Source organism: Crocuta crocuta, unplaced genomic scaffold (genome assembly GCF_008692635.1).
Source record: "Crocuta crocuta isolate KB4526 unplaced genomic scaffold, BGI_CrCroc_1.0 scaffold197, whole genome shotgun sequence".
Lineage (NCBI taxonomy): Eukaryota > Metazoa > Chordata > Mammalia > Carnivora > Hyaenidae > Crocuta > Crocuta crocuta.
The window spans coordinates 4,235,849-4,380,027 of NW_027532002.1; the positions used below are offsets into that span (position 1 = coordinate 4,235,849).

General features: G+C 41.1%; 4 protein-coding genes and 2 long non-coding RNA genes across 8 annotated transcripts in view; 3 read left to right on the forward strand and 3 right to left on the reverse strand.

Moving 5' to 3' along the window:
* The window catches only part of NT5C3A (5'-nucleotidase, cytosolic IIIA), a 46,217-nt gene extending 42,831 nt beyond the window's left edge, over positions 1–3,386 (forward strand). For all 3 annotated transcript variants that reach the window (XM_077775464.1, XM_077775466.1, XM_077775465.1), the window contains 3 exons: positions 1,280–1,442; positions 1,994–2,194; positions 2,674–3,386. In XM_077775464.1, the coding sequence (XP_077631590.1) occupies positions 1,280–1,442; positions 1,994–2,194; positions 2,674–2,775 (466 nt within the window). In that variant the 3' untranslated portion in view covers positions 2,776–3,386. The remainder of the gene's footprint in view (positions 1–1,279; positions 1,443–1,993; positions 2,195–2,673) is intronic.
* A 6,916-nt stretch (positions 3,387–10,302) lies between these two features.
* Positions 10,303–52,165, reverse strand: FKBP9 (FKBP prolyl isomerase 9). The gene is made up of 10 exons (XM_077775463.1): positions 52,081–52,165; positions 39,577–39,722; positions 38,991–39,180; positions 38,176–38,321; positions 34,785–34,974; positions 27,447–27,592; positions 22,582–22,768; positions 18,562–18,707; positions 14,656–14,819; positions 10,303–11,681 (listed from the first exon to the last, which is right to left on the reverse strand). The coding sequence occupies exons 2-10, from the start codon at positions 39,662–39,664 to the stop codon at positions 11,505–11,507; spliced, it is 1,434 nt and encodes a 477-aa protein (XP_077631589.1). The 5' UTR covers positions 39,665–39,722; positions 52,081–52,165; the 3' UTR covers positions 10,303–11,504.
* Positions 52,166–60,526: 8,361 nt separating this feature from the next.
* On the forward strand, positions 60,527–78,523 carry RP9 (RP9 pre-mRNA splicing factor). The gene is made up of 7 exons (XM_077775359.1): positions 60,527–60,530; positions 61,798–61,813; positions 65,962–65,992; positions 67,951–68,080; positions 74,332–74,423; positions 77,130–77,191; positions 77,888–78,523. Exons 1-7 carry the CDS (start codon positions 60,527–60,529, stop codon positions 78,084–78,086), a joined length of 534 nt encoding a protein of 177 aa, XP_077631485.1. The 3' UTR covers positions 78,087–78,523.
* A 7,336-nt stretch (positions 78,524–85,859) lies between these two features.
* On the reverse strand, positions 85,860–89,708 carry LOC144241027 (uncharacterized). Its single transcript, XR_013337941.1, has 3 exons — positions 88,217–89,708; positions 86,703–86,791; positions 85,860–86,036 (listed from the first exon to the last, which is right to left on the reverse strand). It is a non-coding gene; the product is annotated as an uncharacterized LOC144241027 (long non-coding RNA).
* Positions 89,709–89,721: 13 nt separating this feature from the next.
* Positions 89,722–100,614, reverse strand: LOC144241028 (uncharacterized). The gene is made up of 3 exons (XR_013337942.1): positions 100,376–100,614; positions 99,762–99,912; positions 89,722–89,949 (listed from the first exon to the last, which is right to left on the reverse strand). It is a non-coding gene; the product is annotated as an uncharacterized LOC144241028 (long non-coding RNA).
* A 29,514-nt stretch (positions 100,615–130,128) lies between these two features.
* KBTBD2 (kelch repeat and BTB domain containing 2) lies at positions 130,129–142,069 on the forward strand. The gene is made up of 3 exons (XM_077775341.1): positions 130,129–130,636; positions 136,858–137,023; positions 139,330–142,069. Exons 1-3 carry the CDS (start codon positions 130,467–130,469, stop codon positions 140,863–140,865), a joined length of 1,872 nt encoding a protein of 623 aa, XP_077631467.1. The 5' UTR covers positions 130,129–130,466; the 3' UTR covers positions 140,866–142,069.
* The last annotated feature ends 2,110 nt before the right edge of the window (positions 142,070–144,179 follow it).

The window sequence follows — 144,179 nt, forward strand, 5'->3', positions numbered from 1 at the left end:
TTTAAAAAAAAAAAAGAAACTTTTAAAATACTTTTTCAAGACTTAGAAATTTATGAAATCAGGACCATTGTAGAATTTTTTAGCAAAATTCTTTTGAAAGACATGAAATATAAAAGGAATGTTTATAAGTCAAGTTGAAAAAGTTTTTGCTCATACCCTATTTATAAAGTTACATGAATCTACTTTCTGAATTCTCAAATTTCCTTGAAAACTAACTCTAGGTAAGGTGAATATGATTTAGCAAATGATAAAAATATTCATAATACATGAATGATAAGATAGAAACATTTTTAAGCTTCTTTTCAATACTATTTACCACCTCTAAAAATTTTCAACTCATTAGGTAAATGTGATGATGTCATGATGGGGTTATTTTTTGGGTTTTTTTTTAATGATGCTACATTTTAAGGTGACCTACTTTTTTTAAGTTATTTATTTATTTTGAGAGAGAGAGGGTGCACACGGAGTCAGGTGGAGAAAGGGCAGAGAGAGAGAGAGGGAGAGAGAGAATCCCAAGCAGGCTCTGTGCTGTCAGCATGGAGCCCATTGCAAGGCTCCATCCCTCAAACAGTGAGATCATGACCTGAGCTGAAAATAAGAGTCAGATGCTCAGGATGTTCAATTGAGCCGCCCAGGCGTGCCCCTAAGGGGATCTACTTCAAAGGAGGAAGCATTAAATGTCAGAAAGAGTGTGAGGACAGCTAGTAAGTATTCCATTCCTTTGTAGGCAGCTTAATATATAGCCCAGGAAGAGTAAGGGAAGAAACTTAGACTAATAAGTTAAAAACATTACCTACAGCTGTCCCACATTAAGTAGGAGAGATGTCAAATGTAAAGACAATACATTCAGTCCCTGCCCCTCCGCTTTTCTGAGAGGAACTAGTTGAGCAGAATGGCAAGCAGGGTGTTCCAGCCTACCCTCAGTGGGTTTTCCAGGATATGCTTTTCCGAGATGTGGTTAATTATTTGCTGTTAAATGATATACATTGTGAACTATAGGCTTGTGGCCTATAGTTGATGAGATATGATTGAGAGTCTAAAATCATCTAATTTGTATCATTAGAATTTATTTAAAAGGAAGCCAAAGAGTTAACTGTTTGGAAAAACTTGTACTAAAATTGTCACAGACATCAATAACCTGCATTAGGCAGGATTCTGAAAAGGGAATCTAAATGAGCCATGGAATTAGGTAGAATTGTTTTGCTTTTTTCATTTCTAGGTGAAAGGAGATATACTTATACCTTGCTCTTTAACCATAATTCCTACCTCCATCTTGCAGGGAAGGGTATGAGAATTTCTTTGATAAGCTCCAGCAGTACGGTATCCCAGTGTTCATATTTTCGGCTGGTATCGGTGACATACTAGAGGAGGTGATCTATCAAGCTGGCGTTTATCACCCAAACGTCACAGTAGTGTCCAACTTCATGGATTTTGATGACAATGTAAGAACAGCAAATCATTCTTCATAATTACTTTCTAAATCTGAATATATCTTAATCATGTAAATGCAATTGTTTTTTATTATTTAAGGTATATTATTTAATATATATGTCTAATGTATATTAAATTAGGTCAGGTCAGTAGGCCTCCTTTGGGACTCATCATCTCCCAGTATTATATCTGTATCCATGTTTTAAAAATAATATGCCTTTCTTAAATTTTTGTTCCCCAAGCTATAGACTAATATTAAAATTAAGTTTTAATGTAACAATGCAGCAACTCTGAAGACTTAGTATCCATAGGTGGGAAGAAAGTGAATTTGAATTTTTCAATTCAAGACAATATTTTGTGAAGTACATTAAATGGGACCTTTGGTTAGGAAACAAATGAAAAGTAAAAATTGGATTTTCAGCTCATTGTTTTTAGCATTTAAAGTAGCCTCTAGAAAATCATTAACTTCTCAAAGCCCCTCTTACCTATCATGAATGTGAAAATAGAACAAACAGAATTTGCAATTTGGAACCTTTGTTTCAAAGGATTTATGTTTTTGTAGGGGGTGCTCAAAGGATTTAAAGGCGAACTAATTCATGTATTTAACAAGCATGATGGTGCCTTGAAGAACACAGAATATTTCAATCGGCTAAAAGATAACAGCAACATAATTCTGCTAGGAGATTCCCAAGGAGATATAAGAATGGCAGATGGAGTAGCCAATGTTGAACACATCCTGAAAATTGGGTATCTAAATGATAGAGTAAGTATATGGGTCTGTCGCAAGAAAAAGATGGAACTTAATAGGCAATTGTTATTAAAGGTACATGCAAAACGAGCTAGAGACATTTTGATTGTTCTTTATCCCTTTACTTTGGTGTGATTAAGGGAGTTGGGATGTACATCTGTGTGCCATCAGTATTGAGGTGGCTTCTCTGGCCTCTCCCTACTATAAACCTGTAGCACCCCCAAATCATGAAAGTAAAAAATGTCCCCAACATTGCCAGATGTTGCTTGGGCAGCCTCCCCAGTTGAGAGCCACTGGACTAGAGAGAAGTGACTTTGGAAGTAAAGCCACCATGTGGCTATGTCCATAAGTCTTCATTTCAAAGGTTTTATGAAAGTAAATTTAATTTACTTCATTTTGGCCCAAAAAATTGAATATAATAATGAGATTCACACTGAAACAATTTACTTCTCCTCCCTGTATATCCTTCTAATTTTTCTGTTGTTGTTGATTAGGTGGATGATCTTTTAGAAAAGTACATGGACTCTTATGATATTGTTCTAGTAAAAGATGAATCACTGGATGTAGCCAACTCAATCTTACAGAAGATTCTATAAACAGCCTTCTTCAAGAAGACCTCTCTCCTGTGAGTGCAATTGACGCAGGAATTGCTCACCTGTTCATCTTGGTGAAAGACTTCTATTTATAATACATTCTTGCTCTTGAAGTTTTTTCCCTACATTATTGAGGTATTTCAGACATATTGAATCTATCAACTGGAAGCTCCTTTTTTCCTTACCTCTCTCAACACACTCCTCAACTGTATTTTTTAACAGTTAAAAAAAAAAAACTTAAAGCCAAAATTTGAAAAATAACTCCATGAATTTCCAGAGTGAATTTTGTAGTTTAATGTTATGAGGTTTTTGAGGAAACTTTTTACTCTGGGGGGAAAAAAAAGTCTGTATAAATTTAAAAAGAAGTTTTATGAAATGGTGAAATAATGTGCATGATTTTAAGTGTTGCTGTTTTTGTCACGTAGGTGAATTATGCTGCTGATATCACCATCTCCTGAAATTGCATTATGTTTGGTTATTTGATTTTTGAAAGTCAGTATTTATCAGAAAATATTGGCACTCGGTGTTTGAAAAACCATTGGTATCCACATATCACTAATCATTACAAAATGTTCTATATTGAAGCACTGATAATACACATGAAGTGAAAAGCCTTTTTAAATTGTACAGTCAAGACCATTATTATTCATTTATTCAACAAATATTTATTAAGCACTTGCTGTGTTTCTGTGTGTGTGTGTGTGTGTGTGTGTGTGTGTGTGTGCGCACGCACGCTTGTATGAAAGAGAGAGATGAATCCTAGTGTCATTGTTGTAGTGGCTATTTAGACTGGATATTTTTAAATTTACATATTATAGGTTTAAGTATAAAAAGATAGTTGCAGAGAAAATTTAATCAGCCCTTAAGAAAATACTGGAGACTGGAAAAATTGTTTTCCCTTATTGAAAATATCAGTAAAAGAGGGTACTTTGTTGTAGGTTTAACAGTTTCAGAAATAGCCAGAGGCAGGGAACAGACTGAGTACTGCTGAGTTAAACTGACATTCCTCTTTGCACTATGACTTCCTGTTCTAAATTTCTGCTGCCCCATAATTGGTTCACACAAAGTTTAGACTTGCCATTGTGATAAACTTAACCCTGACTCTAACCATTTCACTCCAGAGTCTCCGAGCCACTAATTCCATAAAGCACCTGAGCTATGATACATCCAGAGCATGTTCCAACTGGTCCCGGACACCCAGTGTGGTCAGCAGTCTCAAGTCTGATTTGATGAGGCAGGTAGGCAAGGTCTTAACAATGAAAACCTTTTCCCTAGGGCTGCCCATCCTTATCCTCTACCACAACTTCTCCTTTTTATAATCAACAGTGAAACAAAGTTTGTAATGGCCAAAGTAGACCATTCTCTGTTTAAGTATTTCCAAAATCAAACTTAAAACCAACCTTCTTTTTTTTTTAATGTTTGTTCATTTTTGAGAGGGAGGGAGAGTGCAAGTGGGGGGAGGGGCAGAGAGCAAGGGAGACAGGATCCAAAGCAGGCTCCACACTGACAGCAGTGAGCCTGATGCAGTGCTCGAACCACGAGATCATGAGGTCATGAGATCATGACCTGAGTCGAAACCAAGAGTGGGTTGCTTAACTGAGTGAGCCACCCAGGTGAACCAAGATTCTAAAAGAAAGAAAGGGAGGAAGGGAGGTGCCCCTTGCAACCTAGATTCTGAAAGAGAGAAAAAGACAGAAAGAAATGAAGGGAGGGAGGGAGGGAGAGAGAAAAGAAGAGAGAGGAGGGTGGGAAAGAGGAAGGAAGAAAGAAGGAAGAAATCAAGCTTCTTGCTTTAAAGCAGATAAGCATCACATGAAAGTATCAAAATTACCAGAGGGACTTGTTCACACAGAAAAAGTTGGGCATTTCTGATCTAATGAGAGCTTTTTATCCCATATTGCAGTTCGAGCTTGTCATATTGACTGTTATCCAAAGTTTATAATATGCTTCTACAAATAAGCATAGTACATGGTATAATGTAAAGAATACTGAAGTTATGACCTCTATTCTAGTCTTGGCTCAGCCTTTTACTAAGACTATCCAAGTCAGGCACCTCCCTATCTAATGAAGGCTTTGAGGGCATGCAGTCTCTATAGCCCCTTATACCCACTATCACAGTAACTTGAGTATCAAGCCCAGGCCCCTGCCTCTTCCACTGCATCCTTGTGACCCTATCACCTCTCACTGCCCCGATTATACTGATATATGAAATAATTTGTTTTCAAGTTCAGTTTTCAGAGCAGTTTAATGAAGCCAGTATAGAGTCAGACTGTCAAGATATGAATCCTCTTTCTACCACCTAGTAGGTGTGTGACCAGAACAGATTATTTAACCTGTGCCCCAGTTTGCTCATCTGTAAAGTGAAGGTAATGATATATCTTCCAGATATACCCTTGTGAGAGTGAGATGTACTCATCTACATCTATGTATGCGTTTAAATTTTATATTTGCATTTAGAGTAACTTAGCACAAGTTTTCAATATTGTTAGCTATTATCTGTCTGCAAAAATGTAAGCACAGTCTGGTGAACTGATGAAACAAGGTATTTTGGAGCCCTAGTGAACATTGGCATTTTCTTTTTTTTTTTTTTTAATTTGTTTCTAGGAGAGAGAGAGAGAGACAGCGCGAGCAGGGGAGGGTCAGAGAGAGAGGGAGACACAGACTCCAAAACAGGCTCCAGGCTCTGAGCTGGCAGTCAGCACAGAGCCCAACGCGGGGCTCGAACCCACGAACCGCGAGACCATGACCCAAGCGAAAGTCGGACGCTCAACCGACTAAGCCACCCAGGCGCCCCGAACATTGGCATTTTCTAAAGAGTCTAGTGTTAGCTCTTAGGGTTTTTATTTTTTTCCCTTCACAATCAGGATGGTTTTTATTTCTTTTTTTTTTTTTTTTGAGTGAAAGTTTTTTTATTCAAGGGTTTTTTTTGTTGTTTTTTTTAATAGTTTATTGTCAAAGCTATTAGGGTTTTTGTGTTTGTTTTTTATTTTTAATTTTACTTTAGGAGGTAAAGCAGTTTTGAGTGCTGAGATGAACAATTTTGATTAAACTGAAAAACAAAAACTGCCAGGGATACTAGTTTCTTTCAGAGTGATGTCACAGGAACTCTGCTCTCATGATATGTTTGATAAAACACCTGAGTTGATTAGGTAGATTATTGAACAAATTTTTTTTTAACCAGACTTCAGGTTAAACGTTTTCTCTTTGGTATACCCCATGTAGAATCAGGAAATAAAAGAGGGGTGCCTGGGTGACTCAGTCAGTGGTAAACATCCAACTGTTCAGCTCAGATCATGATCTCAAGGTTCATGAGTTCAAGCCCTGCATTGGGCTCTATACTGACAGCACGCAGCCTGACGTCTGCTTTGATTCCCTTTCTCCCTCTCTCTCTGCCCCTGTCCCACTTGCACTCTCTCGCTCTCTCTTAAAAACAAATAAATAAATATTATTTTTTTAAAAAAAAGAAAAAATTCATGGGATCTTGGATAATCCTGAGACTTATCCAAGGTTCCCTCAAGATTCACCTATCCTGCAGTGTTTTGTACTTACTCTTGTATTTCAGTACAAGTTTAATAGGTAAGATAAAGTCTTACCTGAGGTGTAAAGGGCACAGGCCTTTAAATCAGTCTGGATCTGAGTCTTAGATTCTATCTACAACATTTAGTAAGTTTCTAACTTTTCCAAGCCTTGGTTTCTTCATCCCTAAAGTGGGGTATTAACTTGAGGTGAAGACTGGCTCAATGAAGAGTCACTCACCCAACAAAGACTAAAGTCCTTACTGTGGGCGAGGCTCTAAAGAAACAATAGTTAACACACCAGACATGCTTTCTGTCTGATGCCTCATGTAGCCTCCATCCTAGCGGATGAGGCAGAAAAGAAGTAAGCTATAAATAACATACTATGAAGAAACCAACACAAATAACAAGGATGTTATTTAAGAAAAGATAGCAAGGGAAAGCTCTAAGGAGATGATATTTAAGCCAAAGCTTGAGGGATGAGGAGCCAGCCATGTGAGGAATTGAGGGAGAAACATTGCAAGAAGAATGAATGGTATGTGCAAAAGTCCCAAGTAAGAAAATTTCAAGTGTTCAAAGAACTGAGAACTGGTTTAACATTATTATAAGCAAAAGGAAGAATAGAATGAGATGAATGGGGGGTGAGGGTGCCAGATCGATCACGCAGCACCCGTAAATCACAAGTTTGGTTTACTCTCTCTGCAAAGGAGTGCCATGATCACACTTGCTGACGTGGGGAAACTGTACCCCAGCGAATCAGTTAAGGGGCTACTGCACAAGTGTGAACTAGAAATTACAGTAGGTTGGTAGGACTTCGGGGATGGAACTGGAGAAGTGGATCATTTCCAGTGGCTTAGATGTAGGAATGCCAAGACTTGCTTTCAGATTACATGTGGGGGTGAGAGAGGAAGAAGGGTCTTGCAGATGTCTGGTTTAAGCAAGTGAGGGAAGAAAGATGAATAGGCTTGGGTGGAGGGTGTTGGGGAGAGAGTAGAAACATACATTCTCTTTTGGACGTGCAAACCTTGAGGTGCCTGTGAGATATGTATATAAGGGAAGATACCAAATAGGCTAGAGCCTGAAGGAGGAATTTTGGCAGGAACTATACTTAAATGTCTGTATTTAAATGAGATTTAAATATGGCCAGTATAAGCTGGAAGGAATCCCTTGACCTATTAAAATTCCAGAATTAAGGACAAAGACCACACAGAATTGAACACTATTTAAAAAAAAAAATGTATGTTTTATTTATTTTTGAGAGCAAGAGAGACAGAGCACGAGCAGGGGAGGGGCAGAGAGAGGGAGGGAGACACAGAATCAGAAGCAGGCTCCAGGCTGTGATCTGTCAGCATAGAGCCCGACATGGGGCTTGAATCCACGAACCACGAGATCATGACCTGAGTCGCTTTTAATGAGCATGAAAGTATGATATCTCTAACCAGCAATAAGTAACTGGGAATTGTAGAAAGCAACATCGTTCCTAGAAACATTAAGACATTGAAGTGCTATATATAAGCACTTACATATAATCTTGCACTCAGGCCATCTCTCTTGCCAAAATGAAATGTTTTTTTCTGTCCCTTAAGTCAAAATTTTGAGAGGTATTATAAATTCCCAAGTCATAAGAGATCAAAACTCACCAGGTTTTAACAAAATAATGCATATTGCTTACGCTCGCAAGGCAGCCTAAGTGGTGTTTCAAATACACAAGTCACATGCATGCTTTGATAGCATGTTCTCTGAGATACTGTACTCTCTCACTGGGCGTCAATGACCTACTTCACCTTTAGGGCCCAAAGTTCAAAATCTGCAGAAGTCCTAAGTTGGGTGGTCCTAATCTACAGCCGATCCAAACTGCTTCAAGCAGCAACACAGAAAATGAGTATAGAGTACGAGAAAATGCTGTGTGGCATCCCTATCCTATATTTGGCTCCCTAATGAACACTCACAGTCTTGCCGACAGAGCTATAACCCATAATCATAACGCAGATACAAACAAGTGTGGCAGCAGCATTATGAGGTGAGGCCATCTGAGCAGCTGATAGTGCCAGAGATTAAAGCCTCTGTCAGAGTCACAGATAACTGAGTGCCCTCCTTAGCAGCAGGAAGAATGGAAGTGCCCTGGGAGCACACAACAACAAGCCAAGGTTTAGAAAGAGAAATACCACACAGTATCCTTTGTATATGGAATTAAAAAAAAATTAAGTTGAAGTTATAGAAACAGAGTAAAAAAGTGTGGTTACCACTTTTACCAAACTCTTTTGGTAAAACAATACAGGCTTCCAGCTATAAGATAAATAAGGTCTAAGGATTTAATGCATAACATGGTGACCATAGTTGGTAACCCTGTATTGTATAGTTTTAAAATTTGCTAAGAATAGAACTTAAATGTTCTCCTCTCTTTCTCTCTCTCTCTCTGTCACACACACACACACACACACACATATGCACACATACACACGTGAGGTGCTAGATGGAGGAGAAATCCTCTCACGATGTAAACATATGTACATATATCAAATCATCATGTACACATTAAGTATCTTACAATTTTATTTGTTCATTATACCTCAGTAAAGAGGGAAGAAAAAAACAGGTGGCAGGCTGGAGACCCAAGAAGAGCCAATATTTCAGTCTGAGTCTGAAGGTCCAAAAAAGACCAAGGTTCCAGCTCAGCAGTCATGTGGTTTAAAAATAAAAACAAGCTATGTGGCTCCTGGTGGCTCAGTGGGTGGAACCCAAAACTCTTGATCCTGGGGTCGTGAGTTCAGCTCCATGTTTTAGGTGTAGAGATTACTTTTAAAATATTGGTTGAGGGGTGCCTGGGTGGATCAGTTGGTTAAGAGTCTTGATTTTTGACTCAGGTGATGATTTCTCAGTTCCTGAGATTGAGCCCCAAGTCAGGCTCTGTGCTGATAGCATGGAGCCTGGTTGGGATTCTCTCCCTCTCTCTCTGCCCCTCCCCCATTCATACTCACTTGCTCTCTTTTCTCAAAATAAATTTTTAAAACTTAAAAAAAAATTAAATGTTCCCTCTATTCTTGAAGCTCTAAGGCCCACAGCCCATAATTTCCCCAGAGAAATATATCTTTTACTCAGCAAACCTGTCTACCACCAAAGAAAACAGGCAGTGAAGAAATTCACACAGGACCAACTCAAAACCTGGGGTAGAGAATAAGCACAAGGTTTTTATCTTCATGAAGATGTGTAAGGATAATTAGGTATTACAGGTCAAATGCATTCCTAAGGGCAATTCCACTTAGCAAGATTATTAACCTATCTATCTAGTGCACTTAAGGAATTCTGTTAAACAAAAAATGTTGAGTGACTGTGTGCCAGGTAGAAGAGGGTTAAGTAATGTCAGTTACAGTGACAGCAACAGCCAGGAAGGCCACGGGCAGGCATCTCCTTTGCCTCCCAAAAGCATACAGAGTCCCTGAAGTTGCTTCTGCAAAGAGTAAATTGTAACATTTGCTTTAAAAAAAAAAATTTCCCATGTGCCAGTTATCCTCTATTTGCTCCCACTCCAACCCCTACAGTCCTTCACCTTTCTCTGCACCCCAAAAAGCTGACCTCTGAGAATTCCAGCCACTAAGCTCCTCTTCTTTAGCTTCAGATTGGGTTTAGCAAATGGGAGTGAGTCACAGGACAAAGAATGGGGTGCCACAGTTCTGGGCATGGCTGTGGCTCCTCTTTACCTTTCAGCCCCAGGGGTAGAAGAGCCCCCACTACTGCTGCTGGCCAACATCTATCATGGTACCTTGACATCCTAACTAGGTCTCTAAGCCCTGTCCACACATCTGTAAAGTCCTTTACATAGCTTCTCTTCAGAAGGCCCGTATGAAGGTGTGTTTCCTGCCAGGACCCTGACTGACATACCCCCTGTACACTGTACGCCACACTCCTTCACATTCACCAAGAGGCAGTCCTCATTGAGGGGATTCTCAAGGGATAATCAAGATTTATTCTCATGGGATCCTCTCAGCCTTCAATTAAAACTCCACAACACTTGATATTGTCATTCAATTTTTTTATATTTGAAAAGATCAGTTTTCCAACACTTATTCCATTGAATGAGTGCACAGCATTTTCATGAACTATCTCAGGGCTACGTCAGTACAAAACAGTTTAAATTAGTAAAAATAAAGCAGTTTCAAAAGGAAAATTATTGATTAGGGTGGATGCCACCACCACTTGGGAACAGAGGACATAAAACAGCAAGGTGGTTGGTTACTGCATAACATGAGGGTAGGTAACAGTGTCCTTGTTTTTCTGCACAGAGAGAGGACCTGGGCTTTAGGGCACCTCCCTCCCTAGGACACAAATGAGCAGAAATACGTCACCTTGTTTATGCTCATCTGTTGGGATGCCATTCCATTTTGGTCACACACTCTGGAGCATGGCTTAGCCACCAGCCCTATACAAATCTATCCGATCAAAAGATTCAGGGAGGATAGAGCAATGGGAATAAGAAAGGGTGAAGCAGATAATCAATCTTAAGTGGCAAACACAGAATCAAATTCTCTACTCATGGTCCAAGATGCCTCTTATTTGGTCCACTGATTTTCTTCTTAACTTCCAAATCACCCAGCCAACTGGAAGACCCCAACAGGTGAAGCATGATTAACTACCAAAGCACCCATTTACGTGTGTGTGTGCATGTGTGTGGGGGTGTATGTGTAGCAGGAAAGTGGAAGCTGGGCATCACCAGAGCCTGTACAGGCCACTGACAAAAGTTTCCTGGGGCTTTTGGGGAAATACTGCTAGGGCAAGTCCTTTGTCTTTTCTGCTCATCTGGAGAACACTTTTAAAACACTAGCAAGTTAAAAACAATTTTTTTAAATCCTCTTTATGTAGATATCTTAGACACTTTTTCTTCTGTTCCCTCCAAAATGGTTATGACTTCTGTATGACACTATTTTCCTTTAATAACAAAACTATACACAGAAGGCTCACAAAACAATGGTTGACAGTGCAGCCTCTTCAATATTCTACACAGCCCCTGCTAAGGCACCTCGCACCAGTTTTGTTTCATATCACTGGCATTTGGACTAAAATTCTCACCATGTGTATCAACCCATCCCTGACATATGCCCCACGTACTGTATGACCATCTGCTACTTGCGGACGATTCACCTTCTGAGAGACCCACGGGCCCTCACTTCACATTCTGCCATGACAGGGGGCTTGGTATCATGCAGGTGGCCCGAGGCAGGTTTAGAGTTCATCGTGTTTAGCCTCCTGGTCTTTCAGTTTGAATTCCTCTGCCGTGACCTTCCCGTCTCCATTCCGGTCCTGGTTGGTGAACATATTCTTCACAATCATCTCAGCATCAAAACCAGGAGCGAGTTTCCCTTTGCCAGATGCCACCTGGGCATGAATGTACTCTGAGAACTGGAAAGAGAGGGGATGGGACAGACCATGAGATACAGCAGCCGAGCTGGGACCTGAACAGAGTGTCCTGAGGCCACAGGGCTGGAATTTGAGTCTAAGCTTGCAAAACAGACAAAATTTTATGAGCTGCATAAATTTTTTCTCCCTCCAGATGCAGGTTAAAAACTCTAATAACTAAAAACTCCAGGAGCCCCTAGGCTCCAGGCAGCCAATTCACAGCAGAAACTGGAGCTATCCCTTCTCCCTAAATCAACACTTAGCTCTCCACCAAAGGCTGACCCCCTAACTACCCCAGCCGCCAAGAACACTACTGCCTCCCTCCCTCCCTTCCTTCCTTCATACAATAAAAACACAATCCTGCCCTTGTAATTCTAGCATATTCTAGTGGGAAAGACACACAATTAGAAATGGACATAAAAAATAAGTAAGTCACATATTACGTTTGAAAGTGAAATGCTCCAGAAAACGAAAGAGTAGAGCCAAGGCAGGAAGATCAAGAGTACAGACCAGAGAGTGGGTTGAGGTCTCAAACCAGTGGTCAGGGTAAAACTACAGTGAAAAAGGGAGCCCTGTGCAAAGGCTTGAAGGAAAGGAGGGGATGAGCCAAACAGTTATCCAGGGAAGTGTCTTCTGGGTGGAGGGACAGCTGGTGCAAAGGCCCAGTGTGTGCACATGCCTGGTGGTGGAGAGAAGCAGCTGAAGAGGAAGTTACAGTGAGCAGGTTGTGAAGAACCTTTGTCGGGCCTTTGCAGGCCACTGTAAGGACTCTGGAAACGGGGGCTTCTGCAGGGCTCTGAGACAAAACAAGCCATAATCCAATTGAAGTTTCAGAAGGATCACTCTGGCTGCTGTGAGGGGCAAAGCTGAAAAGCAGGAAGACCTTCATAGAGGTCCAAGCAAGAGCAAGCAGGCACTGGGCCAAGATGCTACAGCATGGAGGCGGTGAGATGTGGATACATTTTAAGGACAGAGCTAGGATGGTTTCCTGGTGGATTTCTTATAGCCTGTGTGAGAAAGAGAGGAGTCAAAGATTACTGGGTGCTCTCACCTGGCAACTGGAAGGACAGAGTTGCCATCGGAGGAGACAAGGAAGGCTTTGGATGAGGCAGGTTCAGGGAAGGGAGGTAGCAGCATTCACAAAATGAAGATGTCAGGTGGGCAGCTAGACGTGAGTATGAGGTAGAGAGAGAAGAATGGACCAGAGCTACAAGTCTGAAAGTCCTGGCATATGGATGACAAAGCCACTGGACTGGTTGAGATCACCCAGGAGTGACGTGAGGTGGAGGAGAGAACAAGCTCAGGACTCAGGCTGGGGACACTCCAACATGAAGAGAGGGAGAAGACTCCTGAGAAGGAGCCACCAGTGAGGTACAAGGAACACCAAGGAAGTGTGGTCTGGAAGCCAGGGAAAGAAGATGTCCTGCAAAGCAGCCAGCTGTGTCCCGAGTGCAAGGACAGTGATCAGTGACCAGTGGCTGCAGCCACATGAAGGGTGCCAGTCACCAGGCTCAGTGATATGGAGGGACAAGTGTCTGACAGGAGTGGATTTAACAGTTTTGACATTTTCTGGGGTGCTGGGTGGCTCAGTTGGTTAAGCATCCGACTTCGGCTCAGGTCATGATCTCCCGGTTCGTGGGTTCGAGCCCCGCGTCAGGCTCTGTGCTGACGGGTAGCTGAGAGCCTGAAGCCTGCTTCAGATTCTGTATCTCCCTCTCTCTCTGACCCTCCCCTGCTCACGCGGTCTCTCTCTCTCTCAGAAATAAATAAAACATTAAAAAAATATGTATATGTTAGGGGCACCTGGGTGGCTTAGTTGGTTAAGCGTCCGACTTTCGCTTAGGTCATGATCTCGCAGGAGTGGGTTCGAGCCCCGCGTCCGGCTCTGTGCTGACTGCCAGCTCAGAGCCTGGAGCCTATTTCGGAGTCTGTGTCTCCCTCTCTCTCTGACCCTCCCCTCTTCACACTGTCTCTCTCTCTCTTCTAGAAATAAATAAAAATATTTAAAAAAAAATGTATATGTTAAAAAAAATGAAGTTTTGACATTTTTGCTGTAAAAGGAGCAAATAAATGGGAAAATGCACCAAGAGAAGGGAAAACAATAGCATGTTTTTATGCTACTGTGAGCAATCCAGTAGCCAGGGAGATATGGCTGATGTAAGAGAGAAAGGGGAGAAGGCTGGAGCCATGTCCTTGAATGAGCAGATGTGGAACAGGCAGAGTACTAGAACTCAGGAGGGTGTGACAGGACAGCCGACTCTACTCTCCAGCCCCATGAAGGGGTGTTTATTACAGAAAAAACCACCCAGGGCTTAGATGATCAAGATGGAGATATGTACCATGACTCAAACCACTTGGGCAGTTCTGTGACCTTGGGCAAATCATTTATGTCTTCCACACAGCTGCTGCAGTTTTTCAGAGAAAAACAGGGATGATGACTACATGGCTGCCACAAGAGCCAGGCAAGAGAATATATATGGTAAACATTAAACATAATGCAGGCATACAGCAAGCACCCAGGAACTGGGACCTGAATCTAGATCTGTCAGCTCTGAAATCAAGCCCTGTAACTCTCAGAGTCTCAGTTTCTCCAAAGAGGAACTGTGAACTTCAATTTATTATTTTTTTAAATTTTTTTAACATTCATTTCTTAAGAAACAGAGAGAGACAGAGCATGAGCAGGGGAGTGGCAGAGAGAGGGAGACACAGAATCTGAAGCAAACTCCAGGCTCTGAGCTGTCAGCACAGAGCCCAACACGGGGCTCGAACCCACACACTGCAAGATCATGACCTAAGCTGAAGTTGGACGCTTAATCGACTGAGCCACCACGTGCCCCAGTGTGAGCTTCAATTTAGAGAGTATGTACAATAGTGCATCCTCCTCACCCTGAGAAGGCTTCACATTTGGAATGGATCCCCTGACCCAATAAGGCTCCCCTGGATCCTTTAGTCCCACTCTGTCTTGAAGGTCAGTTACCTCTTCGAGGAGGACTTCTCCATCACCATCCTTGTCAATTTCTTCGAAGAGGTTGGGTGACACCTCGCCATTCCATATGAACATGTACCCCTCAGGCAGACCGGCCACAAGCTCCAGCAGCTCAATGTCAAACACCAAGACGGCACTGCCGGGCACTTCTCCATCTGTCTCACCAAGAAGGGAGGAAACCGGGTTAGCACCATCAGGCAGCCAGATCCCCATCTCAACCTCCCTCCCCTACCTAGGGTTCCAGCTGCCTCACAGATGCCAAGCATTTCCTGTGAAAGCAAGAAAGTTCAGCATAAGGGGCACATGAGTAGCCCAGTCAGTTAAGCATCCTACTCTTGATTTCAGCTCAGGTCATGATTTTTTATTGGGATTCTCTGTCTCCCTCTCTCTCTCTGCCCCTCCCTTGCTCATGCTCTCTCTAAATAAATAAACTAAAAAGTTCAAATAATCCAGTGAAGAAATGGGCAAAAGACATGAATAAACACTTCTCCAAAGAAGACATCCAGATGGCTAACAGACACATGAAAAAATGCTCAGCATCACTCATCATCAGGGAAATATAAATTAAACCACAATGAGATATCACCTCACACCCGTCAGAATGGCTAAAATTAACAACTCAGGCAACAACAGATGTTGGCAAGGATGCGGAGAAAGAGAGTCTCTTTTGTACTGCTGGTGGAAATGCAAACTGGTACAGCCTCTCTGGAAAACAATATGGAGGTTCCTCAAAAAATTAAAAATAGAACTACCCTACAACCCAGCAACTGCACTACTAGGTGTTTATCCAAGGGATACAGTGTGCTGTTTCAAAAAGGCACATGCACTCCAGTGTTTATAGTAGCACTATCACAACAGCCAAAGTATGGAAAGAGCCCAAATGTCCATTGACCAATGAAAGGACAGAGAAGATATGGTGTGTGTGTGTATACTTACACATTTAGTTCTATATATAAATTATATATATATATGTTTTTATATAATATATATGTTTTTATATATTATATTTTTATATATTATGTATATATAATTATGTGTGTGTGTATATATATATAATGGAGTATTACTTGGCAATCACAAATAATAAAATCTTGCCATTTGCAACTACGTGGATGGAACTGTAGGGTATTATGTAAGCAAAATTAGTCAGTCTGAGACAAGTATCAGATGACTTCACCCATATGAGGAACTTAATATACAAAACAAATGAACAAAAGGGAAGGGAAGCAAAAATAATATGAGAACAGTAAAGAAGGCTAAACATGAGAGATTCTTAAATAAAGAGAACAAACGGGTTGTGGGAGGGGAGATGGGCTAAATGGGTAAGGGGCATTAAGGAGGACACTTGTTGGGATGATGACTGGGTGTTATACACAGGGGATGAATCACTGGAATCTACTCCTGAAATCATTGTTGCATACTATATACTAACTAATTTGGATGTAAATTAAAAATAAAATTTCAACATCAGCAAGTGATTTTTTCCCAAACTGTAGGTACTGACCATTAGTGAGTTATGAAATCTATTTACAGCATGTGACTGGCATTTTTTTTTTAAGGAATAAAATAGATCAGAATACACTGTCCATAGAAAAGATAGGTATGGTTTTATGAAACTTGAGTTTCAATTTTATATACAGAACTAAATGTATATGTGTATATGTATAAATTTCATGTTTATGTGTAATATGCAATTTACACATAAATTGCATGTTTAGTGGGGAGATAAAAAGTATTTCTTACTGTATGTCTTGGTGAATAAAGTTTGAAAGGCACTAGTAGAGACCACAATGGTAGAACTTTTGAATAAATCCTACAGCAGAACCTTAAGACAGTATTCCTTAAAATCCTGAATGACTATAAACACAAATTTGAAAACAATATATATAGTATGAGCTCAAATGTATATGAATATACATATGCACATATATATAATATCTTATTTGAGATTATTACGTATTATGTTATAATTATAATATATATCACATGGTCTTATAGGGTGCCCTTTTTTTTTTTTTAATGTTTATTTTTGAGAGAGAGAGACAGAGTGTGAGCAGGGGAGGGGCAGAGAGGAGATACAGAATCTGAAGCAGGCTCCAGGCTCTGAGCTGTCAGCACAGAGCCCAATGTGAGGCTTGGACTCACAAACCGTGAGATCATGACCTAAGCTGAAGTCGGACACTCAACTGATTAAGCCACCTAGGCACCCCTAGGGTGCCCATGTTTTGAAGTGTTTCTTCTTGGACTGCAGGCTCTTGTTTATTGTTTTTTGAGAGCTTGAACTCATGACCTCAAGATCTAGAGTCACATGCTCCACCAACTGAGCAAGCCAGGCACCCCTAACAGACCATATTTTTACAATTATTTAATATTGTGAAAAAGAAAAAAATCAATCGAAAGCATATATCCCTTTTACAAGTTAGCACTTCCCATCTCCTCCGTCTCCAGGGAGCAGGAGCATAAAACACTGAAGAAGACGGGGTTCCCAAATTTTTCATGTATAAAATTCATTTTGGCCCAAATCATGAAGTAAAACATACCAGCTGTGAGGGCAAGGTAAAGACAGTATTTCCAAAGTCTCCTTGGATATCTTACAGGTTCAGGAGAAGTACAAAACGAGCAAAGGCCTATAGCATTCCATTGTCAGGAAACACTTCCAGAAAGAAGCACTTGGCTTCGCCTAAGACAAATCACCTGGAAAGCTGCTTCAGGGACATGGCCCAACCATGGGTTTGAAGACCCAAGGCTTTTCTCATAGAAACTCCTACTTTCTCCAGAGGGCGTGGGGCAATAACATGGCATTAATGGTAAACTCACAGGATGCTTTAAACAAAAATGCTCAATTTTTTTTTTTTTAATTTTTTAATGTTTATTTCTAGGAGAGAGAGAGAGAGAGACAGCGTGAGCAGGGGAGGGTCAGAGAGAGAGGGAGTGACAGACTCCGAAACAGGCTCCAGGCTCTGAGCTGTCAGCACAGAGCCCGACGCGGGGCTTGAACCACGAACCGCGAGATCATGACCTAAGTGAAAGTCGGACACTTAACCGACTAAGCCACCCAGGCGCCCCCAAAAATGCTAAATTTAAATATTAACTTATAATATTCATTATAATATTAAATTAGTACATGTTATATCAAATACATAATATAAAATATATACATAAAAATATTTTAATTAAATGAAATATAATTAATATAGTTTGTATATTAATTATACATTAATTATGAACCCATACATTCTTTGGGGTTTTTCTAAGTTTCTTTTTTTTAATGTTTATTTATCTTTGAGAGACAGAGCATGAGTGGGGGAGGGGTGGAAAGAGAGGGAGACACCAAATCTGAAGCCGGCTCCAGGCTCTGAGCTGTCAGCATAAAGCCTGACACAAGGCTCAAATCCACGAACTGCAAGATCATGTCCTGAGCCAAAATCAGATGCTTAACCAACTAAGCCACCCAGACACCCCAACATTTTTTTTTAAGATGTTATTTTAAAGTAATCTCACCTAACATGGGGCTCGAATTCACAACCCTAAGATCAAGAGTTGCATGCTCCACCGACTGAGCCAGTCAGGAGCCAGATTTTTTTTAATGTTTATTAATTTTTGAAACAGAGAGAAAAAGCATGTGTGTAAGCAAGGGAGGGGCAGGAAAAAAAGGGGACAGAGGATCTGATGTGGGCTCTGCTGTTAGCAATGAGCCCAGTGCAGGGTTTGAACTGACGAACTGAGTTCACAACCTGAGCTGATGTCAGATACTCAACCAACTGAGCCACTCCGGCGCCCCTGATTGGGGTTTTAAATGGAAGAAGCATATTATGGCACTAAATATGGCACCCCAAAAGCACAGCATTCAGATTGTGAATGTGCCCCAAACACCCCTTGATGCTGTTGCTTACTCACCCACACCAGCCTCCCCATAGCCCAGGTGGGGTGGAATGATCACTGTCCGTTTCTCTCCAACACACATCTCTCTGAGACCCATATCCATTCCCAACACAACTTGTCCAGATCCCAAAACAATGTTGTACGTTTTGCCTAAATTCCACCTGAAAATGAAACAGAAAAGCCCCCGGTTAGGTCATCAATCCATTGGTACTTGAAAGTGTTTTCATGAAAAGGACACATCTCTTCTGCCAAAGACACAGAAGCCCTATCTAATCAGAAAGAAACATCAGACAAGTCCAAACTGAGAAACATTCTGCAAAAAAAAAAAAAAAAAATAAACCTCTAATCTTCAAAAGTATCAAGATGAAAACCAAGGAAGACCAAGGAACCAGTCCAGACTGTTGGACATATGAAGTGGGATCCTTTTGTTATAAGAGACCTTACAAGAACAACTGGCAAAACCTAGGTGAGGTCTGGGGTTTAAAAGATGGTAACGTATCAGTGTTAACTTTCTGGTTATAAAGTATGTGTTGAATTATGTAGGAGAATGTAGGTGCTTGTAGGAAATGGATGATGGGACATCATGGTGGCAGTCTCCTCCCCAGTGATTCGGGGGAAAAAGTCCTTTGTACTGCTCTTACAACTCTCCTCTATGTTTTAATCAATATCCGAGTAAGGACTTTTCATGAGAATTTGAAAAATACATAATACAGTTAAGACCCTGCATTTTGGATTTATTAAGACCCTGACTCTGAATCCTGCTTCTGCCACTTGACTGGACGCAGAAAAATAAAATCTCTCAATGTCGTCATCTATAAACTGGTGATAATAGCTATCTCAATGGTAAATAAACCATGTTGCTGGCACTGAGGAGAACAAGTATAAAGAGCTCAATAAATGGATGGCCTTGAGTATACGATGTGCTTGTGTCTGCAACAGTTTTTGACTCTAAGAAAATGAAAGTTTAACTTGAGCCACTGTTAAAGTGTCCTTGATGTCCACGGTCCCTGGGAAATCCACATGGCTGAAAGTTGGCTCTATCACCTCACTCACTACCGAAAATAAATCTATTTCCAAAACGTATGGCACTGCGTTCTACCACTTCCTAAAGACAAACAATGGAGATATTCTTCAATGTCAAGGAAGAAAAGCCTCCCCAGTATCTTAGGGCTCCCTTGATGCCCATTTCCAGATGGTGACGACATGGAGGGGACCGCCCCCTCGGGTCACATCCCCTTCTCGGGTCACATTCCCCTGAGTGCAAGGCTACTTCCCCTTCTGAAGCTGGTTCCCAGGGCCAGGCTGGCTGTCTGGCACCGACAAACCAAAACAGGGTTTGCCTTTGTCCTACCTGGGGCGAAACCAAAACAAAGCCAGCTCTGGCACCAGATGCTTTGGCCCAAGGCCTGTGGGAGGGAGCAGGACATCCTCTGTCCTGCCCCACACACAATTCCTCCTTTGTCAGCAGCACAGAGGCACCTTCACCGTGCCTTTCTCCAGGGACCGCCGGGACCTCCCATGGGAATACTCTGTTTCAAAGTCTTCCAGAATATTCAAAAACCTCATTTAGCTATCAAATCACAAATTATTCTTCCTCTCTGAGGCCAGCTTAAACACACATGAAGAAAATCCTCCAAGCAAACATTTTGCTTTCACGTGTCATCTCTGAAACGCCCACTAATTGTTTTTCCTCAAACCAACCTCTTACTTATTTGTTTTCTTGTTTGTTTACTGTCAGTTTTCCTCTAACATTCTCCTCATTCTTTCCATGCATTCCTGGCTTCCCATCCACTGCAAGCTTCCTGCTTCCCGCTTGTAGGCCACCCTCTCTGGCTGTCTGCCCACGTTTCCCTCCATCCTCTCCACAGCCAGTGTCTCTCAGTGCTGATGAAAAAGCACTGGCGACAGCACCTGCCTCCTTGTTTACAAAGACCTCGGGTGGGACCAGGTCTTCCCTTCCTCTCCCACACACAGTAGGCAGACACCCACCTTAGGTCCCATTTTCCCGTTATTCTGAGGCTTACACCCAGAACAGACCAGCAGGGATGCTGGATGTTGCTCTTTGGTGTAGGTTTACACATACCACAAAGGACTCTCACAGTATAGAATGGAATTTAATAAAAGGAAGGAGCATCACGTGGTTCCCGGATGCTCTGTAGGAATGTTGTGAATCCACTAAACATATTAGAAGGCAGGAAGGCTGATTCTCCCCACCCTATGTGAGAAGCATATCCTGAACCCACTGAGAAGGAATTCCTTTGTTCATTTTCCACCCCCATTTCCCCTTCCCCACCCCCCACCCCACAGAAAGAGCACCAGACAAGAATATGAACCTTAGCAAGACAATGACAGCAAGCCATTGACCTTCTAGACTATTCTAACCTTGCGGACTATTTTCACATGCATAAGCTCTCTTGATCCTCCAAACAACAAGCCATGCTTCTTCCCCACTGCCCTCCGAAGTCTTTTAATATTAATGCAGTGAGGTTTGTTGTAAAGCAGGTCCTTGTACATCTCCGCTCTGGAAGCTAGTATGTACTTCTCTGATTCTATAATACACATATTTTCACAGTTTAATAGCTCTGTAATTCGGATACACTTCATAATTAACAGTATGTTAGTTTGGGGGCATTTTTACTTTCATAGATACACATAAAATGATATTTCTAACAACACATTTTAGATTTGATGAACTACACCAAGTGCATTAGTATACAGGACCTGATAGCACCCAGAGAGAATGCTCTGAAGAGCCTCTGTCTATATGCTTGGCTGTCCCCAGCCACACACAATGTCACCTGAAGCTAGAAGGTAGAGGGGCAGGTGTGAGGCAGAGAAGGCCTTCCCCATGCAGCACAAATGTAGCAAAACATATTTATTTATATGAAGCCCGTCTTTCTCCCCAAGCTCAAACTTAGGAGTCTAAGTCAGACTCAGTACAAAAATGGATGCACTTCTATGGAGATATAAAGAAAGGCTGAAAATGTTTCTTTCCCAGAGAATATTTTATTAACTTATAGCTACACCTAAAAATTCAGAAATGTAAGAAGCAAAGCTCCTTTTACCAAAATTGGCAAAGATACTAGATTATACTGTTGATTCCAATAAAATTTCAGATTCATCTCAATCAGTTAATATTCATAAAATGTTCCCTTTGTGCTAGACTGGGCTAGGTGTAAAGAATAAAAATGTGAGGGGCACCTGGGTGGCTCAGTTGGTTGAGCATCCGACTTCAGCTCAAGTCACGATCTCATAGTTCATGGGTTTGAGCCCCACATCGGCTCTGTGCTTTCAGCTCAGAGCCTGGAGCCTGCTTCAGATTCTGTGTCTCCCTCTCTCTCTCTGCCCTTCCCTGACTCATGCTCTGTCTCTGTCTGTCTCTCAAAAATAAATAAACGTTAAAAAAAAGTTTAAAGATTAAACATGCTGGGTATCTCTAAGGTATACAGACCAGCAGCAGAGACAGGAACTAAAATAAATAATGAAAAATAAATAATTTTTGCTAATAAAAATAATATCTTAAAACATTACAAGACACAGAAGTGGGAGCAGTGGATTCTTCTTAGGAATTAAGGAAAGATTTTGCAAAAAGGAAGGACATTTTTGCCACGACAGAGTTGGCCGGAAGGAAGGATTTAAGCAGGGCACATCTTGCACCACTGCATATGGCAGCCCTAGAGGCAAAAGATGGGCCCTAGCAGAAGATAAGACCATTCAAGCAGAATAGAGCTGATAGAGGCTGATGTGCGAGACTGAGGAGTCTGTAATGTAGCTACGGGTTAATTTTTAAAGAAAGCAGTTATAAGATGACATCTGTTTTTCAGAAAGACAATTTCATAGGAGCAAGGTGAGACCATTCATAGGGAACTTTTAGAATAATGCACCTGAGCAGTGATGTAGGCTAGCTCTCTGGAGTGGGGAAGCATGGAGAGAAAAGCTCTTAACCAATAGCTGATGAAAAGAAAAGGAACATCATGGGAACCTATGGCTGTTTTCTTCCAGGCTCCCTCCACTACCGTCCCCAGTGGTCCTTACGTGGAATCCAGCAGAGTCCCATCCAGAAGCGAGGCATTGTAGTGATACTTGAGGTAATCCCCCTTCTTACTCAGCACGGAGCAGTCGGGGGGCTTGTAGTGGGAGGTGATGCTGATGGAGTCTGAAGGGTTGTGGAAGTCAATCACATGGATGTCAAACACCAGCACGGCTGAGCCAGGGATATTCCCTAAAGGACAGACAGAGGAAATTAATGAGTGAGTCCTCCAAGGGGCAGCACATGTGCCTCCCAGTGTCACCAGGCACATCCTCACAGACCCCCCAGTGAGAAACACAGGGACCTAGATATGAAAACCTAAAGAATACTGGGAGAATGAAGCTGGGAGGACCATCAGAAGTAAGGTAACTCTCATTCTGTACACGACAAAACTGAGGTACAGATTTGCCCAGGGTCATGCAACCAGTTAAGAACACAATTTGGAGAGGGGTCTGGCGGACTCAGTCAGTTAAGCATCCAACTCTTGACTTTGGCTCAGGTCATGATCTCACAGTTTCTAGGATGGAGCCCCGCCTCAGGTTCTGTGCTGCCAGCTCAGAGCCTGGAGCCTGCTGCAGATTCTGTGTCTCCCTCTCTCTCTGCCCCTCCCCTGCTTATACTCTGTGTGTCTCAAAAATAAACATTAAAAAAATTTTTTTTTAAAGAAAGAAAGAGAATGAGGAAGTGATGCTTCCACAAGCCCTCAGGCAGAATCCATTCTCCCCTCCAGGACTGCAAACATAGCCAAGCATCATAATTTCAGGGCTGGCCCTGGGTAACAGAGCAGGTGGCAGAAAGGGCCAGAGGCTTTCCAGAAGGCCTGCTCCCTCCCCTCCACCAATCCTGCAGGGAAAAATGGCCTCAACAAAATGAAATGCCAAGAATGGAGCTGGAGAACCCCACAGAGGGCTCAGTATTTTATTCCTTCCACAAATATTTATTGAATGTTTACTATGTGCTTGGCCCTGTGGTATGTGATGAGGAAACCCCAAATTTCCTCTATGTCCTGACATCTTTCTTGGCTCAGTCCCTGAGGAATTAACATTAGGTCCTTGCAAGCATCACTAAGAGGCCAGGGAGATGCTATCCAAGGAAGACAGAGGTGCCTGCCCCTCTATCCCCTGCCCTGTCCCCCTGCCCCCAGGCAAGAGCACCTAGACGGTACACATCCGAGTGCCCCTGCCCCACAGCAACATAGGATTTGGAATGAAGCAGTCTCATAACCACAGATTTTATGAGCCTTCTGATGCTTCCCAGAGCCTTATATAATTCTTTGCAGAACTCTGTCTCATACTTGATAGAAAGCCAAAAGGAAAAAAATAATTTAAGCAAATGTTTTCCATCAATAAATTATTTTTAGAGAAACGAAGGATTAATCCTGAGGGCATAACAAAACATGAATACTCGGAAAGTATTTGTCTATTTCTGTATGTATTTGAATAGAATTTTACATGATACAAAACAACAGAGCATCAAGACACTTGACAAACAGGGCATGTACCAAGATCTGTTGAACATGTCTTAAGCTGTGACCTGCTATGGCTTTATAAATCAGAAATTTAGGGGTGTCTGGGTGGCTCAGTCAGTTAAGCGTCTGACTCCTGATTTGAATTCAGATCATGATCTCACAGTTCGTGGGATCGAGTCCTGCATTGGCCTCCATGCTGACAGCACAGAGCCTGCTTGGGGTATTCTCTCCTTTCTCTCTGATCCTCCCCTCTGCACACACTGTCTCTCTCTCTCTCTCTAAAAATTAAATTAAAAAATAAACTTAAAAAAAAGAAGAAAAGAAATTTAATGGGCGCCTGGCTGGCACAGTCAGTAGAGCATGTGACTCTGGTGAGTTTGAGCACCACATTGGGGGTAGAGTTTACTTAAAAAAAAAAAAAAGAAAGAAAAAGAAAAGAAAGAAAGAAAAAAGAAGTAAATTTAAGTCCAAGAGAAAAAAAAATGTTTCTCCATGGCACACTCTAGCTTCCAACCAACCTGATATTTCATAGATCCTCTGAATAAACCCTACTAAGAAAATTCTGAAAATACAAACTATCGGTAGTGGTCAGAAGAACAAAATGAATGTGTACAGCCAGCCAGACCAGGCAGAATCCCACCAGCAAAAATAATACAAAAGCGAAATTAGTACTGCATCCACTATTCCTAAGCAGGTTAGCAAACGATGGTACAGGCATATCTCAGAGGTACTGTGGTCTGGTACCAGAGCACAGTAATAAAGCAAATGTCTCAATAAAATGAGTCAAATGAATGTTTTCTTTTCCCAGTGCATATAAAGCTTGGTTTGCACTATCCTGCAGCCTATCATGTGTGCAACTGCATTACATCTAAAAAAAACAATGTGCATATCTTAATTAAAGGTACTTTATTGCTAAAAAATGCAAACTGTCATTTGAGCTTTCAGAGTCATAATCACCGATCACAGATCACCATGACAAATATAATAACAATGAAAAAGTTTGAAATATTCCAAGAGTTACTGAAATGTAACAGAGACATGAAGGGAACACATGGTGTTGGGAGAATGGTTTTGAAAGACTTGCTTGATGCACGGTCGCCACAAACTGCAATTTGTTAAACAAGAACAAAAAACCATAATACTATCTGTAGAATGCTATAAAGCAAAGAGCAATAAAATGAAGTGTGCCTATATATATGAGAAAAAATTTAAGAAGGAAAATATGGTTTGAAAGACCTGTTGGCATAGTTGTTCACAACAAATTAGGTGAAGAAGAGAAATTACAAATATGTATAGATAATCTCATTTTTAAAAATAATTTTTAATGTTTATTTTTGAGAGAGAGAGAGAGAGACAGAATGCCAGTGGGGGAGGGGCAAAGAGAGAGGGAGACAGAATCTGAAGTAGGCTCCAGGCTCTGAGCTGTCAGCACAGAGCCAGAGGCAGGGCTTGAACTCTTGAACCATGAGATCATGACCCGAATAGAAGTTAGATGCTTAACGGACTGAGAAAGCCACCCTAAATCACCCAGGTGCCCCGATAATCCCATTTTTTAAGTTAATGTTTTTTAGTAATCTCTACACTCAACGTGGGGATTGAATATTCATAACCCAGAGATTAAGAGTTGCACACTTCTCCAACTGAGCCAGCCAGGTGCCCCTAGGTAATCCCATTTTTGTTAGTATTTATTAGTGTAGGTGGATGTGTATTTTCACTTTGTGGTTTCCTATTGTTACTATAACAAATTTCCACAGATTTGGTGGCTTAAAGAAACATAGATTTATTCTTGTAACTCCGGAGGGTCCAAGGTCTAAACTCAAGGTATTCAAGGCAGGGACTCATTCCTTTTGGATGCTTTGGGTAAAAATCTGTTTCGTCATCTTTTCCAGCTTCCTGTGGCTGCCCTTATTCCTTGACCTGTGACCCTTTCATCCAACTTCTAAGTCCACACCTTAGCATTTTCTCCTCTCTCTGACCTCCTGCTTCCCTCTTACAAAGGCTCTTTTAAGTACATCAAGGCCATCCAGATGATCCAGGATAACCTCCCCATCTCAAGATCCTTACCTTAATCACATCTGTAAAATCTCTTTTACCATGGAAGGTGACATTCACAAATTCTACAGATAGCACAGGGACATCTTTGGGGCTGCTATTCTGCCTACCACGTTACACTGTTTATTCCTACATGGTGGGATTGTGGGAGGTTGTTTTCTTTCTTTATCTGTATCTTCTTTTTTCTAAACATATATCATTTGTATAATGTTTGAAAGGGGGTTTGCTCTTAGAGTGACAAAAATATTCTAAAATTGGATTAAGGTGATGATGGTTACACAACTCACTACATTTACTAAAAGTCACTGAATTGTACACTTAAAATAGGTAAATTTTCAGGGCACCTGGGTAGCTCAGTCGGTTAAGCATCCGACTTAGGCTCAGCTCATGATCTCATGGCTTATGAGTCTGAACCCCACATTGGGCTCTGTGCTGACAGCTCAGAGCCTGGAGCCTGCTTCAGATTCTGTGTCTCCCTCTCCCCCTAACCCTCCCCTGTTCATGATCTCTCTCTCAAAAATAAATAAACATTTAAAAAATTTTTTAATTAAGAAAATGGGTAAATTTTATGGCATATAAAATATACCTCAATAAAATTGTTAAAAAACAAAAACCAATTAGGGAAGATTTGCAATATACTTTCAAATGGCTCAACAACAAAAAAAACAAAGAAATGTAAGTAAAGAGAGAAAATAAACAAAGAAAGATTGGGGTGCCTGGTGGCTCAATCGGTTAAGTGCCTAACTCTTGATTTTGGCTCAGGTCAGGATCTCAGGATCTTAAGATCAAGCCCCAAGTGATTGAGAGCTAAACCCCCGATCATGCACACTCGAGCCCGTTCTCTCCTTTTCTCTCTCTCAAAATAAATAAATACACTTAAAAAACACAACAGCAAAGCAAGACGTTAACAGTTGGTGAATGTAAGAGTTCATCATAAAATTCTTCCAACTTTGGCCTAACTAAGAGTTTTCAGAGGAAAACTGGTAGTGGGGACAAGAGGAAAGAATAGAGCATGTCTAGAAACCAAAGCTATTTGAACATTTAAGTCTTTTTTTTTAAAGTTTATTTATTTGATTGGGGGGGGGAGAAAATGCAAATGGGGGAGGGACAGAGAGAGAAACAGAGAGAGAGAGAATCCCAAGCAGGCTCCACACTATCAGTGCAGAGCCTAATGCAAGGCCTGAACTCACGAACCATGAGATGATGACCTAAGGTGAAGTCAGAGGCTTAACTGACTGAGCCACCCAGGCACCCTGACATTTAAGTCTTAACTGGGACTTCAGCTTCCACATTCTGGCTCTCAAGAAGCTCTGACTGCTTGGAACTAGCCTGGGAGCAGCCAGCACTCACCTCTTCCTTCCTCTCCATAGCCGAGGTGAGGGGGGACCACAATCCTCCGCTTCTCTCCGATGCAAACACCAAGTAAACCTTCATCCATGCCAGCAATCACGTAGCCCTGCCCAATGTATGTGTCAAAGGTGCGGTTCCGCGAGTAGCTGGAAAAGAAGGAAGGGAAGAAACAGGTTCCTCACAAGCGATACCACAGCAGCTGTGTTCCTTAGTCAGTACCATGAGGCAACAGGAATGCAGAGGCCTCCAGACCCTGGGATAGACCGAACCTTTGAATGTGAGGACACGGCCTGGAAACGCTCCCCCGAGAACCCACACACAGTGTGGGAGCAGCCACGTACAGAAACACTCCCAGAAACAAGCCCTCCAGCCCTCCGGGTTGGCCGGGTTATGGATGAGATGCTGTGACAAGAAGCAAATGCACAGAAATGTAGCTAAGTTGGACTGTGCTTGGTAACCATATCAAGTTCATGAAAAAAGCATCTTATTAGAAGAATGTATCACAAGGGCAATGTGTTCAGTATCTAAAGAAGAGAATATCTATATATGTGAGAGATAAATACTTGGATTGTCCAAAAAACAACATATAGAGAGTAATTTAACTCTGCAGTGTCTACCAGAGCCTGGATGAACCCTTCCTCCTATAACCCCTGCTCACCAAGCTACCTTCTGGTGAGTACTTGGGCTTCCCAAGTGTCACTGGCAGGAGGCCCAAGCATTCTGCTCAGTGGAGAGATCCAGTCTTTGTATAAACTGCCAGTTGAATCCAATTACTGTGAGTTTAGTGAGGACAGGAATCAATTCCTCACAGCCAGATGTTTCTAGAATAAAATAATAAAACTTCATATGCCACGTCTACTACCAAAATCTGAACCACAGTGATCTGCACTCATTACTCACCCCCACCCAGTGCAGATGTGGCAAAAGGTCTGTCCTGAAAGAGACAGTCAGTTCCACCATTACCTCAAACATGCCAAAGGATGACTACCTCAGATAAGATTGCCAGCCGAGTGGGGCCAGGGGGATGAAAAGACCCTGTAATGAGGCGCTCTTCCTTCTCAATACCCCTCAGAGACCAGCCACAATGTCAAGGGACATGAACACTGATAAAAGATGATTCCCTTTACTCAGGAAGCAGATTATCTACATACCGCCCCCCCCCCAGAAAAGGCTATGGAGAAACACCCTTTTCCCCCACACTGAGGAGTTCCAGACCGCAGCCCCTCACATGGACCAGGAGGACCAGGATGGGAACACAGCCACAAAGGAAGACAGGCTTGGCTCCCTAGCATCCTCTGGCCATGAGCCAGCCTCTCACCTTCCCCAGGTTACTACGCCCTGGCTGGTACTTGGAGATCATCAGCAGAGAGCAGCCCACCACCAGGGATTCAGGGAAGAGGAGGACACCTGCCCTACAGGATCCCTTAGAAAGGGACACTAAGCCATGGGAGAGATGACCGGTGCTTCAGAGCAGGAAGAGCCACTGGGTGGAACAGTCAGCAAAGGTTCCATGAGATTGGGGGAGACAGCGGACACTGAGGAGGCGCGATCTGCACAGGGGAAAGCACTGGAGTAACGAGAGCCAAGACTGAGAGGCAGGAAAGAGCCTCAGAAGGAGAGAATGGACGAGCAGGGTGGCCATGAAATGTAGAGAACATCGGATATCTTTAAAAAGACTTTAAGGGGGTAGGGGCGTCGTCCAAGTGGCTCAGTCAGTTGAGGGTCCAACTTCGGCTCAGGTCATGATCTCAGAGTGCATGAGTTCAAACCTCATGTCGAGCTCTGTGCTGACAGCTCAGAGCCTGGAGCCGGCTTTGGATTCTGTGTCTCCCTCTCTCTCTGCCCCTCCCCTGCTCACACTCTGTCTCTCTATCTCTCTCAAGAATAAATAAACATTAAGAAAGCGGGGGGGAGCACCATGTTTCTCCAATGGAAAAGACTAGAAAGTTGTCAATGCTCCCCCAAACTAATTTATGAATTTTGAAACAATTCCAATCAAAACCCCAGTGGTGTGGGGGGAGGGGAAAAGGATTCTAAAATTCTAAATTCTAAAATAGAAACTATTTACAATGCTGTTTTGAAGGTACAGGATATAGCAAGCTCTCATTCCTGTAAAAAGTTAAAATGGGAGAATGTGTGTTAAGTATTTCACTGTGTACGTGTGGAGACCTAAGAAGTTAAAAACACTGGCTCCCTGTAGAGAAGGGACCTGGTTGATTGAGGGGCAGGAGAGGAGGGAAATATTTCATTGTATACCCTTTTGAACTTTTAGGATTTCAACTCATGTCAATGTATCACTTAATAAAAAAAAAAAAAACCTGACATTTAAAAAGGAAAAAAGACGGATGCTTGGGTGGCTCAGTCAGTGGAGTGTCTGACTCTTGATTTCAGCTTAGTCATGATCCCAGGGTCATGGGATTGATCCCAACAGCACTGAGTGTGGAGCCTGCTTAAGATTCTCTCTCTCCCTCTGCCCTTCTCCCGGGCCTGTGCTCTCTCTCTCTCTCTCTCTTTCTCAAATAAAAATAATAAAAATAAAAAGGAAAAGGGAAAAAAGAATACTCTCTACAAACAAACTAACAAGCAACAATAATTGAAAGTGTGGTATTGGCCTATAAACAGCTAGGTCAATAAAAAAGGGTAAAAATTTTAGACAAAGACCCCAAAGTATGTCTAAGAATTTAGTACATAATCGGGGTGCCTGGGTCGCTCAGTCAGTTGAGCGTCTAACTCTTGATTTTGCCTTAAGTCATGATCCCAGGGTTGTGTGATCCAGCCCCACATTGGGCTCTGGGCGGAGCCTGCTTAGGATTCTTTCTCCCCACTCGGTCCCTCTCCCATGCTTGTTCTCTCTCTCTCTCTCTCAAAAACAAAATAATAATAATAAGTAAAGAAAAGAAAAGGAAAATAATTTACATAATAAAAGTCACATTTTAGACGAGTGAGGGAAAGATAAACCATTTTCTGAAAGAAAATAACATTAGATTCTTATTGTCACACTGAATACCACAATAAATTCCAGGATTTAAGATTCAAACATGAAAGCATTTATGAGCATGGAGAACACTGTGGAAGGTTATTAATATTTACCTCAGGGTGGTAAAGGGGTTAATGGGAAATTATTACATTTTATTATACATCGTTGTATTGTTTCACTTATAAGAACATTATACATCTGGGGCACCTGGGTGGCTCAGTCGGTTAAGCGTCCAACTTCTGCTCAGGTCATGATCTCGCGGTCCCTGGGTTCGAGCCCCATGTCAGGCTCTGTGCTGACAGCTCAGAGCCTGGAGCCTGCTTCTGATTCTGCCTCCCTCCCTCTCTGCCCCTCCCCAGCTCTTGCTCTGTCTGTCTGTGTCTCAAAAATAAATAAACGTTAAAAAATAAAATAAAAAAAAAAAGAACATTATACTTCTTTTTAAGTAAGCTCTATTCTATGTCCAACATAGGGCTTGAAGTCACGACCCCAAGATCAAGAGTTGCATACTCTACCACTGAGCCATCCAGGTGCCCCAATAAAGAATATTTTAAAGGATAAAAACATAAAACTATTAAAAAGCCTTGAGAAAAATATAGACAAATATTTATGTACTCTGGGGGAGGGGACATATTTTTTATTTTTACCAAGCCCCCAAAGACAGATTATATAAGAATTTATATAAGAATAAAGGAAACCATAAAGAAGTTAAATATATTTAACAACCTAAGAATTTTACATTTAAATAGGTCCAAAATCACAATAGCCAAAATAAAAATGCAAATAAATAAGGAATATGCCTTTGACAATAATAACCATAAAAGGGTTACTATCTTTATAGAGGTCTTCATATATTCAAATGTGTAAGTCTTTTATGTCTTCAACATAAAAACAAGCAAAAGACACAAACAGGTAAATTACAAAAGATACCCAAATGGTCTAGTAATAAACATTTAAAACAATTTCAACCTCAATAGCAATCAAGAAATACAGATGAAAACTATAAGGTTCCATTTTTTTTAAATATAAATTGGCAAAGATTATTTAAAAATGATTCTCAGTGTCACTGAGTTTGAGGGAACATAGCATTTTTAGATAGTGATGGTAAATAAAAGCTTCCCTGAGGAAAACTTGCTTGTGTGTATCAAAAACTATATAAAAATACCTTTATTTTTATATTCAGGTATTCAGGGCACCTGGTTGGCTCAGTCAGTTAAGGGTCCAACTTCAGCTTAGGTCATGATCTCACTGTTCATGAGTTCAAGCCCCAAACTGGGCTCTGCCCTAACAGCATGAAGCCTGCTTGAGATCCTCTCTCTCCCCCTCTCTCTGCCCCTTCCCCTCATCTCTCTCTCAAAATAAACAAACTTTTAAAAATTCTTTTTTTTTTTTCAAACTTTTAAAAATTCTTGAAAAAAAAACAAAATTCCTTTTTCCCAGAGATTCTTCCAGAAATGTATCCCAAGGAAAAAATCTTAAGATTTAGCTGCAAAAATAATTACTGCAGTCCTACGTAGCATGTCAAAAGGTAGACACCTGGGTGGCTCAACCTGTTAAGCATCTGACTCTTGATTTTGGCACAGGTCATGATCTCATGGTTCATGAGTTAAAGCCCCACATCAGGCTCTGGGCTAACAGTGTGGAGCCTGCTTGATATTCTCTCACACATACTCTCTCTCTCTCAAAATAAATAAATAAACTTTAAATTAAAAAAGAATGTAAAAAGGTAGAAAGCAACAGATGGGACTATGATTATTGTGACGAACACTGAGTAATATATAGAATTGTTGAATCATTATATTGTACACCTGAAACTAATTTAACACTGTGCATTAATTGTACTTCAGTAAAAGGTAGAAAATAACAAAGCTATAGGGTGGACTAGATCCCAATGCACTGAAATGGAAAGCTTTTTTTTTCTAATGTTTATTTCTTTTGAGAGAGCGAGCATGAGCGGGGGAGGAGCAGTAGAGAGAGAGGGAAATAGGCTCCATATTCAAAAAATGTGAGATCATGACCTGAGCGGAAATCAAGAGTGAGATGCATAAGTAATTCAGCCACCCAGTCACCCCAATGGAAAGCTTTTTCTAAATCTAATAATATTATATTAATAATTTTCCATTAATATGGAAAAAATATGGTGTACATATGTACATGTATGGTGTACATAGAGGGTGGCTCCATCAGTTAAGTGTCTGACTCTTGACCTCAGACCAGGTCTTGACCCCAGGAGGGTTATGAGCTCAAGACCCACATTGGGCTCCGCACTGGGTGTGAAGCCTACTTAGGAAAAAAAAAGTGTGTGTGTGTGTGTGTGTGTGTGTTTGTGTAGGACAGAACCAAGCTCATATATAACAAGTAATAATACACACACACTGAATGTTTTCTGTAACAGAAAAAGAATAAAGACAACACAAAAGTTCATCAATAGGGGAATGTAATGTTCAATAAGTTTGGAATATTCACCCAATGAAACACTATGCAGACATAAAAAAATAAATAATATCTCTCTACGTATTAAATATGGAAAAAACGGAAGGTGAAAAAAAAAGCAAGAGGCAAAGTAATGTATTCTATATCTTTATACCGTAAAGGGGAGAAAAATAAGATAAATTTATATTTGTTTATATCTGCATTATATTCCACACACTGGAACAATCAAATAGAAGGTTATTAATAAAACTGGTTGGGGCACCTGGGTGTCTCAGTCAGTTGAGCCTCTGACTCTTGATTTCAGCTCAGGTTGTGATCTCACNGGTAGAGTGTGCAACTCTTGATCTCAGGGTCGTGAGTTTAAGCCCCACACAGGGCATACAACTTACTTTACAAAACAAATAATGTAGTTAATTCTAAGTGGCTAGGGGAGAGGTAGGCAGGAGTAGGTAATAAGATATATCTTAATACATACTTTGTTTTAATTTTTTGTGACTATTACTTTTTCCAAAAAAAAAAAATCAAATGAAAATTATAAAAGAGACCCTAAGAATAGGAAAGATAAATTACACAAGCCAAATAATACCATATAAAAATTCTTCTGTACTGTTTTTGAATGATTCAAGAAATTACAAGTCTATTACCTCAGAAAGACAGGTAGATTGTTGTCACTACCTGTTTGCTCTACAGGAAGCTAAAGGGGTGGTTTCCAAAGAGCACATGCCACTTGAAACAGCAAGGCTCGGCAACTGCCTGCTGCCAGTTCCAGTCACCGGCACACCTACCAGCTAAGCTGAATAAACAAAACAGGACTGAAATAAACAAAACAGGACTCGGAATCACAACAGAAGCATGGTAATTAGCCTCTGAAGCATCCAGAGGGAAGTGAATGCACCCAGCTGGTCTCCTGCAGTAGCCTTTGAAGTCCACAGAGCACTCTTGGGGCACTTGGGTGGCTCAGTCAGTCAAGCATCTGACTTTGGCTCAGGTCATGATCTCAAGGTTCATGAGTTCAAGCCCCGCATCAGGCTCCGTGCTGACAGGTAGCTCAGAGCCTGGAGCCTGCTTCAGATTCTGTATCTCCCTCTCTCTCTGACCCTCCCCTGCTCACGCTCTCTCTCTCTCTCTCTCTCTCTCTCTCAGAAATAAGTAAAACATTTTAAAAAAAATTTTTTTTAAAAGAAATTCACAGAGCGCTCTCACATACCTTATCTCTTTGACCGTCTCTGGAAAGGTGCTAATAACAGGGGAAAAAACTGAAGTTCAGGGAAGTCAAACGCTGTCCAAACCATATACTGGGGCTAGAACCCAGGTCTCCTGGCACCAAGTCTGTCCTCTCCTCCTCCCACTCAGACCTCAGTTCTGGCCACTTCCCATCCTGGACCCCATAGCTGGGTTCATACTGGAGAGTGAAACACACTACAGGGGGATGGTGGAAGTGCAGGCTGAGCCTCGCCTGTTTCCCTGTAGACTTCTATCCCACAGGTCCCAGGAAGGAGACTGTTCTAACAGCCTCTGAAGGAATTCAGTGTCAGAAAACAGAAGTCTATACTGGAGATGAAAATATTAACTACAGAGGCGCCTGGGTGGCTCAGTCAGTTAAGTGTCCAGCTTCGGCTCAGGTCATGATCTCACAGTTCATGGGTTCGAGCCCCGCATCGGGCTCTGTGCTGACAGCTAGCTCAGAGCCTGGAGCCTGTTTCAGGTTCTGTGTCTCCCTCTATTTCTGACCCTCCCCTGCTCATGCTCTCTCTCTCTCTCTCTCCCTCTCAGAAATAAAGCATTTTTAAAAAAAAATTTTTTAACTAAAATAAGAAAATACTAACTACAGATCAGCACTGACAGAGTATTCAGATCCTGGTCCAACCAGAGGTAGACAATATTTAATAAGACATTCTGATGAGTAAAGGCTCCAGTTGTTTCCTTACCTGGAATCAAAGAAGGTGCCATCCAGAAGGGTGCCATTGTAATGATACCTGAGAAAGTCCCCACTTTGACTTCGCCGCTCACAGTTTTCAGGCACCACCTTATTTTCAATGGAAATGCCGTCCTTGGGGTTATGGAGGTCCAATAATGCAACATCAAACACCAGAGATGCCTGTCCAGGAATGTCTTTCCCTAGGAAAGGAAAGGAAGGAAGTTGATGAAATCAGGACACAAGATTTAGAAAACACTTTTAACTACAACTCAATTCCCAATGTGTTGGTGTTACTCGTTCCCTAAAGTTTTCCAGCCAAGTAAATAAATGCTCTTTTGCGTACTGAGTGGTCCTCCTGGTGTCCAACTACGTTCTGTCACCATTGTGTCCATGGTGCCCAACCATGGGCTGGCAGGTATCCGCGAAGCCTGGCTTCTTAAGGAAAAGGAGCAAACCAGTATTAATGACATGCGAGACTACTATGACCATATTTTCTATGCTTGTGCTGACAAATCAAGGTGCTATGTGGGTGGTTATGTACCCACATGCAAGCCCAAATGCTTCTGTGGGTTTCTGTTGGCGTACAAATGCAAATCACAGACATTTAAAGGTATAAACTCCAAACCTTGGACCTGGTTCTGCAGAAAATGACACAGACTTGTTCTTTGGAACCAACAGCCAATTTTTTGAAGAGGCAAAATGCACAATTCAATGTATTATCTACATCTAAAACAAGATATAAATCAAATGAAATTTAGCTAAAAGGGGGGAGGGGAAATGGCACCCACAATGCAAAATATAAATCTTCAAATTGCTTCTACCGCACTTCTGGATGGTACTACTTCTTCTGGATGTTCTCAGCAGTGGGGACTTATTGAGCATCTGCAAAATGACAGTCTACAGGAAGAGATTATTGGGCACTAACTCTTCCTGCAAAGATCAACATCAACCAATAAATAACCCAATCCAGTACTCTGAGATAAAGGAAGTTAACTGACAAAAACTACCTACCTCCACACTCTTACTTGCAGTTTGTTATACCTTGCAAAGGAGTAGGCCTGGGCAAATGAGTAAGAAAGCACAGCAAGCCTAAGCTCCTTCAGTTGGCCCTGGCAGAGCCAGCCCCTACTCCCTCCCCTCAGGGAAATCATGAAATCTTCTGAAAGCAGCTGCTGAGTCAGACTCTGGAATGCAAGGTGGGGTCAATCCCTGAAGTGTGTGTGTGTGTGTGTGTGTGTGTGTGTGTGTGGCAGAATGTTAGTCTTTTGTACTTTTCTGTATTTTTTTAATTTAGTAGAAAAAAGAAAGCCTTAAATGTAACTCCAGAATTTAAATTTTTCTACCATTATAATGTACTAATTGAATATCTGCTTTTTTAACAATAACTGTGGGGCGCCTGGGTGGCTCAGTCAGTTAAGCGTCAGACTTCGGCTCAGATCATGATCTCACAGTTCGTGGGTTCGAGCCCCACATTGGGCTCTGTGCTGACAGCTAGCTCAGAGCCTGGAGCCTGCTTCAGATTCTGTGTCTCCCTCTCCCTCTGACCCTCCCCTGCTCACGCTGTCTCTCTCTCTCATAAATAAATAAAACATTAAAAAAATATATAACTTTATCAAAATATACTTTCCATACCATAGAATTCACCTATTTAAAATCATGCCTGGGTAGCTGAGCACAGTATTAAAGTACTAAGCAATTACTATTTCAGTTTTTTTAAATGTTTTCTTTATTTTTGAGAAAGAGAGAGAGAGAGAGAGAGAGAGAGAGAGAGCGCATGAGGGGGGAGGGGCAGAGTGAGGGGGAGACACAGAATCCAAAGCAGACTCCAGGCTCCAAGCTCTCAGAACAGAGACCGAAACAGGGCTCAAACCCACGAGCCAGGAGATCAAGACCTGAGCTGAAGTCAGACACTTAACCAACTGAGCCACCCAAGTGCCCCTTAAGTATTTATTTAAAATAAATAAATAATACTCTTCAACTGAGGCCAGGCATCTAGTTTTATTATGTATGACATATGCATCTGGATGATGTCAAAAGAATTTGAGAGCCCAGGGAAATGAACTCCCCCTGGCTGAAGATAAGACCATTTGAGGAATAAGAATAGCAACATGTCTTAGGGATGGGAGAATTTCTATTTACAGATTACAATTATAGTTGTTTCCAAATTCTATTTGTCTTTTAGCAGGGAATCCCTATCCCTGCTTTTTGAAGAGACTGTCTGCAGATTGCCAGCAGTAAAGGTAGAAGTGGACAGGAGAGAAGGGTGACAAGAAACAGCTTGGAAAACATTATTTTAGGGTTATTATGAGTCAGTTACCATAGTCAGTAAACTCTTAGATTTATCAGGTTATCATTCCAATTCTTTACTACATATATCTATTTGATTTTAAAGAGTTTTAATCTTTATTTTTTTTGAGAGAGAGAGAGAGAAAGAGTGCACAAGCAGGAGAAGAGTCAGAGAGAGAGGGAGACAGAGAATCCCAAGTAGGCTCCATGCTGTCAGCGCAGAGGCTGATGTGGGGCTCAATCTCAGGAACTATGAGATAAATCATGACCTGAGCCAATATCAGGAATTGGACACTTAACGAACTGAGCCACCCACGTGCCTCTATATCTACTTGTTTAAATGCCGGGAGGTTCTCTTTGTTGTGTTAGCCTGCCAGTGTGATTAAATAACGCCTAAAATTAAAATATGAGTAACTGTGAAATTCCATTTACCAGGCAATAGTCTGTTTTCTCTCTACAAAAAGGACACTAATTCGAATTACTGTTTTTTCTAACACTATGCTTTGCATCTGTCCACCTAGAACTAATGTCACAGGTAAAGCCCACCATGGAGGAACAAATCAGGAGAAAAAATGGCAATTCTGGCATCATGGACTAAATTTCTACCTTGATACCTATAGTCTTTAGACTTTCTAGTTTATTTGTCATTTCAAAGATGGGAAAATGTAGGCTGGAGAGGTTGATGCCCAAGTTTACAGCTTATGAGGCAGTGGCAGATCCTTATTTATGAAAGCCGATGGCCATGAATAAGTAGAAGTTTCTACAATTCAGGGATGAGACAGTAGAGGATTTAGACTAGCACTGCCCAGCAGAATGTTCTTCAGTGATGGAAATGCTCTGTACCTGCTCTGTCCAGTACAGTAGTCCTTAGTAACATGCGGCTCTTAAGTACATGAAATGTGGCAGTGTGGCTAAAGAACAGAATCTTAGATTTTATTTAGCTTTAATTTATTTTAAATTTAAATACAAATAGCCATATGGAGCTAGTGGTTGCTATATTGGACAATGCAAGTCTAGACCAAAAGATCTGGTGGGTTTCATGAAGTAAACTGAATTAATCACAGCAATAAAAATAAGGAGAGATGAGAGTAGCTTGAAGAATGAGAAAGACTTACCATCTCCATCTTCTCCATAGGCCAGGAAAGGAGGTATGGTGATGATGCGCTTTTCCCCCACACACATCCCCAACAGCCCTTTATCCATTCCAGGAATCAACCAGCCAATGCCCACATATGTGTCATATGTTTTCATGCGATTATGACTGAAAACCAATGAGAAAGGGGAAAAGTTCCATGCTATGAGGGCGTTTCCAACTCATCCCTCAATAATGTTTTAGAATCCCAATTATCAGCTAAATAGTGAACCTAAACCCATTCCTGAAGGCAGGCATTTTTGGATCTTTGCTCCCAAAGACAGAAGCAGTCTTCAAATTGAGAAGAGATGAAAATCATGTAATTAAACCACAGTGGTTTACAAAAACAGGCCTGCTAGTCTATCTAACCAAATACACTATAATGACGGGAAAGCCCAAAAGGTTCACTGTTCTCTAGCGCAGCACCCAACTCTTGGCACTTCTCCATAGCTTCACATACATTAAGCCCTCCCCTCTTCCTTCCACAGGAAAAGTATAAAAATGGACCAAAAAATGCATCAATCTATTTGGAAATAGGGCTCTTCACTTACTGATGAGCTCTCAAGATACTATTAATTTAGATAAACATTGTTCTTACATTTCTGTAAAATGTATTCAAGTTTTTACTCTGGCTTTATGGAGCATGAAACATGTACCAAAAGCATTAAGGAAAGGAGTTGGCGCCGATGGAAGCTGGAAAGAGTCTGTCTTCTGGTTTCCCAACAGGCATAAAAAGCAGGTGAGACAGAAGGAAGTAAGGGGCATTTCACCATAATTACCTTGGATGCCAGGACTTACCTTGAATCAAACAGCGTCCCATCCAAGAATGTTCCGTTGTAATGGTACCTTACAAAATCAGACACCTGGATGGTCCGAGGGCAACTGGGGGGTGTGAAGTAGGTGTGAATCTGAACTTGATCTTCAGAATTCCAAATATCCATTAGAAGTACATCAAAATGAAGAACTGAATCTGGGGGGATCACACCAGCTAAAAATTAAAGAGAATTCACACTGAAAAGTTGCCACCTTTCAGGCCAGATGAATAAACACCTAGGATGCTCCTAAGGTATTTAAAGGGGCTGCTGAACAATTCTAAAATGGGCCATGCTCCCTCCCTCTTTCCTCCAAATGAAATTGAAAGAAAAGAGACAAAAAAGTTTTCCTATTGATAAGGGTGACACTCAATACACCAGTGTTAACAACTTGTTTTATATCTAAAAGAAATGAACTGAAGATGAAATTTTAGCGCTGTGTGTGTGTTCACCGCTTCTCATTTCCCCCCAGTTGAAAGCCTCTCCAGATCTCTGGTCTGCCCAACTGAACACCCCTCAAGTGCTCCTGTTGTTTCTGCAGATATGTTTACAAATATGGAACAAAAACTTACAAACTCCTTCACTTCCATAGGCAAGCTTCGGGGGTATCTTCACAAAGCGCCTCTCATTTACACACATCCCAACCAGAGCTTGGTCCATCCCTGCAATCAGTTGTCCTTTTCCCACAAACACGTTGAAAGTAGAGTCTCTGTCATAGCTAAAGACCCAAAAAGTAGCACAAGAAAAAGAAAAGTGCAAATTAATCCTTCCCTTAGTGAAGCCATCCAGTGAAAATGTACCCCTGGATAGAGTGAGGCCAATGCAACCCAAAAACAGCCTATAAAGGAGTTACTGATACAGGAAACATTTTCACCAACAGTACTTTCAGGGCTGGAGTTTTTAAATTATTTTTAATATTGCCACTAAATCTAGTTAGATAACCAGAGACATAACTCTCCCTAGGAAAAAAAAATGCATTTTTAATATATTATATTGTTATATTATTAAGTCTATTTTGCAAAAGAGCTATCAAGTCTTCCACTAAAAATGGTTTGTTCCATTTCTATGTGATTGCTTAAATCTCTTTTTAATGTTTATTTATTTATTTTGAGTGTGAATGGAGGAGGGACAGAGAGAGCCACACAGAATCTGAAGCAGGCTCCAGCCTCTGAACTGTTAGCACAGAGTCTGATGTGGGACTCAAATCCATAAACTATGAGATCATGACCTGAGCCAAAGTCGGTCACTTAACCGGTTGAGCCACCCAGTCGCCCCTATGTGATTGTTTAAAAGCAACATAAGATATTAATGCTCCAATTACCATATTTATCTGATTTTTCTTTTTATCTTTAGGTCTGTAAGTTGGAGAAGTAGCATGATAGCATAAAGGATACTTAAACTCTCTTAACCTGTCCTCCACCACAAAAATGGGAGTCACAATAATAGCCATCCCAAGATCTATATGATATTACAATCTGTAAAGTGCTCTGAAAACCTAAGAGTCATGGCAATATTACTATAATTGTTACAGGTAATAGAAAGTCTGATACAGTCTTGAAATCACTAATACATGTCGTTTTTTTTTTTAATATAGTTTATTGCCAGGTTGGTTCCATATAACACACAGTGCTCATCCCAGCAAGTGCCCTTCTCCATGCCCATTGCCCCTCTTCGCCTCTCCCCTTCATACATGTGTTTTAAAGGCTGATTGGTGATGGCCTTAGGTTGGAAGATACATAATGAACCGTGGCCAACATCTATGATCTCATCTCCTTTATGTCAAATTCTGCAACCATCAAGGGTTTGACTATTAGGAGACTGTGCTAGGTGCTCTGGGGGATATAAAAAAAGTCCCAGGCATGGATTTTGGTACTAAAAAAAAACTAGCAGAGGAGATACCCAGAGAGTCTCAAATACTATGTTTAAGAAAATAACTACAGGGCTTGGTTTATAATAATGAAACACTGGAAATATAACTTAGAAGTCTCAAGGGTATGGCACTGATTGCATTTAAGGCAAGGTCATGCAATAAAATGCTCTATACCCATTTAAAAATATCAGATTTGTATCCATTGGCACAGGAAAACACATACAGTAACAGAAAAGTACAGGCTACAGAGCCACAGTATAAAATAATTCCATTTTGAATTGACATACATAAATGCATATGAAAAAATCCACAAGGTGATACATAAAAACATTACCAATGGTACTCTACGAGTAGGGAATTTCAGGTGGTTTAACTTGTTATCTCTTTAATTCTCTCTTAATTTTCAAAATGATGATGAACTACACATGTAATAAAATATTAAGAGCTGTTAGAATTTACCTCCTTGGGATGTGCTCCCTTCATTTGGTAAATTACTTCCACTTTTCCTCAATGACAGCCTGGAAGAGCAGCACAGTCCACTTCCCCACCCATCAGGGCAGCTTCCTCAGACCTGCCCTTCTTATGCTTCCTCCTCCTAGTTTTACAACCCATTTTAATAACTTTCCTTTTTGCAAGGTCAGTGAACAGAAAGCAAGATTCCAAGTTCAGGTCAGCAAGCCAAAGGACAAAAACACATGGTCAACTTTATGCCCAAGACAGCTTTACACCTCCACCCTCTACCTCCAGGGACCGACAGCCGCCCCCTGGAATGCCAGCTCTTTAATTTCACTTGGCTGGGGCTCTGCCATGCCCTGAACCATCATCCAACTGGTGGGTTTATATTAATAATGGCCCCAAACTTGAAGCTTCAAAGACATCCCAGGTACAGAACATGTGGAAACAGCTACTACACAAACTACTTTATAAATAAGATTTTCATCCACAGAACCTGTATATAGTTCCCAAATTAATAAGAGTTTTTAATAATAATTACTATTTATAAAGTGTTTATAATGTGTCAGGTACAGTGGCAAACTAAGCTTTTCCACATACTATCCATTGAATCATCAGACTGCACTTCAAGGTGGGTGCTGATACTCTGGCTCTCTGGAGGGGAAAGAATTTCCCAAGCTCACAAAGTTAGCCGAGTGGGAAAAAAAAAAAAAGCTAGAACCCAGGTCTATCCAACCTTTAACCTTCTAGCATGGAGCCAGGCCATGGATGGTATATAAAAACTGTTGTTTGGGTGCCTGGGTGGCTCAATCGGTTGAGCATCCGACTTTTGGTTTCAGCTCAGGTCACGATCCCAGGGTCATGGGATTAGCCCCATGTTGGGCTCCATACTGAGCGTGGAGCCTGCTTAAGATTCCCTCTCTCTGTCTCATTCTCTGTCTCTGTCTCTGTATACTCTCCCTCTGCCTCTCTTCCTCACTTGTGCTCTCTCTCTCTCTAAAGTTAAAAAAAATTTGTAAACTGTTGCTGCCTTGCAATATTAATTTATTTCATTTGATGACTACCTAAGCAAAGTGCTAAAAACAAAAAACAAAAACAACATCTTTCTGAAAGAAAAGTTTTAACTTACATTTTTGAGAAATTAACAATGCAAAACTAATCTTATCTCCTGCTTTAAAACTCTGACCGTCTGGAAAAATTAAGTCGTTCTGAGTAAACCTGTGCCGATCAGCACAACTGGCACAAATTCATTTGCAGAGTCAAGCCCAGAACTGGTTATGAAAATTATTTCTGCAAGCCCTGGAATAAGCACTTATATAGCCTGTCCCAGTATCTGGCTGATTTACACCTTTTGCAGAAGGCCCAGTTGAGGTCCTGCAGGAAACAAATGAAACATCCAAACTAGGCAGTTCCAGGAAAGTTTAATAAACAGGCTGTGTGCAAAAAAGTGTGCAAAGTGCAGAGAACACAAGGAGCAATGAAGTACCTCTGGGGACAAGTAGGGGGTGCTGTGGTCAGACCTGGGCTTGAAGGATCCAGGGACAGAGAAGGCCATGATTCAGGGCCACATGACAGAAACTTAGCTAGGACGTCCGGTCCAGGGACACAAATGGTGGAGACTTACAGGCAGGGAGCCAGGGGAATAAATATCTCCACCTCACTCTCCTCCCTCTGATCTCCTGCTGATGCCCCACTGACTGAACCCAACCAGAAGCCAGGTGACCAAAGGGCCATTGACATAACCTATAGTATGCACAGAGCAAAAAGCCAAGTGGAACAGGAGGAGAGTGGACGTAGAAAGGCAAATGAAAATCATCTAGCACACCAAACATCCCCCTTTCGTCTCCATCAGCTTATTTTTCTCCTCTGCTCATTCACTGCTATAGACCCTTTGATTGCTATCCCTGACACTTCTACTTTCCCCTGCCCCCAAGGGGTGTGGGGCTGGGGGGATTGCAGCATCCTCCAATAATGGTCTTCAATTTTACTGGCCCAAGGACCACTAAAACAGGAGACATCACATAAAACCCATCATAACCAACTCATGAAACTGTCTACACATGAGCACACAAGACTTACAGGATATTCCTCAGGATAAGTAACTATCTCTGTGGCTGCATTCCTAAAGCATAAATACCATGGCTTATTTCTAAATGTAGGTTTCAATCTGCAGTGAGGATGGACTTTCTTCTTAATGTTTATTTATTTTTAGAGAGAGGGAGAGAGTGCAAAAGGGGCAAGGGCAGAGAGAGAGAGAAAGAGAGAGAGAAAGAGAATTCCAAGCAGGCTGAATGCTATCAACACAGAGCCTGAGTCAGGGCTCGATCTCACGAACTGTGAGATCATGACCTAAGCCAAAATCAAGACTTGGATCTTAACTGACTGAGCCACTCATGGGCCCCAAGGATGAACTGTTAAAAGAACATATGACATGGGGTGCCTGGCTGGTTCAATAGGAAGAACATTCAACTCTTTTTTTTTTTAATATTTTTATTTATTTCTAGGAGAGAGAGAGAGAGACAGCGTGAGCAGGGGAGGGTCAGAGAGAGAGGGAGATACAGACTCTGAAATAGGCTCCAGGCTCCGAGCTGGCAGTCAGCACAGAGCCCGACGCGGGGCTCGAACCCAAGAACCACAAGATCATGACCTAAGCAAAAGTCGGACGCCCAACCGACTAAGCCACCCAGGCGCCCAGAGCATTCAACTCTTGATCTTGTGGTCGTGAGTTTGAGCCCTATGTTGGGTGTAGAAATTATTTAAATAAATATTTTTAAAATTGGGGCACCTGGGTGGCTTAGTCAGTTAAGCGTCCGACTTTCCCTTAGGTCATGATCTCGCGGTTCGTGGGTTNAAATAAATATTAAAAATAAATAAATAAAAGAACATATGTCAAAGTGAATGCACTCCCTCCCTAGACTCCCCAAAGCTCATTTCTTCCCCAAGCCCCTACATTCTTCTTTGTGAAAAAAACAAAAACAAACAAAAAAACAACTTAGGAAATGGAGAGACCATTGCTGTCAAGAGCTGGCAACAAAATTTTGGAAGACAGAAAGGGAACAGGTGTAAGGATTTGACCTTGCAGGGAAGAGTAGAATCTAGGTGAAACAAAGGGGGATCTGGCCAAGCCTGTGCGTCCCAGAGTTTGCAGAGGTGAAGAGTGGAAGGTGGCAGGGCAGAAGGAAGCCGAGAACTGGAAAGTCAGCGTCTAAAACAGCTCCACCCTCCCCTGGGCCCCTGCCCCACTCCTAGCAGCTTTGCAACTACAATTTTAAGCTTTATGGAATTATTTAACTGGTTTTAAAAATTCTGTGTATATGCAAAAATAATATATGATACTACTTTTTTTCTAAAGTTTATTTATTTTGAGAGAGACAGAGACAGCACTAGTGGGAGAGGGCAGAGAGAGAGAGGGAGACCGAGAATCCCAAACAGACTCTACACGGCCAGCTTGGAGTCTGATGTGGGGTATACATGATCTCGAAACCATGAGATCATGACCTGAGCTAAAACCAAGAGTCGGACACTTAACCACTGAGCCACCCAGTCACCCCTGTATGATACGACTTTTAAAAATTTGGGGTGCCTGTGGGTGCCTGGGTGCCTCAGTCGGTTAAGCATCCACTTCAGCTCAGGTCATGATCTCACAGTTCGTGGTTTGAGTCCTGTATCGGGATCTACACTGCTTAGTGTATGGAACCTGCTTAGGATTCTCTCTTTCTCTCTGCTCCTCCCCTGACCCTCTCCCCAACTTCCCCCAACCCTGCTGGTGCGCTCTCTGAAAATAAATAAACTTTTAAATAAAAAAATACAAAGTAGGAGCACCTGGGTGGCTCAGTTGGTTAAGTGTCTGACTTCAGCTCAGATCATGATCTCACAGCTCATGGGTTCGAGCCCCACATCGGGCTCTGTGCTGACAGCTCAGAGCCTGGAGCCTGCTTCAGATTCTGTGTCTCCCTCTCTCTCTGACCCTCCCCTGCTCACACTCTGTCTCTCTCTCAAAAATAAACATTAAAAAAATTTTTTTAAGTAAAATAAATACAAACTAAATTAATTTTAAAAGTATTGACAGAAATTTATATACACTTATTCTACTTGTTACTGAGTTTATTTTCATCTCAGATGCAGAAACAAAGGAAAAATGGCCATTACAAAAGGGAGAGAAAACTGGCCTCAGGTTAGAACTCAAGTCCTGATCAGCTGTGACAGGACCAGTCAGCTTGCTGGCTTATATGCCAATTTTAGTGCAGTCTAGACAAATAAAAGCTGAATACGTTACTTTCCCTCCCATCTTTACTGATGTATAATTCCCAAATAAAAACTGCATAAATTTAAAGTATACGATCAGATGTTTTGATGTACATATACAGCATGAAATAATCGCCACAACCAAGCTAATTAATATATCCACCACCTCACACAATTACCATTTTCTTTCTTTCTTTTTTGTGGTGAAAACACTTGAAATTTACCCTGTCGGTAAATTTCAAGTATAAATAAAGTATACTTAAATTTCAGTATACAATACAGTATTCTTAACTATATTCACAATGCTATATACTAGACTGAATTCATTTCTTTGAACATTAAAGACACTGCCATATTTTGAGAGTTCGTAACTGGAGGGAAGCAAGATAATAAAGAACCAGCCCACTGGGCATGGGAACCATGTTTTAGGTGCCTCAAAGTTGGTCAAGTCTCAGGCCAACACAGATGGCTCACATGGGACCTGCCTAACAGGAGAGCTGTGGTCCTGCCAGAGCCGTATGCAAATAGGACTGAAAATTGCATGAAATACACAAAAGCAGACACTCACCTCCTAGCTGTTAGCCTAGCTCTGGGATGAGCCAGGTAAGACCTTCCCCTGGCTGAGTTCCACCAAGGAGCCTGGGCCCAAGTGCAGACTTGAAAGTGGGGGAAGCCAAGTCTGACTTTTCTGTCTCCCATCTCTCTCCCCACACCATGTGCTTCCCAGCCTCTTTGCCCAAGATTATTTCTCCCAAACAACCACCTGTACCAGCGCTAATGAGCTGTGGCAGCAGGAAAAGGCAAGCCCTTAATGAAGTGGCAAACCAGTTCCACTACCAGATGGAAAAGTGAAGAGCCCCGCAATGGAGGAAGAGAGAGATGGTGAGGACAAGAGAGTAAGAGTGGAGAAGTGGGAAATGAGAAAGGACACATTCATTCTCACCTCCACAGAGGATCAGAGCCTGAAATGTGAGCAGTTGGCCTGGATGACTTTGGCACGTTAAAATATCATTAAGAGAAAAACTATGCCAAGTGAAATCATTACACTGCTATTGGGGAGTTTTGTTTTTCAGCAACTGCTGAAGTTAAATATTAGACCCCTATAAATCTTATTCTACACAAGTTCTTAGCCAGTAAAACACAGCCAAACTAAATGATCAATATGAATGCACAGCTGCTCAGGATGACTCACAAATGAAAATTAAAAGCAATGTGTCACGTCTTTGCAGCTAAGTAAGCCTGCTAATGACCCCAGGAGATCCTAAGAATTGCCTGGAGGGTAGGCGCTTTTCCTAGAGTCAAGAGGGACATACCGGGCTATCACTGCAGCAGCAGTTCCCTTTCATCATGTGGCTTTTCCACAGGAAGAGCTGCTATGCAAATTCACATTTTAGGGGCACCTGGGTGGCTCAGTCTGTTAAACGTCCCAGTCTTGGTTTTGGCTCAGGTCATGATCTCACACTGACTGCAGGGAGTCTGCTTGGGATTCTCTCTCTCCTTTTCTCTCTCAAAATAAATAAACTTTTTATTTTAATTCAAACTTTAAAATTTCCCTGCTTGGGGCACCTGGGTGGCTCAGTCGGTTAAACATACAGCTCTTTTTTTAAATTTGTTTATTTATTTACTTGAGAGAGAAAGAGAGAGAGCACGTGCCCAGAGTGGGGCAGGAGGGAGAAAGAATTGCAAGCAGGCTCCACACTCAGCATGGAGCCCCTTGTATGGCTCAATTGCACAACCCTGGGATCACAACCTGAGCCTAAATCAGGAGTGAGATGCCCAACTGACTGAGCCACCCAGGTCCCCCAAGAGACCAGACTATTGATTTTGACTCAGATCATTATCCCAGGGCCATGAGATCGAGCCCCATATTGGGCTCCACACTGAGAATCGAGCCTGCTTGGGATTCTCTCTTTTCTCTTGTCTCTCTCTCTCTCCCTCTCTCTGCCCCTCTCCCCAACTAAAGCATGAGAGCGCACTTTCTCTCTCTCTCTCTTTCTGTCTGCCTCTGTCTCTCTGGGAGAAAAAAAACTCCCTGCCTAAGTGAGCCTTGTCATGACCTGACTAGTCTCCCTGTTACTACTTAACTCCTCCAGTTCACCTTGACACCATCTGGTGTGCTGCCCAGCTCACTGGCTCCTCTCAGAACCAATCCTGCAGATAAGGTGAGCCTTAACATCCCTTCACTCAATACCCACCAGGTGTCAACAGTCGGTACTCAATAAATATTTGCTGAGTGAATAAAATAAATGAATATATAAAATTAATCTGACATCTGTTAATAAGTCTTTGGCTTTTTTTTTTAGAGGAGTGTGGTCCTCAGACCAGCAGCAAAAGCATCACCTGTGCACTTCGAAAGGCAAATACATTCTCAGGCCCCACCCAGACCCAATGGTCCGGGAACTGTGCAGAACAATCTCTCTAAGTCACTGTGATGCGTGTACAGTTTGAACACCACTGCGTTACAGCAGCCCACCCAACAGGACATGTGGTAGACACACAATAATATTTGCTGAATATTGGGCCCTTGAGGGTCTGCAGACAAGCCTGGAGGCTGTGAGTGAACTGACCAGATGCTAGCTTTGCCTGCTACAGATAACAAGAACATGTTAAATTTCAGTCTCCAGAAAGAAATCAGTACAAAGAGACCATCGCCCTCACCTTTAATGCTAGGAATGCTATGGAACTTCTAAAAATGCTGAATCAGGAGTGGCTAACAAGGAGTTCCCAAGAGCTGGCGAGTGAGAGCGCAGGAGCCCCCTAAAAAGTGTAGCTGGGAAGCTGCTGTCTACTTCAATCTGGAGCCGCAGCTTCAGGAGCATATTAACCGGCCCACGGAGGCTCCAAATAAAACGAAACCATGTTCAAGCCAGTGGCCAAGGGCTCCTGATAACTGCGAATGCCAATAAGTTGAAAAGATACTAACTGCTCCCAAGTACCAGGCAGAGATGCAGGAAGAAAGCTCTGTGGAAAGAGAGGCCCTTTGTGGCTTATGACTCTGGTCAGGGTGACAGCCATTTTCTTCTGAGCAAAACCTCCAAATCAGTAGTGAGAACCCAAAACACCTTAGATTTCTCCTGCCCCAAACTCGGTGGGCAGGAATAGCAAAGTTGTGCCTTAATACTTCATAAATTCTCAAAGGAACGGACGCCCTGGAAAAAAACTCACAATAATGAAACACCTACTATGCGTCCTGCCCTTTCCACTCCACTGTCCACAAGGCAGCCACAGAAAAGTCTGACCTCTCAGCCTCCTGATGAAAACTCTTAAGTGGCTTTCCATTGTCTTAGACAAAGTCCAAATTCTATAGCCAAGCAGTAAAGATCTCTCAAAGCTGAGTGCAGCCTTTTTCCCCAGACTCCTCTGGCCTCTTCTTTTCCCTGTTGGTCATTACCCCCTGCCATTCCAAGCTCAGGCCGTTGTGAACAGCTTTCATGTCCCCTTATACAAAACCCCCGCTGCCAGGCCTCTGCATAGCCTCTTTCCCCCACCAGCCACACCCTCTCTTTCCTCCACAGCCCTCACCCCTCAGCTCAGCCCTGGTCAATTGTAATCATCCTCAGGTCCTATCCTTGCAATCCTGAAACTCCATCGCAACCACTCTCTCTCTCTGTCCTTCACACAACATACAGTTATACTTTCTGCATGTTTCCACAGCTCCGTGCCTTCCTTCCTATGCATATATATATATGCATAGACTATGGATCATAGACTATATACTGCCATAGACACTACATTGCCTGGGTTCAAATCCTCACTCTACCACTCAGTAGCCAGATCCCTTGAGCAAATTACTTGAACTTTCTGAGCCTCTGTTTCTTCGTTTGTTGTTGAGGTACCTACTTCATTGTCTTGTGAAGTTAAATGAATTCATTTGAGATGAAATGAATTCATATATCAAAAGGTATGTGGTAAGAACTGTGTGAACTCTACACAAGGGACAAAAGTGTATGCTGTTATCCTTTCTGTTGTGATGGCCTGGACTATAAGCTGTAGGGACAGGGAAGGACACCCTCCTCAGGGGCAGACACTGCACACATATTTGCTGAATGGATGGTAGAGCCTCTTTCCAATGTCTTCCATTGTCCCACACTGCCTCGCAGTGGCTGCCACACCTAGAGGGTAGAAAATATTAGACAGCTTGTCCTAGTAGGGATTATTAATTATCAACACAAGCCCTTCTTTCTTTTTTAAAAATTTTCTTTATTGGTCACTGTCAGCGCAAAGCCCAATGCAAGGCTCAATCTCAGGAACCATGAGATCATGACCTGAGCCAAAATCAGGAGTCAGATGCTTAACCACACTTAACCGACTAAGCCACCCAGGCGCCCCTTCCTTATTGTCTAACTACAGACACAAATAAAAGAAGATATACAAATGACCAATAAACCCATGAAAAGATGCTCAGCATCATTAGCCATTAGGGAAATGTGAACCAAAAGACGCCATTACTTACCACTTCATACCCACTAGGATAGCTAGAATGAAAATGATAGACAGTTACAGTTGTTGGACAACTAGGGACCACTAATCCATTGCCAGAAGGAGTATAAAACAGTGTAACCACATTGGAAAACAGTATGGCGGTTCATCGAAAAGCTAAACACAGTTACTACAGGACCCAGCAATTCCACTCCTAGGTATATATCCAAAAGAAAGAAAACCATACATCCACACAAAACCCTGTTCACAAATGTTCAGTAGCCAAAAAGTGTAAGCAGTACAAATGACCCATAACTAATGGATGGACGGGGCGCCTAGATGGCTCAGTTGATTAAGTGGCCGACTTCAGCTCAGGTCATGATCTCATGGTTGGTGAGTTTGAGCCCCTCATCGGGCTGTCTGCTATGAGCACAGAGCCTGCTTTGGATCCTCTGTCCTCCTCTCTTGGCCCTTCCCCTGCTCATTCTGCCTCTCTCGCTCTCTCTCAAAATAAATAAACTTAAAAAAGAAAAGCCCTAATGGATAGATAAACAAAATGTGGAACTGCCACGCAGTGGAATATTATGCAGCCATAAAAAAGAAATGGAGTATGAGTACATGCTACAACATGGATGAACCCTGAAGATATTATGCTAAGTGAAAGAAGCCAGAAATAAATCGCCACAAATTATATGATTCCACATAGATACAGAAAGTAGATTACTGGTTACCCTCGGCTGTAGGGGAGGGGAGTGACTGTTAATGGGTCCAGTATTTCTTTTCTGGACTGATGAAAATGTTGTAGAATTAGATAGCTGTGATGGTTGCACAACTCTGTGAATACACTAAAAACCACCAAATTGTATGCTTTAAATGGGTGGATTGTATGGTATGTGAATTATAGCTCCATAAAGCTGTTAAAAATAAAAAGCAACTGAAACAATAGTAAAAATGACCATTTCTAAGCACTGGCTATGTGCTACTTAGCATGCTAAACAGCTTTGTATATTCACTCATTGTCTGGAATTTCAAAAAAAGTCAACAGAGGCTAAGAGTATTTTTTAAAAGATAACTTCTGGGATGAGCCTAGCACAGCCAAGGCCACACAGCAAATGCTCAACAAATAGTTCTCTTTGTCTAGTCTGGTGATTCACCCAGAGAAGTGCATGCACAGACCTGGGTTTGTAACAATGTCTTGGGGAAGAGAGCGGAGTGTACCTGGAGGAAGAGACCTCTGAACCCTAAAGCTCAACTGGAGAGAAATTGAGGACGGGTACTGTGATCCTGGAGCAGAGTTGAAGGAAGGAATCGTGGGCATGGTCCAGGGCCACAGCGCAAAGCTGAGCGACCTGCTCTGGACTACCCCACGCCCGTGACCAAAAAAGAACAACAGTGGTAGCTTTATGCACAGACCCTGACCTTGGACTGTCTGGGTTTTCAATCGGATTCCACTTAAACAAGTTTCTTAGCCTCAGTGGCCTCAAGTAACCTCACTGGCAAAATAATGGTAGCTACCTAAGAGAACTGTTTTAAAATTAAACGAGTTCATTATACGGAAAGTACTCAGCACTACCCTGGCACACACTGTAATAGCTCCATATATGTAACGGCCGCTATCATCAGCTCATCATCACCATCATCATCAATGGCGAGGGACGTCGTCTGACTCAAGGGGCCTGCGGAAAGGCCAGTAAAGGGAGGTGGCAAGCAGACATCAACATTTATTCTTGGGGGAAGGGGGGGTCTACTTGCAGAGTGGCCATTTTACACTGATTTCGCGCTGTGTGAACGCGCTGGGAGGACAGGGAGGGCGGGAATTGTTCCAACCCCTCTGTGCCGGGACCTATCCAAGACTCCGGTCCCCGGCGGGCGGACGAGGCAAGCTTAAGAGCCAGTAGACTTAGCCCGCGGAGGGCAGATTTAGGATCGCGGAGCTTTTCGGTAGGAGGAGGGAGAGGGAGGAGCCCGCGGCTTACTGGGCGGAACTGGGGGAGGTCCGTCCGGAGGGCTAGGCCTGTCCGGAGAGAGGGAAACGGGAAAGTGGGCGCTGCAGCCTCGGAGGCCCGGCAGGGCGTCCAGGGCGCGGTACCTGGAGTCGAACTTCTGGCCGTCGGGGAATGTCCCCACGTAGTGGTAGCGCACGAAGTCGCCGCTGCGCACGGTGCGCGGGCACTCGTCCGGCACGAAGCGCCGCTCNGCCCTGCCCGGCCCCGCCCCACCTTGCCCTGCCCTGCGAGCTGGCCCGCCCAGGGAAGAGGGCTGGCAACTTCAGAGGGAACCGGTCCCCGAGGGAGAAACCGTGAACTCCTCCGGACGGGGCTCTGGCCCAAAGTTGGAATAGAAAAGCTTTTACTGCCCTGGCGGACTCGCCCGTCTCCGCCTCTCCCTGGAGACTTCCCAGATTTAGCGCCACCAGAGGCTCCTACGTGGCCGCGGATCCAATTACCTCTGGCTGCTTTGAGAAGGGAGGGAAACTTAGATTATTATGTTTTGTTTTTCACTTAGTCACAAGAGTGGACTCTATACGAAAAAGACTGAAACCATTCTTCAGGATTGTCTTTTAATACTTAAGGAGAAAGGGAGAGGCATGTATTGTGAGACTCCCCTGACAGCTGTCACGAGAAGTTTCACGTTACTGTGAGTGTTCTCCCAAGCCATTAATGGATGCACTGAGAGCTGGTACTTAATAGCAGACATCTCACGTGGCCCCACACACGTGACTAAGCTAGATAGGACTTCACAATGGAGACCCAGAAGTCCCAAGAAATTCATTAGAGTACTTAAATGAATTCTTAGAATTGGTTGTTCTTATTTATTAAAAATTTGGACTAATGAGAGCAAATCACCAAGGGGTTCTTAGCTTCTTTTGGAAGTAAACAATCCTGATACCAACACAGGAGGAGAGAGAAACTGGGAATCAATCTAATTATAAGTATAAATACAAAGTAATAAAATGTGAGCAAATTGAATTCATCAATTTATTATGGGAATAATACACCATTATGTGGACTACCTAGGTGATCTCCTGTAAATTAATAAACAGTCTTTGTGTGCTCTGTAAGATGAAGATGAAACATGGTAATTATAAGATAATTATAGATTTCATTAGATCCCAGAATCTAATGAGAAACTACACGTCGTTTACAACAGAGCTAAAGCTATGGAAATAGAAAACCTGTGAATATAATTCATCCTATTAACACTGGTTTATCTGTAAGTGGTTGAATTTGCGGTGATGATTTGCTTTCTTCTTTGTACCTTTCAGTGTTCCTTTATGAGTTTTTTAAAATGTTTTATTTATTTCTAGGAGAGAGAGAGAGAGACAGCGTGAGCAGGGGAGGGTCAGAGAGAGAGGGAGTCACAGACTGAAACAGGCTCCAGGCTCTGAGCCGGCAGTCGGCACAGAGCCCGACGCGGGGCTCGAACCCACGAACCGCGAGATCATGACCTAAGCGGAAGTCGGACGCTTAACTGACTAAGCCACCCAGGCTCCCCTCCTTTATGGTTTTTAATGACTGCATCACAGGTTTATTAAAACGACCCAGTTTTACATAGAAACAAACAGGAATCTTCCACCCCCTTACTGTGACTGAATGCCACCTGTCTGGGCCTCACTTTCTTCTTCTGTAAAATGAAGTGGTTAATTTCTAAGACTCCCACCAATTCTAAAATCCTATGATAGTGTGAGAGAGAAAACACACAGGGACAGGACAGGGAAGAAGACAGATGTAGGAAGAGATAGGCTAAGGACTGACCACCCTTCCATTATGACTTTTAGGGCTTCCTAGTGGTTTGATTTCTTGTCATGCCTTTAAAAGTGTTAATTATCTAGGGGCGCCTGGGTGGCTTAGTTGGTTGAGCTTCCAACACTTGGTTTCAGCTCAGGTCATGACCTCATGGTTCATGAATTTGAGCCCCACATCAGGTTCTGTCTGCACTGATGGTGCCAAACCTGCTGGGGACTCTCCATCTCTCCTCTCTGTCCCTCTCCTGCTCATGCTGTCTCTGTCTCTCTCAGAAATAAATAAAATATAAAAAAAAAATTTTTTTTTAATTTTTATTTATTTCTGAGAGAGAGACCGTGTGAGCAGGGGAGGGTCAGAGAAAGGAGACACAGAATCTGAAACAGGCTCCAGGCTCTGAGCTAGCTGTCAGCACAGAGCCCGACGCGGGGCTTGAACCCACGAACTGTGAGATCATGACCTGAGCCAAAGTCGGACGCTTAACTGACTGAGCCACCCAGGTGCCCCAAAATAAATAAAATTTAAGAAAAAAGCTTTATAAGTTTTTTAAAAGTTACTTATCTAATCAAACTGTGTGCTTTTCAACATTTCTAAATCCCAATAGATATTCTTTGTATTGGATTTCTATAGCAATCTACCAAAGAGACAGTTTACCTCTTGCTTTAGTGACAGCATTATCCTAAGAACTAATTAAAATCAAGCTGAAACTTTGTTTTAAACTATTTATTTAAGTAACCTCTACAACCAACATGGGGCTTGAAATCACAACCCCAAGATCAAGAGTTGCATCCTTCCCTGACTGAGCCAGCCAGGCGCCCCCAAGCTGAAACTTTTTAAAAATTTTCCACTGAGTTTCTGAGGGTGACTTTGTGAGGACTTCCCAAGTCTAAAAACTAAATATCTACTCAAGAAGAGTCAACAATAGGGGTGCTGTTGCAGCTCACTCAATTACCTGGCTCTTGGTTTCAGCTCAGGTCATGGTCTCACATTGGTGGGTCCTAGCCCTACTTTGGGCTCTGTGCTGACAGTGTGGAACCTACTTGGAACTCTCTCTCTCCTTATCTCTCTGCCCCTTCTCTGCTTGCTCTCTCTCTTTCTCCCTCTCTCAAAATAAATAAATAAATAAATAAATAATTTCTAAATGAAGAAAAGTACAGAATAAGAGAAACATCCAAAAGGGCTGAGGCCAATGGAGCCGTGGAGCAGCGTGGAGAAGGCAGAGAAGGGACATCTGGCAAAGGGTTGGTCTGGATGAAAGTCACCAGACTTGGTTCTGTCCTATCCCCTCTATATAGGAAGTTGATTGGGAAAATCAAGGTAGGCAATAAAGAAAGAATTCTACTTTTCATTGAGCCTGAAATAAAGAAGTCTCATGAATCAGATCTTCCAAGAATAGTAAACCCTGGAAGCTAAATAAGCTGTTAACTTTAACTTGGCATATACTAGGCAGGGATAAAGAAAAGGCCAGCAATAAGAAAAACATCACTGGAAAGTCCATCTTAGCTGACCTCAGGCAAATGTGAAGCAGGACAAATTCACTTGCAGCAGCACCCCCTCTCCTTCACTCCCCAAGAGTTTGCAACAAATTATCCCACAGGCTATGTTCTCTGATGAAAAACCCTAGACTAGAAATCAGACCACCTTGGTTGTAGGGCCACCCATCCCCCTACTCTCGGAGCATCAATCTTCTTATCTGTAAAATGTCTTGCCCACCTCCACAGAGTTTCTGTGAAGATCAACTGAAGCAATATATGAGGGATGGAACTGCAAAATACAATGTAAATGTGAGGAATCATATTTATCTATGAGTAATAGAAGATCCAACACAAAATCACTTAACCCGAAAAGAAATATACTATCTCTCAGAATAGGAAAGCAGCTCCAGGACTGGGTTAATCAAATGTCTCTAAAACATCCTCAGGAGTTGAATGGTCTCTTCTCAGTCAGCCTCAGGTTTCACTGCTGCCCCTTCATGGCTGCCCCAGATCAGCTACCACATGCAGGGAGAGCCATCTTGAAGGAGAAAGGATCGTTTAGTATTATTCCAAGTATCATTTATTAAGATCAAGGAACTTTCTATAATGCTTTCCTCGGACAAGACCTCCCCTCACATCTCATTGACAAAAATTGAATCACGTGTCCATTGCTAAACCAATCAATGGAAGAGGAATAGGGTTACTATGTTTGCTTTAAGACTAATCAAGATTGGGGCACCTGGGTGGCTCAGTCGGTTCAACGTCGGACTTCACCTCAGGTCATGATCTCATGGTTCGTGCGTTCGAGCCCTGCGTCGGGCCCTGTGCTGACTGACGGCTAGCTCAGAGCCTGGAGACTGTTTCAGATTCTGTGTCTCCCTCTCTGACCGTCCCCTGCTCACGCTGTCTCTCTCACGCGCTCTCTCTCAGAAATAAAAATAAAACATAAAAAAAAAAAAAGACTAATCAAAATTCACCTCCAGAAAGGATGGAAGGGGTCTCTACTCCCTAAGCAGCCTCCCCTGAAGCAGGTAGCTACCTTAGACTCCTGAACAGTATCAGAGTGCTCCCAGCAAGGAAGAGAAGGGGGAACCCAAGGTTTGGCAGAGATTAGCAATTACATTTGGTGTCTCCCCTTCTTCCCTCACTCTTCCCTACCTGCAAACTTCAGTGAAAGCATATTGTCTGCCATTTTTCCTCCAATCCTACTAGCTACTAAACTGTTACTGAAAACAGTTAAAAATGTTAGGAATAAAACAGGGTCTCTCACATGTTTCTACTGTGCTGGAGAGAACTGTGGACTGTATTCCTGGGAGCTTACTGCCTACTTCACCATGAGAATTCTTTGAAATCTGGTGTTTTTAATTTTTCAAAAGGCAGATTTGCATTCTACCCTCTTAGCTAGCAGTGTTTCTTTATTATATAATAGAATGTGGTCTTTGTCTTTTACTCACATTTTACCTTCCTCCATCTTCCCAGTGGAGAAAGGTCACTTATAAGATAAAAGCTAGTGAAATACACCTTGTGGACCACCACACCTCCAGGAGCCCAAGTGCATCTCTTCAACACTTTGCATTGCACCCCAGAATAGCCCCGAACTCCTCGTGCCCACCCCCAGCGGCTCACACACCTGCACCAGCTCCTGCAAATGCTCATCCTGTAGGAAGAGGTGCTGCCCTGGCTGCCCCACGGGCTGTGCCAACTGTGCCCAGGGCTGCATCTGCCAAGGGGCATCTGACAAGTGGAGCAGCTATGCCTAATGTCAGGGAGAGTCTCCTCTCCCAGGTAAATAGAGCAACGTGTACAAACCTGCAGGGTTTTTTTCATACTACCCTGAATTGATCGCTACACTCCTTCTTCTATGAATTATTTGAAAGACAATAACTTCATCTAGATTCTTCTGGGAAAAAAAATAGGTGGGTAAAATAATATACCTTGTCAGCAAAATAATGGCATCAAAGTTATGCTGTGAAAGGTGATCAGTATAAGCCGGAGAAAGTCCAGTCTTTTTAACATAGTTCTATTCTGAAAGGCTTAAAACCTAGCCAGTAAAAGAGAGTCAGGGGGATGGGGTGCCTGGGTGGCTTAGTCGGTTAAGCGACTGACTTTCGCTTGGGTCATGATGTCGCGGTTCCTGGGTTCGAGCCCCGCGTCGGGCTCTGTGCTGACTGCCGGCTCAGAGCCTGGAGCCTGTTTCAGAGTCTGTGACTCCCTCTCTCTCTGACCCTTCCCTGCTCACGCTGTCTCTCTCTCTCTCTCCTAGAAATAAATAAAAAAACATTAAAAAAAAAAGAGAGAGAGTCAGGGTCTACTACAGCCACCCCTCCACAACTGGGCCCACACTGAGGCCCGCTGGCTGGCCTGGAGAATTAATCTGGTATCTTAGGATGGGGTAGAGGGTACAAAAAACTGAGGCGGGAGATAGAGCAGGGAGGGAATACAAATAAGTCATCTCCCCCCTGGGAGAGGTGCTTTGGTACAAAGTGAAGACTGACTCCCTACGTATTCATGGTTGGGTAATAATCACTTTACTCTCTTTCTGTAAAGAAACTATACCTGCACACCCTTCCAGATGCTACAGGCACAAATAATGTGGGACAGGTAAGAATGATGTTTTAGAATTATAAGCAGTAAGGAAAGAATTCCTGTTTGTTTCCCTGGTTAATGGATGAGATGCTACTACATTAAGTCTATCACCACAACCAGGAAATGGGACTGAGTCTGAGAGATGACGCTATGTAATAAACATCTGACTCCAGTTTTGATGCTGACCACTGGAATTTGCAAGCCTCACCTCCACTTTCACCTTTTGTCCCACATGTGGGCGAGGTGGGGGGAGTTCAAATTGCTCAAAGTCTTGGCCTGTATGTGGGAACACTCACCAAGTTTCACCTCTTAAACACAGTAAAACCCAGAGCCACTCACCTTTCTTTTGCTGAAGTCATTTTTGGACTAGCTTAGGTGTCTGAACTGCTCTTCCAGAAAGTCTCAATATGTGAACAACAAATTTCTTCCTACCTTCTTTTTTTTTTAATGTTTTATTTATTTTTGAGAGGGAGAGGGAGAGAGAGAATGCGTGGAGGAGGGGCAGAGAGAAAGGAAGACAGAGGACACAAAGCAGGCTCTTCCCTGACAGCAGAGAGCCCGATGTAGGGCTCGAACCCACGAACTGCGAGATCATGACCTGAGCTGAATTTGGATGCTCAACTGCCTGAGCCACTCAGGTGCCCCTCTTCCTACCTTCTTGATGCATATGTGGTATCATCAGTCTTGACAGTGAACCAGTTTTGGGTAGATGGGGGTCCATCATGCCTCTGTGAAGTGAACACAGAGGCATATCACACTGGATGAATGACCAGGAAAATTCTGTCTGGTGTCAAAATACACAAAGAACCCAGACTCGCTTCGAGGGAAGGATCAAAAGATTTTCACTGCTTTATAAGTTCTAACATGTTAGTCATAAAGCAGAGATGCCTAGAATGCAGGCCAGGAGGCGGTATTGGGAGAGGCTGTCTGAACTGCACATCTATTTTTCCCTGTCGAGAATCCCTTTCCACTCTCTCTGTCTCCTCTCACCCTCTGTTAACAGAACCTTGATTTCACTTTGAGGAACTCCCTTTCCCAGGCTGTTAATCCTGCCCCTGTGAGTTAAGACGGGTGTATGATATTGGTTTGACCAGAGTGCTGTAGCTCTTTGATCACAGTGACTCTTTCCATGGCAGCTACATAATTCAAAGAGTTTTGGTTGATATTTGCTGAAGTAGAATTATCAATCCCTGGATCTTCTTGTATCCATCTCCCTTAGTACTGCCTTGCAGGGAGAGATCAAATCATTATGTTAGGCAAATGTTTGAATCAGTCATGATTCCTTCAATTGCAAGTAAGAGAAACCCAATTCAATTGGTTTCTGCATAGAAGTATATCCCAAGGTATTCAGAGTATTTGCTTATGTTGCTATAAGATCACTGGTTATGGTTGTCTTTTTTTTTTATGTTTTATTTATTTCTGAGAGAGAGAGAGAGAGCGAGAGAGCAGGGAAGGATCAGAGAGACAGGAAGATACAGAATCTGAAGCAGGCTCCAGGCTCTGAGCTGTCAGCACAGAGCCCGACGCGGGGCTCGAACCCACGAACCGTGAGATCATGACCTAAGTCGAAGTCAGACGCTTAACCAACTGAGCCACCCAGGTGCCCCTGGTTATGGTTGTCTTTTAATTTTTATCTTTTCTGCCTTCTTCTTTCTTTTCCTTTTTCTTCTTCTTTTTTTTTTTTTTTTACTTTTAGGGGCATAGCTTGGCCATCAACAAAGCCTCTCAAGGAGGGCAGGAACAATTCTGGTTCAGCTTGGTTGGGGTGAGACACTTAGATTTACTCTGCTATGTACCATGGAGTCATCTGACTAGGGTTTGGGGGTGGTTAGGCACTATTTATTGAATCTCAAGGTCGCTTCATGTGATCTCTCTTCATTAGTTAACTTGGACTTCAGCAATGCATGGTGGCTTCAGGGCAGTTGAACAGCTTACGTTTCTTAAAGTTTTAGAAGCAAATATTTAAAGAGAACCAACTGGAAACTATCTAATCTTTTCTGACCTCATCTTTAAAATGATGAGGCATCACTTCCACTACTTTCTACTGGTTACAGTCAAATCACTAAGGTTGGTCTAGATTCAAGAAGGGACATAGATCCCACCTCTCTGTGGGAGTAGTATCAAGGTCATTTGTAGAAAACAAGTGACATGGGAGAAATTACTGCAGGTGACTGGAATAATACCATCTGCCACAATAACTACAGTCATAAGATATTAAATTACAAATTGCAATGTCAAGTTATTAGTCTACAGTAGGAGACCTACCTTTCCACTGACCCCAGTGCTCAGATCTGACAAAAACACCTTTCTCCTCATATTAGGATCTGGTGTAAAACACTGTCAGGATGTTGTTGGGTGGGAATGGAATCAGAGCAGAGGAGCTTAGGTAGTATTGAAAGGTATTTCCTTTAAGATGGAGCCAACTTTTGCAGCATTGTTTACGACAACCAAGATACGGAAACAACCTGTGTCCATCCATAGATGAATGGACAAAGATGTGTTATACACATACAGTGAAATATCACTCAGCCGTAAAAAGGAATGAAATCTAGCCATTTTTGACAACATGGACATAGAAGGCATTATGCTAAGGGAAGTGAGTCAGAGAGAAAATAAACAATACCATGATTTCCTGAACCTGTGGAATCTAGAGCCCAAAAAAACCAAAAAAATTCTAGAGCACAAAAAATAGAGAACAAATTGGTGGTTGCTAGAAGGGATTGGTGGGAAGATGGGTGAGATAGGTGAAGGGGATTAAGAGGCAGAAACTTCCAGCTTTAAGATAAATAAGTCACAGGGATGAAAAGTGCAGCAAGGGAATATCGTCAATAATATTGCCATAACTTTGCATGGTGACACATGGTAACTACACACACAAGGTAAACATTTCTTAATGGACATAAATGTTGAATCAATATGTTCTACACCTGAAACTAATATAGTATTGTATGTCAACTACACTTCAAATTAAAAAAAAGAGATGAGGCCACATTTGGTCAAGTTCATGCCTTATTCCAAATGCTGCATATTTCTCCAGTGGTCAGAACACTCATGCGTGTTTATATAATTTGTGTCTTTAGTGGACAGTGCTGGACAAACACCACCGGATTATTTTACCTAGGTTCTCTTTTTCTAGATTCTATCGACCATCTTCTTTCTGTAAACGATTAAGTTACACTTGCTTTGTTTCTCAGTCGTCACATTTCTTCCTTAGACTATATTCTTTTTGACTAGATGAAGATGTCTTGCGAGGTATTTACAGGGTACTTATTGGTCCAGGTAACTTACATCAACAGCTGGACTGATATATGCACCAGTTTTTCCCTCCCAGAGGGAAACTTAATTTCCAAGTTATGGGACAAATCAGTGTAACATGTGTTTCCGTTCAAAGCCTTTGTTTATTTGGATTTTCTCTAATAAATATGAAGGTGCTCTTCATATATTTTAAGTACTAATTATCTTAAACACCACATTTGAGGGATATAGTCCCTATGCTGTTAGATTTCCTTTGTGATTTCTTCCATTATGTTATAGCTAAAACAATTATAACTTCACATAACAGACACATTTTCAAAATGCAACCTTGTTAAGCACTTAACACTTTGCATCTCTGCTCCATGACTTATTGCCTCTGCGTGTTATTTAATTCCCGGGGTTCCTTCCATTCTATAAGGGTAATAACAGCAATTGGTTTTTAAAGATTAAATCACCCATTTTTAAGGGCTTAGCTCAATGACGAACACATAAAAAGTGCTCAGTATATACAACTTTTCACCCAGCACCCAAACGTCTAAATACACTGTACGCTGTGTTTTAACCATGCTTTGGAAAATTAGAGAATTTTTCTATAGAAAAGCAAGATCTTGCTTTCTTCAAAGCTGTTTTTTTATTGTATTTTTTTCNCGCGCGCGCGGAGCGGCCTGGGCGGGCAGGGGAAGCGCGGGCTCTGGTTCCCCGCGCGAGGTCGGCGTGCGGCCCGGGCTCTGCGCGGCGGGCGCTGAGGATCCGGCGGCACTTAGTAGGCTCTGCGTCGCGATTTGGGGACTGAACGCGCGGCAAGTGCAGTGAGCGCTGCGGTCCTGCCCTTTCACGGTGTCGGTGCAGCGGGCCCCCAGGGAACCGGCCCAAACCCGCCTTGTCTTCATCGGCTGCGATGGAGGGACGAGAAGCGGCCGTCCTGTGCCGTTGGGGCGGCGCGGAGGGAGGGCCGCAGAACGGGGTGCGGGACTGTCCCTAGAGATCCCGAAGGCGGCTGTCAGGTGGAAGAGCGTGGCGACTTGTTCTCTTCAGCCCTGAGAATCTGGACCAGCGTGGAGGGTGGGAGCTACGGAGAGCCCAGCTCCAGCTCCGCAGGAAGAATTAGGACCGGAGTCTCCCGTTCCTGCTGGGGCGCGTGGCCTCACTTCAGGCACCGTGCACGCCCGGTTCCAGCGGGTTCGAGGACACTGCCCGTAGCCTGTGGGAGAAGGGCAGGTTGTAGAGGAGTTGGAAACATCAGCTGGGCGCTGGGCTTACGGCCTTTCGGTGCTCTTCTGTGATTCTGCCACTCTGATTAGCTCTGGAAGATTAACTTGTAAGTTTGCTGTTCCCTGAGTTATTCAGTAAATACCCCGTTTCTGTTTCAGGCACTTCTGTTACCTCTGCTAAGACGATATATAAAGAAAAGCTCTCAAAGGAGTCAGATCCTTTGTAATTAACCTGAGAGCTCTGACACAAAATGCTTTGCGTTGTTGGAGACTGGCCTGCTCTTTTCAATGTGACCCTTCAGTCATCAACTACCTTCCTTTACATTTGTGAAAACAGTTGTAAATGGACTTTTTAAAGGAAATGCCATTGCTAATAATAGATTTCACAGTGTGTAGTTCCATCACACTCCTTTTCATCTTGGCAATAACAATTACAGATTTTTCAGGAATTTGGATTTCTGTTTGGCCATCTGTTGTTTTTGTACAATTCTGTGGCTCAGAGGAGGTATTACTGGATTATTGGATTCATAGAATGTACCAGCAAACTCCCTTTGGTCTCTTTGCATAAATATTTCTAACGAATAGCTGCAGATGAACTGAATCATTTCCCCAATTTGTACAGATTTCCATTGTTCTTGCTATGTTATGCCACCACTTTGTGTTAGAAAATATTTCAGCGTTTGCTTTGGACAATCACTATACCAGGCCTAAGAAGCTAAGTCTGTTGATGTCTACTTGTTTACTATGTAATCTTCATGGGGCAGATCCTCCCCTGTCTGCTCAGAAAAGCTCTCAAGAATAGTCTCCTGGCATTTGTCATTTACCACCTGGCAAGTTGTTTTCTTCCACCTCTGCTGGTCCAGATCTTGGCCTCTCTGATGCTAGCGCACCCTTCAGTCTTAAGGTGCCTCATGAAGCTTTTGAGAGGATTGAAGACACGGATTTGTCTTCAACAGAAGGGACAGAAGCCAGCATTGTGAAGTGTATGACGTGATCTGTTCACCCATGTGGAAATTGAGGCTCTGGGGGGGTTAAGTAACGTGCCCCAAGTACACAGTGAGAACGAATCATAATTCAGACCAAAGGTTTTTACCTCCAAATCCCATGAAGTTTCCACTCTGCCTCGCTTTACTTCTACAGGATTCTCATTCACACTGATTTAGAACTGAAAAATACTCCTCCTAGAATTTGGGATCTTATCCTCCAAGAAGATAGAACATTTCCTTTTATCAGGGCAGTTTCAAAGAGTTATTGACGCTTCTGAAAGTAGTTTTCATTTTATGTTTTTTTGGATGTAACTAGTTATATCTTTATGCTCTTAGTTCTCCCTTTTAATACCTAGCAACATGCCGGCAACAATAATTGACTGGTTACTTGTACAAGGAGCGAGTTTTTATGTTGAACCCTTAATATTTTCTGAATATCAAATTTAGTATTGCCTATTGTACCTGCTCCTTTTTTGTGGGAGGAAAATATCAAGTTGGTTAGGGCTAGGGTGGGGATTATATTCCTGAAACAACTACAGAAATAGCATTGTTAAAACAGAAATCCAGCCTCTATAACTCTATAGCAGATATGGACTCCTAATAGCATATTTTTGGCTCCAGTTTTCTTTCTTAGTCCCAACTTATCTTCGGTTTTTCTCTCAGAGATACATTAATCTGGGCTAATACCAACATAGCTGTAATGTAGATACTATTGGTACTATTTTTCTTTTGCAGTTAAAAAGCGTTTTGTGGGTTAATACACATAGATGTGAATACAGTGCAAAATCAAGATCTCTCCCATTAATGAACCTTGGTTCCTCTCCCTAGAGGCACGCATGTAACCAATTTCCTAGGCATCCATATAGAGATAGCTTTGTGTGTGTGTGTGTGTGTGTGTGTGTGTGTGTGTGTGGCCATATATAGTCTCCTTTTTCCCATACACACAAATAGGAGCTTACCAAATACATGTGTTGCTCCCTATGTCCTCCCTCAACCCCTCCCCCCCTTTTTAACTTAAACTATTATGGAGATTGTTCCATATCAATATCTAATTCACTCTTTTAAGATTTATCAATGTTTATCTGTTGACAAAAGTAATACATTTTCATTATAGAAAATTTAATTAGTCACCCTTTGCTTTACCGTCTGGGTGCAGCAATGTTAAAGTACTCACATTTACAATTTACTGGAGTCTTCACAGTTTTAAACCAGCTGCTATGCCTAGATATCCTCAGTAAAACATTCTTTGCAGGTATTGAATGCACCCAGGATATTTGGTTATGATGTTTTTTTTTTTCATTCTTATTTTCATTTTTGGTCCTATCAACATTCATAATTAAAAGCCAAATACCCATGTAGTGGGTTATGGCTAGTAGTGTTATAGCTACTAGTTATAGTTAGTCAGTACTTAAAAATGAACATTAGCATTAGGGCGCCTGGGTGGCTTATTCAGTTAAGCATCTGACTTTGGCTCAGGTCATGATCTCACAGTTTTTGAGTTTGAGCCCTGCGTCAGGCTCTGTGCCAACAGCTCAGAGCCCGTAACCTGCTTCAGATTCTGTGTCTCATTCTCTCTGTCCCTCCCCTACTTGTGCTCTGTCTCTCCCTGTTTCTCAAAAATAAGTAAACGTAAAAAAAAATCTTTTTTAAATGAACATTAGCAGTTGGTGTTGATTTTCCAGATTTGGAATTCAGAACCCTTTTGGGGCACTTCGACAGAGTGATAGGAAGTGAAAATGAATCGGGAGCATAGGCATGATGTGTCTTTACCCTTAAGGTCCTTGGGGGTCTGTGAGCTCCTTGGTGATTCCCACACATCATACGTCTGCTTACTCTAGCAGCATTCAGTAAAGAGTGTCGTCCAGGCCCCGTGCAGGGGTCCTGCACCCCGAGTCCAGTCAGTACGGGCACAAAGCGGAGGAATGGATGGTCACTCTGCGGGCAGGGTGGGGCGGCAGGGAAATGGAGGGGAAGCCTCTAGGACAGATCACCGTCACCTCCATCCCCTGCAACAAGCCGTTCCCTCCAGTTTTGCTCGTGCCCCGCTGCACTGCCCCATCCAAGTTAGAACAGATTCCTCCACCTTCTCCCCATAAGCATCTTCCATGCTGAGTAAGTGCAGGTTATGGTAGGTCAGTAACCTGACAACAGTGACAGTCCGGAAGCATGATTAGCTCACGTGTCTTCCCGCACATTTCCCCTGCAATCTCTTGCTTTCTCTTCTTCACAAATAAAGTCCTTGGGCTCAGACACCAAGTTATTATTTCAGTGAATTTTAGTGCTAGATCTCTGCAGGATGTGGTGTAGCATCAGTTTACTTATATAAGATCTCTGACTGCTGGGCATATTTTACTGTTTTTTTTTTAATGTTTTATTTATTTCTGAGAGAGAGAGACAGTGTGAGCAGGGGAGGGTCAGGGAGAGAGGGAGACACAGAATCTGAAGCAGGCTCCAGGCTCTGAGCTTGCTGTCAGCACAGAGCCTGACGTGGGGCTCAAACCCACGAACTGTGAGATCATGACCCGAGCCGAAGTTGGACGCTTAACCGACTGAGCCACCCAGGCGCCCCTTATTTTACTGCTTTAGATCTAACGTAGTTTTAAGGTTGTACTAAAGATATTCTTTTCATTTTGGCCTGCAGTTGCTTTTTGCTCATTAAAATGTATTGTTTTCCTGTTAACATGATTGATGGCATTTTTTCTTTTCCTTTCTAGTTATGAAAAACCTCCTCCTGGGCTTATCAAGGTCAGTGTGAAGTTTGTTCCTTTGGTTATTCTCTCAGACATATTTGACTCAGTAACTTGTTACGAAAACCTGTTGCATAAGGTTTGGACCAGCCTTTTATCATAACCCTGCTTCTCCCTGCAGATGCCAGTCAGTCCGTACACTTTGGGCTTTGTGTCTCCAGCCTGTGTCCTTATAGAAATGTAATCAGCTGTGTGTCTGTTCCCTAAGAAACAATGGCAGGCCCACGTGTTCCTCAGCGATTGGTCCCCTTCTCTGTCTCTTGCTGTGGCTGCGTCTTCTCCCAGCTCTGTGCTCCATCTCGGACTCACTGCTGGTTTCCTGAGTGTCATCAGCTCAGAGAACAGTAGTCTGTGTGGAGACTGGAAGCTCCTCTAGTCCAGCCCCTGGTGCGGGACACCCCCTACCACTCCCTGCCAGCACCGGGCCGTGTTGTCCAGTGCCTGTGAGTGAGGCTTCGAGGGCTCTTTAGAGGCCAGAGCAACTTTATGCATGCTCACTTTGAATGAAAAGAAAAGATTTTTAGGGATGCCTGCCTGGCTCAATTGGTAGAGCATGAGACTCTCGATCTCAGGGTCATGAGTTTAAGCCCTGTGTTAGGGGTGGAGCCTATCTAAAATAAAAAAATAAAAAATATATATTAAAAATTTTTACTTAAAAGATTGTTAAGTGTTCTTCCACTATAGATTTAGTATTCATGAAACTGAAAAAAACTTTTTAATTGTAAATGTAGATATTCAGTGGTAAGTATGCAACTCAGATATAGCAGGTGTGTGACTAGAAAACATGACAGTGGCCTTCAAAGTATAATAAGTATTTTAACATAACATTTATATATAATATTTTACGTTTATATTTATTTTCAGAGAGAGAGAATGAGAAAGAGCATACACGCAGGAGCAGGGGAGGGAGGAACATGGAGAGAGAGGATCCCAAGCAGGCTTTGCACTGTCAGCACGGAGCCCGATGCAGGGCTCAAAACCACGAACCATGAGATCATGACCTGAGCCAAAACCAAGAGTCAGATGCTTAAGTGGCTGAAACAGCCAGGCAACCTTATGTTTTTTTTAATTTATTTTTTTTCTTTTTAATTATTTATTTTTGAGAGAGAAAGAGAGGGAGAGGCAGAGAGAGAGGAGACAGAGGATCCAAAGTGCCTCTGTGGCTGACAGCAGAAAGCCCAATATGGGGCTCAAACTCACAAACCATTATGAGATCATGACCTCAACTGAAGTCGGATGCTTGTGACTGAGCCACCTAGAGGCCCCTTAAATTTTAAGTAATTGTACACACAACATGGGGCTTAAACCTCAAACCTGAGATTAAGAGTTGCACACTTCTGAGCCAGCCAGGCGCCCCTACTTTGTTATACCTTGCCTCATTTCACAAGGATATTGAGGTAGTAGAACCTTTTTTTGATCTTTGAATCTAATGTATGTTAGAATTTGGAGCTCACAGGGCCACTGAGTGGCTCAGTCACCTGAGCGTCCGACTTCAGCTCAGGTCATGATCTCACGGTTCATGGGTTTGAGCCCCATGTCCAGCTCTGTGCTGACAGCTCAGAGCCTAGAGCCTGCTTCAGATTCTGTGTCTCCTTCTCTCTCTGACCCTCCCCTGCTCACGCTGTCTCTCTCTCTCAGAAATAAATAAAACATTAAAAAAAAATTAAGAATTTGGAACTCACAGATTATTCCTATATGAAGGGCAAATTTCTGCTTTAATAGTAACTTTTCTCTAAGAACAACTACTTCATTTTCATGATCTAGTTCTTCTGGTACATTTATTTCTGGGTTTTCTGTCAGGTATAATTTGTCTTTCTTTCTACCGGAGAGGGTAACTTAGGATGACATGGGCATGTCCAGCCCATGTGAGAGTCAGGCAGGGCTGCATTCTGAAGCAGGTAGGAGAGAATTCCAGTGCTCTTTTGCCATGTTGTGTACGCATTTTTCCTTTTTTAGGAAGATGAGACTAAGCCGGAAGACTGTATACCAGACGTACCAGGCAACGAACATGCCAGGGAATTTCTGGCTCACGCACCAACTAAAGGACTTTGGATGCCCCTGGGGAAAGAAGTCAAAGTTATGCAGTGTGAGTATGGGAGAGTTTCAGGTAACACTCCTCAGTACACGCAACTTACACACCACGACTTACAAAGTGTGTTTACTTCCTTTTTGTTTTTTTCTCACCAAGCCCTGCTAAGCCGAGGCATGATCTCTGTTTCATAGTTAAGGAAGCTGACCTGCATATGTTAGTGAGTGTCCGACGTAAGAGGCAGAGCAAGTCTCACTCCCAAGGGCAGTGGTTGCCCACAGGACCGTAGCTGCCTTTGGAGTACACGCCTCGGTAATATTCAAGTAACAGAAAGGATTTGCGTTGCAGAAATGCCACGAGGGACAGGGATGCATTGGAGGGCAGGTCCCTTTGGGTCTTGCCTCAGTCATTCACCCCCCATCAGTGGTGTTAAGGTTTCATCCGTGTGACCTGAAAGGAGCTGCAGCCACAGAGAGGGGGTCCAGAGCAGGCGTGCTGTGCATGCACGCCCCCATCTCCCCAGAGCCGCAACACCTTCATCCAGCTTAATGGTATTTGGGACTTGAAGAAAGGGTACTGCTGCCTTTTAAAGACGTTTGTACAAAGATTCATCATGTACATAATTAAAGTAGTTCCCAATCTCTTTTTCTCCATTCCCACTTTTAGCTCTTTTAGTTGGTTATTTTGATATTTATCTTCAAAAGCCTGAGATCACATTTATATTGCATTGATTTTTCAGGTGTAGGTGGTATTTGTTGACATTGTACCATGGAAGATGAGAATTTACCTCTTACTACACACATGTACCCTTACTATATCACATCTTGCCGAAAATAGTTTTTTCATAATTTTGGTTAGATAATCCTTTGATATTTACTTTGTTATAATTATATCCAGAGCTGAGTCATATAGTAAACTGATTACTTTTCCTTTTCATGCATCCTGAATAATTTCCTCTTTTCCCCCACAGATTAGCAATTGCCTTGTTTTGGTGTGTGTTATGTGTATGTGTTTTGTTTTGTTGTTACTGTTTTTGCTTTCCAAATACTGATTTCTTCTTATTCAGTCTCACATAGTTCTAAAAGTTGAATCTTAAGACCTTCAAATGCCTGAGACAATCAATTACATTCTTCTGAAAATGGTTGCTTCCATGCTTATCACGCAGAAATCTCCCTTCACTTTGTGTTATGTTTGTTTGAGAGAGAGCAAGCAGAGGAGAGGGAGAGAGAGAATCTTAAGCAAGGACCATGCCCAGTATAGAGCCCAATGAGGGGCTCAGTCTTATGACCATGAGATCGTGACCTGAACTGAAATCAAGAGTCGGACACTTAACCAACTGAGCCACTCAGGCACTCCTCACTTTGTGTTATGAATTGAATGTTTGTGTTCCTCCACAGATTCATATATTGAAGCCCTGATCCCCAGTAGGATGGTATTTGGAGATAGGACCTTTGGATGGTAATTAGGATTAGATAAAGTACTGAGGGCAGCTTTGATGATATGATTAGTTCCTTTTAAGAAGAGACCAGAGAGCTTGCTCTCTGTCCACTGTGTGAGGACACACCATGAGATGATACAGCTATCTGCAAGCCAGGAGGACAGTAATCATCAAAAACCAAGCCTTTCAGCATCCAGATCTTAGATTTCCAGTTTTTAGCCTATGAGAAAATAAATTCCTGTTGTGTAAGGGACCCACTCTATATTTTATTATCGGAGTCAGAACTGACTAAGACACTCATTCTGCAGTTTCCCTTAGCTTCCTTCCTGTGTTGAATCTCCTGTTTTCCTATATGGTGACTCATCTTTGTTGTTACAGTCTCTTGTTATGGTGGAACCAAGACCATTAAATGGGGAAAGGGCAGTCTTTAAAAAAAAAAAAAAAAAAGGACATCCTCATGCAAAAGAATGAAGTTGGATCCTTATCTAATATCATGTATAAAATTTGACTCTAAGTGGATCACAGACTTAAATGTAAGACCTAAAACTATAAAATCTCTTAGAAGAAAACAGAGCAAAGCTGCACAAAATTGGACTTAGTAATGATTTCTTGGGTAAAACACCAAAGGTACAGACAACAAAAGAAAAAACAGGCAAATTTGACTTCATGAAAACTAAAATTTTGCAAATAAAAGACATTAACAAAAGAGAAAAAGGGCAACTAACAGAATTGGAGAAAATATTTGCAAATCATATATCTGATAAGGGATTATATCTATAATATATAGAGAATTCCTAATATTCCTAAAACAAGGAAACAAACAACCTGATTAAAATTTGGCAAAGGACTTGAATAGACATTTCTCCAAAGAAGATACACAGATATCCAGTAAGCCCATGAAAAGATTCTCAGCATCAATAATTAGTGAAATATCACCTCATACCTGTTAGGATGGCTACTATCAAAAAAACAGGGTTGCCTGGGTGGCTCAGTCAGTTGTGTCCGACTTCGGCTCAAGTCATGATCTATCAGCTCGTGAGTTTGAGCACCATGTTGGGCTCAGTGCTGACAGCTCAGAGCCTGGAGCCTGCTTTGGATTCTGTGTCCCTCTCTCACTCTGCCCTCCCCCTGCTCATGTGCTCACTTGTGCTCTCTCTCTCTCTCTCTCCCCCTCTATCAAGAATAAATAAAACTTTAAAAAAATAAAAAATAAAACAAAATAAACGTTGGCACATGTGCACAGCCTTCTAGGTTCCCAGGACTGTGTCAGAATTTTAAAAAAAAATTTTTTTAATGTTTTATTTATTTCTGAGAGAGAGAGACAGCATGAGCAGGGGAGGGTCAGAGAGAGAGGGAGATACATAATCTGAAGCAGGCTCCAGGCTCTGAGCTAGCCATCAGCACAGAGCCTGATGCAGGGCTCGAACCCACAAACTGTGAGATCGTGACCTGAGCCGAAGTCAGACACTTAACCGACTGAGCAACCCAGGCACCCCTGTGTCAGGATTTTTAAAAGCCCTCTATGGACACATTACCCAGATTGTTAAAATTTTTTAGCTTGGCTCCTCTTTATCCATATCACAGCCGTTGGCAGCTGTGATATTAAAACAATTGCAGGTAATTGTTTTCAACAAATATCCTGAGGGATTGGGCTTTGCCTGTAGAGTAAACTACATGACTGGCTAAATAGCAACAACACCCTGCCACTGTGGCTCTGTGCTTTGAGGTTAGGGTTTTTTGAGGGGCTCAAAAACTGGCCTTGCTCCATTGAGGGTGCAGGATTGCTGCTTCTCAGAGCTGTCATGGTTGCAAGGCTGCTAGTTTTCAAGATTATGGTAGCAATCCATAGAGAGGCTGGGAGTCTGCCTGGTTAAAATGCCAGAAATCCTGCTGTTCTTACCAAACTCCACTAGCTTTTCTTGAATGAATGCTCCTCAAATTGTGATAAAACTTTGATTAATTTCCAGTGTTTCAAGTAAGTTGATGTGGGCAAATTGGCAACTATTTTTAGTGCTTTGATGGAGGTTGTCACTTGGCCATTCTTGAAGTACTTCTTGGCGTATTCCCCTTGTAAAGAATCCTCTTCATCTTCATTTTTATGGAAGGTCAGGAAGGGGATGAAAACAGGTAAATGTGTCTAGTCTGTCATCTTTACCCAGAAATCTACATCTTTTTTTTTTTTTAAGTTTGAAAACCACTGCTTTGTTTTACGAGGAGGTTACTTGCATTTCAATTACCATTTTACAGTTAAGTTGTGTTGACATGGAAAGTAAGTGTCTGAGTTGGGACCAGAGCCAGTTTTACTCACTTGTGATTTTCAAGGGCTTGCAGGGGCCCCAATGATATGTTGATATGGTCATATGATTTTGCAAAATTTGCCGAAGCAAGGTATTTTTTTTCTAAAGAGCCCCCCTCTACAAACCCATCATTTAAGCTCAGGCCTACAAAATTTGGACTCATACCAGACAGGATAAAAGACACATGTACATTTACATATTTTCACTGATTTTATTGATTGTAGTGCTATCTAGAACACTGGTTCTCAAACTTTAGCATGTCTATACATCACCAATTAATCTTTTAAAATTCTAGTATGTGTCAGTATTTCTAGGGTGGACCTAACACTCTGCATTTCTAACAATATCCCTTATGTTGCTGATTTTGCTTGTCCATGACCACATTTTGTGTTTTTTATTGTTTTTAATATAATTTATTGTCAACTTGGTTTCTGTACAACACCCAGTGCTCATCCCGACAAGTGCCCTCCTCAATGCTCATCACCCACTTTCCCGTGTCCCCCAACCCCCATCAACCCTCAGTTTGTTCTGAGTATTTAAGAGTCATATGGTTTGCCTCCCTCCCTCTCTGTAACTTTTTTTTCCCCCTTCCCTCCCTCATGGTCTTCTGTTAAGTTTCTCAAGATCCACATATGATGGGGCGCCTGGGTGGCTCAGTCAGTTAAGCATCTGACTTTGGCTCAGGTCATAATCTCTCGTTTCTTGAGTTCTAGACCCACGTCCAGCTCTGTGCTGATAGCTTGGAGCCTGGAGCCTGCTTCAGATTATGTGTCTCCTTCTCTCTCTGCCCCTCCCCTGCTCACACTCTGTCTCTCTCTCTCTCTCAAAATAAATATTTTTTAAAAATTAAAAAAAGATCCACATATGAGTGAAAACATATGGTATCTGTTTTTCTCTGCCTAATTTCACTTAGCATAATACCCTCCAGATGCATCCACATTGTTGCAAATGACCAGATTTCATTCTTTCTCTTTGACAAGTAGTATTCCATTGATATATATAAACTACATCTTCTTGATCCATTCGTCAGTTGATGGACATTTAGGCTCTTTCCATAATTTGGCTATTGTTGAAAGTACTGCTGTGAACATTGGGGTACATGTGCCCCAATGCATCAGCACTCCTGTATCCATTGCGTAAATTCCTAGCTGTGCTATTGCTGGGTTATAGGGGAGTTCTATTTTTAAGTTTTTGAGGAACCTCCATCCTGTTTTCCAGAGCAGCTGCACCAGTTTACATTCCCACCAACAGTGCAAGAGGGTTCCTGTTTCTCCACATCCTCACCAGCATCTATAGTCTCCTGATTTGTTCATTTTAGCCACTCTGACTGGCATGAGGTGGTAACTCAGTGTGGTTTTGATTTTTATTTCCCTGATGATGAGTGACATTGAGCATCGTTTCATGTGTCTGTTGGCCATCTGGATACATGACCACATTTTGAATGGCAAGAATCACCTTTCCTTTAATGATAAAAGAATTTTGAACACAAAAAAAGACTTTGGTTTGAATAAGTATAATCCTTCTTTCCTAAATTTTAAAATAATTAGGAGAGTTAACGAAGGGCGGGGTCATCTCAGAGGCAATCAATAAAGATTCTCCAAACTTAATTTTTTTTCAATGGTTTCCTGCATCCAACCCTCAAAATTAAAAAAGAAAAAACGTCCCTTCTCATTCACTTCATGCTTTTAGTAGCTGTGAGCATGAAGCAAACCTGGCTGATCTTAGCTGTAATTCCTTTTCCTGCTTCCTGACTTCCTTGGTTGGAGTTGCTTAACAACCAAACGCAGGGTCTCACTTAGCTCACTCTTCTCATATGACTTCCTTATGTGCCTCAAATCTAGATGATTCTGAGAGGACAAAAACAGGTGAGAAAAATGATAAGCATCTCACCCATTCCTGCTTTGTTCACCACTTCATTTTCCCCACGTCTCAATGTCTGATGCCATGTCCATTGTCACTAAAATTCCACAAAGGTGTATGCTTCCCTCTGTTGCCCTCGAACTTGTGTATGTATTTTATTATCTTTCCTCTCCATTCCTCATCAGGGCTGTCTGCTTTTAAATAATAAACTTTACAAAGAACAATTTCCCTATTCAGCAGGTGGAGCTGTATTAGAGTGCTAATGAAATTAACATTTTAAGAGAATTTGTGATTTGGTTTAATTAAAGGTGAGGGATTTGTGCAGTTGTTGATTCAATCAGAGAAAGAAGCTATTTGCTCTAGTGTCTAAAATTGTAAATGAGGATCAGAGTCACTTGATATATAGAAAAGACCTACTCTTTGAAAAATACAGCAAGCTACAGACAAAAAAAATTCACTCTTCACAGTACTTTTACATTGGATTGGTTAATACATATCTGATGAGGTAATATTTATTCCTAAAGCTGCACGATTAAAGGATGCTTAGGGAAGTAATCAGTTTCTAGGATCTTACATGGTTCATCCAGTCCTTGCATTTGCTTTTAGAATTGGAGTTTAATGAAGAAAAACTTTAATATGATCAACAGATTCTTCATCTTCATTAAATGAAACCGTTATCTTACAGAAATATTTCCTTTTTTCTTTGTTTTTAGGTTGGCGTTGTAAACGGTATGGTCACCGAACAGGCGACAAAGAATGTCCTTTTTTTATCAAAGGCAACCAAAAGTTAGAACAGTTCAGAGTAGTAAGTAGAACCCCACCTTGTAAATTTACAGAAATAGTGAATATTAATGAACCAGGCAGTAATCAGTGAACTGGAAGTTCACATAGAATACATTCACAGAAGCTTTTTGGCCAAAGTATCTAGTATTGACTACATCTCTTGTTAAATTACATTTGTGTGACAGATTAATTAACAAAAAACTAACTTTTTATTCAAGTGTTATTTGTTTACACCTTGGGATTAGTGATTCTTTTTCTAAAGCAGACATTTTTATTTACTCAATAATTTCTTTTAAGTTATATAAAATATCATGTTTCATAAATAAATTAGGGGTTTGGTTTCCCATTTTTTTAAATGTTTATTTATTTTTGAGAGAGAGAGAGCAGAAAGAGTGCAAGCAGGTAAGGGGCAGAGAGAGAGGCAGACACAGAATCCGAAACAGGCTCCAGGCTCTGAGCTCAAACCCACTAACTGTGGGACCTGAGCCAAAGTCAGATGCTTAACTGACTAAGCCACCCAGGCTCCTCTAGTTTCCCAGTTTTTATTTATTTAAAAAATTTTTTTTAATATTTATATATTTTTGAGAGAGAGAGCACAAGTGAGGGAGGGGCAGAAAGAGAGGGAGACACAGAATTGGAAGCAGGCTCCAGGCTCTGAACTGTCAGCACAGAGCCCGATGCAGAGCTCAAACTCATGAACCATGAGATCATGACCTGAGCTGAAGTCAGATGCCTAACTGACTGAACCACCCAGGTGCCCCTCCTAGTTTTTAAAGATTAAATAGCTTTATAAGCTAGAAGTGTGTGTATAAATTATATATGCTCTTTAGATGATAGTAAAATAGACCTATTATTTCCTTACTTTATTTTAATAGAGTCATCTCCAAAAGGTGTTAATTTACCATTCACTAACTGCTCTGCCAAGTGAAATATGCTACTGTCTGGATGTATTGAGGTTATCAGTATATGTCAGACTGGGGTCAACATTCTCTAAAGGTTTTAAAGAATTTAAGATGTTGTGTTTTCATTTTAATAATCTGTAATAATTTCTTTTTGATCTATCATTCCACTTCTAGGTGAAATGTCAATTTTTATAGATAGTATAGAACATAGTTTGGTGATAAATCGCAAAAAATTTGAACATACTCTTTTTATTTTTTTGACTCAGAAACCCCATTTCTGGGAATTTATTTTAAAGATACAAGAAAACTTCAACATATACACAACTGTTCATGTCTAAGGTTATGTATGTATAAGGATAACTCTAATAATTATATGATTGAAACAATGGAAATTGAAGAAAAATTGGAAATTTAGTAGTCTAATATATCATTAACATAAATTTCTCTGACATACAAATTAGTCATTAGGAATTTTTTTTTTTTGAGATTTTATTTTTAGGAAAAAAAGGTTTTATTATTAGGGATGCCTGGGTGGCTCAGTCAGTTAAGAATCCAACTGTTGATTTTGGCTCAGGTCATGATCTCACAGTTAGTGGGTTTGAGCCCCACAATGGGCTCTGTGCTGATAGCACAGAGCCTGCTCGGGCTTCTCCATCTCCTTCTCTCAGTGCCCCTCCCCAGTCACATGCTTGCTCTCTCTCTCTCTCCCTCTTTCTCTCTCTCTTAAATGAATAAAACATTTAAATTATTTTTTTTATTTTTAAGTAATCTCTGTACCCAGTGTGGGGCTTGAACTCACAATCTCCAGATCAGGAGTCACATTTTCTACTGACTGAGCTAGCCAGGTACCCCAGAAATTATGTTTTAGAAGATGTCATGGAAAAATGTTCATGAAGACATAAGTAAAAAACAATCCAGTGCATATAATAGGATTAATAATTTTTCATAAATGTATTAACATTTATTGAAAGAAAGAAACCAAATATTAATAGTAATTATCCCTAGGTAGGGAGGTAATAAGTTGTTTTTAACATAATTTTTTGGTAACATTTAAAATTTCTACAAATTAGATTTATTCCTTTTTAAAATTGAGATAATTCACATACTGTAACATTCCTCCTACATGTAATCTTATTTTTAAATAATTCAAGTCACTTTTTTTTTTCAAGTCACTTTAAATTATCTGTACTTCTGGTATACGTGCAGACTTTGTTTGAGGCATTTAACATATATTTTTGTGTACCTATAAATGTTCCATTCTTATGTATCATTTTGTAATTTACTTGCATTTTTTAATACCATCTCTTGGTCATCTTTCCAAACAGAACAAAGCAAATTACCTCAATATTTCTACCTTGAATAGTATTTCATGATTCTGCCATGGTTTATGTTCTTGTAAAGGATATTTAAATTACAATCTGTATTTTTCTAATTGGAAAATTCTTTGTTAAAGCCTCAGTAGGTTTGCAGTGACAGTAACCCTTAAGAAGCATTAGAACTTTTTGTTTTCATTTTTATTTTAGAGAGAATGTGTGAACAGGGAGAGGGGCAAAGAGTGAGAGAGAGATCCCCACGCAGGCTCCATGCTCAGCGCTCAGTGCAGAGCCCAACTTGGGGCTCGACCCCATGACCTCTGCACCATGACCTGAGTCAAAATCAAGAGTCAGACACTCAACTGACTGAGCCACCCAAGCACCACAAGAACATGTTAAACGGTACACCACACAGGAAAAAAAGCAGGTTTCAGTGAAATACGGATTTAATTTAAATTTAACTCAACAGTCCGTGAAGCCCTAATCCAACCTTACCCTTCTCTAACCCTCAAGGCACATGAAGATCCCATGTATGACATCATACGAGAGAATAAAAGACATGAAAAGGATGTAAGGTGAGGTGATAATAATACCCTCATATATAAAGTTGGAAATACCCATTCTGGTATCAGACGAGTGGTTTCGTAATTGTGGTACTTTAGTTGTGAAATACGTGGAGGGCAGGAGGGATCACTGGAAAGGCCAGTGTGTGGGGAATGAGCAGGCCAGCCTTGTTCTATCTGGGTTAGCTTAAAGCAGTGGCCTTGGCCCAGTCTGCTCACACCACAGCTAGTGATGTTGGCAACCATAGTTTAGTTTATCTTCTCCAGTGTCTTCAAGGATCTGAGCTATTGTCAAAAATTATCCTTAGACATGAACAAAGATAGAGTGAAGAAATGGGAGAGTTTGTTTTTCTCAAACTGGCAACTCTGAGTAATAATTGTTTGAGGAAGTAGATTACTTGAGCAGTTGGGGGCGGTGAGTAAGGAAAGTAGGCATCTGTTACAAGTTATGTAGTAAGGACTCGAGACACATGCAGAAATATTTAGGACAATGAAAAGAATGCAGAATGGCTGTACACTGGTTACAGTCCTGTCAGATAGGCATGGCTGTGGACAAGAACGGGGAAGCCATGCACAAATAAAAATAAGTACCGTCTTCAGCAAGGTGGTTATTCAGGACATTTTTTACCCTCACTGCTGCTCTTCATCATTGTTATCTGCAATTTTTTTAAGTTAAATATGGTTCTTTGGTCAAACTTCCATGTTTAGGATACAGCAGTTAAAACAGTTACTGGAGGACTCCACCTCCGATGAAGATGGGAGCAGCTCCAGCTCCTCAGAATGTAAAGAGAAACACAAGAAAAAGAAGAAGAAAGAAAAGCATAAGAAAAGGAAAAAAGAAAAGAAGAAGAAGAAGAAACGAAAGCATAAGTCTTCCAAGTCGAATGACAGTTCAGACTCAGACTGACGAGGACTGGACTTACTCCACATTCTCCTCTCAAAATCAGACACGGTGGCCCCGGACCAGCGGGGGTGGAATCGGGGAGGACTCGGAGGCCCTGAGAGAGCAGGGCATTCGGTGTCACGCGTTTGAATTCTTACCTGCCTTCTGGTGAAGACGTGCCCCCCCGGAGGGTGAGTTGTGTGTTGCCAGGGCACTGGCTCTGGACGGTGGCTGATTTCAGGCAGGAAAGCTTTGGTCACTGTCTTCCTCCTGCTGCTCCTGCAGTTTGTGACTCCTTGAGCTGCCTCTGCCGGGGGGGCGGGACTGGGGGGTAGTTTCTGAGGAATCTCCCTCCAGGTGCTGCTGCAGCCTTCCCCTCCCCAGGCGAGTTCCCAGAATCCCCAGAGACTCTAGGCGTGGCTTGTCTCTATGGTCAAGGATAATAAAAGCTCATTATTTTATTTATTTAAAAATACTTATTAATTTATTTTTGAGTCATAACATCCTTTCATGGTCCACATTAAAAGGTACATAAGGTTTAATCAGGAAAAATCTACCTCTTCTCTCCCTCAGCCACTTCCCCAATGTCAAATGTTACCAATTAATTGTGAAGTCATCCAGAAATATTTATGTATCATAGAACAAATTTTTTTTCTCTTTTTTGCATAGTATGAACATTTGTCGGCACTAGTTTTTTCATTAAAAAAAAAAATGTTATTTAAGAGAGAGCGAGAGAGCACGAGCAGGGGAGGAGCAAAGGAGAGAGAATCCTAAGCAGCCTCTGCACTGTCAGCGAAGAGCCTGAATCGGGGCTCTAACTCACGAACCTTGAGATCATGACCAGAGCCAAATGTCAAGAGTCAGATGCTTAACTGACCAAGACACCCAGGTGCTCCTTTTTTTTTTTTTTTCATTTAACTCAACAGTATAAAGCATGTTGGGCTTTGCTGCACTCAAAAGACCTATAGTCGTAAACCCTAGCATGATTGCTTGAGGGTTTTTTGGAGGGCTAGGATACCCTGTAATAACATTGAAAAATTATGTATTTAACTTGCTTAGGTCTTATTGCTATTTTCCCACGACTGTTATTATTTCTAGAATTAGATTCAGAAAAATTACAAGGTTATAGAGATTACTGGGTTAGCTACCCACATCCTCAAATACATCCTCATCCTGTTGGCTAAGCACAGTCCACCTATAAACAGCTGCAGCTGAAACAGCTCAGCAGGTTGGGGTGGTGCCTGCATGCAGTTAGGGAAGGGTGTCTGTTCTTTGCTGAACCAAAGTGGAGCCAGATCTTGGTCATGAGCAAGTGTCCTTCCCTCTCCACCAGCATCTGTTGCTGCTCTCATCATTCAGGGTCCCCGGAACTCATTATTCCTACTTTCTGCCACTTTCCCTGGGGTTTCTCCTCTCTTTAAAGAGTAGCTGCTGCAGTCCAGGCTGGCTCCTTCTCTAGCTCCCTTTAGTAACTGTTCCTAGCCTTGGTCTTAGAAAGTTTATTTCAGTAACACAATTGGCTCAGATTGGAAGGACCAGGATTTGTTATTTCTGAAAACTGTAAGGCAGTTCATTCAGCCATGTCTTACATTTACCCTTGCCATCCTAGCTCAGCATGCAATGGGAAATTCTCCTTAGAGGATTTTTCTTTCTCTTGCTAGAGACCCATTCCTGGTAAACATATTCTGTTACAATATGGGAGAATAATATTGATGATTCTTAAACTTGCAGGGCAGCAAAATCACCTGGAGTGGTTGTTGAAACAGATTCCTCTGTCCTGCTCCTAGAGTGTTAGAATTTCTGATTTACTAGGTTTGGAGTGGACTGGAGAGTTTGCAGTTCTGTCAAATGCCCAAATGATGCTGGCGCTGTTGGTTTGGGGGCCAGACTTGGAGAACTGCTGCTCTAAATGTTAAACCTCTTCCTGAAGCCTTCTTCCACTTCCTGCTCTAACTGGAATCTTGCCATCCACTGCAACCCTTGCAAGTTAATTCCTCCTCTCTCGCTCTGGGTTTCTCTGTCTTCCGTTTCTGGTCTAAATTCTGTGTTCCTTTACTTCAGTCTGTCAAAGCCCTTGACCTGTAGTCCTTTTGCCCAGTTTACCCAGCAGTATCTCAGAGTAACCTCTTCCTCCTTTGTTCCAATTCCCAGAGTGCTGAGCCCATAAAGCTCATCAATCAAAAATTCTTCGTCCAAAATCTCTTCCTTCAGACTCAGTACTCTCCAGTCCTATTTAAAAAAGGAAGAGAAGTCACTAGACCTCCTTCTACCAAGGTATCCATCAACCTGTCGTCATGGCTGTGGTGGGCAGAATTACAAAGTAACCTCCAAGATTTGTCCAAATCTGTAGAAATTTTTACTCTAATGGATTTTATTCCTGTGATTAGATTATGATACACTGTTGAAATATACATATTTTCGTAAATATATGGATGGTCAGAACCAGATGACGTGACAATTTTAAAACCAGAAGTTTTTAAATATACTGGCAGGTAGCAAAGAGCAAATCACATTCCAAGTTTGAGAAAGACTCGATGTACTATTGGTGGATTTATTTTATTTATTTTTTTTTAAGTTTTTTTTTTAATGTTTTATTTATTTCTAGGAGAGAGAGAGAGAGACAGCGTGAGCAGGGGAGGGTCAGAGAAGAGAGGGAGTCACAGACTGATACAGGCTCCAGGCTCTGAGCTGGCAGTCAGCACAGAGCCCGACGCGGGGCCCGAACCCACGAACCGCGAGATCATGACCTAAGCGAAAGTCGGACACTTAACCGACTAAGCCACCCAGGCGCCCCTGGTGGATTTATTTTAAATTGAAGGGGTTGGGGCACCAGGCTGGCTCAGTAAAGCATGCAACTCTTGATCTTGGGCTTGTAAACTAAAACCCCACATTGGGTGTAGAGATTACTTAAAATCTGAAAAGAAAAAAAAAAAAGTTTAAAAAAAAAATGAAGGCACCATATAGCAAGGAAATGTGGCAGCTTCCAAGAGGTGAAAGCAATCCTTGGCAACAACCAGCAAGGAAATGGTCACCTCAGTCCTACAGTACTTGCAGGGAACTCACTCCTGCTAATAGTCTAAATGATCTTGGACATCTATTCTTCTCCACAGCCTTCAGGTAATAACCTAGCCTGTCCACACCTCATTTTGGCATTATGAAGTGCTAAACTGAGATCCTAATCTATTCTACCCAGATTTCTGACCTACAGACCTATGAGATAATAAATGGGTGATGCTTTTAGTTTTCATCTTTTTAAAAATTCAGACTCCTTTTTTTTACAGCCATTTTAAGTTCACAATGGAATTGAGCAGAAACTACAGAGATTTCCCATATATTCTGTGTCCCCACATACCCACAAGCCCACCTCTCACATCAACACCCGAATGGTCCACTTGTTACATTCGGTATCCTACCGTAACACATCCTATCTCCCACAGACGCTTCTGCCATGGGAAGTTGTGATTTTCCGTATCTGCCTCCCTCTCCAATTTTTGGATCAGCGGTTTTGCCATGACCTCTATTCTTTGATGAAATTAGGGAGATTTGGTAATTTTTTAGTTCTTTTTACATCTCAGGACAGAGTGTGAAGACTCCTTACCTCCCTTCTATTCCTGAAACCAATACTATACTATATATTAACTAACATAAATCTAAATACAGAGATTTCTTATCTCTTCATATGCTAGCCCAGAAACCAGAAGTCAATGGTTATTGTTTTAAGCCACTACGTTTGTTGAAATTAGTGACTGCCCCACATGTCTGGAAGCTTCTTTAGGGCAGAGACCAGCTTGTTTCATGTTCTAGTCTCAACTTTATTTCTTTGTTTATTTCTTTGTTTATTTTGAGAGAGAGTTGCATGTGCATGTTCATGTGCGAGCAGGGCAGGGACAGAGAGAATCCTAAGAAGGCTCCATGTTCAGTTGAGCCCAACATGGGACTCAATCTCATGACCATGGGATCATAACCTGAGCCAAAATCAAGAGTCAGACACTGAACTCACTGAGCCACCCAGGCACCCCTCTAGACTCAACTTTTTTTTTTATTTCTTTTGAAAGACAGAGACAGACAAACAGAAAGCCCAAGTGGGGGAGGGTCAGAGACGAGAGGGAGGGAATTCCAAGCAGTCTCTATACTGCCAGCACAGAGCCGGATGTTGGATTCGAACTTCTGAGCCATGAGATTATGACCCTAGCCAGTCAGACACTCAACCAACTGAGCCACGCAGATGCCCCTAGACTTGACTTCTAACAGAATGTGAATAGGGTTACATGCTCCAGTTGGAACCTGATTTGGAAGTTGTAGTGGATGCTGTGTTGTGCTAATGGTATTTCCCTAATTCCCCGCTACTGACTTGAGGACTAAAGTATTTACCCTCCCACCTGCTGGGATGGCTGACAACCTGACAACTTGCAACTGACTTCTCCTATCCAGGGACTGACCTTTCTTAAAGAAAGCCACAGTACCCAAGGTCACGCTTCCTTTCCAAGGGCCATCCTGTATCAGTGACTGGTTAATCCATGGGTATATGGGTGGCCTCTTACCCCAGTTGAGAAAACCCTGCAGGATCATTGCAGCTCAGGAGCTCCCAATGGGATTGGCTGAGGTCTTTGTTCTTGCTTTATCACATCCAAACTTCTTCCCTGTGCTTAATCATGCTTTCTTTGCCCCTTCAGAGATTTTATTCCGCAAAGCACTGTCTATTAGAGCACTCCCTGCACACAAATCTTCATGCCAGAGTCTGACCCTAAGGAACTTAATGTGCCATGGGGTATAATAACCATTTGGAAAAATGAAAGGGAAGGTGATGTCAGGATGTACCCTTCATTTTGGACTCCAGTTTCCAAACCTATGCTTGGCTTCTCATCTAGCCTCTAGAATAAAGACTTTAGGAAGGATTACATGGCAGGAAAATGTTCATTGAACTTGTCATCTTCTTTTTGTGTTAGCTCTTCCATATACCGGCATTACCATCTTCCCTGCCTTCCAGGGTCCAACATCTTCCTACTAGCGAGAGAGCCCCAGTTATGGTCCATTTAAGTGTCTTGAATTAGTTCACCCACACTTCAAACTCCTATTTCACAGATGTCAAAAAAGCAATCAAGCAAAAATAAATGATTGGGACCTCATCAAGATTAAAAGCTTCTGCACAGCCAAGGAAACAACCCAGAATATTAATAGGCAACCAACGGAATGGGAAAAGATAGTTGCAAATGACATATCAGATAAAGGGTTAATATCCAGAATATATAAGGAACTCATCAAACTACACGCCCGAAACACAAACAACCCAGTGAAGAAATGGGCAGAAGATATGAACAGACACTTCTCCAAAGAGGACATCCAGATGGCCAACAGACACATGAAACGATGCTCAGCATCCCTCCTCATCAGGGAAATACAAATCAAAACCACACTGAGATACCACCTCACGCCAGTCAGAGTGGCTAAAATGAGCAAATCAGAGAACTCTAGATGCTGGCGAGGATGTGGAGAAACGGGCACCCTCCTACACTGTTGGTGGGAATGTAAACTGGTACAGCCCATCTGGAAAACAGTGTGGAGGTTCCTCAGGAAACTAACAATAGAACTCCCCTAGGACCCAGCAATAGCACTGCTAGGAATTTACCCAAGGGATACAGAAATGCTGATGCATAGGAGCACATGTACCCCAATGTTCATAGCAGCACTCTCCACAATAGCTAAAACATGGAAAGAGCCTAAGTGTCCATCAACAGATGAATGGATCAAGAAGATGTGGTTTATCTATACCATGGAATACTACATGGCAATGAGAAACAATGAAATCTGGCCATGTGTAGCAACATGGATGGACCTTGAGGGTGTTATGCTGAGCGAAATAAGTCAGGCAGAGAAGGACAAATATCATATGTTTGCACGTATAGGAGGATTAGGAGGAACTTGACGGAGGAACAAGGGGGAGAAGAAGGGCGGAAATGGTGGGGGAAAGGGAGAGAGGCAAACCATGAGAGACTCTTGAATGCTGACAAAAACTGAGGACTGATGGATGTGGGGGGAGGGGGGAGGGGCATGGAGGAGGACACTTGTGGGGATGAGCACTGAGTGTTATGTGGAAACTAATTTGACAATAAACTATTAAAAAAAAAAGCAATCAGATTCAACTCATATTAACACATTAATGAAAAGCCACACTCCTTAATCTTCTCATGGGGATTTGTATGTGAATGAATCAGACTGTTGGAATTTGAATGAATCAGAACTGTTGGTGGGGAGGTAGAGTAGTGGAATGCCTTCCTGTAGTTCCCAAATAAGCTCAAGAGTTGGATTATCTGGACTCAAGTGTTCTTTATTGTTCAGTTACTCCAGCCAATGCATTCCTAACTTAGCTTTCCCATTTCAGTTATGTTCTGGGCTTGGAATGATGGTGGGAACAGTGCCAAGAACAAAACTGTCCATTTAAATTGATACTAGGCCATTCATTCACAAATATTTGAGTGCATATGACATGCCAGGCTCTGTACTAACTATTCCATGGATACTGTATTGGAGACCATAATCTATAGCCCTAAGGAATACATGGTCTCAAGGGTATAAGCGTTGTAACTTTCCTGTGTCACGTTGCATACATAATGGGCTATGAAAGTGAAAATGCAGGTGTTACTAGAACATAGGAGAATCCAGCCATGGGTGAGGATAGAGGTCACAGATATTCTCCTAGAGTATCTACTCAATCTTTTAAATAGGGCTTAGGCAGGAGATAAGTCACAGATCTTTGCATAAGACCAGCTTTAGAAACTGTATCATCTTTTGCTTGCCTTTTTGCATCTCATCTGAAAACATGCAGTGCCATCACTTTTTACTATCTCCTTAATCCATCTTGAGAGGTACTTTGTTACTATAGGGAGTTAAAAATATAAAAAAATATAGTAAAAATATACATATATATTTAAAACTCCTCACTGAACAACTTACAGGCAATATTGAGTGGACCCATCTATATCTATCAAAATATTGTCGATACAATCACTCAGTCCTTCCAAGAGGTAACCCTAACCTCTCCATATCTGCCAAATACCTATACCTTACAAATACCCTTAGGACAGCTTTCATCCACATGTAAACACTGGCACCTAGTCACAGACTTAACCTGTACCTTTTATTGGGAGAAGACTGGTTCCACAAATTTACTATCTAGGTCATAGGTTCTGAGTATAAGGAACTCTTGTTTGCCTAAAGTTTCCTGTGTTTCTACGAGTGCACATCGGAAGTAAATAACATACTACAAACCCACCCTTCAGCCCGCACTGGACATACCCATCAGTGGATCTACTATATGCCTGGCTTACATTTATAAAAAATGAATACTGTCTCTCTCTTCAGGGCAGTTCCTGTTCATGGGGAATCCATCTATTTATTGTATCTTCAACGCTGCCATCCTTTTCCCCATATTTAAAGGTCCCTGGGGATTATAAGACCATAATATACATGGCAGAAGTATTCATGAATGACCCAACTTTGTTGGTGTTTCCAGTGATGTGGCCATTTTGAGAAGGGAAGAAAATGCTTAAGAATCAGGGGCGCCTGGGTGGCTTAGTCGGTTAAGCATCTGACTTTCGCTTAGGTCATGATCTCGCGGTTCGTGGGTTCGGGCCCCGCGTCGGGCTATGTGCTGAATGCCAGCTCAGAGCCTGGAGCCTGCTTCAGTCTGTGACTCCCTCTCTCTCTGACCCTCACCTGCTCACGCTGTCTCTCTCTCTCCTAGAAATAAATAAAACATTTAAAAAAATTTAAAAAAAAAAGAATCACACACATATGCAATTCAATTTATTTGCTGTTTTATATCTTTTAATTCCAAAGGCTTTACAGAGTCACATTTTCTTGTTTGTTGGTATAACAGCTTTATTAGATTAAATCAAGGGGTGATCACATGTTCTAAACCACCATAATGATGCAACAATTAGTTCTTTTATGTAGCTGGAACTCAGTATTTGTTTCCTGTAAAATAATAGAATAATACAGTTCCTAAAATCAACTGTATAACAAACTCAAGATATCCCATACAGAGAATCATTACTAATATCTTTAATTTTCATCTTTAGGATAAAGTTAAAGGAAGGTCTTAACATTTTGCCTGAGCATGATTATCAGTCTTTACTTTATGACCACTGCAAGGCAAGAATGGCCCATTTAAAAGGCCAATAACCACTTGCTCCCTGACACCCTGGGCCTAGGGGTTGCAAGTGTGTCAGGGATACTCAATGCCAAGACTCCGTGTGACAAGAAGCCTGTCAAACTACTAGACCCTTAAGGAAGACCCTGAACTTCCAGTGCCCAGCTCTAAACTGGGATACTTTGAACCGGTAGGATAACTTAAAAAATCCCATATAACCCACAACAGACTACCAGAACAACACTGGGAATTAAATGTGGAAAACTGACACAAGAATGACATTCCACAGAATAAAAGGCTTTGCCTCCAATCTGCTTGTAAGCAAAGAACTATAGATACAAGTCTACTACCCAGTTAGGATGCTGCCATTTTCACTGCCCACAAGCAATGTTAGTTTTAGAGGACAGAACATGCACTGAGTATGAAACCCCAAACAAAGCCCTATCAATGAGACACCAAAACTGGACACAGGATAGATACCAACTCTGTACCTGCTGGCTGTTTCCTAAACTTTACAGCATCTGCTTCAAATCTGTTTGAAACTTTTAAGGTACCTTGCTTTTCCATTTCTCACCGTTATCTGAGGAAAGAAGTGATTCATACATTAAATAACCCAAATTGCTTAAAAAATGGAAAAAAACATAAAAACACATCTTTCAAGAAAACCCATTTTTCAAGATCTTATTCTATCATTCTATAGTCCTTAGCAATAAAAAATATAATAGCCACAATCTAGAGATTTCAGCCTGAAAATTACCATCTTGACTGCATTACCAAGAGTAAATTAAAGTTGTCTTCCTCACAGGGCTGTGATAGGATGGAAAAAACTGATTCCTACACACTGATGAGAAATGACAGCAGAAGCAAATGAGTCTTTAAGAAGACTAAAGGTAAGATGGCCAGTGTTCTGGTTTATGAGCTAAGACTGAAAATTAAATTTCCTAGGGGTCTTTATGCATCCCATTCATCCCTTACCTACTTGATTTCATTTTTGTACCCCAGATATAATCATCCCCCAGGCTCTATTTTGGGTCCTTCCCACTCATTTGAGCCCCCTCCCTAAAAATACGGTGGTCCAAACGCCAGCTTCAACTAGGTGTGCATGACCTGCTGGTCCAATCCTCCCCCCGACAACCACACAATAGAGCAAAACAAATTCCCTTCCCAAATTTACTTTTCCACAGACGTTACCATTTTCTCTAGATGCTCAAGTTCAAAACCCAGCCTTTTATTCTTAAGGAATCAATTTCATTAATAAATTCACTGAGATGTAGATCTTTTACTCCCATGTGAGTTAGGACCTTCATCACTCTTTATATCCAGTGTTCACTAAAACTGACTATATACAGGGGTTTCAGCCATATAGGCAGAGTTCAAATTCCTCCTACACTGCACTGCCAGCTGAAGATTCCTAGAGCACACTTCTTCCTGTACTTTCTCTATTCAATTTGCTGTGGCAAATCCTTATTGCCTAGAGGACAAATATCTAAAAAAGAAAATTAACTACTGTAGCCCATTCTGCTTAGACCTACTTTCTCAACTCCTCTCAGGTCTCCCCTCCGGCCTGCTGGTCTCAGGCTCAAACCCTGGAACACACTTGACCTGCCCAGACTGCCCATTTGATGAGCTCACGCTACGGTCTCCATTCCCACTCCACACCATAGTCTCCAAATGTGTTTCACAATTCACTGCCTCCACATGGACTGCCCATTCTCAGCAACTCCACCTACATCAACGTCCTTTTCTCTCAACCCCACTGTCCTTTACGACCGCTCAGCTCTCCATCATCTGCCACAGCTCTTTGTTTCAAATTACATTATGATTTCTAGAATGCAGGACCTCAAACGGGATCTCTGCCAATCCTACACACATGGGCACCTACAGTTGTTTAAGAACATACTTTCAAAATGGAGAAATACTATTGATCTACGGCTGCCTTTGCATCCAGGACCCAGTACAGAAGCACCACAGACAACCAAATAGGATCAGCCCATCAGTCACTTACATTCCCATGACTTGTGAGAGGCTCTCTTGGAGTCCAGTCCCTCCTGCATGGCCATCGTACGTTCCCTTTGGAGCCTGCCATCCTGTCCGGTCACCTCATACACCATAGGGATGATCTTATATTCACCATGCTTTAACCTGTCCTTATTTCTGGTGGTCCAGACAGTAAGTTGAGGGAGAGACCACTCAGGTGGCATCCTGATTATCCTGCTGGCCTTGCAATAAATCCTTCCTTTCGAGGAAGTCACAGGGTCTGGTGGACTAATTTCTTCAAAGAAGCATTCTACCTCTTACATTTCATCTTAAACTTCCTCTTCAAACTCACAGTCCTCTGAATCCTTGGGAAGTACAGGGTTTAAGCCAGCATTTTTCTTCAATAAATACACTATATTACCACTTGAGAAATTGCTGAGGGTTTTCTGCTTCTTGCCTTTCACAGTCTTTTTAATCTTGGCACACTTTTTGAAGTTCTCATGATACTCCTCAATCTCATCATTCATGGTCATTTCTTCTTCATTTGTGTTCAATTTCCCATTCCTGATCGACTTTCTCTGCGATCCCTTAGTTTTGTAGTCTAGTTAGTGATGACTCATGTTTGGAAGGCATTTGCTCAGGGGATTTCTCCAGCTCTGCATCCTGCCACCAGCTCATATCACACTGAATGCCTCCATCGACCTGGTTGAACTGGGCGAGTGAGATGGGGGAAGGACATAATTCTCCCAGTAACTGTTACTCTGTATCACTTCAACTTCATCCACATTCACAGAGAAGCCATGGCCCACACTACCATTATCTGACATGTTTTCTCCAATGCTAAGGGGACTGTGGGATTTGGACTGTAGGCCCAGGTCTTCAGTGGCTTTATTGCTGGAGCTGACTGTCCTTTCCTGCTGGAGCTTGTTGCCATCTCCAGAAGATAGGCACAGATTTGAATTCAGCGTATCCTGGATTTCATCTCTGTCTTTTGCTTCATCTGGAGAAGACAGGAATTGGGGGCAGTTACATGGTCTTTTTCTTTTTTTTCTTGACCCAAGTTCATATTCATGATGCAGCCCAACTTCACCACATCATCATGTCTTACATCAGGACACTGCTCCAACCAGACAGTACTTTCTTCATCTTTACATGTAATGCCCTCTGTACCCTCATGAGGGTTAAAAAGCACACCTCTACTTTCCCAAGAACTCTGTGTAATTCTATTGTACTGCACCATCTTCTCTGGCATGGCTTTACCATAAGCTAGGTCATACAAATGCATAGTTTCCTTTAAAGTCTTCCAAAACTGCGTTACAGGGGATCCTTTGCTCTGTTCTAGCCTCATTTTCTCTTCCTCAGATGCAAAGTCTCCTAAGGTGATGTTCTACACAAGCTGTTATTAGAAGCGCTCTTACCACGTAGCTCCCTCTTCTGGGCAACAGAAGACAAAACCCCATCTGTTTCTTAGGAATGTTGTCTGTTTCTATGTCAATATCAGAAGTAGGGATACTGGTCACCATCTCACCTTCTGAGGGGGTATCTTGTTTCTCAGTCATATTTGCAGCCTGCTGAGGTTCAGTCTCAGTGTCTCTTTTTTTTGTTTTCTTTCTATAGGCACTACAGTGCTGGTACTGTGCTGTGTTACAAAACTTAGGTCTTCAGTTAAGTGTAGTGGGCAATGGGGGCTGAGGACAAGGAAGCCAGGATACTCACTGAGTACCACTGAAGATGGAAAATACAGACTTCCATTTCTAAAACCTAAAAAGAGAATACAGTAGTTAATGACTCTGTCTCCTGCAGCCAGTCCCAACATTCTGCCAGTACACAGCCATGTGGCCACACCAGTTGTTAAAATATGGAGTTTCTTCCACACTAGTTGGTAGCTAATGGCCCCCACCTTCTCCGCTCAGGATTCAACAAGTGAAAGGGCAATGACCGCATCAGTGGGGCCTCTCGCACCCTCCTTCACTACAAGAGCACGCATCTGTTCTGACTGGTTGCCAGGCCATCAGATAGCATATCGTGAATCACCCCTACTTAGTAGTGGCCCTTTTTCAAAGAGACCAAGCACCCACTAAGCATAATTCCAGATTGTTGTGGCTGAAAAAAGAATAATTATGTCAGCTCTTATAGAGCAAAGGAGAACAAAAGTCCTTTGTATGTACAAGCCTTTCTAAACCTGTTCATTCAGCACTATTCATTCACTCATATACACATCTTTCCCCATTTTCCACTCTTTAGGGGTAAACAGTACAATGGTGCCAGTAATGACAGACACGCTTCTCTCATACAAATTCATTTAAGGAAAGCCGTTTGCTTTTGGAAAACAGATGTATACAACTGACAAAATTAAGATAAAATTTCTACTTAGTATATAAAAGCAAAAATTATACTCAGATCAGTGTTTATGAGGCAGTTTACTCAATATGGTGAGGATGATCTTTTGAACTCAATTTCAGTGTTTAAGACTGCATCAAAATGCCTCTCGGACCTGGCCTAATGTATTTATACATACAAGCTTATGGGTTGCTTCCTGTATTGAAAGGAAACAGATAAGTCACAGCTTGGGAACTCAACACTGTCTATAGAGGTTAGAAGCCAACAGAATAAAGCTCATGACACAGGTAACTTCCTACCATATGTTGTACCATATCATACAGTAGAACAAAATACCATAGTAGCAGATCCCTGCCAGTAGAATCTACCACAGGACCCTATCCAGCCACTCACTGCAAAAATATAGGTGTTAAAATTTTATCACTCACTAATCACCAAAATCTATGGCTACTCTTTGTAATAACTTCCCTCTTCTGCTATCATGCAAAAAACTTTGAAGTCCTCTCCCTTGTTTTTACCTCATTAATTTCCTTGACCCATCCCCCTGACATTCACAGGTCTGTAATCCCTACTACCTCCAGAATTATCTTTTTTTTTTCCTGAAGTAATCTCTACACCCAACCGTAGCGATTACCCAACTGTGGGGCTCAAACTCACGACCTTGAGCACCAAGAGCCGGATGCTCTACCAAATGAGCCAGCCAGGTGCCCCCAGAATTATCTTTCTGACTCAACTGTGATCCCTCCTCATTCCAGACACAGTATTTGAAAGGCTTATCACTGCCATTCAGGAAATGATGAACAATGACTCCATTCTTTAGGATGCCATAAAGGCCTTTATTATCTGATTTGTATCTGTATCGTCTTACTGTCCCACTAAGCCTATAGGCTCTAGCCATATGTGGGTTCCCCACAGGCCAACTTCTTTCCGCTTTTCTGGGAATTCCTCCTTCCCTACTTCTTCCAACTGCTACCGAAACCTTTTATATATGTGTGTGTGTGTATAATATATATAATAGATATCATATATACATGTAATAAATATAAGATATATATAATAAATATAAATTTATACGTATCCGTGTGTATACACACACGCACAGACACACACACACACACACACACTTTAAGTAGGTTTCGACCCCAGCACAAAACACAATGCAGGACCTGAACTCACATCCTTGAGATCAAGACCTAAACTGAAATCGAGTCAATGTTTAACTGAGTGAGGCACTCAGGTACTCTAAAACCTTTTTTTTTCTTTAAACTTTTTTTTAATGTTTATTTAATTTTGAGAGAGAGCCAGAGTGTGAGTGGGGGAGGGAGTAGAGAGACAGAATGGGAGAAACAGAATCCTTAGCAGGCTCCAGGCTCCAGGCTCCCAGATGTCAGCACAGAACGAGGCACAGGGCTTGAACTCACAAACCGCAAGATCATAACCTGAGCCAAAGTCAGACACTCAACGAACTGAGCCTTCCAGGTGCACCCCACCACCTTAAAAAAATTTTTTTTTACTCTTTATTTATTTTTGAGAGGGAGAGAGACAGAATGCAAGCAGGGGAGGGGCAGAGAGAGAGACACACACAGAATCCAAAGCAGACTCCAGGCTCTGAGCTGTCAGCACAGAGCCTGACATGGGGCTCGAACTCACAAACTGCGAGATCATGACCTGAGCCAAAGTCGGATGCTTAACTGACTGAGCCACTCAGGTGCCCCAACCTTTTGTATTTTAAATGGAAATCTTCCCACTTGTGACAACAGATGGATCTTGAAGGCATTTTCCTAAGAGAAGTCAGTTGTACAAAGAAAGTCAAATGCTGTATCATCTCACCTATATGTAAAATCTAGAAAAGATGAACTCAGAAACAGTAGAATTGTGGCGTTGCCAGGGGCTGGGTGGTGGGAGAAATGGGGAAATGTTGGCCAATGTTAAAAGAAAACTAATTCGTCTTGTTATACAAAGGAGGCAATGGATGCAAAGTGGATTTAATATTGATTCAAAATCAGCCTATTTATAAAAGCATGAGTCTCTCCCTCTATTTCAATTGTACACCTATGTGTACTGCATGTCTAATTATTATTAAAAGCTGGTAGAGTTTCTGATTCTAGATATGTAAGAAGTTTGGAAGTGACTTACTCCAAACAGTAAAAAGCTGAACTGAAAAAAATCAAGAATTCTTCCCAGACCCTTCATAGCAGTAGGTTACAGGCAAAGTTCTACCCCAGTGTTGGAGAGATAATGTGAATGCAGATAAGTACAACTTAGAGGAACATAAACCAAAGAGATAAAAACTCCATGAGAACTAGTAGTGGGACAGGGAAGCCTGAACTGTTACTGACAAGTTGCAGGCTCAAGGAGAACAAATCTGAGAGTTAAAAACTTCAAAGGGACCCATTCATAGGGAATCCTCCCCCTGCCCTTTGCTTTTTTGAATTTTATCTACAGTAGTTCAACCAGTTTCTTACAGTAAATCTGGGAGAAAGATCCCTCAGGAAGAGGCGGGAAGAGGACCACCCTGTGACATACACAAGGAGAACTCCAACCAACACTAACACCAGACCTCAGGACAAGCTAGTTGACCAGAGCCTCAATGGGTGTAAGCAAATACTTACCTCAAACCCACCCAGACCACCTTCCCTGCCTAATGGGAGGAGGCACAGTTTATAGTCCAAAGGCACAATCTCACTAAAAAACTGAGACCTAAAATCACAGCCCTCCTATAACCATAGCACTATGATCCCTGTCCCACCTCTATAACTTCTCATGTCACTAAAAGCCTAATTAGAGCACTTCCTTTTATCCAGTACAGAATGCCTGGCAATCAATAAAACATTATAAGACATCCTAAAAAGCAAAAACTGTGTTGTCTACAAAAAAAAATCCACTTTAACTATGAATACAGGGATGAATAAAGATGTACCATGCTAATACTAATCAAAAGAAAGTGGACATGCTGTCTTTCAGACAGAGCAGACTTCAGATCAAGGAAAGTGACCAGGGGTAAAGACTGGCATTACATGAAACATCAATTCTTCACTGAAACATAACAATCCCTCCCTAAAGTGCATGCCCTTTACAGAGGGTGAAACTATGTGAGGCCAAAAGTGATGGAAGTACACAAGGAAATAGAATAACTCACTATTACCACTAGGAGATTTTAGTACTCCTGTATCAGAATAGGACAAATGCAGCAGGAAAAAATCAGTAAGGACAGCTGAACTCAACAGTACCCTTAACCCACTGCAAATAAGGGACATCCACAGACTACTTCATCCAACAGAATACGCAGCTCACACCTACATGGAACATTCACCAAGACAGTATATACTGTGGGCCATAAAAACACTTTTGCAAATTAAAAAGTATATTAATCATACAGTATCTCCTCTTAGCCTACAGCTGAATATAGAAAACAAGGATAGCTGTAAAATCCCCTAATACTTTGAGATTAAATACTAAGTAACCCTGAGTCAATGAAGAAATTTCAGGGGAAATATAAAGATTTTGAGCTAGGAGTGCCTGGGTGGCTCAGTCAGCTAAATATCCAACTCTTGGTCTCACTTCAGGTCTTGATATCAGGGTCATGAGTTTAAGCCTGGCAATGGGCTCTGTGATACGCACAAAGCCTACTTAAAAAAAAGATTTTGAACTAAATGAAATAGAACTTGTCAAAATTTGTCAGATGACAGGGAAGTAATGCTTAGGGGGAAATTTACAAAATTGAAAAGATTTGAAAATCAATCATATAGCCTCTATCTTCAGAAATTAGAAAATAAACAGCAAATTAAGTTCAAGGAATAAGAAAATAAAAATTAAAGCAGAATTAATGAAATTGACAACAGAATCAATACAAAAACAAAACAAAACAAAAAGCTGGTTATTTGGAAAGATCAATAAAGTTGATAAACCTTCAGCCAGCTTACTGAGTAAAAAAGGGGAAGACACAAATGACTAGTGTCAGAAATGAAAGAGGATGCCATGGACATTAAAAAGATGGAAGGAGGGGCGCCTGGGTGGCTTAGTCGGTTAAGCGTCCGACTTTCGCTTAGGTCATGATCTCGCGGTTCGTGGGTTCAAGCCCCGCGTCGGGCTCTGTGCTGACTGCCAGCTCAGAGCCTGGAGCCTGTTTCAGTCTGTGACTCCCTCTCTCTCTGACCCTCCCCTGCTCACGCTGTCTCTCTCTCTCGCCTAGAAATAAAAAATAAAAAAAATTAAAAAAAATTAAAAAAAAAAATAAAAAAAATAAAAAAATAAAAAGATGGAAGGAATACTATGAACTCTGTTACCACAACTTTCATAACCTACACAAAATGGACCAATTCCTTGAAAGACAAGTTTGTGAGACTCACACAAATAGAAATGGACATCTGCATAGACCTGTATCTATTCAAGAAAATGAATCAACTGATAACCTTCCAGAACTAAAAGTGCAGGCCCAGAAAGGCCCACTGAAATCTACCAAACAATTACGAAATTACAAACAAATCAACAGAATAGAATAGAGAGCCCACACTCAGACCTTGTAACTAACCAATGTTTGACAAAGGAGCAAAGACAATACAATGGAGCAAAGACAGTCTTTTCAACAAATCATCCTGGAACAACTGAACATACAGTGCAAAAAGTGATCCTAAAAACAGACCTTAAACACCCTTCACAAAAATCAACTCAAAATGGACCACAAACCTCAATGTAAAATGTAGAAACTATAAGGCCTGGAAGATAACAGAAACCTGTATGTCCTTGAGTACAGTGATGACTTGTTATGTACAATACTAGTGGCAGACATGATTCATGCAAGAAAGAACTGAAGAGCTGACTTCATTAAAATTTAAAACTCTGCAAAAGATACTGATATTGTCAACTGAATGAAAAGTCACATACTGGGAGAAAATATTGGTAAAAGACATACCTTATAAAGGACAGTTACCCAAAATATACAAAGAACCCTTAAAAATTTAAGAACATAACCCAATTAGGGGTACCTGGGTGGCTCAGCCAGTTAAGCATCTGACTCTTGGTTTGGGCTCAGGTCATGATCTCATGGTTTCATGAGTTCAAGCCCAGAGTGGGGCTTCATGCTAACAGTGCAAAGCCTGCTTGGGATTCTCTCTCTCCCACCCTGTCTGCCCCTCCCCTGCTTATGCTGCCCCTGTCTCTCTCAAAATAAATAAATAAACTTAAAAAAAAAAGAAAATAACCTGATTAAAAAAGAGGCTGCAGACCTTAACAGACACCTCACCAAAGAAAATACACAGACAAAACTTGCCAAATAAACGTATGAAAACATGCTTTGCATCATGTGCCATCAAGAAAATGCAAATTAAGGCAATGTGATACTATAAAGATACCAGAATACTTAAATCCTGAACACTGACAATACCCAATGCTGGTGAAGATACGGAGCAAGAGGAACTCTGCTAGCTGGTGGAAATGTAAGATGGTACAAAATAGTGTGGAAGGAAGAAAGTTTGGCAGTTACTTACAAAATTAAATATATGGTGAAAACCTGAAGAAACCAAGGTATCCTTCAGTAATGAATGGATGTATAAAGTATCATAATTCAAACAATGGGATATTATTCAGCAGCGAAAACAAGTGACTTATCAAGTATCAACAAGATATAGGAAAACTTTAAATGCATATTACTATGTAGAAAATGCCAATCTAAAAAGCTACATACTGTATGATTCCAATGATATGACTTTCTGGAATAGGCAAAGCTATGGAGCCAGTAAAAAGATAAGTGTTTGCCAGGGGTTAGAAAGAATGGAGTCATGAATATGCAAAGGATTTTTATGGCAGTGAAACTATTCAAAATGGCATTATAATGGTGGATATATTTCATGATGTATTTATCCAAAACCATAGAACATACAGCTCTAAGAGCACACCCTAAGGTGAGCTTTGGGTGATAATGTATCATTGTAGGTTCACTAATTATGACAAATGTACCACTCTGGTGAGGGATGTTGATAATTGGAGAAGCTATGCATTATGGAGAACATATGAGATGTCTTTCTGCCTTCTGCTCCATTTTGCTATGAACCTAAAGCTGCTCTATAAAATAAAGTCTACTAAATAGAGGTAGAGATCCTTGAATATGCATAGAATATATCTGGGAAGATACCGAAATCACTGGCAATATTTTCTGCCTTGGGTAAGGTACTGGGAGACTGCAAAAAGAGATTAAGAGGGAAGAGGGGTGCCTGAGTAGCTCTGTCTTAAGTGTCCAACTTCAGCTCAGGTCATGATCTCTGTGCTGAGAGCTCACAGCCTGGAGCTTGCCTCCGATTCTGTGTTTCCTTCTCTCTCTCTGCCCCTCTCTCTCCCTTTCTCTCTTTCTCCCTCAAAAATAGATAGATAGATAGATAGATAGATAGATAGATAGATAGATAGATAGATAGATAGATAGATAAAGAGGGGTGGGGTGCCTTGGGTGGCTCAGTTGGTTAAGCATCCAACTTCAGCTCAGGTCATGATTTCACGGTCTGTGAGTTTGAGCCCAGTGTCAGGTTCTGTACTGACAGCTCAGAGCCTGGAGCCTGCTTTGGATTCTGTGTCCGCCTCCCCTCTCTGCCCCTCCCCAACTCATGCTCTGTCTCACTCTGTCTCTCAAAAACAAATAAATGTTAAAAAAATTTTTTTTTAAAGAAAGACTTAATTCCTTATTTGTATGCTATTTTAATTTTTAGCCCTATACATTTGGTTACTTTCTTTTCTTCCTTCCTTCCTTTCTTGAGAGGGCAGGTGTGACAGCAGGGGAGAGGGGAAGAGGGAGAGAGAGAATCTTAAGCAGGCTCTGTGATCAGCGTGTAGCCCGATATGATGCTCTATCTCACGACCTTGGGTTCATGACCTGAGCCGAAATCACAAGTCAGGTGCTCAACCAACTGAGCCACCCAGGAGCCTTGCATTTGGTTACTTTTTCAACAAAATAAAAATAATTTAAGCCAGTTTCAAGTGAAGAGATGTTCTGTTATTCATGGAGTAGTTATGCCTCCCATTATGATCAATTTCTAGTCAAAATGACTAGGTTAAAAATGAGCCACAATAATCTGCCCTGTAGGTTAATACAACCAAGGATGCTTTGAGTCCACTTGCTCAACTGAACTCATGTTATATCCCCCCAAGGAACATCTCTACAACCTTGGGTATGACAGACATGCTGTTTAATACACAATTTTATTCAGCTATACGACAAGTTCTAATACATTCCTCCCATTTCCTACTTAACTAACTTTATCCAAAAATGACGTAAATTATCTTCAGTGAATCTATAGTCAACATCTTTCTGTACTGGCATCCATTCTTCTTTTGGCAATAGGCCCTTCAAGCTCCTTTGGAAAAGGAGAGACCTTCTATGTCCAAATGGAATATGACTGACTTATACACCTTCAACATGGGGCATATAACCTAGACTGGTAAAGGAGACTAGACCATATTCCTGGCTTGGTAAGTAGAACAAAGAAGGGCATGTGACAAAGCCAGACCACTGAGAGTGAGTTTTGGAACTCATTGAATCTACTGGAAGAGAGGGCTCTTCTCTGGGATCCCAAGCCATAAAATCACTACAGACCTAGAAATGCTGTAACCATCTTTGCCACGTTGAAATGGCTAAGTGTGAGATCAATATAGAGAAAGTCAAAACCTAGAAATAAAGGGAAATAGATACTAATATGGATTATATCTTTTGATTCCCAATTTAGCCAGCCTGAAGTGGCTTCTTTCTTGGAATTTTAGGTTACTCAAGACAGTAAATCCTATTTCTTTCATTCACTAAAATCTCTGAGTTTAGTTGCAATTAAAACAAATAAGCAAATAAGCAACAAATCTTCCAGTACTCATCACTTTAATTCTAAACCACAACTCACAGGAAAAATATTTTAAACCTGAAGGTGAGGGGCGCCTGGGTGACTCAGTTGGTTAGGTGTCTGACTCTTGATTTTGGCTCAGGTCATGATCTCAGTTGATGAGATCAAGCCTGCCTCTGGCTCTGCACTGACCGCATGGAGTCTGCTTGGGATTCTCTCTTTGCCGCTCTCCTGCTTGTGCAAGGGCTCTCTCTCAAAATAAACTTTAAACAAATAATAAATAAATAGATATAAATAAACAAACAAACCTGAAAGTGAATCACATGAACATACTGCATGAGTATAGAATCTCAGCTTTTTAATTCAAAGACAGTTTAAGATACAATATGCATTTTTTCCTCAGGAATTTCCCACCCTCTGACCTCAAGAGTTTTCCTTATATAATTCCTTCATCCACCTATCCAAAATCACATTTCAACATCTGTATTAATTAGGGGATCACCAGAGAAACAGAGCTAATGGAATGCTTATATATAAAAAATTTCTTTAAGGAACTAGCTCATGTGGAGGTCCAAGTCCAAAATATGTCAGGTAAGCAGTCTTGCTGAAGACATGGTGAGGAGCTGAAGTCCATAGGCCACATGCTGGCAAATTTGTATTGCTCACATTATAACTCTAAAACGGCTGCCACCAGGAGCTCCTTGGACTAAAAATTCTACTAATGTGGCACCAGTTACTGATGAACTCAAAAGCAGTCCTTATCACACCTAGTTCTCTCCTTGGCAAACAGTTATATAAGATACACAGCATGTTTTATCTGCAACAGGGTACACAGAAGAGTAGACGTTGTTTTTGCTACTGGAGGTGTGAGAAGGGAGATCACCCATGGATCCTCCTGCACTACCTACAGCCCTCTCCCACCCTATAACGCATGAAGTGTCCACCTCCCAAACGTTTCAGTTTTGCCATACTTCTCCCAGAATACTTTTTTGACTTTCCTGTAATAGCTTTTAGAATCTTTAGGCCCTGTTGAAAAACTTATACGGACTAGGAGCTCTAGGTCCCTCTACTAGACTGGTTTCATAACATTTTGGTTGACTGCTGGGTAACTCTGGGCAAGTCCCAGACTCTGGGCCTCAGTTCCCTCATCTGTCAAAGACACGATAATACCTAGTTCATCGGGTTGTGGAGGTCAAATGAGAGAACCTATTTTCCGTATTTAGCAGAATAACTGGCATATAGCTAGAATTCAAATTTTACCTATTAAAGTGAACTTCAAACACTGGCCCTATGTGCTGCTATAATCCCTTTTGTGTCAGGACACGGTAGGGAAAGGGAGATCACGGATTAATAAGAAAACCTTAGGCACTGCTTTAGGGGTAGGGTCTCTAACCACGCAGAACGTCTTGGATTTCTCACCTGCCCCAGGAACAGAGAATGGATTGTAGGTGGGATTCTGGCACCAGGGACTCAGGTAAGGCTGCGGCCCGTGGCGTGCACGTAAAAAAGGGTCTGGCATTACTGGCCTCAAAATGTGCACTGTTTTCTGAAAAGGCTCTCATTTCCTAGGCTGAAAAACAGGTGGGCGTTCTTAGGAAAGGGCAGTCGTACGCAGCTCCATACACTGCCGTTAGGGGAGAAGCCGTCCTAGTTTCCTTTAAGACTTCCAAGTCTGGGCGGCGGGGTCCTCACTTCTCTTCTGGCTGGTCTGGGATGGCGGACACAGGGCTGCACGGCGGCGTGTTGGGGACCCGGGCAGCGCTGTCCACAAGCCCGGCCGCATCTCGCCCAAACAAGCTTTTGCTCCCTGAGCAGAAGCAGCAGCAAGGAGGGAAGACGGAGGCCAGGAGACAACGTGCACAGCGCCTCGAACGTGACGGGCTGTGCCCAGGAGCTCCACTGGAGGGCCGCCGCTTAGGTCCGGCCTGCAGCACCCTTGTCCTCAGCCTCTTCGCCTTGCCCACCCCGCCCCTTCCCAGGTACAGAGGAGCCCATCCCGGCGGACCCAGCTTCTCTTTACCCACGTCTCACACCCGCTCCGAGTCCGGCCAGCCGGTCTTCTCCGCTCCCTCGGCACCCATCCCTCACCGGACCTCCGTGACGACCCCTCACCCCCGTGTTCGGTACGCCCACCTACTCTAAACCGACGCGACCTGGAATGTCTCTGGCGCCGGGAGTCTTGGCTCCCACCTTTATATCCTCCTCGAGGTGGGCACGTGCTGTCTGTTGCGCAGGCGCAGCCCTCCCGCAGGTGGCCCACGCATGCGCTCTGGCCGAGGACACGAGCCTGACTGCTCCACCCCAGCGCACCTGGAGAAGCCTTGGGGCAGTTTTCCTCACCACGCTTGCTCCAGTGCGTGGACGTCCTGGTGTCGGCGCGTCCAGAGGACAGGTCGGTTCCCTGTCCCCCTCGCTCTCCTGGACTGTCCCTTACATTTGAGCGTGTTCAGTTAAGACAGCTTATCTCCCCTGTTCTGAGCCCCTGGTCTCCTTCCTTCCTTGGGCTTAACGACACTAAGGAAAACGAGCTGACCGATGAGGAGAGAGGAAGGAGGCCAGCCTGGACGGTGCGGACCTGAGAGGAGGTTATTCACAAGGGGTTATTACAGCCCCTACTGCTGCAGAGAATAAAAGCAGGGGTGCAGAGGCTCTGGCAGGGCGACATAGTTTGGGAGAATGAGAGAGGTCCCCGGGAAGTCGTCTGTGGGCTGGTATATGGACAGTTGGAGAGAGAAGCTGGCACACCCGGACTCCACTTTTTTTTGCGTAAAAAGAAAGGAAAGACCTAGGATGATAGTTAACGGGAGTCGTGGGGTTGGAAAGATTATTGTGAGGTTTTTGTTTTTGTTTTTTAAAGCTAGAGATTTAGGTATCTTTATGGCCAGAATGGGGAGACAGGGAGATGTTACCTACAGTGAAGAGAGAAGGGATGTTAGCATGATATTCTAAGGAAGCACAAGGTGAGTTTAGCTAAGCCTGGTTACAATGTTTTACTTTGGACAGAAGAAAGTTACTGAGATAGGAGGGAAATGAAGTCCTGAAGGCAGGAATATCAGTGCTTTAGCATGTGATGACCTTGATTTTTTTCCCCTAAAGTTTATTTATTTATTTTGAGAGAGAGAGAATGTATGGGGGAGCAGGAGAGGAGTGAGGGAAAGAGAATCCCAAGCAAGCTCTGTGCTGTCAGCAGAGCCTGACTTGGGGCTCAGTCACACAAAACCATGAGATCATGACCTGAGCTGAAACCAAAACTCTGGTGCCAACTGACTGAGCTGCCCAGGCTCCCTAACCTTGATATTTTTCAGTGGAAGGCAGGAATAAGACTTTAAGGGAGCATTGGAAATTTGGAATGACTGTCTTCATTACCAGGTAGAAGTTATGTTTGAGCAGAAATAGTGGTGCCTGAAACTGGATAAAGTTTTTCTTTCACATAGAGATGGAGGTATGCCATCCTCCCAGGGCTGATCTGGAGCTCCTTGCTGTCACAAAGAACCCAGCTCTTTTTTTTCTTTTTTTTCTTTTTTTTTTTGCTCTGCCATCCTTATAATGTCTTCCGTCTTCAAAATGCCACATGTCACAAGATGCATGTTCCAGGCAGAAAGCAAGTGTTGAGAAAGGAAAGGGTAAAAAAGAGCACAACAGGTACACAGCAGTTTGTCTTCTGTCATCGGTTTTGCTTTTAAGGAGCTTTACTAGAAGACCTACCCAACTTCAGTTTATACCGTATTGGCTTCCCATGGCTGAAATGACAGTGTCTTTTAGCTGGGCATATTGCCACTTGCAATAAATTGAGATGCTATGACTAAGGAAGGGAATGGGTATTAATTGAGCTGGCAACTAACACTGTCTGCTATACTGCTGCAGGGAGGGGAAAAAACAGTCATCTACAAACGTGCGAGAGGATTGCTGGTGGAGTTGAGGGCTGACTTGGAATGAGGCTCAGTACTTTGTTTTTATGTTTTTTTTTTGTTTTTTTAATATTTTTATTTCTAGGAGAGAGAGAGAGACAGCGTGAGCAGGGGAGGGTCAGAGAGAGAGGGAGACACAGACTTCGAATCAGGCTCCAGGCTCTGAGCTGGCAGTCAGCACAGAGCCCGACGCGGGGCTCAAACCCACGAACTGTGAGATCATGACCTAAGCGAAAGTCGGATGCTTAACCGACTAAGCCACCCAGGCGCCCCCGAGGCTCAGTACATTGTATTTTCCCTCATCTGTAGTAGTGTGTCACTTGCTCAGTCATATTCAGTTGCTTGGGAGAGACATTGAATGTTGGGTGGCCCCAAACCAACGTCTGTGGTTTTACAGAGCTTGTGGACAGAAGAGCAAGGGTTCAAGAAAGTTCAGTGTAATGGTGAGAAGTTAAAGGAATATGTCATGACACATAATGTATACCCTGTACTTGCATGACCGTGAACATGAGTGCCTCCTTAAATTTTTACCCTACGTGCCTCACACCACCCTACTTAGTGGCCCAGTATATAGTCAGGAAGAGAAAGGAAGTAATGTCAGAGGGGAGCTGATCAAATGGAAAAAAAGTTAATGGAGATCTTTTACATGACAGGGAGTTGTAGTCAGAGAATGGGCATTTTAAATTTTTTTTTTTAATGTTTTATTTGTTTCTGAGAGAGAGAGACCGCGTGAGCAGGGGAGGGTCAGAGAGAGGGAGACATAGAATCTGAAGGAGGCTCCAGGCTCTGAGCTATCTGTCAGCATAGAGCCCAACGTGGGGCTCGAACTCACGAACCGTGAGATCATGATCTGGGCCGAAGTCGGACACGTAACCGACTGAGCCACCCAGGCGCCCCGAAAATGAGCATTTTAAATTTAGGATTTCAGAGTTGGAACAGTTGCTAATTATGAAAAGGTCCATTGGGTGACCAAGTAGTGGTTTTCTCAAATGCTGTGTGGTGAAAGTCATTGGCATTGAGGAAGGAAAAGATCTTGGAAGCTGGAGTTTTAGATGATTCACCCCTTCCTTCATATTGTAGTCATGTAGAGGTTTCCTATGTCTTCAATGAATGTGACAGAGTGACCTGCAAGGGGAAAGAGAGAAGTATCAGAAGATGTTTGTATTTATAATTTTATAATATTTTCCTTAAATATAGCTCCCCAAAATTTATAATAGTCAGGGATTTTCCACAAGCTAGTGGTCATATCTCAGTGCTGGGGTGCATGACCAGTGAAAGAAAGAACCTCTTTATGAGGGCAGCTAAGAACAGGAGTGTTCTTGAGAGGAAACAAAGTTCAGCAGCTATTCAGAAATAGGCTGAGGGATACAGTGGGTTGTGTTCAGCCAAACAGGGCTTCCAAGTTACGTAATTGAGAGGGTTGGTAGGTAGATCAGCAGGGAGAAAGACTGGAATGAGAGTGTTCCAGAAATGCCAGCTAATTGGAAGCTTTGGGCTTAAGGCTGTGCTGGAAGATGTCACAGGTGAAACTACCCAGTTTTGTACTGCTTGGTCCATAGTGGTACTATCTGGTCCATAGGTTCCACTAGACCTCTGATATAAAAATGTTTTTGTGCCAACTGAGGCATTTTGTGGGGGGGTGGGGTATCTGAGGTTAGGTGGTGGTTGCTATTTTTATGTTAAGGTCCAGTTAGTGAACTCTGTGTTCTCTGCTCAGGATTCCAAATGGGTATTATTATCATTATCTCTATTTTAAGATGACGACACCTGAGATACAGGGAAGTTAAGTAATCTACCCATATATATGAAGTTTCAGTCCTAAATTGGAAGGAGATTGGGCTAAAGTCGTTGGATTCCCAGGCCCGGTGACTTTTCTGTTGCTTGGGTGGTCCCTGTTACTCTCCTTTCAACAATCTGACCATTTCTGTCTCTCATTAAAGCAGTCTGATTTCTACTTTCCCCTCCATTGACACACTGGATTTTATATTAAAATTTTAAACACCCAAGTGGAATAATCATAATAATCTTTCCATACCTTGAGCCTCATCTGTGACATATTGGTGAATTATAAACACATCAAGGATGCTCAGCCTTATTAGTGAACCTTCATTCACTTGTTTCCTCCACAAATATTTGAGTACCTACAAAGGGACCAGCACAACTGTAGCCCTAAGGAAATAGCAGGGAAGAAAATATAATTCTTAGGGAGCTTACATTCTTTGGGGATTTGCAACGCGATGCCGTTTATAACTATTTCAGCAACTTTGCTGAATTCTCATTAGTTTTGATTTTTGGTAGATTTGACCAGATTTTTTATGTGGACACTTGAATCATCTACAAATAATGGCGGTTTTATTTCTTCCTTTTCAGTGAATATCTTCTCACACTTGGGTCTTAATCTTCTAAGACCTTCAGCACAATATTCAATTAAAAAAACTGATAGCAGGGCACTTAGGTAGCTCAGTAAGTTAAGTGTCTGACCCTTGATCTCAGCTCAGGCCTATGAGATCAAGCCCCAAGTCAGGCTCTGTGCTGACTGTGCAGAGCCTGCTTAGGATCTCCGTCTCCCTCTCTGTCTATGCCCTTCTCTCTCTTTCTCTCTCAATCAAGGAAAAATTTAATATGGGGTGCCTGGGTGGCTTAGTCAGTTAAGCATCCGACTTTCGCTTAGGTCATGATCTCACGGTTCGTGGGTTCGAGCCCCGTGTCAGGCTCGGTGCTGACTGCCAGCTCAGAGCCTGGAGCCTGTTTCAGTCTGTGACTCCCTCTCTCTCTGACCCTCCCCTGCTCACGCTGTCTCTCTCTCTCTCCTAGAAATAAATAAAACATTAAAAAAAAAAAGAAAAATTTAATAAACTTAAAAAAATTCAAAGGTGAAAAAAAATTGATAGCAGGCCCCTCTTCATTTCTAATGATTTACCATAAAGAATTATTGTAGGTTATTTTCTAGATACCCTGTATCAAATTAGCAGAGTCTCTTTCATTCCAAATTGGCTGAAAATTTTTAAGTTTTAAAATCTTGAATGAATTTTGAGTTTTAGCAAATGACTATTGGAATAATCATATTTTTTCTCCTTCCCCTAACAAAGTAGATTCTTTAATAGGTTTTTCTTTCATTAAACACTTTTCATATTATGGGGATACACCCAACTTAGTCTTGATATTTAAATATACATTGTAGGATTCCATTTACTGGTATTTTACTTAGAATTATATAAGATTGTAAATGGAATTGTTTTACAATTTTCAGTTCTTACTTTGTTGTTTATTGGTTTCAAGATACCCCAGCCTCACAAAATAAGTTAGATAACTTATCTTTTTTTGTTTTGTAGAACAGTTTGTGTAAGAGAAGTATTATTTACCTATTCTTTGAAAGTTAGGTAGAACGTCTCTGAAAGAGTGTGTTGTGTATTTTGTTTTGTAGGTAGACTTGATTACTGATGCAGTTTATCTAATGTTCATAAGTTTGGTTTTTTCATTTTTTGACTTAGTTTTGATAGCTTGAATTTTTATTTTTTTCAATTAAAATTTTTTTAATGTTTATTTATTTTTGAGATAGAGAGAGACAGAGTGTGAGCAAGGGAGGGGCAGAGAGAGAGACACAGAATCTGAAACAGGCTCCAGGCCCTGAGATGTCAGCAAAGAAACCAATGCGGGGCTCAAACCCACAAACCAAGAGATCATGATCTGAGCTGGAGTCGGACACTTAACCGACTGAGCCACCCAGGCGCCCCTTGATAGCTTGAATTTTTCAAGGAAATTGTCCTTTTTGTTCACATTTCCCAATTCATAGGTATAAAATTTTTCATAATATTTTTAAAAATGCTTGTGATATCTGTAAATATGTCCTCATTTTGATTCTTTTTTTTTAAGTAACTTCTACTCACAATGTGGAATTCAAACTCACGACCATAAGACTAAGAGTGACATGTACTACCAAATGAGCCAGCCAGGTGGCCCATCATTTTGATTTTTTGTTTGTTTTTAAGATGTTATCTATCTATCTATCTATTTAAGTAATCTTTACATTCAACATGGGGCTTGAACCTACAACTCTAGATCAAGAGCCATATGCTCCACCAACTGAACCAGCCAGGCACCCCTCATTTTTTTTTTTTATTTTTTAATGTTTATTTTTCAGACAGAGTGCAAGTGGGGGAGGGGCAGAGAGAAGAGCGAGACACAGAATCTGAAGCAGGCCCCAGGCTCCAATCTGTCAGCACAGAGCCTGATGCGGGGCTCGGACCCATGAACCACGAAATGATGATCCGAGCTGAAGTTAGATGCTTAACCAACTGAGCCACCCAGGTGCCCTAGCACCCCTCATTTTTATTCTTAATATTGCTCCTCCTCAATATATATTTTTTTAATTTTATAGTTTATTTTATTTTTGAGACAGAGAAAGACAGAGCATGAGCAGGGGAGGGACAGAGAGGAGGGAGACACAGAATCTGAAACAGGCTCCAGGCTCTGAGCTGCCAGCACAGAACCCGATGTGGTGTGAACTCATGGTTTTCACATATATGTACATGGACAGGTATATGTGTAAATAAACATATACATGCAGTATGTACATGTATATATGTGTGTGTGTGGATATGATTACATCTGTTTTCTGAGAGAGCCTAAAGCAACAGTACCTCAGGGCCAAAGAGCACAACTAGCCTTCAGATCCTGTTTCTAAATATCATTCTCCACTGAAAGGAATCAGAGCTTGGAGAAATGGTTGATTCTAGAACAGGCTAATAAAGAGAATTACAGTTTACTGGAGTAGAAACTCAAGAGTAGCATCCTCTGTGGAAAACAGGACCAAGTAAGGAAACCTGAACGGTATTTGACAAATTGCTGGAGTCTCAGGGTTGACACATCTGAGAACCAAGAACTCCAGGGAGACCCAGTCATTGGCAGGGCCGCCAACCTTTTGGCAGTTTTACCTTCTGCAGTTCTACCAGCTTCCAATGAGTATATATTAGAGAATAATCCTAAGGTGCTTTCTGCAAGGGAAAAAGATGATTTTTATTTTATTTATTTATTAATTATTTTTTTTACTTTTAAAAATTTTATTTAAATTCTAGTTAGTTAACATATAGTATAATATTGGTTTCAGGAATAGAATTTAGTCATTCATCACTTACATGTGATACTGAATCCTCAACACAACAAGTGTATTCCTTAATACCCAGCACCCATTTAGCCCATCTCTCTTCTACCTCCCCTCCATCAACCCTCAGTTTGTTCTCTATAGTTAAGAGTCTCTTATGGTTTGCTTCCCTCTCTTTATTTCCCTTCCCCTATGTTCATGTGTTTTGTTTCTTAAATCCCATGTATGAGTGAAATCATATGGTATTTGTCTTTCTTGATTGACTTATTTTGCTTAGCATAATAAACTCTAGCTCCATCCATGTCATTATAAATGACAAACTTCCATTTTTTTGATGGTTGAGTAATATTTCCATCACACACACACACACACACACACACTCACCACATCTTTATCCATTCATCAGTTGATGGACATTTGGTTTCTTTCCACAATTTGGCAATTGTTGATGTTTCTGTGAACACCAGGATGCATGTGCCTCTTTGAATTAGTATTTTTGTATCAAAAAGGAATGATTTTTAAGTATACCCGCTCATTTTGGGGTTTTTTGGTTGTTTGTTTTAACAATGTCTTCCTTCAGGAGAAACTATTTAACCAGTGCCTAACCTGCTGGGATTTTGTCAGAACTTATAGTACCTTTGGGAAGGAAAATTCCAGAAGGTTCTAGCTGTCCTATCCCACCTAAAGGTTAGGGGTGAGGGAGGTATATGTAAGACAAAGAAGCATGTGTGACGTTCACCAGTGTTACAGCCTCACTAAAAGACTTAGACCTAATCATAGAGGTCTTGCCCTGCCCCCACATTTTACTACTGCATTCCTAACAGCCTATTTATAACAGTCCTTCACCCAGTACCCATGATGTACTTTACCCAGTACATTTTGTCCAACTATCAAGAAAATACTATAAGACACACTAAAAGACATAAAACAGTTTGAAGAGACAGAATACGAATCAAAATCTGACTCAGATATCGCAGAGATGTTGGAATTAGCCAAACTGGGAGTTTAAAACAACTATGATTAATATTCTAAGGATTCTAATAGATAAAGTAGACAGCATGCAAGAACAGATGGGTAATGTAAGCAGAGAGATGGAAATTCTTAAGAAAGAAATGCTAGGGATAAAAAACATTAAAAAATGAAGAATGCCTTTGATGAACTCATTAGTAGACTGGGCACAGTTGAGGAAAGAATCTCTGGGCTTGAGGATATAACAATAGAGACTTCAAAAAGTGAGGAGCAAAAGAGAAGAAAAAATGAAGGGGTACCTGGGTGGCTCAGTCAGTTAGGCATCCAACTTCGGCTCAGGTCATGATCAGGTTCATGAGTTTGAGCCCTATATTAGGCTCTGTGCTGACAGAGCCTGCAGCTGCTTCAGATTCTTTGTCTTCCTCTCTCTCTGCCCCTCCCCTGCTTGTGTTTTCTCTGTCTCTCTCTCTCTCTCTCTCTCAAAAATAAACATTAAAAAATATTTTTTAATAAAAGAGTAAATGGATGGAGAGTACTGTGCTAACACCAATCAAAAGAAAGTGAGAGTAGCCATATTTATTTCAGATAGAGCAGACTTCAGAGCAAGAAAAGTGATCTGGGATAAAGAGGGTTATTACATAATGATAAAAAACAAAGAATACTTAACATGTATGTAACAGCAGTGTCAAACTGTGTGAGGCAAAAACTAATAGAACTGTAGAGAGAAATAGATGAATTCACTATTGTAATTGAAGACTTCAATACCCCTCTAAATCCAGCAGGCAGAAAATCATAAGGACATAAACTCAACAACACTCTCAATCCCCTGAATAAAATGTTTAACTATAGAATACTTTATTCAAGAACAGCAGAATACGCAGTCTTTCCAAGCTCACCTGGAACATGTTATAGATAATGGTGAGAAACGTGAAGCTTTCCCACTAATATCTGCTACAAAGCAAGGATATCCCTTCTCACCACCACTTTTCAATGTCATATTGGAAGTCCTCACTAAGCAATAAAATGAGAAAAGGAAATTAAGAGTATACTAAATTAGAAGAAACACAACTGTCTTTGTTTGCAGATGACATAATCTGCCATGTAGAAAATGTGAAAGAATGGACAAGAAAACTCCTGGAACTAAGTGATTATAGCACGGTTGCAAGATACAAGCTTATTATGTAAGAGTCAATCACTTTCACATTTACCAGCAACTCAGAAGTTCACTTTGGAAGTGCCTGGGTGACTCAGGTCATTTGGATGTCTGACTTCGGCTCAGGTCATGATCTTGTGGTCTGTGAGTTCCAGCCCCGTGTCGGGCTCTGTGCTGACAACTTGGAGCCTGGAGCCTGCTTCGGATTCTATGTCTCCCTCTATCTCTGCCCCTCCCTGCTTTCTCTCTTTCTCTCAAAAATAAATAAAACATTTAAAATAAAACAAAATAAAGTAAAAGTCCACCTTGAAATTAAATACACATTACCACTTATATGGACATCTCCCCAAAATGAAATACTTAAGTATAAATCTGACAAAATATGTACAAAACTACAAAACTCTAATGAAAAACATCAAAGAACTAAATTATGGAGAGATGTTCTATGTTTACAGATAAAAAGACTCAATATTGTCAAATTGTCAATTGCCTCCAACTTTCTGTATAGAACCAGTGGAAGTCCAGTCAAAATCTCAGCAAGTTATTTCATGGATATCTACAAACTGGTTCTTAAGTTTATATGGAGAGGCAAAGACCCAGAATAGTCAACCCGATATTGAAGGAGAGCAACAAAGTTAGAGAACTGACATTAGCTTACTCCAAGATTTACCATAAAGCTACAGCAATCAAGACACTGTGGTATCGGCAAACAAATAAACACAAATATCAATGGAGCAGATATTCCACAAATATACCTACATAAGTACAGTTAGCTGATATTTGACAAAGGAGCAAAGACAGTAAAATGGAGCAAAGATAGTCTTTTTTACAAATGGTCCTGGAACAACCGGACATCTGTGTGCAAAAAAATGAATCTAGACAGACTTTAGACCTTTTACAAACATTAACTTAAAATCAATCTCAGACCTAAATGTAAAATCCAAACACTACAAAACTCCTAGAAGATCAGGGCGCCTGGGTAGCTCAGTTGGTTTAAGCGTCTGACTCTTGATTTCAGCTCAGGTCATGATCTCACAGTTATTGGATCAGGCTCTGTACCTACTTGGGATTCTATCTTTCCCTCTCTCTCTGCCCCTCCACACTCAAGCTCACTCTCTCTCTCTCTCAAAATAAATAAACAGGAAAAAAAAAAAACTCCTAGAAGATAACACGAGGATATGGTGATGACTTTTTAGATACCACCCCAGTGACACAATTGATAAGAAAGAATTGATAAGCTGGACTTCATTAAAATTAAAAACTCTGTGAAATGAAAGACAGTATCAAGTGAATGAAAAGACAACCGCAGACTGGGGGGAAATATTTGCAAAAGATACATATGATAACACACTGCTACCAAAATATACAACAAACTCTTAACACTAATAAAGCAAACACTCCAATTAAAAAATAGTCTACAGGGGTGCCTGGGTGGCTCAGTTGGTTAAGTGTCTGATTCTTGGTTTCAGCTCAGGTCATGATCTCAAAGTTTGCGAGGTCAAGCTCTGCAACAAGCTCCTTGCTGACAGTGCGGATCTGCTTGGGATTCTCTCCTCTCTCACTCTACTCCTCCCCTGCTCATGCTGTCTCACTGTCTCTCAATAAATAAACTTAAAAAAAAAATGGCCTATAGACGTTAACAAATACCCCACCAAAGAAGATATACAGAAGGTAAGTAAATGTAAAAATATGCTATACATCATTATGTCACTAGGGAATTGCAAATTAAAACAACATTGAGATACCACTATATACCTATTAGAATGGCTAAAAGCCTGAACACTGACAACACCAAAGCCTGGAGAGTATGTGGATATCAGGAACTCTCATTCATTCCTGGTGGGAATGCAAAACGGTACACCTGCTTTGGAGGAAACTGGCAATTTCTTATAAAACTAAACATACTCCTAGCATATGATCCAGCCAAGTTAAAAATGCACATTTTAGGGGCGCCTGGGTTCCTCCGTCAGTTAAGCGTCTTACTTGGGCTCAGGTCATGATCTCACGGTCCGTGAGTTCAAGCCCCACATTGGGCTCTGCTGACAGCTCAGACCTGGAGCTGCTTCAGATTCTGTGTCTCCCTCTCTCTCTGCCCCTCCTCTGCTCACGCTCTCCCTCTCTCTCTCTCTCAAAATAAATAAACATTAAAAAAAAACTTTTTAAATGCACATTTTCTGTCTGCCACAGTGATAGTAACTATTTTGCTAAATAAAGTACTAAGGGCTTCCACGAGTTTTAGAATTAGAGTATTTCCCTTTGAAGCTAGGAAGAATTGAACTTAACACAAAGTAATACTTTACCAAGTTATCTCATTTTAATTGCATGATAAATCTAGGAAGTAGGTACTATTATTTTTCCCATTCTATAGGTGAGGAAACTGAGGCTTGAGTAGGTTATATAATTTGCCTCAGAACACAGATTTAGTAAGTGACAAAGCCAGTCCTTTCATCAATGTTTTCTTTTTTTTTTTTAATGTTTTATTTATTTCTAGGAGAGAGAGAGAGAGACAGCGTGAGCAGGGGAGGGTCAGAGAGAGAGGGAGTCACAGACTGAAATAGGCTCCAGGCTCTGAGCTGGCAGTCAGCACAAAGCCCGACGCGGGGCTCGAACCCACGAACCGCGAGATCATGACCTAAGCGAAAGTCGGACGCTTAACCGACTAAGCCACCCAGGGGCCCCCAATGTTTTCTTTTTGTTGTTTTGTCCTTAACTTTTTTTGGGTAAAAATACATAACATGAAATTTGTCACTTGAACCACGTGAAGCGTACAATCCAGTAGCATTAAGTACATTCACAGTGTGGCGCACCTACTGCCACTATCCATATCCAGAACTCTTTATTAATCAGATCAGAAACTCTCTATCTATTAAATAAGAACTTCATTCTTTCCTACCGCCAGCTCTTGACAACCACCATTCTGCTTTTGTGTCTCTAAGAATTTGACTGTTCCATGTATCTCATGTAAGTAGGATTATATAATGTTTGCCTTTTTGTGTCTGTCTTATTTCACTGAGCATGATCTCGGTGAGTCTTCCAGGTTCTCCCATATTGTAGCATGTGTCAGTTTCCTTTTTTTTTTTCAGGCTGAATAATATTCTATTCTATTGTGATAATATTCCAGTGGTATATGTATGAATAATATTCTAATGTATGTGTGACACTTCATTCATCCATCAAAGGGCGTTTGTTTCTATACCTAGTTTCTTGTGAATAATGCCGCTATGTACATGAATGTACAAATATCTGCTTGAGTCCCTGCTTTCAGTTCTTTTGGGTATATCCCTGGGAATGAAATTGATATGATCATATGGTGATTTTACATTTAACATGTGGAAAAGAACATAACTTTAACAACTGTAACTTCTTAAATGACAGTATGCTAGGCAATTTATATTGTCTTAAATTCTTATAGAGTCTTCAGGTATAGTGTGCCCAAGTTTTGTATGAAGAAATAGGTTCAGAGAGGCTAAATAAATTGCCAAGATCACATAGCTACTGAATGGCAGATTAAGACTAGAATCCAGTCCAGTACTCTTCCTGAAGTGCACACTCTCATTGACTGCATTGGTCTCATTGTTTGAATTATGTTTGTGGCAGGCATTGTTGGTGGTCTTACCAATGTAATATTCTTACAATGTAAGAATATTAGTTCCTGATATTTCAAGTGATTCAAGGAAGCAATTGACTATGAAGAAAGAAAGCCATAAAACAGAGTGGTTATATCATAGACTCTGGAGCCAGACAGCCTAGATTTTAATCCTAATTCTGTCAATTTATTACTAGTATAATCTAGAGTGAGTTAATTAACCTCTTTGTACCTTATTCACTTCAACTGTAGAGACAATAGCAGCAAATTCATATCATTGTTGTGAGGACTAAACGAGTTAATATATATAAAGTGTCTGGCACACAGTAAGTACTCACCCACTAAGTGTTAGCTATTGCTTTTGTTTTTGCTGTTGTTGTTGTCATTGTTACTGGGGCAAAACAAAGTCCTTGGACACTCAGAGGCTGGTAGACATATAATCCCTAGAGTGGGACCTGCAATTAGTAACAGCCTAACTTGTTTTCCTCTATTAACATATAAACTATGTTGCATTTTGGATTTTTGGAACATTGCTACATTTTGTATTATTTATACTACCCTTTGTATTCTCTTTCTATAACCCACAAGAAATCATCTTCTGCTGATAGTTTTCCATTCACTACCTTTAGGATAGAGTCCAAACGTAACATATAAGACCCTTTATGATCTGTTATCTATCTCTTGCTTCCCTCTCCAGATATCCTGTCATTCCCCCACATTTACTCCCATGTTTCAGTCATGGCCAATGATCTCATTCATTTAACAAATAGTTATGAGTACCTAGACAGGAACTATGTAAAGCACTGGAGAGTCAACAAGATATAAAAGTAGGGGCACCTGAGTGGCCCAGTTGATTAAGCATCTGACTTTTGATTTTGGTTCACGTCATGATCTCATGGTTCTTGGGTTTGAGCCCCGCATCAGGCTCTAAGCTGACAGTGGTGGACCCTGCCTAGGATTCTCTCCCCCCACTTTGCTTCCCCCACCCCTGTTCACAAAAGCACCTCTCTCTCTCTCTCAAAATAAATACATAAACATTTTTAAAAAGATATAAAAGTAGTTTCTGCCTTCACAGAGCTTTCATTACAAAACATTTAATTATAATCATTATAAGGGCTATGAGATTAAAAGTGCTATGTGAAATGAAAACATATAATAATAGTGAAACCTACCAGAGCTCATTTAGACTTCTGTGCCTTGACCCATGCTTTGTTCCTTTTCTGGATCCGTTCTTTATGCACCTACCCTGCTCTACTTTTTCTGGAAAGCCTTTCTTGACCTGCTTGTTCTTCTGATAGACTTTCCTAATATTTACTGCTCTCATGTATTGAAAGCATATTACTTTCACAGAATTTATCCCAGTCGTGGTTTGCTTGGGTCTTTTCGTACAACGTTCCTCTTCCTCTATGAATCTTTTATCTCTGTACTCCAGGATACTAAGATAAATCTTTGTTGAATGAATGGTATCCATGTTTAAAAACTTTTTATCTTGAAATAATTATAGACTCAGAAGAAGTTGTAGAAATAATAGAATTCCTTGTGTACTAATCACCCATCTTCCCCCAGTGGTAACATCTTATATAACTGTAGAACATTATAAAAAATAGGAGATTGACATTGGCACAATGAAATTAACTAGACTACAGACCTTATTCAGATTTTGTCACCTTTGTATGCATTCATTTTTAAATAGCTGTTATATATAGTTCTGTTAAATCTTATCATATAGATAGATTCGTGATTATACCACAATCAAGATACAGAACTGTTCAGTTACCACAAAGAACTCTTTTGTACTGCCCTGTAATAATGATGTCCATTTTTTAAAAAAATTTTTAATGTTTTATTTATTTCTGAGAGAGAGACAGCATGAGGAGGGGAGGGTCAGACAGAGAGGGAGACACAGAATCTAAAGCAGGATCCAGGCTCTGAGTTAGTGGTCAGCACAGAGCCTGACATGGGGCTCGAACCCACGAACTGTGAGATCATGACCTGAGCTGAAGTTGAAGTCGGACGCTTACCAACTGAGCCACCCAGACACCCCTAATGATGTCCATTTTAACTAGATTTTCTCTCTATTATTACAGGGAAGAAAGATGGACAGGGTATACTGCATATTAGCTCTGGAATGCACTGTCCCCTTTAAAAAAATTTTTTTTAATGTTTTATTTATTTTTAGGAGAGAGCGAGAGAGACAGCGTGAGCAGGGGAGGGTCAGAGAGAGAGGGAGTCACAGGCTGAAACAGGCTCCAGGCTCTGAGCTGGCAGTCAGCACAGAGCCCGACGCGGGGCTCGAATCCACGAACCGCGAGATCATGACCTAAGCGAAAGTCGGACGCTTAACCGACTAAGCCACCCAGGCGCCCCTGCACTGTCCCCTTTAGAGATGGCCCTGGTATCTTTCTCTTCCAAATCCAAGATTTTTAAATAGGTTAAAATTAACATTAATAATATTTTAGATTATCTTACCATCTTAATTTATAATTATTTATAACACTCAGAAATGGTTAAGCACAGAAAAGACTTTTATGATTTATAATATTCAGAAATGGTTAAGCACAGAAAAGACTCAAATTTAGAAAATTTGTAGTTGCATCTTTACTTTTCCAGGAATTATTTGTTTTCTACAATCACGACAATGTTTCAAATGCAGTCTTAGGAGGATACTGTTTCATGGATTTTGGCATTTAGTTAGAAGAAAATGCCTTGTTAACTAAAAAGGAGAGCTTAAAACAATGTCATGTGGCTAGTTTTGGATCTAGATCACATGGGAACTGCTGTACATTCCAAAAAAAGTTAATGTAATTGCTAGAAATGCTGATTTATTATCTCCCTAGACTAGACACTCTAACTAGCTGTGATTGTTCAGTTTCCAATGTAGAAAAATGAAGGTGGTGCTGATACTAATAATGTCAAGTACCCTACAGTTGTATGCTAGCAGCTATAGCCAGAAAGCTAAACAAGTCAGCCTTCTCTGACTGCAGCAAGCCTCTTCTTGTTCTAATTCCCTTTCAGACTTTTTAAGTGGATGGCAGCCTTGAGGGAAAAAAATGGGAAACAATTAGAAATAATTTGAGGATAAATGTTCAACCTGTTCTTTTTCCAGTTAAAACACCAGAAAGAGGGGCACCTGCGTGGCTCAGTCAGTTAAGCGTCCAACTTCAGCTCAGGTCATGATCTCAGTTTGTGGGTTGGAGCCCTGTGTCCAGTTTTGTGCTGACAGCTCAGACCCTGGAGCCTGCCTCGGATTCTCTCTCTCTCTCTCCCCCCTCGCTCTCAGAAATTAAAAAAAAAAAAACATCAAAAAGATTGGACTTTTTTGAAACTCTAGAAATATCAATCCAGCGTGTTAACTCTCAGTGTTTTAAATGTTAAAACTGATGCTTTAAGTATTAACAAATTAGCAGACTGCTATTTAACCCAACATCTATTCCCGATGCTTTTCTGCCTTATAGCCTCATATTAGAGCTTGGAAAAACTAAGTATTCACAGCTGCAGTTGGCCAAATTACAGTTCTGGAAAATGAGATGCATGTGAAGTCTGCTGAGTTGGGGGTATGAGGTATTTATCTTGAGAAGGCTTCTACTTTTTGAAAAAACAAAAACAAACTTAGATGGTTGAGGCCACTCCTTTCCCCATCTTCCTGCCTTCAACAAAAGTCTGAAGCCTACAACTGCTACAGCCTTCCTGTAACCAGGAGAAACGTCAAGAGAATCACAGAAATTGTGGCTTTGCTGTTTCTGAGCTGTTGAAACCAGGGTAACTGTCTACAGACTTATGTGAACAAATAAACCCTTATTTAAGCCATTGCAATGGAATCTTTTTTTAATTGCAGCCAAATGCATTCCTAAGTGTACGGTTATTAAGAGTTCTTTTAGTTCTCTCTTTCATCTTCACAGTTAGCCACTCTTCCTATAGTTAATGGTATTGCTGTCTAATCACCCAAACTAGAAAACTCAACCCTCCTTCACCTTCCTCATCCTCTTAGTAACCAACTGTTATTGACTGTTTCTAGCTAGTTTCAAATCTATCTCTGCCTCACTATTCTCACTGCCACTAAATTAGTTTGGACACTCTCCCCATCTCCTACCCAGATTATTTTAACAACCTTCTAACTAGTTTCCCCACTTCCAGTCTGATTATCCACCATATTTCAGAATTGTTTTTCTAAAATCTTATTAAGATATTCTTCTCCTTAAAAATCTTTTTTTTTAAGGGGTGCCTGGGTGGCTCAGTAGGTTAAGCTTCTGACTTGGGGTCAGGTCATGATCTCGCGGTTTGTGGGTTCGAGCCCTGCATTGGGCTCTGTGCTGACAACCAGCTCAGAGCCTGGAGCCTGTTTCAGATTCTGTATCTCCCTCTCTCTGACCCTCCCCTGCTCTCGCTCTCTCTCTCAGAAATAAATAAAACATTAAAACTTTTTTAATAAAAAAATTTTTTAATGTTTGAGAGAGAGAGCGCGCGCGCTCGCGTGTGCTAACGTGTGAGCAAGGGGGGGAGGGGCGCAGAGAGAGAGGGAGACAAAGAATTCGAAGCAGGCTTCAGGCTGTCACGGCAAGAGTCGACAGCCCCACGCAGGCTTGAACTCACAAACTGGGAGGTCATGACCTGAGCTGAGGTCAGACCCGCAACAGACTGAGCCACCCAGGCGCGCCCCTCCTTCAAAATCTTACATGACTCTTGTCTGCAGGATGAAATACAGTCTATAACCATAGGTGGTGTTTGTGCCTTCTTGTCTGGCACTGAGTAGGTGTTCAAGTGTGTTAAGTGACAGAATCTTTGTTATAGCTCCTTTGTTGTTTAATATCAAAACACTTAAGCATTTAACCAGTCTAAGCAGAGTGACAGCATACCTGGCATTCAATAAGGATTTGTTGAATGAATCTATTTTCTAAATTCTGCTGTAAAATCCTTTACCAGTATTCCCAAATACACACATCTTGGCGTGCATTCAGTTGATCTAACCTAGCCTACAGGAAGAAGCTCATGGTAACTTACATGCTTTTAGTTTATAATTAGTCATGTACATTTTCCAGATTGGGCTTGTGCCGAGAGTGTAAATTACGAAGGTAGGTGAAGTCTGTGTGGGCATTCCTGACAATTTTGCATCCACGAATAACTTCTATCAAATGAGAGAGCAAATCTACAACTTTCTGCTTGCTAGCAAGCTGTACCAAGTTAACCAAACCAGCGTGGGCCACAGCCATCTGCTGTTACAAAAGCTTCGCTTGTGAGGCTGGAAGGCGCTCCTTTGGAACTTGCTGGGGGGTGGGGTAGTAGGTAGCCGCCGCATTGCAGCACAACCCTATCTGAAGACTTCATATGCGGTTGCCTCCCCAACCCCGCACTCTGAAAACGGTTTCCTCCCCAGAACTGCGGGCCCTTTCAGGTGCTGCTTTTAGGTTCTCCTTGGCCTTGAAAGACATGAAGCCTCTCTTGATGAGATCAGGAAAACCGAACAAGCTCTGAAAGTGGAAGGCGCGTTTTGGAGAGCAGGTTCTGAGGAGACAAAGCCCACTCAGCCAGTCACCCAACGTCTCTCCTTCTTCCCATGGTCTGATGTCTAGCCCTCTTCATTCCCAATTCCCGACCCAGCCTGCAAATTTCTGTATTTCAAGGGGGGAAAAACAGCCGGCATAAAATTTGGTGCTTTGGGGTCTGGATTTCCTAGCATTGAATTTCTCGGGCCTCTCCTTTCAAAAAGCTAACCCTGAACCCCATGCCAGCGCTTCTACGCAGGAGACCACCGCCTGGTTGCGCACGCGCCCTCCGAGGGCTATCCGCTGACCTTCTCCGGGAAACCCCTCCACAAGCGCCTCCCCGTCGCCTCGCACCGCCCCCTCCCTTCCTCCTCTTTCCGCTTCCTTTTTCGCGCCTGCGCGGACCTAATTGTTTTGGCTTTCCGGTGGGATCCAGCAAAGGAAAAGGGCGGGGGAAGCTAGGGGAAGGGCGCGGGAGTGGGGGGGGGGGTCTCANCGGTTGGCGCCCGCCTTTGCCAAAATAAAACCGTTTCCTTTAACGCCTCGCGACGTGTTCGCGAGGTGGTGGGCCGGAGAAGGGCAAGCCCTTCCTTGCATTTTTTTCTTAACCGGTATATCTGAAGTAAGCAAGAGATGTGTAAATTACCAGAGGTGCCATTGTGATCTAACGATTTTAAAAAGAAAGCAGAAGCTGCCCTTTGAAACAATATTGTGTACGTGTTTACTTTAGACTGTGAAATCGTTAACTTATTTGAACTCGACCACCTCCCTCTCCCTATGTATTGACAAACTGTGAAGTAGAATATCCCTTGGTTTGATTTGGAGCAGTTATTCAGAGTTAATGACTTTTTTAAAATTCTAGTTTAGCGATCTAAGATCTCCTTTTACAGCGACCGTAAAGGGAGAGGAATACATACTCCATGGGCTACAGATCCCTAGACTTGTCCGCTACCACTATGGTCCTTTCAAGAGAAAATAGAAAGAGAACCCAAATGTAAAATTAACTTTAAAAGGGCACATTTGTGTGTGGCATTTATTTTCTATATCATTTAGCCTTATAAAAATGTAGGGTACAGAACGGTCACGTGTTGTTTATACATGAATCTGTACGTCTGGCTCACTGAGCATTCAGGCATTCAGAAACAAAACCCTATCAGTAATGTGGTCTGACCAAAATTATATTTTCTTGTATTGAAGCAACTAATTACCGGTGTGGTTTGTTTTTTGTTTTTTCATTTTTTTCCTTCCCTGTGTTGTGAATTTTTGCCTTAATTTGAGTATTCAAATCTCTTGCGATTGTGAGTGACTTAGTTAACCTTTGGTAACGTTTTTTCAGAAGGACTTTACTGGCCTAAAATAAATTGAAGAATCAAACCAGTCCGTTGTTTTTCTAGTTTTGACGATGTGGAATTTTACTGTTCTCGTCATCTGGTTGCTAACTGTTAAGCTTATTCTTCACTTTGATCTTTTGTTGGTCTCCTTATTGAAAACCCTTTGCTTTGGGTCCTGAAATCCCCCAGAAGTTGTCTGTTGGCGAACTATATAGGACTATAGCGTTTCAGTTGTGCATGCTTTATCCTCCACACTTTAACATCAGGTGCTAATTTCTCTACACGGAGTTTTGTAGGAAGAGTTTTAAGTACTATAACTCTTCTCCCCTTTTTGTTTGCTCTCACAGGAAGCGTTACGATAAAGATCTATTAACTTCAGTTATTCACGGGGCCTCTGAGGAGGTGGGTGGGAATAACGTGTCATAGTGCTTACGTCTACACAATTCTGTAGATTCTCTTTCTCCTGATTAATGGAAATGAGCTATTTCGTAAAATTGAAACATCGAACTCCGAGAGATTTGAATGCAGTCTGAAAAGCCAAAAGATTTTACACATAAATTTACATAAGAGTTGTTTTTCTCATTGCCCACCTTCCTAAGAACCAGGAAAAAGGATTTGTCTTACTGTCATAAAATATATGAATGAAAATATCAGAGTTCTTTATTATATCTCAGTTTTATCGTTTTCAGTTTTGTGCAGTTTGAATATGGCAAGTAATATTTAACTCAGTATAAAACTTAACTCAGTATAAAAAGTGACAGGTTGATTGCAAGTAATTTTTAAATATTTGAATATTACTCCTGGTTCCGTTGCCAGGAATTTGTAGTACCTAGATTTTCTCAGTGTGAGAAGAGAAGGGATTGATGTAGAAGATTTGGAGAAAATACAATTTAATGAGAGAAGCTCTTAAAATTCTTCGCTTTCTTTGCTCTACTTCCACACCTCTGACAAGTGGTGACATGCAGTAGCTTCCATGGTAGGCAGAGGATTCTAACTCTTCCTCAGTTTATTTTTGGGGAAAGAAACTGAGAAACTTCAGTAGTCATAATCATTAACTGGTTGTGCCCTTAATGACCTTATGAGTATGTTTGAATCTCTGGGAAGTATTTTCTTCTGCTGTTGTGATTGAAAAGATTATTGACTTGGTGAAAAATGAAATTCCAGTGAAAAAGTTAAGGTCAGTTTTGCTGTAGTCTATATTTCTCCAGCTTTCTTAAGTCACTATGCAGAGCTGAGAGGAAAACACGAAAAGGACATACTATACTCATATGATTATTCTATCGCAGGTGGCATTGCCTTTATGTTCTCATTTAAAACTTCGTTCTTGTTTAATTTTTTAAAAGTGAAATAACTTACTAATCGTAATGTAGTACAGAAGCTTATACTTGTGATCTGAATTAGGGTACTGAGCATAATTAACTTGGTGGAGTCCTGTAGTCTCTTTAGTGTGGTTGAAAAGGAAGAACACAGGAATAGACCTGAGCTTTTAATTTGGTCAGAGTAGGGGAAGCAATACTGAAACTTATCAGACTTTATAAATTCTTTAAAAGGCAAGGAATTTCTTTTAATTGATGTTTGTCACACCTCCAAAAAATACTGTTTGTGTAGTGGTTGACAATCAGTCTAAAGACCTAGTGGTCTTCCAAATATTCTCAACTGTCAGGATGGTTTTGATAACTTGAAAGCAAGCTTCTTGGCACCAATCTTTTGTCCTCCCTAAGGAGAAACCTATCGCCTCTTTGATAGGAACAAAGTTTTGTTTTGTGACTGGTGCTTCCTGGTTCCCCTTTAAGTTTTTTTGCACTGACCTCAGCCCTTTCAAGATTAATGTTCGTTGAGCCAGTTTGTTTTGTGATTTGTACCATCAAAATATTCCGTAAGTCTTTGAATGAATGTTGAAGATCCTTTTCACCAAGGGTAAAAAGAGAACTATGTTTGAGTACTGAGACTTTGTGGGACGCCTGACCTGGTGTAGGTGTGGAGATAGGTTCAGGAGTTGGGAAAGGGCCACAAAAAGCCTGAGTGCATTAATAAATATAACTGCAAGTATTATGTGGTAGTGTTCTGTGTCAGGCATCGTCCGAAGATCTTTATGAAATTATTCAACTCCCTGAGAAGAGTTCTGTTTTTATCTTCCATTTTACTGATTAGCATACTGTGGCCCAGAAAGTAAATAACTTATGAAACGTCACACAACTAGTTGAAGAATTGGGCTTTCACAGCTCAACAGTTCGTGTGCTTAGGTTTTTGGCAATACTTGAGATACAAAATGCCTTGGATCCTTGCCAAGAAGTTTTCAATCTTCTGTATTGGCGTTTGTGGCATTGGAAGATGCCGCACCATCTAAATTAAAAGTATAAAACTGGGAGGTGCTTCATACAGATGATGATGACCTATATAGTCTATTATTTCATCCTTTATATATTGTCTGCGTAGTCCTTGTTGGCAACCTCCTTCCCATCTTTTAATTTCATTTAACGTACATAGCTCACTTCATTGCTAATCAGTATCATTTTCACACAGCAGTTATTTAATCCCGTGTTCTTTCCTTGATCTTCTAGGTTTTGCCTGGTTTAGCATTGAAAAAGCTTGCTTTGCTTCTGTTTTTGTAGCTACTCAGTGGAAGGGTACTCCAAATGACACACTTTAGGATTGAAAACTAGGTTTCAGAGTGAAATTAGATACCTACCCTCCCCCTAATAAAACTTATTGCCATCAACCTCTGAAATCTTTGAGTGTTTGGAATTGATTTTTAAAATTTCAATATTTCGTGTTGTCAGTTCTGGTTTCTGTTTCTTTAACATCAGTGTTCAGAATCTATACAATATAAATTGTCACTTTTTTTTTTTTTTCAGTTTATTTATTTTGAAAGACAGCGCGAGCAGGGGAGGGGCGGAGGAAGGGTGGACAGAGGATCCAAAGCAGGCTCTGTGCTGACAGCAGAAAGCAACATGCAGGGCTCAAACTCACTGTAACCATGAGATGGTAGCGGAAGTTTTAGCCACCCAGGCACCCCTGTTGTTACTGTTATCTCTTTTAACTATAACTATATTACAGCATTTACATTGTGTAGATTTTCTTTGTAGATATATTTTGGAGCATACCTTGGGTTTTGAAGCTTCAGGACTTACCCACCTGTTTTGTAGTACTGTTACTTTTTAGGAAAATGAAGTGAGTATTTCAGACAACCAGGTTAAACTTCTGCAGTGTGAGTATTTTAAAGTTGGGTTTTTCTGTATTTCTGATTTAATGTTGAAAATGTAAAACAGGTTGGCTCTCTGAAGATTTACTTTTCAGGCACATTGATTATTTGAGGAAAATCTGTTGAAATAATTTCTCGTAAGAGGTGTTTCAGATTTTTAAATAGCACTGTGTATGTTAATATGGATTGCTGACTGATTTAATCCTGATGATCCTGTAATAGCAGTGTTCCTTTTGAAACTATTTTGTGTGGTGGAATTCACTCAGTAGTACCTTGAAGGCTTAGGTAGCCTAGAGAAAAAATATATTAGAACCAGAACTTTTGCCTTTTTTTTCCTCAGTCGTAATCTATACATTTCCTACTTTTATAGAAAGTCCTTAGATTTATTTTTTTTTAATTTTTTTTTTAATGTTTTATTTATTTCTAGGAGAGAGAGAGAGAGAGACAGCGTGAGCAGGGGAGGGTCAGAGAGAGAGGGAGTCACAGACTGAAACAGGCTCCAGGCTCTGAGCTGGCAGTCAGCACAGAGCCCGACGCGGGGCTCGAACCCACGAACCGCGAGATCATGACCCAAGCGAAAGTCGGACGCTTAACCGACTAAGCCACTCAGGCGCCCCAGAAAGTCCTTAGATTTAAAAGTAAGTTGGACTTTGTCCCCTGATTTTTTGCAGAAAGTCCATGGGTAGAGAGTAGAAGAAAGAAAAAGAAGTTAAAATATCCATAGTTTTTATGTCAAAGGACAATGTACTTTTTTAGATTCTGAATTTATTACACAGTGTTTATACAACTCCCATTTCTTACTCTAGTTGTCATTTTTCACTGTGGATTATTTCTTATGACCGGCTTTCAAATAAAGGACTTTAAAATATATCTCTTTACACAAAAATTATCTTGTATATACATCTTCTGTTTCTCAATTGCATGTAGTTATTACAGTTGATAAAATAGGAAATAAGTGGTTTTGACTATATAGTTTTTTCTCACTGTTTTTTTTTTCCTAACATTATCTTGTAGAGGAATGCCCTTTTTTTTTTTTAAGTACTTATTTTTGAGAGAGAGCAAGGGAATGAGTGGGGAAGGGGCAGAGAGAGGGAAACAGAGGATCCAAAGCGGCCTCTGTGCTGACCGCAGCAAGCCTTATGCAGGGCTCGAACTCTGGAACTATGAGATCATGACCTGAGCTGAAATCTGATGCTTAACTAACTGAGCCACTCAGGTGCCCCTTGTTTTTAACCTTAATAACCTTAATAAAGAGTAATTCACACTGTATAAAAGAGAAAGTGTTTCAGAAATCCACTGAACCTGCTGTAGGTGGGGAAAGCAGTTGTGTGTTAGGTAACAGATGATAAAATATTTTTGTTGAAGAGAAAGTGGAATATATACGGGTTAGATTAAGAATTACATTTAATTAAACTTTTAAGCATTTAAGGTGTGTGTTTTTCCCCTGTTACTGTGATCTAAACAGAAAGCCTTCTAGGAAATACAAGTTGAGTTATGTATTTTAATCATTGATTCTTAATATTTGATCAAGAAGTGGTCTGAAGCAGAGATTGATACATGTGGCCTGTTTTTATTTTTTACTTTTGTAATTTTTATTTATTTATTTTGTGGCCTGTTTTTAGAAGTAAGTTTCATTGAAATACAGTATGTCCATTTGTTTACGTACTTTTTTTTTTTTGTCACTTTGAGGCTACAACAACAGAGTTAAGCATTTGGGATAGAGATACTATAGCTTGCAAAGCCTCTGAAATATTTTGTCATTGTGATAAGAGAAAGTAGTATACCCTTTAAAAGTTTTTTTTTTTTCAAATTAGATAATCATTGCATATGTTAATAAACAGAAGGATTAAAAAAAGTCTTCACTGAGGTTTTCCTCTTTCTGCAGTGTGAACCACTTCGTAGTGGAACCAAGTGCCAACTACCTCCTTTGCTCATTTTACTTGTATGACACTTTTTCTTATGGTAAAGAATAAAATTTCTTGGGGCGCCTGGGTGGCTCAGTTGGTTAAGCGTCCGACTTCGGCTCAGGTCATGATCTCACAGTTTGTGGGTTCGAGTCAGGCTCTGTGCTGACAGCTAGCTCAGAGCCTGGAGCCTGCTTCAGATTCTGTATCTCCCTCTCTCTCTGACCCTCCCCTGCTCACGCTGTCTCTCTCAGAAATAAAAACATTTTTAAAAAAAATAAAATTTCTTGTATTATCAGAAGTTTTGAAGTGAAAGATCAGGACAGCTGGATTTTGAGAAAAATGTTTCTCATACCCAACTTGTTTCACCCATTTGCCACCTTGTTAGTGTTTGTCTAGAATAACTTTTTTAAAACAACCCCTTGTAAATGATAATTATGGCTTTGGCTGTAGTCTATAGTAAGAATAAATGCATAATGGTATTTTGGAGCACTAGTGGTTGGCAGCTCTCAGTCTGAGTACTTCTAGTACAATGACCAGCACTTAATAAATACTCAGTAAACATTTGTTGAGTTAAATTTAAGTAGCCATTGTTTGTGATACAAAATTAAATAATTCCCTTGATACCTGGGAATTACTCAGTCTGTGGGTAACTAACTGCTAACTTCTACAAGATAACAAGATGTGTGACTTCTTTTGAAGCTAATATTAGGTATGACATAGGATGATATGTGACACAGTATATTTATTAAAAAGAAAATTCATAAAATATGTTCGATCACTGGTGAAATTAATACAGTACAGGCTTTGTGAAATATTTTTAGGATATTGATATCAAGTTTCGTTTCTAGGAGAAAAGGATTCTGTAAATATTCCATGTTACGGGCATTTGAAGGTTGTTTGATCATCTTTTCACATTTTTAGTTTACATAGTTAAAGTCTGTGTTCTCAGAGTTTTACTTTGAATTGTACTAGATACAGATGTTTAAATTATTAAACTTATTTATTTAATATATCTAAATGACTTTTTCTCCCTATTTTATTTCTTAAAACATTGATTGATTGATTGATTGCCCAAGCAAACAGGTGAGGAGCAGAGAGAGGGAGAGAGAAAATCCCGAGCAGGCTCCATGCTGCCAGCACAGAGCCCACAGATATCCTAAATAAAAATTACCTTATCAGGAAGAAAATGTATTCTAGATTACAAAGTAAGGGGTGGGGAATAGGGTGCATAATGCAGCCATGGTGAGGATTACATAAAGTTGGCTCACAGTGTAATTTTCTAAAAGCATCTTCAGTTGTTTTACTATGGTGTCGTGCATATGATTTAAAAAAAAATAAATCTAGTAAAAGACATAAATTAAATAGGGCCTTACAAAAGTCCTTGTAAGAAATCCGGTCACTACAAAAAATTAAGTCATAATATGAAGTTAAAGAAATGACCAGGGTGAGTCTGTACAGCTAGCCTTCAAGGAATTCTGGGGTCTAGCAGTGTGATCCAAATCCATCCTGGCCCAGACTGCCAGTTCCTGTCACCTGATTTAAATATGGATGAGGATGATTTTGGATCTTGCTTCTAGGGTTAGGCCTTTCAGTTTATCAGTGCATGCATTTCTGTAAGATAAATTTCTAGAGGTAGAATTGATTGAGATATTCAGTATTTACAATGCCAAATATACTATACTTTCTGTAATAGTTCACTTGCAGCTCTAAAATTCAGAAAGCTCTTAAAATCAGCTTTTAAGAAAAACTAGCAAAACTCAACGTGAAGTAACATGAGGCTATTTATAGTATTATTTTCACACTGTTCATATTTCCCACATTAAAGATAGTAGTTATGTTCAATTATGGAGTGTTGTGTCAGACTCCTTGAGAGAGTCTTGTAATACACGATACATGTACCACATTATCTCTATAAAATCTGAAAAATCCTAAATTCCAGAACATATCTAGCCTTAAGAGAGCACGAACAGGTGGAGGGGCAGAGAGAGAGGGAGACACAGAAACCTCAGCCGGTTCCAGGCTCCTAGCTATCAGCACAGGGCCTGAGGCAGGGCTCAAACCCACAAACCGCGAGATCATGACCTAAGCCGATGTCAGACGCTTAACTGACTGACCCACCCATGTGCCTCTCTAGCCCTAAGAGTTTTGTTTAAGGGCTTGTGGGTATGAATTGACCTACACTTCTGTGTAAGAATGCTCATTTTCTCCACAGCCTCACTGGGTCTTGCATTATTGCTATGTGAAAGTAGCCAGTGATTTTAGGTATGATTAGCCTTAGAGGTTATAGTAGTAGAACTTAGATATAAAGTGTAACTTTCAAATCTGGAAGAGCAAAGTCATTACCTTAAATGACCCAAAGTCTCTCTCTGCCTTTGCACCTGTTTTAGTTACGTTCAGAGTTAAGTTGGCTGGAAATGTGACAGTGTATATCAAGTTAGCAGTTTGTGTAATAGTATAGTTTGGCAGGAAGTACAATGTGATCTTCTCTTTGACATATGGGAGATACTTTGTGAGAAAAAGTGTTAGTGGTTCCAGTCACAGTATTATTTATAGGTTTCATGTCAATACTACTTGATTTTCTGATTATGGGTACTAGGAGTCATCTAATTAGAAAAGAAGTGATAGTTTTTACCTATTTAGTAATTTTGTATGGGTTTTACCTCTACTTTTCCTGATTTGTAATTTCTTTGCCATATGTTGTAATTACTAGTTTCCAAATAAAAATTTAAAGTTAAATTTTAATTCAATTGGAATGTCTTTTGATGAATGCTATGTAATGTGACTACAATCTAGGGTTTTTCCCCCCTCTCTCAAGTGGTTAGCCAGTTGTTCCAACACTATTTGTTGAATTAAGCCAGTTTTCCTATTTTAAAATGGCAAGTGTTTAACATACCTGATTTGTTACATTTACTTGGTTTATTGTAGATTTTTAACATTTGATAAGAGTCACGAGGAAAGCTTCTCTTCCCTTCCCCTCAAATATCTTGGCAACTACTGTGCATTCTTCCAGATGAATCTTCTGCAAATAGGATTTAGATTGGATTTGTATTAAATTTATACATTTTGGAGAACATTCATATTCGTATAATATGGAGTCTTCCATGTAGGAACACATGTTGGTTTAAAAAAGGTTGTTCCCCCTCTCCTCCCGTAAATTGTAATACTCTTAAAAAGATTTCTAGGAAGGAACCACCACTGTGCAAAGAGATATATTGCATATGCTCCCCTTACTGGACTGAACTACAGATTTACAAAAGACTTAGTTTCGGAATGCCTGGGTGGCTCATCCAACTCTTGGTTTTGACTCAGGTCATGATCTCATGGTTTGTGGGTTTGAGCCCCACGTCAGGCTCTGTGTTGGCAGCTTGGTATGCTGTCTCTGTCTCTTTCTGCGCCTCTCCCCCACTCGTGCTGTCTCTGTCTCTCTCAAAATAAACTTTGAAATACATATTATATATATAGTTTGGAAATTAACAAATGGAATTTGTTTACCATATAGTTTTATTTATATTAAATATAAAGTATTTGTAAGTGTATTTAGAATATATCCCCAAAATGAGATTCTCCGTGCAAGAGAAAGGGTTTTATTTTGTTTCCTTTTTCTCTTAAATTATGTTCATATATTGCCACTAAACAAATAACTAGTGGATTTGGCTTTGCAGGTAATTTAAATTCTTTATTTTGAAATAACGTTAAAATATCTGCTTATCGATGTGCTCCTTATTTTCTAGAATGTTTATTTTGTAGAGAAGACAAAATTAATTTAAAACTATAAATATTATTTTTTTCAGGGTTTTTTATTTTAAAGGTAAGAGACTTTAAATGTCCCTTTTCTCAAGGGGGCCCTGAGTAACTTGAGCATCCAAATCTTGATTTTAGCTCAGGTTATGATCCCAGGGTCGTGGGATTGAACCCTGTGTTGGGCTTCGTGCTGCGCATGGAGCCTGCTTGAGATTCAGATTCTCTCTCTCTCTTTCTCAATCTCTCTCTCTTTCCCTCCCTCTCCCTCTCTCTGTTTTTTTCCCGTCTCTTCTTTTTCTTTCCCTCTTTCCCTCTGACCCTCTCCCTGCTTGTGTATACACTCTCTGTCAAAAAACAATAAATTAAATATACCTTTCCTCATGTTTCATTTTTTATGGTAATATCTGAAGTTGAACTTCGAATAAATATAATTTATATTTAAGTCTGCTGCTTTAGCACTGCTAGGACTTTACCCAAGGGGTACAGGAGTGCTGATGCATAGGGGCACGTGTACCCCAATGTTCATAGCAGCACTTTGAACAATAGCCAAATCATGGAAAGATCCTAAATGTCCATCAACTGACGAATGGATCAAGAAGATGTGATTTATATATATAATGGAATACTACATGGCAATGAGAAAGAATGAAATCTGGCCATGTGTAGCAACGTGGATGGAACTGGAGAGTATTATGTTAATGAAATAAGTCAGGCAGAGAAAGACAGATACCATATGTTTTCACTCATATGTGGAACAGGAGAAACTTAACAGAGGACCATAGAGGAAAGGAAGGGGGAGAAAATAGTTAAGGAGAGGGAGGGAGGCAAACCACAAGAGAGTTTTAAATACNCCCCAATGTTCATAGCAGCACTTTGAACAATAGCCAAATCATGGAAAGATCCTAAATGTCCATCAACTGACGAATGGATCAAGAAGATGTGATTTATATATATAATGGAATACTACATGGCAATGAGAAAGAATGAAATCTGGCCATGTGTAGCAACGTGGATGGAACTGGAGAGTATTATGTTAATGAAATAAGTCAGGCAGAGAAAGACAGATACCATATGTTTTCACTCATATGTGGAACAGGAGAAACTTAACAGAGGACCATAGAGGAAAGGAAGGGGGAGAAAATAGTTAAGGAGAGGGAGGGAGGCAAACCACAAGAGAGTTTTAAATACGGAGAACAAACTGAGGGTTGATGGGGGGTGGGGGAGAGAGGGAAATGGGTGATGGACATGGAGGAGGGACTTGTTGGGATGAGCACTGGGTGTTATGTGGAAACCGACTTGACAATATGACAATAAGCTATATATTTTTAAATCTTCTATTTTAAGCTTTATATCCTAAAAATGTACTGGCCTACATACTCTAACTGAATTTTTTTTTCGTTTTAGTTTCTCCAGAGGATCCACAAAACCTAGGATGTCACCACAAAATCTACCTCGTGTGTTATTCTCTTTAACTCATGAGCTGCACAACAATTGCAGATTTGAGCAAGATGTCTGCAGACTGTTGGAAAACTGAAGAACCTAATTAACACAGGATGACCTAGGAGTGATTCTAAGCCTATAACAAGAAACTGTTCATTAGTGAATGTGTCAGTCTTGATTCTGAATGCTACAGATAACAGCAAGCAGAGTTTCTCCTTTCTTTATTTCTGAAGCATTCACTTGACCTTCCATCAGTTAAGACTGACTTTTCCAATCTGTTCCGGGAGATATTAATGGAATACAGTCATGTCCACTCAAGACGAGAGGCAGATCAATACTGAATATGCTGTGTCCTTGTTGGAACAGTTAAAACTGTTTTATGAACAGCAATTGTTTACTGACATAGTGTTAATTGTTGAGGGCACTGAATTCCCTTGTCATAAGATGGTTCTTGCAACATGTAGCTCTTATTTTAGGTAAGTAATTAAATCTTGCTTGGCTTGTAATTTCAAATGCAGAATGTTAGCATATTTTAATGTTTTAGTAGGAATTCTTTTAAACGTTTAATTAAAAAAAAAATAGACATCTTAATGTTTTGCCTAAATTTTATATTCCAATGGTATGGTGCTTTGCCAGATCACCTCCTCGCACCTTTAAGTAAAGGACAGGAAAAAGAAGTTTTTACAAAGGTTTAAATGCAAGAAATTTGTTGAAATTAACTCAGGTAAAGTTTCCATTGTGGGGAGGCAAAGAGATTCAGAATGCTGTTTTACCATTAAAAGAGGAAGAAAGATGAATGATTTTTACTTGTTGAGATTTTAAAATACTACATTTAGAAAAGAATAGTTATTGATAGATGTAAGAGTTGTAGTAGGCCAAATAACTTTCAGAGGATAAATGTTACTATTTAGATGTGTTACGGACTTTATTTCCTTTGCAGAAATGTGTTTCTTTTTCTCTTGGCTTTACTATTATTTATGATATCCTTTTAGCCTTATCAGACTCCTCCCAGATTTAAATATTTAGTAATTAATACTGTTTTCTATGCATCAGAATTTAGAAGCTGATTTATTTGTAATAGCAAATAAATAAAGCTTAACTTTTCATTTTTATGATCTTCCACAACTTTTAACCTTTTAAGTAGGTTTCTCTTTATTGTGTTTTTCATGGGAAGAACAGAAGCAGAGGCGTAGAAATTCTTTTATTTGAGTTCTGTCTTTAGGTTGAGTTTTTACTTAATATTTGAAAGGGACAAGGTGAATAAAGGTGAGTTAAATGTGGATCAGTATAATCCTACCACAAATACTAGTAGCTGTAAGTGGAGATCAGCTGTGAAAGTTAATTTTTTTTGTTCTTTAGTGTCAGCTATATAGACAGGACAGGTTTAATGTTGACTTTATAAGGTTAACAAACATGAAGGTGTAGAAACTTAACATTTTTTTTAATGTTTATTTACTTTGAGGGGGGGGAGGGAGAGAGAATCCCAAGCAGGCCCCACACTGTCCGCGCAAAGCCCAGTGCAGGGCTCCATCTCACAAATTGTGTGAGATCATGACCTGCGCTGAAATCAAGAGTTGGACTTCACCGACAGCCACCCAGGTGCCCCAAAACTTCACATTTCTTTTTTTTTTCCACGTTTTATTTATTTTTGAGAGAGAGCGAGAGACAACATGAGCAGGGGAGGGTCAGGGAGAGAGGGAGACACAGAATCTGAAGCAGGCTCCGGGCTCTGAGCTGCCAGCACAGAGCCCGACGCAGGGCTCGAGCCCACGAACTGTGAAATCATGACCTGAGCCGAAGTCGACGCTTAACCGACTGAGCCACCCAGGCGCCCCAAAACTTCACATTTCTTAATGTAACACATCTCCTGATGATTCCAGAAGCTAAAGCCCAATGCTAATTATCTTTGCTCTGCCTGCAGTTGTTTCAGGTTAAGCTGTGGATTTTTCATGCAATTTCAGACCTTGATTTTCTTAGAAAGCTTAGCATATTTGCAAACAGTGATTCTAAAATTTGGTTGATCATCAGAATCCTCAAGTGCTTCGACAAATAGAGGTTCTTGGATTTCAAACCTAGAAATTCTGATTCAGGGAGTCAGAGTTAGACTTTCAGAATTTTTATATTTAAAGCCTTCCCAAATGATTGTGATAGTCAGTGTTTTTTGTTTTGCATCTATTGGCTTAGTAGATGGTGTTAGAAATTCAGGGTTATAGATTCAGTAAATACCTAGGTTTATTAGCTGTCCTTTTTTAATGGCCATTATTTATAAACTGATTATCCAGTATTAGAGTTCTGTGCCTTAGTTGTGGATTTGCAGACTGATATTTATAATCCTAAAATAGAATCTTTTGTAAATGTAATGACCTTAGCAGTCATCTAGTCTGATTTTTAAACCTGTGTAGAAATTACACGTGTAATAGTCTCTGTATGGTCATCATTTTGATCAGGAAGTAAATGTGCATTTTTGTAGCTGTCTTCCTTTTTTTTTTTCTTCACTAAGTTTGTGATTGTATAGATAACGTATTGTTCTTTAAATTCTCTAGTCACAAGGTTGCTATTTATCTTTAACTAAGTAGGTTAGTATTGACTTTCCAGAAGACCAGGAGACTTAAATCTTCCAATAATGTTACAGCCTTAAAGACAACACAGTCTTTTTAAGGCTACTGTTACTTCCTCATCACTGGCTCATTCCCTTTTTTAGCATCCTTGGTCTTCTGATAAAATATATTCTTCCTAAAACAGATAATAAGAAGTAGAGTTAAGTAGAAGTAATTTTAAGCAGAAAGAATAGTCTAATACATGTTTGTGATTAAAGCTACGCATCTTTAAAATCCTCTGTCTGGGCTGCTTTCATAATCCACAAGTTGAAAACACTCCTATTTTTTTTTCTTCTTCCATACATAGCTTTCCTCTGGAGTAGGTAGACTGTCCTATATTTCCATAATAATAATTTGATCTTTTCCAAAGTGTTCTTCAGTTGGATTCCTTCCGGTTTGTCAATTTTAGTATATCTTTATGTATAACACTATTATCAATCTTTACCACTAGAAATTTACTATTAGAAATGTTTCCTTTCGGGTTACATACATCTTTCCTTTGTAGTTTAAATTACTAGTTACATCCCACCAAGAATCAGTAGAACCTCAGAAATCAAAAGAACCTCTGAAACTGTACTTCTTAGTAACATTTACAGTTCATTTTAGACCCCAAATGAGAGATTGAGAATTACTCAGCACCTCTTCCACTGTGGTACTTTTCCATATTTCATATATAATTTGTAATTCAGTATTTGCTCTTTCTTAAAAATGTTTACAGTTTTCACGTGGTGCCTTGGTAGCTCAGTTGGTTAAGCTTCCAACTCTTGGTTTCAGTTCTGGTCATGATCTCACTGTTTGTGAAATTGAGCTCCCATCTGGCTCCACACTGATAGCCCGAGACTGCTTGAGATTCTCTCTCTGGAGCTTCCTCCAGCCCTCCGTCCTTCTCCCACCTCTCTCTCTGCTTCTCCCCTGCTCCAGTGGGCATGCTCTCTCTCTTTCTCTCCTTTTCCCTCTCAAAATAAATAAATAAACTTAAAAAAAATAAAATTTTCATGATCAGGTTGGCTAGACTTCTATCTTTGGTCTTCAGCAAGCTCTGCTCCTTCACAGATGTCCATAATTCTGGTGTTATAAACCGTGATGTAGAAATGAATAGCCAGTCTCAATGTCATCTGTAAGTCTGCTGTTCTCTTGCCCTCTCTTTTCCAAAATTACTGCCTTCTACTGGAATAGACCTAAAAACCACCTGATCCCCCATCTTCCATTTTTACTCAGAGCTCTTAACAGTTCTTTTTCAGGTTTCTTTGGTTATCTCCCATTCTCTCGTGTCAGACAGGTGAAGCCAGTAGTTCTAGGTGTTTTTTAGGGGTGCCTGGGTGCATCCCATTCTTGGCTTCCCATTCTTGACTTTAATTGAGCAGCCCATTCTTGACTTGGACTCAGGCTGTGATCTCATGGATCATTGAGCCCCATGTTGGGGCTGTTGGTGCAGAGCCTGCTTAGAATTCTCTCTCTCTCCCTCTCTCTCACAATAAATAAACATATATATATATATGTGTGTGTGTGTGTGTGTGTGTGTGTGTGTGTGTGTGTTTTAAAAGAGTTTTTTGCATGTCTTGGATATTTTCCGAGAAAACTTCCTGTTCTCCAGTACCCAGGTTTATTTATTGTCATCTTGTATTTTTGGGAGGATGTCATCAACCACACTGATTTTGTTTGTGCCACTCTTCCTCTCTTCCACTGCCTGAAGTTTAGCTGCTGTCCTTACTTCTCATTCTGAGTTATACCACGAAAGCAATTAGGTAGTCACCAGTGACTTTGTGGCGTTTGTTATTCTTCAGTGTTTGACACCCCACCTCTCTTATCCTAAGTAGCATGGTACTGGACTGCTTATTTCTCTGATGAATTTTTCTCAACCTTCTGTTATTCCTTTTTCTTTTTTTTTCCTAATTGAACTTTACCTCAGGTTGGTCATTGAGATTCTGAATGTATTTTTCTTTATATTTTTTTAGTCCCCACTCAGATAACCTTATTCAGCTTTAACACATTGTCACTTTGTAGATAATTCACAGCCACCATTTTTTTTTTAATTTTTAGAGAGAGAGAGAGAGTCCGTCTTAAGCAGGCTCCATGGTCAGTGCAGAGCCCAACATGAAGCTCCATGTCATGACTTTGAGACCATGACCTGAGCCAGAATCAAGAGTCAGACACTTAACCAACTGAACCACCCATGCACCCCCCACAGCTTACTGTATTAATGCCTCATCTTCTCCAGAGTTTCATTAATTATAAATACTTAACTGACTATTGTATTATTTCTATTTGTCTCAATTACCCTTACCTTAAGTCCAAAACTTAACTCTCCCTTTTCCTGGGATTAACCTGACGTTACGATTCCTTGATCTTAAAATTTTCTCTCAATGGCTAGCAGGTTTTTTTTAGGCAATTACTTCAAAATAAGTAGTTTTATTTCCCCACCTACTTCCTCCTCTATTCCATTCTCTGTGTTTGGAAAAATCACCAGATCTTAATTCATTGTGATAGCTTTTGTATCCTTTTCTGCCACCGTGGGTCAGGTTCTTCTTACTCCTCTGCTAGATGATTGCAGTAGACTCAAAGCCCATTTTCCGGTCTCCAGCCTTTGGCCTTTGAGGTCTCTCACTATTCATTCCAGAACACATTTGATTGCGCTGATAAATTCATGCACAAAACCCTTTAGTGTTCTCCACTATAAGAAAAAGCTCAGACTCCTGTGTCTCTCTTTTTTTATTTTGGAGAGAGAAAGTGTGAGCCAGGGAGAGGGATAGAAGGAGAGAGAATCTTAAGCAGGCCTCACGCTCAGTACAGAGTCTGGTGTGGTCCTAGATCACAGAGCCCTGGACTGAAATTAAGAGTCTGGAGCTCAACTTGAGCCACCCCAGGCGTGCCCCTCCTAGGTCTCTAAAAGCCCTCTGTGATCTGACAGCCACTCATATTTACAGTTTGCCATCCAGTCTCTTGCATGAACCCTGACGCTCTGCCTTGCTTCTGGAAAAAAAGTTATGTTCTGCCCTCACTATTGTATCCATATTGAAGGCCTTCCTCATCTTGTCCTTGAGGGGCCCAAGCTAGTACTGTTGTCATATCCACTTTTGATCACTATAGACTTTTCTCTTGTATGCGTGCAGTAATATTCTTTGCATTGTTTTCTCCTCTCCTATGTATGGGTGTTATGTTCTTTATTCTCTACAACACTAATTGCCTTTTTGGCATTGTTTCCTGTATGTATATAATAGATTTTTAGGAGATTGTCCCATATAGTTTTAGGAAATCGATTTGAATAAATCACATTTTTAACAGCTTTATTGAGATAATTTACATACCATAAAATCTACCCTTTTTAAATGTATAATTAAATGCATTTTAGGGGCACCTGGGTGGCTCAGACGGTTAAGTGTCCGACTTTGGCTCAGGTCATGATATCTTGGTTTGTGGGTTCGAGCCCCACGTTGGGCTCTGCTCACAGCTAGCTCAGAACCTGGAGCCTGTCTTCAGATTCTGTGTCTCCCTCTCTCTCTGACCCTCCCCTGTTCATGCTGTCTCTCTCTCTCTCTCTCTCTCTCTCAGAAATAAATCTTTTAAAAAGCCATTAAAAAAATAAATGCATTTTAGTATATTTACAGAGATGCACAACCATTTCTACAATCTAATTTGAAACATTACACTCAACCTTGTGCTCTTTTATAGTGACTCACCATTCTTAGATACAGCTCTAGGTAACTAATTCCCTTTTGTCTCTGTTTATTTTGGGGGGATATTTCATATAAATGGAATCATAGAATATGTGGTCTTTTGTATCTGGCTTCTTTCAGTGAGCATGTATTTGAGATTCATCTGTTATAATACATATCAATATTTAGTTCCTTTTTATTGCTGAGTAGTATTCCATTGTGTTAATATAAAGAGTAAGTGAATTTGATGTTTTCACTCAGCATGGTGGAGTAGTTATATCTTTGATACTGAATTATGTTTTTCTCTTGTGTCCCTCAAAAGCTTTCCCTATAATGTGCCCATAGGCAAATACCCTAAATAAATATCCCATGTTGTTTAGTTTTCCCTCTTAGATCTACACAGGTTTTACACTCAACTCATCAGCTTTGTTTCTCTTTCTGCTGTAGGGCCATGTTCATGAGTGGACTCAGTGAAAGCAAACAGACACATGTGCACCTGCGGAATGTGGATGCAGCCACCTTACAGATAATAATAGCTTATGCATACACGGGTAACTTGGCAATAAATGACAGCACTGTCGAACAGCTTTATGAAACAGCTTGCTTCCTGCAGGTAAGTGGTTTTTCCTCTATTGTATACATAAACTGTGGTTTATTTTCTGAGAAAACATTGTTTTGTCTTAACATTGATATAATTTTCTTATTGCAGATTTTAGGAGGTAAGTTTTCTCTTTTAAAGCATATAAAGGAGCAGTGCATGTCTGGTTCAGTAAGAAGTGCAGGGAGCTCTTGATCCTGGGATTCTGGGTTTGAGTCCAGTGTTGGGTGTAGAGATTACTTAAATAAATAAAACTTTAAAAAAATGTATAAGGGGAAGAATAGGATTTGATTAGCCAGTAAACTTCTTTAGTTCTATGATAGGAGCTTAATTAAAAAGATGGGTGAAAATTTCACACTGGTTTCATATTCTGGCTAATACACCTGAGAATTTAGATTTCAGGTAGAAGTAATTTTTAAAAGCATTTATTAAATTTAAGTGCCTTTTATTTTTTCTAAGGTCTTAGAAAAGTAGATACTTGCTAAGTGTGTGCTGAATTGAGTATGAATGACACTGAACATCAACACAGGTGAAGTTCTGGGAACCACAGTAAAGTCCATGTCTTAGGTATCTTTCTTCCTTTTATTCTGAACTCTTTTTTTCCCTAGAAAATTGTGCAGTGTCCCTCTGTACCTACATCTCTGAGGAAACTACTACCATAGTAGCTTCCTGGTGCTTTTTTTTGTTTTGTTTATTTCTTTTGAGAACAGAAGAAAGTGTGAGCAGGCATCATAGAGAGAGGAGAGAACAAGAATCCCGAGCAGGCTCCGCACCAACAGCGTGAAGCCTAATGTGGGGCTTGAACCCTGACACCATGACCTGAGCCAAAGTCGGACATTCAACCGACTAAGCCACCCAGGCATCCCCTGGTGCTTTAGAATCAAGAGCATTCATAACCTATATGCAAACTTGAAATGGGGAAATGCTACAGTATGTGCACTGTCTTTTAGTAGTTTGTAAGTTTTCAATACCTTTTTTATTTTTTAATTTTTTTGTTTTATTTATTTCTGAGAGAAAGACAGCGTGAGCAGGGGAGGGTCAGAGAGAGAGAGGGAGATACAGAATCTGAAGCAGGCTCCAGGCTCTGAGCTAGCTGTCAGCACAGAGCCCAACATGGGGATTGAACCCACGAACTGTGAGATCATGACCTGAGCCAAAGTCGGACACCTAACCGTCTGAGCCACCCAGGTGCCCCTTCAATACCTTTTTTAAAGCCAGGAACTAAAAGTAGGTATTTTATATAATTGCTAAAAAAATGTTTAAAAATTTTGGATTTCAGAATACTTTATTACTGTAAGTAAGAACACTGTTCCTTTTTCCCTCCCATGTTAGTAAACTCATGTATATGCTCACGAAATGCAAAATAGGACTCTTGGCTCTTTTACTGGGTTGCCTTGACAGGCGTGGGATGGGGCATTTTTAACACCAACATGATCTTCATGATTAGACACAGGGAATGGTAATGTTTTTATGTGCCACATACTGTTCTAATGCTTTATCTATGATATGTACAATGTTTTAGATATATTCTATATCCTGCTTTATGTATATAGATGATATATAGATATATCTAATCCTTACTGTAACCATTGGTTAGGATTTCCCGATTGTATACAAGAGAAAGCTGAAGCTTGGAGAAGTAAAGCTCCTAATACTGTACCAGTACTGACCATCCAATGTCAGCAACCTGACTTCTCAGTCTAAGCTGCATCTAGTTAGCTTGTTACGAAGTTGAATAAATATAGTAGGTAGCAGTTCTGAGTCAGCCAAGATCTACTTCTCCTCCTTACGAAAAAAAATCTGGGAAGCAGAATCGCTAAGCTGGGTCATTTAAATGTAGGTAATTTATAATGGCACATAAATGTGTTTATTGTTCCTTTGGTCATGTTACCTCTCTAGATAGAAAGGCAAATAAGTACTTTAGTCATTGTGCATGATTTTCTTGTTTTATAAATGACTATCTTGTCCATGTTGAGAAAACCAGATTCCAGTTCCTCAGCAATCACTTATGATAAATTTTTGAGGACAAATGATAATCATTTATGTACTATGATTTATTTACATTGTTTCCCTTTGGTTTTCTCAATCATATTTTTTTTAAGCTTACACTATTATCTCTTAAGTAGGCCACTGGACAAGAGAAATGCAAAACTATACATAGTCTTAATAGTTTTATTATTATTGGAAAGCATTATCTCTTAGGCCAAATGTATACCTCTAAAAACAAATTCTAGGGATCTGATTAATATACTTGTGTTTTACATAAAAGCAAAATTTGTCTATCCTGTCTTTAGTAACCTTTTTTTCCCCTCCCATCTTAGGTAGAAGATGTATTACAGCGTTGTCGAGAATACTTAATTAAAAAAATCAATGCAGAGAATTGTGTGCGATTGTTGAGTTTTGCTGATCTATTCAGTTGTGAGGAATTAAAACAAAGTGCTAAAAGAATGGTAGAGCACAAGTTCACTGCTGTGTATCACCAGGAAGCATTCATGCAGCTGTCACATGACCTACTGATAGACATCCTCAGTAGTGACAATTTAAATGTTGAAAAGGAGGAGACAGTTCGCGAAGCTGCTATGCTGTGGCTAGAGTACAACACAGAATCACGATCCCAGTATTTGTCTTCAGTTCTTAGCCAAATCAGAATTGATGCACTTTCAGAAGTAACGCAGAGAGCTTGGTTTCAAGGCCTCCCACCCAATGACAAGTCTGTAGTAGTTCAAGGTCTGTATAAGTCGATGCCCAAGTTTTTCAAACCAAGACTTGGAATGACTAAAGAGGAGATGATGATTTTCATTGAGGCGTCTTCAGAAAATCCTTGTAGTCTTTACTCTTCTGTCTGTTACAGCCCCCAAGCAGAAAAAGTTTACAAGCTGTGCAGCCCACCAGCTGATTTGCAGAAGGTTGGGACTGTTGTAACTCCTGATAATGACATCTATATAGCAGGTGGTCAAGTTCCTCTGAAAAACACAAAAACAAATCACAGTAAAACAAGCAAACTTCAGACTGCCTTCAGAACTGTGAATTGCTTTTATTGGTTTGATGCACAGCAAAATACCTGGTTTCCAAAGACCCCGATGCTTTTTGTCCGCATAAAGCCATCTTTGGTTTGCTGTGAAGGCTATATCTATGCAATTGGAGGAGACAGTGTAGGTGGAGAACTTAATCGGAGGACCGTGGAACGATACGATACTGAGAAGGATGAGTGGACAATGGTAAGCCCTTTGCCTTGTGCGTGGCAGTGGAGCGCAGCGGTTGTGGTCCATGACTGCATTTATGTGATGACACTGAACCTCATGTACTGTTATTTTCCAAGGTCTGATTCGTGGGTAGAAATGGCCATGAGACAGACTACCAGGTCTTTTGCTTCAGCTGCAGCTTTTGGTGATAAAATTTTCTATATTGGAGGGTTGCACATTGCTACCAATTCTGGCATAAGACTCCCCTCTGGCACTGTAGATGGGTCTTCAGTAACTGTGGAAATTTACGATGTGAATAAAAATGAGTGGAAAATGGCAGCCAACATCCCTGCTAAGAGGTACTCAGACCCCTGCGTTAGAGCGGTTGTGATCTCAAATTCTCTGTGTGTGTTTATGCGAGAAACCCACTTAAATGAGAGAGCTAAATATGTCACCTACCAGTATGATCTGGAACTTGACCGGTGGTCTCTGCGGCAGCATATATCTGAACGTGTACTGTGGGACTTGGGGAGAGATTTCCGGTGCACTGTGGGGAAACTTTATCCATCCTGCCTTGAAGAATCTCCGTGGAAACCACCAACTTACCTTTTTTCACCGGATGGGACAGAGGAGTTTGAACTGGATGGAGAAATGGTTGCACTACCACCTGTATAGTTGGGGAGTTTAGGGAGTGCACGCCTGATTGATGTGCTTTGTCGTTTTCTTTGCTAAACAAGAGAGGCTATGAAAGGACAAAATATGAGTACATAAAAATCTATCTTTGATAAATTTTATTTTTATGCCCTACTTAATATTTGCATCAGTATAATATATATCAGTGAGTCTTACAGAAAGATATGCTTCCATAATATGAAATAGATTATCCAATAATTGAGAAACTTTTACATGTATCATGAGAGCATAAGAATCTGGATTATCTAACATTGTTAGCCCTGTGTTATGTACAGTTCAAGAAGTTCACTTATTAAAGTAGTTTCCTGTTCCTAGTGTGGTATATCGCAAATTGTGCTGAGGTTATTTTAGTATATGTATTTCATTCCCGTGCTTCTGTTCTGAAGTCCTGGAATACAGTTTTTTTTTCAGTGTAATTAATTCAGCTGCACTTAACACTAGTGTCCATGTTGGTATAGAAGTGTTGTCTAAAGCCTATACTATAGTTGAGGAAGATCTTCCATATTATGGTATTGCACAGGGAGAGCTATGACTGCAGGATCAGTCTAACTATACTATTAGGTGCATGTACTCTCTTTTCACTAACTTATACTTGTCTATCTAGAATACAGGTCTTCCGATCAGCTGGTCATTTACCAGGTGTGGACTTAAATTGCTGGGCTTGCAATGAGAATTGCTAGTCCCTCGTTGTGCGGGTCTGTGTGGAGCTTTAATCAGTAAATGCCTCCACTCTCTGTATTACATTAACATTGGCTCATGCATATAACTACCTGCTGCTGTTGTATTTCTCCATCTTAAAAATTTAGAGTGGGTTAACCAGGTCATTACATCCTAACTTAATAACAAGCATTACTGTAGAGTGATTGTGTATAGACATCCATTAGCTGTCAGGGTGTGTTTTTTTTAACCTGTTGAGTGTGTGTGTGTGTGTGTGTGTGTGGGGAGGGGGATAGGATTAGAAAGGTGAACTGTTCAGGAATTCTCTGCACTAGCCGTGCAGAAGAGCAGGTAACTAGTGCTGCTCTGGCATTAATCCCAGGAACCACTAGCAGTAGCGGGGGAGCCGCCAATCTAACATGAGCACAGGTGCTTCATGACGACATCACTAGCATGTTCAACTGCATCATGTTCTGGCACTGTATTTTGAATGACATTAATTTATTAAATAAATTGTATATATTCAATATCTGTTTTTCTTTGATGGCAATGGTGTGCTTTTAATTTTACTGGGTGAGTTTAGCTTGTTACAGGTGGGGGTTTTTTTCCCCCCAGAATTTTGACATACATACGTGTATATATATTTCTATACACTTGGCTTTCCTATATTATTGTCTGATTTGAGCCTTACTGTATCATCATCAACTTTAGAGACACATAGAGACCGTGCCTTTAACCCTAGTCCCAGATTAGGACCATCAGGAGTATTTTTAAATTCCTGAGCCTCCCCCAAAACAAACCACAATTTCTGGTGGGTAGACCCAAGCAACCGTGTCTTTCAAAGCACTACAGGTGATTCTTTCGTGCAGCAGCATTGAGAAAGAACCCTTGGTTTAGGCCTTATTAAATAAGGATTTCCCTCTGGATTGCCAGTCTTCCTACAGCACAGTGTCAATCATGGTTACCAGCTTTAACTGCCTTTCACTGCCTACTGAATAAAGTCCCAAATTCTTGAGCACTTTTAAGGCTCTCTGTGACTTAAAATTACTTTTACAGTCTTGTCTTACATTGTTTTCGTATAAGCTTTAACTTCTAATCAGGCTTTCGCTATAATTTCCTGCCTTCACCTATGCTACTTTTTCTACTCAAAATCGTCTTTGTCTCTATTTTGCCTGTAGCTTTCTGTATTTAAGATCTACTTGGGAAAGGGTTTTGTTTTGTGTGTGTGTGTGTGTGTGTATATATATATATATATATATTTTTTTTCTTTCTTCAAGTTAGTTAACATGTAGTGTAGTATTGGTTTCAGGAGTAGAATTTAGTGATCCATCACTTATGACACCCAGTGTTCAGCCCAAGTGCCCTCCTTAATGGCCATCACCCATTTTAGCCCATCCCCCCACCCAACACCCCTATAGCAACCCTGTTTGTTCTCCGCATTCAATAGTCTCTTAGGGTTTGCCTCCTTGTTTTTACCTTATTTTACTTGGAGGTAGTTTTTAAACGAATGCTTACCTGCTAACCACCTCTTACCCTGTGCTGAAGAAAGTCCCTTCTCACACATCCTTAGTACCTTGTACTGTGATCTGTTAACTGTACCAATCATTCTGTTGAGTGTTCTTACTGGTGCTCTTCTACAAAATGATGTTTTTGAGGGTAGGGATTCTCATATACAGCTGCATTCCCCTCCAGTGTAGCATAGCTGGTGATAAAAATGTTGAACAAAAGCTGATATATGTAAAAGGCCTTGAGTTTGAAATTATTCTCATTAGGAGTTCCACTAGCAGTCACCTCTTTTCTTCACTCAGCTCTCCGTCCAGCTTTGTATCTGTCATCTTAATGGTTGAGCCACTCTCTTGGCAATATCCCAAACTCCTTTGTTTTCCTTTCATTAGTTTATCATTGTGTGGCAAAACCTGAATCTTAGAGGAGTTCAGCTCTCTCTGCTTTTGATTACTGTTGGGTTGCTGAGCACTGCCACAGGAAACCACATGATGGCACAGATTGGTGCCACTATATAATCTGCGGTCACCATCCACAAGTAGATCCTCAACAGTAGCAAGCTATCCTTCAGTATTCAGAGCAATTTGAAACATCACTTCAGTCTTAGGAAATCTTTACTTCTCCAACTCCATTAGCAGATTATTTCTATTTCACAGGAAAAGTGATAGAGGGAAAATTTCTGAACTGCATCATCAAATCTGTCTGTACCTTCCTCCACTACAAGTTCTTCCTCTTCTATTCGGAGAGAAAATAAAAGAGTCAAGAATCTGTATTAAAGATACCATCCTTTCCAAGCTTCTTGCAAAGTCTGCTCTATGATTACTCTGGCTCCCAAACTTGCTTGTGCACCAGACTCTTGTCAGGAACTTAAATACAGATTCCCAGACCTCTACCCAAACCTTAAACTTGAAGCAGTCCTCTCTGATTCTGAAGCTGCCTTCTCATTCTTTCACTATCTTCAACTTCTTTAATTGGCTCCTTTCCTTTCTTTAAACATGGCCAAACCTTTTTTTTTTTTTTTAAACAATCTTTTCCTCCTCAACCCCTTTCGTCTTTTTCCCTTCAAAACCTAATTCCTTGTTGGAATTGTCTTTTGACAAACCACATCTCGTCATTTACCACTGAACCTGTATGAG

Coding starts and splice junctions, on each gene's coding strand:
- KBTBD2 (XM_077775341.1), top strand. CDS start 130,467: ATGTCCACTCAAGACGAGAGGCAGATCAATACTGAATATGCTGTGTCC. Junction 130,637..136,857: donor ACATGTAGCTCTTATTTTAG/GTAAGTAATTAA, acceptor TTTCTGCTGTAG/GGCCATGTTCATGAGTGGAC. Junction 137,024..139,329: donor AAACAGCTTGCTTCCTGCAG/GTAAGTGGTTTT, acceptor CTCCCATCTTAG/GTAGAAGATGTATTACAGCG.
- FKBP9 (XM_077775463.1), bottom strand. CDS start 39,664: ATGGACCAAGCTCTGGTTGGGATGTGTGTAAATGAGAGGCGCTTTGTG. Junction 39,181..39,576: donor CTATGGAAGTGAAGGAGTTT/GTAAGTTTTTGT, acceptor TTTAATTTTTAG/CTGGTGTGATCCCCCCAGAT. Junction 14,820..18,561: donor CTATGGGGAGGCTGGTGTGG/GTGAGTAAGCAA, acceptor TTGGTGAGACAG/ATGGAGAAGTGCCCGGCAGT.
- RP9 (XM_077775359.1), top strand. Junction 68,081..74,331: donor AGAAGTCAAAGTTATGCAGT/GTGAGTATGGGA, acceptor CTTTGTTTTTAG/GTTGGCGTTGTAAACGGTAT. Junction 74,424..77,129: donor AGTTAGAACAGTTCAGAGTA/GTAAGTAGAACC, acceptor CTAACCCTCAAG/GCACATGAAGATCCCATGTA.